This window comes from Phyllostomus discolor, chromosome 12 (genome assembly GCF_004126475.2).
Source record: "Phyllostomus discolor isolate MPI-MPIP mPhyDis1 chromosome 12, mPhyDis1.pri.v3, whole genome shotgun sequence".
Classification (NCBI taxonomy): domain Eukaryota; kingdom Metazoa; phylum Chordata; class Mammalia; order Chiroptera; family Phyllostomidae; genus Phyllostomus; species Phyllostomus discolor.
Genome location: NC_040914.2, coordinates 65,723,297 through 65,845,192, shown reverse-complemented (window position 1 = coordinate 65,845,192; position 121,896 = coordinate 65,723,297). Strand labels below are relative to the sequence as shown.

Genomic DNA, 121,896 nt, shown 5'->3' with positions numbered 1-121,896 from the left:
TCGGAAATGCCTTGAAAGGGTCATGGAGATCCCCTGGGTCCCTGAACACTTTGGTAGGTGCTGCTGTATTGTATGATACAGTAAGTCACACATTCAATGCCTTTATGGCAGACGTTAGGGGAAGAGGTAACTTCGGGTTTGTAAGAATGTTGGGTTTTAGTTTGTAAACATCCTAGGACTTGCCCGGGACATGATCCAGGGGACAGGGAGGACAACATACCCCTCACCTCGCCAAACCTTATTCTACCCAGGTTACCGAGCCCAACGGGACCTTGGACTACAACTCCCAGCAGATCTTGCTCTAGGGGGCGTGTGACCGCAGTCGCACGGAGTTTGGGTGACTTTAGCGGAGTGACGGAAGTGGGGGGGCGTGCCCGTTTGGGTAGGCACGGTGCCACAATTGGAGGAACCGGGAAGAGGGGCAGAGCCAGTATTTGGGTGAGCCAATGGTTTATAGTCAGACGGAGGTGGGGCGTGGTGTGGCAGGGTTCTCCAGAGGGCTGCTTGGGGCCCGCCGAGGCCAGGAACGTGGGTTTGGGTGGTAGGAAGGCGCAGTCGTGGGGGCCGGGCTGACCCCGGCGGGGAGATGGCAGCACGATGGAGCAGCGAGAACGTGGTGGTGGAGTTCCGAGACTCGCAGGTGAGCTGGAGACCAAACGGAGCCTTCTGGGCATGCGCCCTCCCGGATTCCCCTCCCCCATGCTGCCGGGTCTGTGTCGGGGCGGCGAGGGCGACCGCGACATCCTTGTCGGTGTTGGGGTAATGGAAAAGAGGGTGTCCCTGAGCGGTCAGACCTGAGTGTGTGAGGGGAATCTTGAGGATTGTTGGCGGTTGGTCCAGACACGCCAGACACGAGCAGGGTTTCAGGCTTACGCGCGGGGTACGGGGAGTGGGGTCTGCCGTGGGATACCGAAGCATAGGGGTGCGCTTCCCAAGGCCTGGGTGGGGAGCGAGGGAGTGTTTGCTCTTCGAGTCCGGGGCGCACTTAGTGACTTTGGTCAAGTCACAGAGCTTCTCTGAACCTCGACAATGGGACTTAACCCTGCCTCACAAAATTTCGGGGTGAAGTTGGTAGAAAACTGAATGCAAAGTGCCTGGTTCAGCAGCTAAGCTTTGAGTGGTTGCTGATACTAGAATAGTGGAAAATACCGTATAGTGAGTGACTAGAAGTGTATGCTGCAACTATTTACTGAGTTTGAATCCCGGCTTAGTCTCTAGCCTGTCATCACCCACTGCATTAGTTTTTCTCACCTGTGAGAAAGTGTGAGTCGTACCTACCTGATAGAGTTGGCGTGAGAATTTTGAGGTCATATATTCAGAATGTGTGACACAGTGACAGGCACACAGTAAGCTTCAATGAACGTTAGCACCTATTAGGGATTTTTGCCATTTTTCTATTTCCTGCGTTTCCTATGCTATACTGCCATTTATCTACATTTTCTTTTTCTAATTCATGAATCACACAAGATAAGTGGATGCTATCCCCTTTTTCAAACAGCAAAGCTGATCCTAGTTTGGCTGATCCTGTGACTTGACCAAGGCCTCCCATTGTGTGGCGGCCTGGGGATATGACCTCAGGCATCTGGCCCCAGGATTTCTGCTGCCTCATTACACTGCCATGCTTCCTACTGTATGAGCCTATCTTACAGTTGTTCCTCAATACATATTATACTCACTCACCCCTTCCCCAGCACTTATGACACTGTTTGGGTGATTTTCTTTTCTTTATTTTTTAAATTATAAGATAAAGTTTATTTAGAAAGTTACAGAGGTACTAGAAGTGAGCCAGCTGGGCTGCATAGGCCCAGGAAACCAGTTACAGAAGACAAAGAAGGGCCCTTGGAGCCTAAGAGAGGTCAAGGAAAAGGTAATATGCCTCAGGGAAGAAGAGTAGGAAGGGAAAGGCCCAGGCATGCTCCTGAGAGGAGAGCATGCTGGGTGATTCTCTTTTCGACAGATATTTCTGGAATGCCTTTTGTGTGCCAGGCTTTCTACTCACTTATTCAACAAGATTTATTGAGCTCTTTTGCAAGGCGCACGCTGTGCCTGGCACTGTGTTGATTCTCAGGTGATTTATTCTGAAGAGACGTCTGAACTACAGCAAGGTGGTGTGCTTTCTTCTTTCTAAAACCCCATCCCGTTTTTGCCGTAAAGACGGTGTGTGGTGGAGCCACTGACCAGTTTGCCCTGTGGTGCTCTCTGACATAGTTCCCATGAGAATTTGAGTAGCAGCATTCTGATTAAAGGATCCTGAAGCACTTTGCACTGTCTGCATGGTGTCTCTGGGAGGCCAGCTCTCCTAAGGGAGGTGCCAGACTCTTGGGGAAAAAGAACCACATTCCTGTTATCCTTGTTAATTGCTTTCAGTGGGGACTAAGAACAGAGTCATATCTGGTACCTCTGAGCCTGCTAATTTGGAAGCCACTAATCTGTAAAGCCTTTAATTCTCATAGAAACCCAAGCAGTCTCACCCATACTTCTTGATGGAAATGTAATTGAAGAGACCTGCAGAGAAGGTGCTGACACATATTAGGATGCTATGAAGTAGTGTCAAATAATTAAACCAAAACAGCAGTTGTCAGAGTTAAGAGGACAAAGTAAATTGGGTAATTTAACTGCCTTGTGGGAGTTTCTGTTCTTTTTGATTTTTCATTTGAAAGGGTACATCTTAGCATAAATTAGCGTGGTTTTGTGGTTGAATTTGGTGCTCATTAGGAGGGGTGGGAACCCATTTTATTAGCTGTTTCATTAGTGTAGAAACAAAAAGTTGAAACTCTTAATATTGTCTTTCTGAAAAGAAAGGCCAAACAATAAACTTTTCAAATGCCCCTCCTCTTTTAAAAGTCATTTAAGAAAATTTACACTTTTAAGTTTTTCAGTGAAAAACCCCAGCCTGAAAAGTGAAACTTTTTCTTAACAGTTTATAGAAGGATCATTCACTTTATAAGACAATGCCTTGTATTAGTGAAGAACCTATGCTTCTTGGCAACTACTCTGAAACGGTCCCTGGAATCAATGAGTGTTAACACTGTAAAACGTAAAGATAATCTCCTCAGGCAACATCATCCAGTAGAATTTTCTGTACTGATGAACATGTGGCCACTGAACACTTGAAATGGCACTAGTGCAACTAAGATATTGTATTTTAAAATAAATTTTAGCCCTGGTGGTGTGGCTCAGTAGATTGAGTGCCGGCCTGCGAACCAAACGAATGCCAGTTCGATTCCCAGTCAGGGCACATGCCTGGGTTCTGGGCCAGGTCCCCAGTAGGGAGCATGTGAGAGGCAACCACGCATTAATGTTTCCCTCCAGCTCTTTCTCCCTCCCTTCCTCTGTCTCTAACAATAAATAAATAAAATCTTAAAAAATAAATTTTAATTAATTGCAATTTAAGGAACCACTTGTGGCTATCATCTGTAGTATTTGAAAGTGTAGTAGAAATTGAGTAGTTTGAACTCTCAAAGAGTGGTAAGGTGGCAGAATGTGCAGTTAACAGGTCTCCAACTCAACAATAAGTGCAAAAATACTACAGGATATGATTATTGTGATGACAACAGGAACTTTGGATTCATAGCAGCTCTCTGCTAAATGTCTCTACTTCAGCATCTGTGAGATGGCTCAAACTCTACATATCCAAGGTAGCTGGAAGAAGAGAGGTTTCGGCCAAGATGGAGGCGTAGGTAGAAACCCTTCGCTTCCTCTCACAACAAAAAGGAGGATAACAACCAATCTAAAATCATTAAACAACCAGAAGCACCAGAAGATCAAACTGCATGGAACTCCGACAACCAAGGAATTAAAAAATCAACCAGGACAACCAGACTGGTAAGGCAGACCCCGCTGTGTAGGCTGACTCAGAAAAACTGTGGTGAGGCAGCTGAGGGGTGGGGCTAACTGCCGAGTTGGTAGAGTTGCACAGGAGGGGCTGACTTAAGGGGAAAACTGAGACTCAGAGCTGTCTGTGGGCCATGGGTGTTGCTGCAGTGGGAGATACTTCCAGTCTAACTCTAGAGTCTGTTGGAAAGTGCGCTAGAGACCAGCAGGCAAGCTGCTTTGCTCCCTCTCTGGCCCCTCCCCCACAGGCGGTGCAGCAAGGAGGTTTGCCCTACTGGGGTGAATACCTAAGGCTCCACCCCTTACAACTTATCAGGTGCACCAAGACAAAGAAATATGGCCCAAATGAAAGAACACAGCAAAACCTCAGAACTAAGTGATGAGGAGATTGCCAACCTAACTGATGGAGAATTTAGAGCCCTGGTAATCAAAATGCTAAAAGAACTGATTGAACTTGGTCGAAAAATGAAAGATACCCAAAATGAAATGAAGCAAAATGTTCAGGGAACCAGCAGTGACAAGAAGGAAACCAGGATTCAAAGCAGTGGTTTGGAACAAAAGGAAGAAATAAACATCCAACTGGATCAGAATGAAGAAACAAGAATCCAGAAAAATGAAGAGAGGCTGAGGACTCTCTGGGACAACCTGAAATGTTCCAATATCTGAATTATAGGGGTGCCAGAAGGAGAAGAGCAACAGCAAGAAACTGAAAACTTATTTGAACAAATAATGAAGGAGAACTTCCCCAATCTGACGAAGGAAATAGACTTCCAGGAAGTCCAGGAAGCCCAGAGAGTCCCAAAGAAGTTGGACATGAAGAGGAACATACCAAGGCACATCATAATTAAGTTACCCAAGATTAAAGACAAAGAGAAAATCCTAAGAGCAGAAAGAGAAAAGAAGACAGTTACCTACAAAGGAGTTCCCATAAGGCCATCAGCTAATTTCTCAAAAGAGATCTTGAAGGCAAGAAGGGGCTGGAAAGAAGTATTTGAAGTCATGAAAAGTAAGGACCTACATCCAAGATTACTCTATCCAGCAAAGCTTTCATTAAGAATGGAAGGGCAAGCCCTGGCTGGTGTAGCTCAGTGGATTGAGCACTGGTTGCGAACCAAAGTGTCGCAGGTTCGATTCCCAGTCAGGGTACATTCCTGGGTTGCAGGCCATAACCCCCAGCAACCGCACATTGATGTTTCTCTCTCTCTCTCTATCTCCCTTCCTTCCCTCTCTAAAAAAAAAAATAAATAAAATCTTAAAAAAAAAAAAGAATGGAAGGGCAGATAAAGTGCTTCCCAGATTAGGTCAAGTTAAAGGAGTTCATCATCACCAAGTACTTACTGTATGAAATGTTAAAGGGATTTACCTAAGAAAAAAGAAGATCAAAAATATGAACACTGAAATGACAAACTCATAACTATCAACAAATTAACCTAAAAGAAAAGAAAAACAATGAAAACAAAAACTAAGCAAACAGCCAGAACAGGAACAGAATCAGAAATGGACATCACACAGAGGGAGTTCATTGGGGAGAGGGAAGAGAGGAATAGGTGGGGAAAGGTGCAGAGAAGAAGAAGAAGCGTAATTAGTAGGCATAAAATAGACGGGGAAAGATAAAAAAATTGTATAGGAAACAGAGGACTTATATGTACAACCCATGGACATGAACTAAGGGGGGAATGCTGGAGGGTTGGGGAGGCAGGGTGGAGGGGGGATAAAGGGGGGAAATTGGGAAAACTGTAATAGCATAATCAATAAAAAATACTTAAAACAAACAACAAAGTAGCCGGACATACTCTGGGCCTTATTGCCCTGCACCCCAGCTTTTTGCCTCCTTCTAGTACACCCTCCACATAGCCAGAATGATTTTTTTAAAACTCCAGGTTTATTGAGGTATAATTAATGTACAATAAAATTTACCCTTTTATGAGTATAATTGGTTGAGTTTTGACAAATGTATGTAGTCCTGGAGCTACGACCACAGTTAAAATGCAGAACATTTTCATTACTCTAAAGCACTCCTGTATGCCCCTGTGCAGCCAGCCTTCTTCCCTCACTCCCGCCCTCTGGCAGGGGCTGCTGTGATTTCTGTAACACATGGAACACATCATTTCTGTAACAGCGTGTCACCTTTTGAGTCTGGCATCTTTCACTGAACCTGTGCTTTTGAGATTCATTCATGTCGTTGAACACATCTGTTAGTCCGTTCCTTTTCACTGCCCAGTAGTAGTCCAGTGTATAGATAGATCACAATTTGTGATTTCATTTACCTGTTTATGGACATTTAGGTAGTTTTCAGTACTGGGCAATTAGATTAAAGCTGTGATAAATATCAAGGTGATTTTTTTTCTGTTCTTTTGTTTGTTTTTTTCTTATTCTTATTTTTTCTTCAAGGTGATTTTTTTTAAACAAATTTCTTTGTATCTCTTCTTTGATGAAAACCCTTCAGGAGCTTCCTGTTGTACCTGGAATAGAATATGAATTCCTTAGTTTGGATTGTTTTGTGTGCTGGTCTCTGCCTCCTCAGATCACACCTTGTACCACTTTCCCCTCACCCAATATTTGTCTATTTTCATCTTTCTCCCTTACTATAGTGTAAGTTCCCTGAGGGTGGAGACTGTTTTGTTGACTACCGTAACCTTAGTGCCTAGAATAGTGCTTGGTATACAACAATGCTCAACAAATGTTTGTTGAATTAATAAATTTTTAATTTTTTAAAAAGATTTCTTTGTTCATTTTTAGACATAGAGGAAGGGAGGAAGAGAAACATCAACTGTGTGGCTATATCTCACTCGCCCCTCACTGGGGACCCTGGCCTGCAACACAGATATGTGCCCTGCCTGGGAATCCAACTGGTGACCCTCTGGTTCGCAGGCCGGCATTCAATCCACTTAACCACACCAGCCAGATGAATAAATTTAAAAAATCAGTTAAATTAAAAGCCCTGGCTGGGTAGCTCAGTTGGCCAGGTTGTCATCCCTGTACATCAAGAGTATGGGTTCAGTCCCTGATTAGGGCACATACAAGAAGTAACCAATGAATGTCTAAATAAGTGGAACAATAAATTGATGTTTCTCTCTCTCTCTTCCTCCAACCTGCTCCCTTCCCCTCTCTCTCTAAAATAAAAAAAAGCAACCAATGAATGCATAAATAAGTGGAACAACAAATTGATCTCTCTCTCTTGCCCCCCTTCCTTTCTCTCTTTAAAATTGATAAATACAAAATTTAGGGACCCCCCAGCCAAGATGGTGGCATAGGTAGACACACTGTGCTTCCTTACACAACCAAAAGAAGGACAACAAAAATTTAAAAACAAAAAACAACCAGAACTGACAGAAAATCAAACTTAAGGAAGTCCGACAACCAAGGAGTTAAAGAAGACATACTCAAGCCCTGGCTGGCATAGCTCAGTGGATTGAGCGCGGGCTGGGAACCAAAGTGTCCCAGGTTCGATTCCTAGCCAGGGTACATTCCTGGGTTGCAGGCCATAACCCCCAGCAACCGCACATTGATGTTTCTCTCTCTCTCTCTATCTCCCTCCCTTCCCTCTCTAAAAATAAATTAAAAAAAAAATCTGTGTAAAAAAAAAAAGAAGAAGACATACTCATCCAGACAGGTAGGAGGGGCAGAGATGGGCAGCTGGGCAGAGAGGACTCCTGGCAAGGCGGTGGCTGGAGGACCCAGCAAGGCGGAAGATTGTGGAGCAGGGCATGGAAGGCTGCAGCTGGCTGGCAAGGCAGCCACTGGTGGAGCGGGCTGTTCCACATTTGCACGCAGATAAACTGGGAGAAACAACTGGGGAGCGGGACGGACTGCACAACCCAGGGCCCCAGCGAGGGGAAATAAAGCCTCAAACCCCTGATTGAAAACACCTGTGGGGATTGAGGCAGCAGTGGGAGAGACTCCCAGCCTCACAGGAGAGTTCGTTGGAGAGACCCACAGGGTCCTAGAATGTACGAAAACCACCCACCTGGGAATCAGCACCAGAAGGGCCCAATTTTGCTGGTGGGAAATGGGGGAAGTGACTGAAATCTGGCAGAGAGTGGAGCAAGGGCCATTGTTTCCTCTCGGACCCCCTTCCCCTTCCCCACATATAGTATTACAACACAGCAGTGTGAGTTGCCCCGCCCTGGTGAACACCTAAGGCTCTGCCCCTCACTACAGAACAGGCGCGTCAAGACAAAAAAAAATGGCCCAAATGAAAGAACAGATCAATCAAAGCTACAGAAAAAAAAATACAACTAAGCGATGAAAAGATAGCTAACTATCAGATGCACAGTTCAAAACACTGGTAATCAAGATGCTCACGGAATTGGTTGCATTTGGTCGCAAATTAGATGGAAAAATGAAGGCTATGCTAAATGAAATAAGGGAAAATGTACAGAGAACCAACAGTGATGGGAAGGAAACCAGGACTCAAATAAACGGTGTCCCAGAAGGAAGAAAGAAACATACAACCAGAAAAGAATGAAGAAATAAGAATTAAAAAAAAAAAATAAGGAGAGGCTTAGGAACCTCCAGGACATCTTTAAACGTTCCAACATCCGAATTATAGGGGTACCAGAAGAAGAGGAAGAACAAGTGGAAAAGTTATTTGAACAAATAATAAAGGAGAACTTCCCTAATCTGGCAAAGGAAATAGACTTCCAGGAAGTCCAGGAAGCTCAGAGAGCCCCAAAGAAGTTGGACCCAAGGAGGAACACACCAAGGCACATCATAATTACATTAGCCAAGATTAAAATTAAGGAGAGAATCCTAGAAACAGCAAGAGGAAAGGAGACAGTTACTTATAAAGGAGTTCCCATCAGACTGTCAGCTGATTTCTCAAAAGAGACCTTGAAGGCAAGAAGGGGCTGGAAAGTCATGAAAGGCAGGGATCTATATCCAAGATCGCTCTATCCAGCAAAGTTTCTTTTAGAATGTAAGGGTAGATAAAGTGCTTTCCAGATTAGGTCAAGTTAAAGGAGTTCATCAACACCAAGCCCTTATTATATGAAATGTTAAATGGATTTATCTAAGAAAAAGAAGGTAAAAAATATGAACAGTAAAGTGACAGCAAACACAATTATTAACAACCACACCTAAAACAAAAACAAAAGCAAACTAAAGAAACAACTAGAACAGGAACAGAACCACAGAAATGGAGATCACATGGAGGGTTATCAACAGGGAAGTGGTGTGGGGGAGAGGGGGAAAATGTACAGAGAATAAGTAGCAAAGATGGTAGGTGGAAAATATGGGGAGAGTAAGAATAGTATGGGAAATGTAGAAGCCAAAGAACTTTTATTTATGACCCATGGACATGAATCAAACGGGGAAATATGGGTGGGAGGAGGGTGCAGGGCAGAGGGGAGTGAAGGGGAGAAAATGGGACAACTGTAATAGCATAATCAATGAGATATATTTAAAAAATTGATAAATACAAAAATTTAAAAAGTTGGCCCTGGCCCTGGCTGCTGTGGCTCAGTGGATTGAGTGTGTTCTGTGAACCAAAGGACACCAGTTTGATTCCCAGCCAGGGCATATGCCTGGGTTGTGCGGCCAGGTCTTACCAGTTAGGGGCTTGCGGAAGGCAGCCGTTCAATGTACTGTATCTCTCACAGATTGATGTTTCTCTCCCTCTCTTCTTCTCTTCTCTATAAAAATAAGTAAATAAAATCTTTAAAAAATATTTTATTTATTTTTTAGAGAGGGAAGGGAGGGAGGGAGGGAGGGAGAGAGAGAGAGAGAGAGAGAGAGAGAGAAACAGAGAGAGAAACAAACATCAATGTGCGGTTGCTGGGGGTCATGGCCTGCAACCCAGGCATGTACCCTGACTGGGAATCGAACCTGCGACACTTTGGTTTGCAGCCCGCGCTCAATCCACTGAGCTACGCCAGCCAGGCTGGTAAATAAAATCTTTTAAAAAGGATTTTTTAAGCCCTGGCTGGCGTAGCTCAGTGGATTGAGCGCGGGCTGGGAACCAAAGTGTCCCAGGTTTGATTCCCAGCCAGGGTACATGCCTGGGTTGCAGGCCATGTCCCCCAGCAACCGCACATTGATGTTTCTCTCTCTCTCTCTCTTTCTCCCTGCCTTCCCTCTCTAAAAATAAATAAATAAAATATTTAAAAAAAGATTTTTTAAAGGATCTTTTTAAAAAAGATTTTATTTATTTCTAGAGAGAGGGGAGGGGAGGAAGACAGAGAGGGAGAGAAATATCACTATGTGGTTGCCTCTCACATGTCCCCAACTGGGGACCTGACCCACAACCCAGGCATGTGCCCTGACTGGGAATGGAACCAGCAAACTTTTGGTTCAGAGCCTGGCACTCAGTCCACTAAGTCACACCAGCCAGGGCAATAAAACCTTTTTTAAAAATTTAAAAATCAATTGTATTGATTAATAAGAGTAATTAGGAAAAACTGTTTAGATTTTCATGTTTTTCAAATTAATTTTTATTTTAGAATAGTTTTAGATTTATAGAAAAATTGGGAACACAGTATAGAGAGTTTCCATACACCTGTACTCAGTTTCCTCTATTAGTAACATCTCACCCCGTGTGGTATATTTTCTGCAATTAATCAATATTGATATATCATTATTAACCAAAATCCATACTTTACTGAGTGCTTCTTAGTTCTTGCCTAGTGTCCTTTACCCTGTCTGGGGACTCCGTGTAGAACACCACACTATATTTGGTTGTCACGTTTCCTCCAACTCCGCTTGGCTGTGATAATTTTTCAGACATTCTTCGCCTTGCATGACCTTGACCATCTGCAGAATGTCCCTCAGTTGGGATTTGTCTTACGTCTTTCTCTTTTTTTTTTTTTTTAAAGATTTTATTTATTTATTTTTAGAGAGGGAAGGGAGGGGAGAGAGAGAGGGAGAGAGAGAGGGAGAGAGAGAGAGAGAGAAACATTAATGTGCGGTTGCTGGGGGTTATGGCCTGCAACCCAGGAATGTACCCTGGCTGGGAATCGAACCTGGGACACTTTGATTCCCAGCCCACGCTCAATCCACTGAGCTACGCCAGCCAGGGCTACGTCTTTCTCATAATCAGACTGGGATTATACTTTTTTTGGAGGAATACCCCAGGGTTTACAAGGTGCCATTCTCATCACATCATATCAGGGGCTGTGCTGTGAACCTGTCACACCACTGCTGATGTTGGCTTGATCACCGGCCGGGGTAGTGCTTGCCAGGTTTCCCCAATGTAAACATGCTCTTGTTGCCCTTTGTCTCTACTATGGAGTAGCCCCCACTACCTACCTCATCAGCAGTTTCACTTTATATGATTTCAGTTATCTGTGGTCAAGTGTGGTCCACAAATATTAGCTAGAAGATTCCAGACATAAACAACATATAAGTTTTACAGCTTGTGCCTTTCTGAGTAGCATGTTTAAATTTTGCACTGTCCCTCTCCATCCTTCCTGGGGCGTGAATCATTCCTTGTTCAGTATATTCAGGCTGGATATGCTACCTGCCTGTTAGTTACTTAGTAGCAATTGTTATCAGACTGTGGAGTATCACAGTGCCTGTTTTCAAGTAACCCTTAAATAGTAGCCTAATGCTAGGTCATTTACCTCATTCCATCTCCTCATGTAGGCACTGTGTCATCCCATACCATCACAAGAAGGTGAGTGTAGTACTATAAGATATTTTGTGAGAGACCACATTCATGTAACTTTGATTAGAGTATGTTGTTATAATTGTCTTTTTATTATTAGTGTTGTAATCTCTTAGTGTTCCTAACCTAGAAATTAAGTATTTTGTCATAGGTATGCATGTATAAGGAAAAGCATGGTATGTAGAGGGTTTGTACTACCCATGGTTTCAGTCATCCACTGGGGATATTGGACACGCACCCCCCATGGATAAGTGGGGGACAGCTGTACTCTTGGGCAAAAGCTCTCTATATACAGCCCATACTTAAGGAGACGGGGGTTATTCTCCCCAGTTTATTTATTTATTGAATTATTTGTTTATATCAGTATGAACTCCTAGATATTTATTTTATACTTTGCATTATAATCCCATTATTCTGTGGCCCAGATTGTTTTAGTTTTCGTCACTGGGATCTCTTTCAGGTGGTTCTGTGGCATACCCCCTTTTAAAAAAATTTTAAAATACTTCCTGACACTACAAGATGCCCAACTCTCATTATGTATGTTTCTTGCCCCGTTCCTTAAATTAGCCTTTTCTCCAAGGAGCTCTGGTTTTTTCAGTTGGAGAATTATATTAGAAACCAAGATGTGGTGCTAGATGTGCTGTTCATTGCTTTGGGGGTGTCATTGCCTCTAGGTCCCCTCAACTGACAAAATAAGAAATATACAGAGGTACACTAACCCATGTATATATATATATATATATATATATATATAAATATTTCTGTATGTAGTCATCTTTACCTGTATTTATACTTATATTTTATCTGTATATATATCTTTTATCTGCATACTTTATCTGTGTATATACCTTATTTGTATAAATGAGTTTATACTTAAAATTTTTTATTTTTAAAAAATTTTTTTTAATGAGAAGTTTTTTCTTTTTTAAAGATTTTATTTATTTATTTTTAGAGAGGGAAAGGAGGGAGGGAGGGAGGGAGAGACAGACAGACAGACAGACAGACATCAATGTGTGGTTGCTGGGTTCCCAACCCGCGCTCAATCCACTGAGCTACGCCAGCCAGGGCTAGTTTATACTTAAATTTTTAACCCTAATCCATTTTCACGTGGATCATAGTGGCCTCCACCCTTTGTTTATCATTAACTGCCCACTTGAACAGAAGTCTGGCTCCTACTGTCTTCCATCCACTTACTTACTTGTTTGTTCCGGTATATATGTATAAGGGATTTCAGAATTGCTATCTTGTGCCCTTGAAGGAAACTGGTTTACCAGCTAGAGTACTGTGCTTATATACAGTTTCTTTTCCCTAAATTTAGTCTTACCGATTCTACTAAGGTTTTCACCATTTTTAAGCAAGCTTTCTCATTTCTCCATATTGTGGTCTAGTCTTTATAAGGCATTTTTAAATATTTAAAAATGTTTTCACATAAAAATGATCTATTATGGACTAGATCAGTGATATTGTACTATGTAAAGAAAAATAATAAAATGTACTCTCCACACACCTTAAGGAATAGGCTATTTTAGTTATTTTTTAAAGCCTGAATACATTTTCTCCAAAACATGTCCCTCTTTTAATGCCCTTTAGAGGAAGTGACTCCCCTGAATTTTGGATTATTTCTTTGCTTTTTTACCACACATATGTAAATATAAATGATACTTTGTTTTATTCTGATAGTTTTGACCATTATTAAAATGGAGTCATATGGTATGCATTCTGTGACTTCCTTTTTTCCCTATGTTATTTTCGGAGCTCATCCATGGCGACTATCATGCCGTGGCTCACTAATTTGGCTTTGAAGTCCGGTTCCTTTGTATGAATGCGCCACACTCAATTCATCCCTCTGTCCATGGAACATTTGGTTGTTTCCAAATCTCTTGTTTTTTGCAGATGGTGATATGTAACCACGGTATTTACATAGGGTAGAATTGCTGGGTTGTGGGATGTGCATGTTCTTCAGCGTTTTTAGCAAATACCGAGTTGTTTTCCAAAGCGATTGAGATTTGGTACTCCCTGTAGCAGTGCTTAAAAATTTTCCTGTTGGGCCATATCCTTATCAACACTTGGGATTACCACATACTTAAATTTCTCACCCTTCCAGCAGTTCTTTATTGAGAGTCTGTTGTATAATAGATATCTGGGACGTACTGTGGACATAGCAGTGCAGTGCTCTGGATATCTGTATGCCCCCACAAATCAGAAGTTGAAACCTAAAACCCAAGGTTTTGGGTTAGGAGGTGGGGCCTGCGGGAGGGGATTAAATCATGAGGGTGGAGCACTCAGGAATGTGATCAGCGCTCTTTGCCTGGAGAAAGCTCCCTTCCCTTCCGCCCTGTGAGGTTACAGGTAGGCAGCCTAGGAAGAGAGTCCTCACCGGACACCAAATCTGCCAGCACCTTGATCTTGGACTTCCCAACCTCCACAAAAGTGAGAAATAAATTTCTGTAGTTTATAAACCACCAAGTCTATGATATCTTGTTATAGCAGCCTGAAAGGATTTCGATAAACCATGCACAAAACAGACAGAGATTTCTGTCCACATCAAGCTCTTCTCCGTACATCTGACAGATTTCCACCTATCTAGTGCATATGAAACGGTCTATCATTTTTGAGTTTAATTTGTATTTCCCTGATACTGATGAAGTATTTTTTCATGTTTAACTGGCAATTTGATTTTTCTGTGAAATTCATTTATATCTTATGCCTTTTAAAATTAAAAAAAATTTATTGACTTTTTTAGAGAGAGAGGAAGGGAGAGAGAAAGTGAAAGAGAGAGAGAGATTGAAAGATATTGAAACATCAATTTGTTGTTCTACTTATTTATGCATTCACGGGTTGCTTCTTACATGTGCCCAGACCAGGGATTGAACCTGTAGCCTTGGTGTATTGAGACAGCGCTCTCACCAACTGAGCTTCCTGGCCAGGGCTTAAATGTGACATTTGGATGAGACCTAGAAGGGGGTAGAAGTATCCACTGTTGGGAACTAACGATACCTGGAAGCTAGGACTACCATGGCCATGGGAAGAGGAAGACCCAACCACGGCTAACTACCTGCCTGTCATCTCCAGCCTGAGCCTGCCTTGCCAGCAGAACTGAATCTGTTTTCTCTCTCACAGGCAACTGCAATGTCTGTGGACTGTCTGGGGCAGTATGCAGTGCTTTCCGGGTAAGTGAGATTGCTGTTTGTCTGTCATGACTTCTGGGAACAAATAGCAAATTAAGAGGTTTCTGGGAAATTGGAAAATATTCTTATATTTAAGGGTTATGGTCATAGGGTTGAGTTCTGCTACCCTAGTGATCGCAGGGATACTTCTAGGGATTATTTGCAGTTATTTTTGTCTTTGCCCTGAGAGGCGAACAATAAAATTCCTTTGAAATTTTAGTGACTGGCAGTTTGGTCTTGAAATTGCAGTTTTCTCTTTACCACACAGACTCTGTAGAAGGATGCCGGCTGTCCAGGTTGACGGGTATTGCTAAGGTGGAAGGGATCCCAGCTCTTGTTTGGCAGAGCCATCGATCATGATCCCTTGGACGCTGGCCTCCTTGGACTTGGCTTTCTCATGAAGGAATTCGATCTCATCGTGAATAAATAGGACTACCTAATTTCTATAGTGTATTCTGGCTCAAAAAAAAATGTCAGATTCAGCCCTGGCTGGCGTAGCTCAGTGGATTGAGCTCGGGCTGCGAACCAAAGCATCACAGGTTCGATTCCCAGTCAGGGCACATGCCTGGGTTGCAGGCCACAGCCCCCAGCAACCGCACATTGATGTCTCTCTCTCTTTCTTCCTCCCTTCCCTCTCTGAAAATGAATAAATAAAATCTTTTAAAAAAGAGAAATAAACATGAATGTGAGCTCAGGAAGTCAATGTGCGAAATCAGAATTACTCACAACTGTACATTCTACAAAATCCCCCAGATCAAAAGATTACACCAAGAAGCATTTAAAAAATAAACTCAGGTTCATTTAAAAAAAAATGTCAGATTCCCTGAATTTGCTAACTACCCTAACATTGTGCCAGCGTGGGAGCATCTCATGGGCACAGTCCCCCTTCCCTTCTATAGTGCTCTAGATTCATGCCCTACCTCTCAAACGCAGCTGCATTTTCATTAATGTGGTTATGAGCCCATTGACAAATTGGTGAAGTATTTTCTGTTAACCTCATTATTTTATTTTGAAATCATGCTTTAATTTACCTTAAAAAAAGCACATAGCAAAAATTTAAATAATTCAAAAGGATATGCAATGGAAAAAAGTTTCCCTCTGACTTCCCTTCCCAGCGACAATTATCAGTACCATTTTCCTGTGTCACATTGGGTGCATAGGAAAGGAAAAATTGGTATGTCTCTTTTCTGCCCCTTCCCTACTTACTTGAGTAAATTTTTTTTTAATCCTCACCTGAGGACATTATTGATTTTAGAGAGAGGGGAAGGGAGGGAGAGAGACAGGGAGAGTGACATTGATGTGAGAGAGAAACATTGTTGGGAGAGAGAGACATCAGTTGTTTGCCTATCATACATGCCCCTGCAGGGACCAAACCCACTGCCTGAGCATGTGCTCGGACTGGGAAATGAACCTATGACCTTTTGGTTTATGGGACAACGCTCCAGCCAACTGAGCCACACTGACCAGGGCCTTCCTCACTTGAGCTATAATTTGCATACCATACAATTCACCCACTTAAAGTGTACAGTTCGATGGCATGTTATATTAATTTCCTATCCAGTTTTTAAGCTTTTTAAAAAATGGAGTTTAAAAAGTCAACTAGCATTACAAGGCTTATATTGTCAGACAGTAGAATCCAACCTCACCGTTTCACAACTCCTGATGCTGCTCACCAGTAGCAACTACTTGAGCCATTTTTAGCTGTTTCTTTTAGATTTCCTCCACTTTTGCGAGTAGTGTACATATACTGCTCTATCTTGATTTGTCTGTTGTAGACATTACAGATTGACTTATTACAACATAAGATGAAGATTTAGCACTTTTACTTTGCTCTGAGGCCCTTTTATATATACTTGCCCTTCCCCCTCTTCTAATGTAGTCATGCAGCCATTGTTGGGTTGAATTGTATTTGGGGTTCCTTTTCTAAGTTATTGTTGAGAGGTTTTATGCCATTCTCATTCTGGACTCTGTGTGTGATCTGTTTTTTGTCTTGGAGGCTTTCAAATCCTTTCTTTGTGTCTGGTATTCTTTGTCTCCAGTGGGTGTCCATTTTCACTGTGGTTACTTCTGTGTGTGGCTGTTTTTTTATTCATGTGTGGGCACTTACAGACTCCCTCTTTTCTTTACTTTATTACTTTTTTTATCTAAACAATAGAATCATAACATATGCCCTGGCTGGTGTGGCTCAATGGATTGAGCACCGGCCTGTGAACCAAAATCTGCCGATTCAATTCCCAGTCAGGGCACATGCCTGGGTTGCGGGCCAAATCCCCACTTGGGGATGTGTGAGAGGCAACTAATCAATATTTCTCATGCACATTGATGTTTCTCTCCCTCTCTTCCTTCCCTTCTCCTCTCTCTAATAAATAAATAAAACCTTTAAAAAATCATAGCATACATCATGTAGCTGTATCAGCATTTCATAAAATACTCTCAGATGCCCTGGACTACTGTCTGTCTCTCAAATGTTAGAATTCTCAGCGTTCACTAATGTGGACGTAGCATGTAGCATTCTAGCAGAGAATGGGGTTATGTAAATGGATATTATGTAAATGGATTATGCAAGTGTTCCTGTTATGGTGTGTACAGCCATATTATTTTCAACATGAGCTTGAAGTTCACCATTTCATTTTCTTTCTTTTTTTAAAAATTGATTTGAGAGAGAGACAGAGACAGACAGACAGAAACATGGATTTGTTGTTCCACTTGTTTATACATTCATTGGTTGTTTTTGTGTGTGCCCTGACTGGGGATTGAACCCGCAACCATGGTGCATCATGACGATGCTCTAACCAACTGAGCTACCCAGCCAGGGCCTCATTTTCTTGTATGGAACTTTAAATATGTGTAGGAAAGTGGATAAAGTGAAAAGCTCAAATAAGTTTACAAATGTATACACCCATGTGATCAACATTCCAATTAAGTTACAAAATAATTTTTAGCACCTTGGAATGCCTTTTCAATCTGAAAATCTGTGTATTTTATCTTATTTTTTTCTTGGTGTGGTGGTGGTGGATGGTGGTGGTGGTGGTAGTGATGATCGTGGTAGTGGGTGTGAAAATCTGTATTTTAGTTTGAATAAATTTTTCTGTATTATGTCTTCAATATTTTCCCCCCTTTATCTCCTCTTCACATGCTTTGTGGAGCTACTATTAGTTGAATATCCTGTATGGATTCTCTTTCGTCTTTCTGTTTTGCATTCTGGGAGTTTTCTTTAACTTTAACTTCCAGCCTTGCTATCAGATTTCTCCATTTTAGTTATTATTTTAATTTCCAAAAGTTCTTTTTTGGTCTTTGTTCTTTACATTGTCTTCCTTTACCTCTCTGAAAATGTTAAATCCAGGTTTTTTTCTCTTCTCTGTGCTACCCTCCTTTCCTTTTTCTTTCTTTTGATTGTGTTGATCTCTGTCTTTGAAGTTTCCTCTGGGGGCTGCTGCCCTGGGCTCTCCATTAATATTAGAGAGTGTTGGAATCTCCCTTCACGTGGGTGGTGGTGGGGTTCACTGTAGGGAGATCAGGTGGGACCCAGGCCCTTTTGTTGGAGGGTGCCCTAAACGTCATTATCTCCATGGTTTCTTTGTTATTATTGGTTTGTTTGCTCCTTCTGGGGCTGGTCATTTCCTCCTGTCACCAGTCCCTGAAGACTAAAAGTCAGGCATTGTGAGTGCTGAGCAGGGGGACGGTCCTTCACATCCTGTTCAGAGCACAGCCCCTCTCACTTACTCTCTGCTGTGCCTCTTGTCCCAGGCCTGGGCTTCTCAGGAGCAGTCTCTCTGAACACCCACCCTCCACGCAGGAGGAGGAGAGGTGCAGATGCCAGCTCTGTGGGGTGCTCTTGAACTACTCGCCTTAGTTCTTTCAGGCAGTTCTTGTTGGGTTTGGTTCTGCTGTTGGTTCTCCAGTCCCTCTCTCCTTTTCCTTTTCCAGCTCCTGAGCAGCCCTGGCAGTGTGAGCCAGTGGGTTTCTAGTGCTCTTATCTGCAGGCACTTGGGCAGCAGCTTTCTTTGCTCGAGCTCAGTCACCACCTGCCTATCGCTGTTCATTTCCTCTCTCATTTTCATTGTCTTTGTGGGTTTCTGCCTTTTATGTTCTTACTCTTATAATTTAGTGATTCTTTAGAGGGCAATGAAGATAAACAAGCATGTTCAGTCAGGCATGTTTTTCCTAATTGCCCACTTTCTTTTCTGTATTTGTTCTGCAGCCTCTGAACTCCCCTGACGACACGCACCCCTGTGTTTAGCTCCTACCCTTTTTCCACTTTTTGTTCTAAATGGCAAGACTTGAACCAGCCAGAGGTTAAAGTTCAGTGAATTTGTGTCTTACCTGTGCATTCCTTCTCCCTTAATCATCCTTTCTCAGATTTCTGCTAGAGTTTTCCATGCATTTTGGCTTTTCATTTCCTGTCTTTTCTGAGCAGTAGCTATTCATCTCTTTCTTCATTTTTGAGCTTACCTGCCGTCATTGATATCCAGGGGCAGGGAGTGCTCTTGAACAATGAATCGATAGCTGATGGCAGTTGAGATGTTAATTCATACAACAAGGATTTTTCCTTAAATTGTATTTTATTGATTATGCTATTACAGTTGTCCTGATTTTTCTCCCTTTGCCCCTCCTGCACCCAGCACCCCCTGCTCCCTCAAGCAATGCTCCCTCACCCTGTTCATATCCATGGGTCATGCATATAAGTTCTTGGGCTACTCCATTTCCTGTACTATACTTTATACCCCCGTGGCTGTTCTGTAACTACCCATTTGTACTTCTTAATCCTCTCACCTCATCATTTCCCCACAACCCCTCCCCCATCACGCTTTCTGTATCCGTGATTCTGTCTGTTCTTGTTTGTTTAGTTTGTTTTTTAGATTTAATTATTGATAGATTGACTTTTTCAGGTAGATGACTCGCAAAGGAATTTGAGATTTTCTACAGAATATTTGGTTAAGTGATAAGTGATGTGTTTAATTCAACATGCATTTGTTGAAAACAGAGCACTGTGCCTGGTGATTCTGAACATACAAAGGTATTCGAGATTTGGTCCCTGCTCCAAACAGTCAGTTGGGTCAGGACAAGAGCCTTCACATTAGCAGTTCTGCTGCAGAGATAAGTGCTACAGTCAAAGTGCAAAGCACGTGTTGGGAGTACTGGAGAAGCAGTTGCTGCCCCAGCTGGGCCATTGGGAAAGGCTGAGAGAAGGGCAGCGATGGAGCCATGGAGCCGAGTGCAGGGGGAAGCAGTGGGGTGGGGGTGGGGCAGGGGGTGGGGGGCGCAGGGCGGGTCAGACATCTGTGGATGTGGTGGGGAAGACAGCTCTAGAGGGAGACTCTCACGGGGGTGTGGCTTCTGCTTGTCCAACAGCCACCTTGAGTTACTCTTGTCACTTGCATGCCTTTCAGAGTAGACAAATGTATGTGGGGGTTTCTGAGTACTGTGTGCAAATCATAGGTAATCCTAAATGTGTTTTTCTGTCTTAATGCTAATGCTCTATTGTCATCGTGTTGATGTTGTTCTCCTAGCCGCCGGTTCCTATACATCGTTAGTCTAGATGCCCCTTTCGAAGGTCACCGGAAGATCTCTCGCCAGAGCAAGTGGGACATCGGAGCGGTGCAGTGGAACCCTCATGACAGCTTTGCGCACTACTTTGCAGCTTCGGTGAGTTTATTTAAGGAGTACAGAAAGAGGCTTTTACATGTGTGGTCTGGGGCCGAAAAGTACATGTCCTGTGTGGAGAAGAGAATGTTACCCTCATCTGTCAGGTGGGAAGAGGTGTGGCTGGTTCTCAAAGGAAGATACACAGACAAAAAAAGTATATGAAAAGGTTTTACTGGTACCGTGGGTGCCAGACCTTGTGTTTCTAGAGACCGAATCCAGATTTTGCCAGGGAAGCGGGCAGATGCCTCCATTTCTGTGTGTGATGGGAACCTGTGTTCATCAGCAGCCGTGTAACCAGCCAGTGACCCTGAAACACGTCCCCGGGGAGGACTGGTGAGCTCGTCTGTGGTTGACCCTCATTGCTCTCAGAGGGACCAGGCGATTCCATACGTCCTTCACAAAAGGAAGGGGTTCTTTCCTGATTGGGACACATTAGATTGGTTAGCCCCCTGAAATTTTATGTGGCTGTTTACATGTAAATTTTTCCAGGGAAAAGATACATACATTGTATTAGGTTTTTCCAAGGAATGCACGACTGCAAAAAGATTCTGCTATCTTCCCTCTATCAGTATTCCTTTCTCCTAGGACACTTAGGGATCTCAACCTTTGGCTCCTTTTATACCGGGCCAGAAGGGTAGTATTTAAAGGAAAGCTTCTTATTGTCTTGGGGGTGCGACCACTCACAGTGCCGTCCAGGGCTTTTCTTATCAGAAACGACAGTCTGTGAGAAGAAGCATCTGAGAAGAGAAAGGAGAGTGGCATGGTTAGCTTCAGAGGAAACCAAAAGCTGCTCTTCCCCATCATTTCCAAAAAAAAAAAGGCCTGACTACCTGACTGGAACCAGAGAGGCGTACTAGGGAGGGTGCTCGTCTACCTGTTGGCTTACCCTGGAGGCCTTTCAGCCCCCTCCCACCCTCAGTGCCTGACCATGTGGCCCAGGTTTCTCAGCCTTGGCACAATTGAACCATGACGCCAGGTCATTCTTGGTGGAAGGGGCTGTCCTGTGAACTGTTGGAGATTTAGCAGCACCCCCCTCGTTGTGACAGCCCAAAATATCTCTAGACATTGTTAAATGTCTCCCGGGAAGCCAAGTCGCCCCTGACGGAACAGCACTGGTGGAAGCTGACCCCTCCAGGTGGTTTAACTGCATCCGCTTAGGAGTGAAGAGGGATGGTGAGCAAGACAAGCCCCTCCTTTGTTCTTTAAAGGGTCATTTTAAAGGGAAAATTCAATGTCTTTTACTTCATTCACAATGTTGTACAACCACCACCTCTATGGTGCTTACAAATATCCATCACTCCATCGTCAAATCCCTCACCATTAAGCAGTCTCTCCTCATTCGTCCTCACGGCCACTGGCAACCAGCAGTCTGTGTTCTGTCTTTATGGACTTACCTGTTCTGGATATTTCATGTGAATGGAATCACGTGGTGTATGACCTTTTGTGTCTGGCTTCTCTGTCCATGTTGTATCAGCACTCCACTCTTTTATGGCTGAAGAGCAGTCCATTTTATGGGTAGATCGAATTTTGTTTATATATTCATCCACTGACAGACTTTTGGGCTGGCTTTTGTGAGTAGTCTGCTATGAACATGTGTGCCCCCATACTTTTTTTTGAGGACTTGTTTCCAGTTCTTCTTGGTGTGTGCCTAGAAGCAGAGTTGCAGGGTCATGTGGTAAGTACGTTTAATTTTTTGAGGACTCATGAAACTGGTTGTTACCGTGACTGAACTGTTTGCAGTCCCGCCAGTGGTGCGCAAGGGTCCCAGTTTCCCCACACTGTCACCAAAATTTACTATTTGCTGTTTTATTTTTTTTTTTAAATTAAATTATAGCCATCCTCATGGGTGTCAAATGGTACCTCACTGTGGTTTTGATGTGCATTTCCCTAATGCCTGAGCATCTTTTCATTCACTTGTAGGCCATTTGCATATCTTGTATTTTCTCCCCTCCTTAATATCTATTGATCACTCTGTAGCTAGCTAGCTAGCTATCTAGATATATTTTTAGAAATATCTATACTAGTCTTCTGCCCATTTTTGCATTAGGTTGTTTGTTTTTTTTGCTTTTGAGTTGTAATTGTTTTTTATATGCTTTTGGTATTAGACACTCATTAAGTATATGATTTGTAAATATTTTCTCTAGTACTGCAGGTTGTCTATTCACTTTCTTTATAATCCCCAAATATAGTTTGATATTTAATTTTAATGCAGTTCAACTTACTGCCTCATTTATATGAGATGTGGATGATGACATCCAATGTATTGTGTGGTGGGAAGGTGCAGAGTGGTTTGTTATGGTGCCTGGTTCAGAGACCGCCACTAGCAGACCCTTTGGGAATGTTATAAATGAGGGGAATTTCTTATTTTGAACTTCTGATTTTAATTATTTATTTATGGAGAGAGGGGAAGGGAGAAGAAACATCAAAGTGCCAGAGAAACATCTATGAGTTGCCTCTCACATGCTCCTAACTGGAGACCTGGCCAGTAGCCCAGGCATGTGCCCACTAGGAATCGAATCAGTGACCTTTCAGTTCTCAGGCCGGTGCCCAATCCACTGAGCTACACCAGCCAGGGCTGGAAGCTATTTTGAATCCTAATCCTTTCACAGGGTTCCTATTGATTTAGAATTGTGGTCAGGCATTTCAGGATAAAAATCTCAAAAGGTTGTACATCCATCTGACTCTGAGCAAACTTGAAAATTTACCTATCAGTGATATACCTATCACTATGGAAATTATTAAACCTACTTGTCTTTCAGTAATCTTTATTCACTATCCGTGCGTTTCATAAACTCGTGATAGTAAAGGAGTCTTTGCTGATTTTTATTTTTAAGTGAAATATAGTTTGATCAAAGCTTTTTTCCCCTTCCTTTTTCCTACTGTAGTTTTTCTTTCTTCTGGCCCATTTTCTCTATGACCTTCTGCTTAAGTCTTTATGAAATTTGATATAGGCCTATTTTAAGGAGTCTTGTATAACTTTGCTTTCTAGGGCACCCTTTTGGTTGTGTTTCTGTTTCCTTCCTTGTGCATCTGTGTTTTTAACGCGTGGTAGATCCACTTTAGGCACTTGATAATGGGAAGAGTAAGCTAAAAAAATCTGGTGTGACAGCAGCTGGAGAGAGAGGTGTGTGACGTGTGATCCTCAGAAGGCAGAGCAGGTTCCTCTCGAGGTCTGGGGACATCTCCGTTACCCGTAACTCACATGCTTAGTCCGTAGGATCTTCGCCCTGCAGGTTGGTCTCCACATGGCTTCACTCTCTTGGCCTTCGGCAGAGTGCGGGGAGAGCGTATCTTCTGACGTGCAGCCTGCTGCCTTCTTTCCCTTGTTTCTTCTCAGAGTAACCAGCGAGTCGACCTCTATAAGTGGAAAGACGGCAGCGGGGAAGTTGGCACAACCTTACAAGGCCACACGCGAGTAATCAGGTAGGCACCAGCCCTCCACAGCTCCCCGGGCCGTCTCGCTTTGCCATAGTCCTTTGGGGTGTGAAATGGAAACACCACCTCCTCCCCCAGCTTGGCTCTCCCTGTTATGTTGGCCCTGGGTGGCTCTTAGGTCATTAGCTTATATGGAGGTGATGGCTTTCACAGTGAAGAACAGCTGGCATTTAGGAACCAGCAGCCATGCAGTGTTAATCCTGATCCCAGAAAATACTTGGACAGGTACAGAGCAAGGATTAGGGCCCATTTTGCCACAGGAGGGAGATGAAATCATGCCAGCAGAACCCCTCAGGCCACAGTGGGCGGTGCCCAGGAGCAGACGTCAGGGGCCAGCCCTTTGCCCTTCCTCTGCAGCTGAGCCTCCACACAGAGCTCCTGAGTCACAGCCCGTCATCCAGCTACACGGTTGCCTTTCACGCGTGGCCCTCCAGTTGGCTCTGGAGTGTTCCTTGATCTACCTGTTCCCTGAGTCCCCGTTTCTGGGTGGGGAAAGCTTGTTCTGGAAAGTAGCAGCAGGGAGTGCAGGGTGGTAAAGGGGCCCTAAGAAGTGACGGGGAAGGGTAGACCCCCTGCCTGTGCCAACTCTCCATGGAGTGACTGCCTTTCTAGGAACGAGGGCGTGAGCAGGGGGACCAGAGCCTCCTTGCCCTCCTTGAAAGCTGTCTGGCAACATGGCAGTTTGCCACCACTGCTTTAAGAGGTATTGGGTTTACTCAGCCTACCTGTGGTTGAGTCTGATTTAGAAAGTGAAAAGTCAAAAATTTTCCTTTGTTTTGTCTGTACAATTTATGCCTACATGTGTGTTCGCATGCACGTGTGTGCATGTTTTAAGTTGAAATGCTCCATTTCTTTTTTGGGAGCACATGTAATGTAGCTGGAGATGACAAGGGGAAGGACCGGAAAGTTTCTTTCGGAGCTCAGTTGAGTCTTGTTCATTCCCGAAGAACTTTGGAGATTTCCAGTGTAAACGTGTTAAGAGACCCATTAACAGTGACTTTCTGAAGCCACACAGGGGTGTCCAACCTGCGGCCTGCGGGCCGCATGCAGCCCAAGATGGCCGTGAATGCAGCCCAACACAAAAGTCATAAATTTACTTAAAACATTATGAGGCTTTTTTTGTGATTACACATCACAGTGTATTTAATGTGTAGTCCAACACAGCTCTTCTTCCAGTGTGGCCTAGAGATGCCTACAGGTTGGACACCCCTGCCCGGAGATTAAACCTGCTAGTGCTTTGGAGCCAGACTCTAAATTTTTTTCTCTGCATTATTCTGTTCGTTTCTGTGTTCCCAGCGACTTGGACTGGGCAGTGTTTGAACCCGATCTCCTCGTTACCAGCTCTGTGGACACCTACATCTACATCTGGGATATCAAGTAAGAGCATTTAAGAGGCACAACCACATGGTTGTGGGACGGTTTGGTAGCTTTGGTTCAGAGAACAGGTGTCTCAGATGCAGACCCTGAGACGAGGACACTTCACAGAAACATCATTTAGGGGGTGAGAGAAATGCCATAGGGGTGGAGAAGAGACGGGGCAGGGAAGGCCACACACAGAGGGTGCATTGTCCGTGTGTACTGCCGTGTATACTGCTGTGAGCAGGCGAGTCTTACTGGGGACTGCTAGGTGCTCATGTAAAACTTCCTCCCCAGAGGCGTCCCACCCTGAGAGCTAACGGAGTGGGGGTGCTGTTCCCTATCAGTCATTGGTTGTCCCCAGGGGCCTTAATGCTCTGGCACTTCAGTCCTGTCATGATGGTTTGCAGAACGGACTTCGTCATGGGCTTCAGCAGCCAGGGGGACTCCTTCAGCAAAGAACGTGGGTGCTGGCATTCGGAAGTCAGGCTGCAGTTTGCTGAAGTGGCATGTGATGAGCGGGGTAGGGGGGTGGGGGTGGAGTCTTGATGGGCGCAGACACACACGTGCCACAGCAGGCAGTGCTACGAGACACATCTGCTTAGCTCTTTGTGAAGCTTCACTTTCCCATCGTCAGAGGGGCTGGGAGCCACCTGGTAGTGTTTTCTTCATGGGGTAAAGCACACCAGCCCAGGGTCCGGCACCTTGTAAATTCCTTTTTTTTTAAAATTTAAGTTTAAATTTAAAACATTTGTTATTATCTTTTTTCCATTACCATTTATTTCTCCCCATACCTACATCTACTTCCACCCCTCCTCCACAATCACCACCCTGTTGTCCACATCCATGAATTCTTTCTCTCTTTTTTTTATTTTTGCTTGATCCCTCCAACCCCCTACCCTCTGCCCAGAGCTGTCAGCCTGCTCTCTATCTATGAGTCTCTTGTAAATTCTTAATAAACGTCTATTCCCCTCTCCCTCTGTAGAACAAATTCCCTTTACCATAAAAGTTAGGGGTGACTGACTGGAGGGTATCATGGAGTCCCCCAGATGGGACACTTTTTCCCCTCACAAGGCTGCTCTGCTCCCAGATGGCAGTGGTTCTGTGGTATTTGACACTGAAAGGTGGACTGCAGGTAGAAGACAAGCCAGGTGTTGAGGTGTGACAAACCTGACAGACCAGGGAAAGTAAGGGTGTGTATAGCTGATTTCGCCTGCATTCCATGAAGATTGGTGCAGCACCAGACGGAGGAAGGGAACACAAAATCCAAGGAAATGGAAGCGAGAAGCTCTTAAAGAAACAGAACCCCCAGATTACTACCTAACCTCGAAACAATTCCTCTGTCTAACCTCGAAACAATTGTTTTCATAGTTTAAAGATTAAAAGACACTGAAGTGAGATTCCTTTTCAGGTTTTCTAAATAGTAAGTATAAGCTGCAGATTTGCCTTGTCTGGCCCTCCCAGCCCTGGGGTGCTGCCCAATTTTGTCATTTTACCATTTGTAGGGAGAGCCTCTCCAAGAGTCTTCTGTTGTATCTAGGAGTAGGGTTTAAATTTATTTATTTATTTTTAGAGAGAGGGGAAGGGAGGTAGAAAGAGAGGGAGAGAAACATTGATCAGTGGCTTCTCGTACACCCCCAGCGGGAGACCTGCCCTGCATCCCAAGCATGTGCCCTGACCGGGTATCAAACAAGCAGCTTTCAGTTTGCAGGATGACGCCCAACCCACTGAGCCACACCAGTCAGGGCCAGGAGTAGGTTTTTCTTTTTTTTAATCGTGGTTATAAAACAAAACAAAATTTACCACCTTCACCATTTTTAAGTGTATAATAAATAGTGTTAAGTATATTCATATTGTTGTGCAATAGGTTTCCAGAACTTTCTCATTGTGCAAAGCTAAAACTTTGTACTCATTAAATAGCAGCTTCCAATTTCTTAACTTCCCCAGCTCCTGGCAACCACCATTCTATGGAATCGGACAATATTTGTCCTTCTGTGACTGACATTTTTTTGACTTAGCGTAATGTCTTTAAGCTTCATCTTAAGCTTAAAGACATTACGCTTAATGTCTCTAAGCTTGCATCTACGTTGCATCAAGTGATAGGATTTCCTTGATTTTTTTTTAAGATTTTATTGATTTATTTTTAGAGAGGGAAGGGAGGGAGATAGATATAGAGAGAGAGAGAAACATCAGTGTGCGGTTGCTGGGGTTTATGGCCTGCAACCCAGGCATGTACCCTGGCTGGGAATCGAACCTGGGACACTTTGGTTCCCAGCCCGCGCTCAATCCACTGAGCTACGCCAGCCAGGGCTGATTTCCTTGATTTTTAAGGCCTAATATTATTATGTTGTGTAGTGACACGTTGTTTATCCAGTTAGCAGTCAATGGACAGTTGGGTTGCTTCTCCCTCTTGGCTATTATGAACATCAGATTAGTTTTATTATTATTTTTTAAGATTTTATTTATTTATTTTTAGAGAGAGGGCAAGGGAAGGAGAAAGAGAGAGAGAGAAACATCAATGTGTGGTGGCCTTTTGTGCTTCCCCAACTGGGAACCTGGACTACAACCCAGGCATGTGCCCTGACCGGGAATCGAACCAGCGACCCTTTGGTTCAGAGGCCCTTACTCAATCCACTGAGCCACAGCAGCCAGGACCAAAGTAGTTTTTTATTCTACCTTTGAAATGCTCTTGGGAAGGTTCTTGCAGTTATGCATCCAAGACTGTCCCCTTGTTCCATTAGGAGAAATGACGTCAGGAAGGTATTCCTTTGGCTTTTCTGCTCCTACATTGGGGTCACCCAAGCCATGCTGAATCATGTAATTCATTTTCTGTGGATACAACTGTATGATTTGAAATTCAAACTCAGCCTCGATAGAAGTGACTGACAAAGTTCATCTGCCTGGAGGGAGACAAGCTTCTTCCCTCCTTCCCTTCCGTTCTCCCTCCCTCTCTTCCTTCTTTCCCTCTATCTATGGAGGGAGACACGCTTCTTTTCTTTCTCCCTCCCTCCCTTTTCTTTCTTCCTTTCTTCCCCCTCCCTCCCCTTCCCTTTCCCTTTCCCTTTCCCTTTCCCTTTCCCTTTCCCTTTCCCTTTCCCTGTATGTATGTATTCCTCACCTGAGGACATTTTTCCATTGCTTTTAGAGAAAAAGAAAGGGAGAGAGAAAGGGAGAGAGAGAAACATTGACGTGAGAGAGAAACTTCGATTGGTTGTCTTTTTGTATGCATGTCCACCAGGGATTGAATCTGCAACCTGGGTATGTGCCCTGACCAGGAATCGAACCCACAACCTTTCAGTCTATGGGACAGTGCAGGAGAGAAGCTTCCTTTTATGCTCTTTTTAAGGCCTTCACATTCCCACTGAAATCCAAGTACCTACTGAAAGGAAAGTGCAGAGGGTGAAAAGCACCAGGTGGGTGGTGGCATGTGAATTGGGCATTTGACTTCGGACTTTTATATTTCAGAGACACAAGGAAACCTGCCATTGCACTGTCTGCTGTAGGTGAGTGTATTCTCCCCCCCAGCTTGTCTTTGTTTCTTTCCCTTCCATTCTTGCTCTCACATGGACTGCCCTACTACGCCCCACGGTTCATCAGGGCTAAGTGAAATTGTGAACCCCATATTGCAAGGGGCTTGCTTCAGGCTGCTCTGAGAAGTTAGAGTGCTGTTGATTGTGGTCAGGAACTTACTTCACAGTACAAAGACAAAACCAAATTGATTTGTTTTTAAACTCTTATATGGGAAAATTTCAAATGTATATAAAATAGAATAAAATAAAGTGCCTTGTGTTCATCATCCAGCATCAACAGTTGTCAACATACTGTCAATCTTATTTTCATTTTTATCTCCATCCCCAGTCCCACCTCTCATCCTATTCTCTTTGGGATTATTTTTGAAGCAAATCCCAGGTTATCCTATTATTTCATCAACAAATATTTTAGTATTCTTTTTGCAAGAGAGGAATCTCTTTTAAAAACTTATAACTATCTAAAATATTAATAATAGCTCTTTATTATCATCATACATTTTAAGCAGTATTCAGATTTCCCAAGTCACTCTGTTTTTTTTTTTAAACAATTATTTAGATCAGAATCCAAGTAAAGTCTGTACTTGTAAATGATTGATATATTTCCCATCTTTTTTAATCAGTAGTGTTCTTCTCCCTCTCTCCTTTTTTGGTTTGTTTTTTCTTTTTCTGCAGTTTGTTTATTGAAGAAACCAGTGGTGTTGTCTGGTGGTGTTTCCCACAATCTAGATGATGCTGATTGTGTCTCCACGGTGTCGTTTTATATGGACACACTGAGTCTTTGAAATTACTTTCTGGGCTTCCTGTTTTCGCTGCTCAGCTGGAATGGGCTGCTGTTGGGATTCTGCGCCGGGGCTGTCGCGGAGTGTTCCCACTGGGTCCCGAGAGTCGGAGCCGCGTGTAGAACTGGTGCCCCTTCCTCGGAGTGATGGAGCCCAGTCATCAGCGTCACATTGTGGCATCCTTGATAAAAACGTATATTATCTGTCTCTCAAACCCTGCTTGCTCCTTTGTACCTTCTTGTTACATTTGAATTCCCATTTGCTATTTGCTCCAAAATGATTACATGATTCTTCTCTTTTCCCCTCTACCCCCACAGCTCCTCATCTAAGGGCTAGATTATCTGTTCTGTGAGATTAGGGACCATGTCTCTCTGCTTCAGTACTATACACCAAGGTCAGCATGACCCGAGGGGATGCTCTGTAAATGTTTAAGTGGACTCAAGCCCCTGCGTCTCTATGCTAAGGGCTTAACAATTCTATAGATCTGGTGCCCCCCCACCACGCCCCACCTTAGGCACTTATGAGCTCAGACATAGAATAGTCCACAGATGGTTGCAGAAGACATCCAACTGAATAAAAATACACATGGTCTGTAAATGCTTGATTACATTCCTCTGACTTTGTAATTTCCACTTAATAATTTCTAAGTTAGATTGGTTATAGAGGAACCATAAAAACAAAAGTTGTTCTTTTTTTCAACCCACGTGTTTGAATTGTCTCCTTTTCTGTTATAGGTCCTTCTGACAAATAGAAGTGGGAGACTTCTTTCACTTTTGTACCTAAGTGAGGTTCCTCAGTGGTGGTAGAGCTGCTCTGGGAGAGAAGAGGCACCTGAGAGCCTTGTAGACCTTTGCTAGCCCCATCCAATATGCCCTGAGAGGTGCAGCGTTGGATACTGCTGCTCCCCAAATCTGTGACCCCCAACTCTCTGGGAGCTCTCTTCAGAGTGGGGAGTCAGTAAGGATAGGTCCATGAGTGCTCCCGAGTGCTGTCTGTGTGAGAACTCATAGTCTGGGACCTCTGTGTGACCCTGATGTTGCGATCCTAGTATAGCAGGGTGAATGAGGGGGCTCCAAGAATCTCTGGGCGGCTCCCTGGCCTGACAGATCCCACTGGGAGAAGTATTTTCTTGGAACTTTTTTTTTTAATCCTCACCCAAGGATATGTTTGCTGATTTGGAGAGAAAGGAAAGGAGAGTGAGAGAGATAGAGAGAGGCATTGATCAGCTTCCTCCCATACGCACCCTGATCGGGGATCAAACCTGCAACCTCGGTATGTGATCCTAACCCCTAACCTGGGATCACCTGCAGCCTTTTGGTTTATGGATGACGGTCCAACCAACTGAGCCATCTGGCCAGAGCTTTTCTTGGAACTTTTCAAGTTACTGTCACGTGGAGATGAAGCAGGTTCTTGTTACTCATTCTCTAGCTGATACTACTTTCTTACAAAAAACCAAAACAAAACACCCTGGTCTACTAAGTAATACACTCCCTTTCTTCATTATAAGGGTCTCCACCACTTATTTTTAGATGACTTATGCCCTCTGTCTCAAGGGAAAAAACACAACAAAAAGGACAAATACCTTCACCAAAACGAAGCAAAGATAAGTCTTGGGCCTTGACTCTGTTTCCTGTTAGATTCTGAGTCTTGTTTTTGTCTTTCATGCTCCCCAGACTTCTTGGATCAGGTTGCTTTGCAAAGCCCAGATCTGCTGTGGTGTCCCCAATAATAAACAATCCCCCCAAGGCAGAGCTTGTCAAAGCAGAAATATCATGTATTATCTGAGCCAGAATAACAACAGGTGGGAAGGAGGACCGTTGCTTGGTTCTGGTTTAAATTAACTTGATTGTTTTTTAAGAGTCAGCTATAGTTGCTGTTACATCCCAGTTTTCCACATTTCTCAACCTCTTCTGTCATCTTATATCGTGCCCCCTCTCTTGAGTAGTAACTCTTTGTCACTGTTGTTCTTTGTGTTTGCAGAGTGGGAAAGGCCGGTGTCCACACAGGGCCTGGGTGTTTCTTATCCCTGATTCAATGCAGGGCCAGCAGCCATGTCTGTCCACAGATGGGGAGGAGGGGAGGGGTGCATATAACTCTCTGAGGGCAGAATTGGGCAGCACTGGGGCTTATTTTCATCAGAGCTTCAGCTGTGGGCTTGTTTTTCAAGACTGTTTCTGAAAACCAACACAGAACAAAACAAAACAAAAAAAGGTAGGAGCAGGCATTGAGCTGAGCTTCCACCTATGGTTGGAAGTTCAAGTGTGGTCACTGGAGATGATAAAGGCCAGGTTGTGTGATGAGTCGAGTTACCAACCAGCCACGTTTAGCTTCTCTCTGAGAAGCTGCATTTTCTGTTCATTCCTCTTGGAGGTAACCTGTAGATTTTTTTCTCAAGGAAGTTATGTCCTCAATTAGCCGACTCTGATCCTGTTCCCAGGTATTATTTAATTCATTGATTTTGTTGGCTTTTTTTTCACTTCGTGGTAGAGTTGGTGCAGTTACAGAAACGTGAAGGGTTCTGTGCGTGTTTCAACCAGAGCTCATTATCCAGCGCGCCGGATGTGCTGCCCCTCTGGTTCCGAAGGTGTTGAGAGCAGCAGCTTCCTTCCCCTGGTTCTCTTTGCAGCCGGTGCCTCACAGGTCAAGTGGAATAAAAAAAATGCTAATTGCCTTGCCACCAGTCACGATGGGGATGTACGGATATGGGACAAGCGGGTGAGTAGTCTCTCTTTTCCCCCCAGTTGGCCTTTAATCGCTCCCAGAGGGTACGAAGGGGGTGTTGTGAGCAGCAGGACCTGTCTTGAAAGTCTAGGGTGCCCTGTGCAGCACGGCCAACTGCCGTGTTAAGATCACAGTCCCAGACGACATTTGCTTCCTGGTCCAACTGGTGTTGAAGGAAGATGGGGGAGTGAGGCGTTAGGATCAGTGGGTGAGAAAGTGAGCTTGGCCTGACTGAAGTTAGCCCCATTTGCTGCCTCCTAAGTGTGATATCAGGTGAGTCACTAAACTTCTCCAAGCCTCCATTTCCTTATTTTTAAAGGTGGTGATAGTGAGTGTATCGTTGAGGAGGGCAAGCCTGGGGGGCCTGACACTATGCTAGGATGGTCGACTGCCCCGGACTGCAAAGTGAAAACTAGTTGTTCTAGGACATATGCCACCCTGATGTCTCTGGTATAAGTCACTGAGGCACGGAGTACTCAGCTGTATAAATAAACCCTCCCTTAGAAGCCTCGCTGTCCTACCAGCCTCAAAAGAGCCTGCAGACCCCGTATTCTCCCTGCAGCAGCTCGGGTGACTGACAAGCATGAAAGAGGTGCAGGGCCCTAAATGGCCATTGTAATGGAGAGTATGTGACATCAGTGACAGTAATGATGCAGGGAAAGGGCCACCGCCGAATCTAACTGCCAGATGATTGGGTAATAGTGCGTAGAGCAGTCGGCTTCTGTGAGATCTGGGGTCTAAGTACTGCTTCCTGCTTTGTGAAACCCTAGCGCTGGAGATCCCCAACTGGAGATCCTAAGCCATCGTGAGGAGAATCCACTTTTGCGTTTTCCTGAAACGTGTTCAGGGACTGTCCCAACTCGAGTGTTGACTGGAAAGTCTCGGTTTTGTTTCTGGCTGCCCTGCTCCCTTTCCCTGCTAGCAGGGAGTAAAGTCTTCCAGTTGTAGAGCAGACGGGGAAGTGCAGCAGAGGCTGGGGGTCTGCTGCGCTGGGTGCCAGCACCTGCTGGGAATGCGGCGTGCTGGCTGAAGCCTTCACTAAGGTAGCTTTCACTAAGCCTCAGGCAGCTCTTAGTGAGAAGGTAATTTTATAATCAAAATGGCAACCTTTTTGGTTTGTAGCCGCACTCAATCCACTGAGCCACTCCAGCCAGGGCTGTAATAGCCATTCTTCTATCCTCTTTATTTCTTAATTTGGCAATTGATTTTATTCCTTTTCCTTTTAAATACTAGCATAGTATTTAAATATAGTAAATGGCTTAAATAAAACGTGTGGTCAGTTGTCGTGCATCCCTGTTTGCTGCAGACTGTGTTCAGAGTCATAGGCAGAGGAACTCTGTCAGGGCCTGTTTTTCAGAATGCTACCAGTGTTCCTTATCTTGCAGTACACACCGCCAGACTCTCCCCTCCCACTCTTCTCATTGGTCCACTGATCACCCTCAGCAAGCCTTTTATCTATTTTGTTTAAAAGGTTTTAACTTCATTTGTGGCTGTTAATACATAGGACGTCTGCTCAGACGGATTGTAAGCCTTGCTGGTTTTACTTCTCTGGCCCTTTCTGGAGTCACAGCAGCACCGGCGGCAGCAAGCCTCAGAGACTCTGCAAAGTGCAGTATCAGTGGTACTGCAGGATTTTATCCAGACTCCTGTGAGACTGACAGTACCGACGCTTACTAAGCATTTATTAGGCACAGACATTGTTTTAAGAACTTGTGTGTATTGGCTTGTTTCTCTTTATAACTAGTCTTTAAAGTAGGTACTATTTTTATCCATATTATACAGATGAGTAAACTGAGGCACAGTTGTTGCTAGGATTTAACTCAGGGAGGTTGGTTCTGGAGACTGTACTCTTTAACCTCAGAGATTAATTTTTTCCCCTCAGAGACTAATGTTAATTGTAGAAGTAGTACATGCTCTTTATAGCAAATATAAAAGAGAAAATAAAAATCATTCATAGTCCTATTACCCAGAGACAAATGGTAACATTTCTTTTTTATATTTTATTTATTTATTTTTCAAAAGAAGGGAGGGAAAGGAGGTAGAGAAGGGAGAGAAACACTGATCTGTGAGAAACAGCCATTGGTGGCCTCTCGCACGCCCCCAGCCAGGCTCTTGGCCTGCAGCCCAGGCACGTGCCCTGAACGGGAATCCGACTGGCGACCTTTCAGTTCCCAGGCCGGCACTCAGTCCACTGAGCCACACCAGCCAGGGCTAGATGCTAACATTTGATATTTTATTTTATTCTGCCTTTTTTTTCTTTTTTACCATGGTTTATCCTATCACATACATAGTTATGTATACTTTTTCATTTAATATATTACAAGATGCATTTCCTCATGCTATAATCCCTAAATATAACTGTTTTTTTTTTTCATTTTTCCAAGTATAACTTTTAATGACTACATATATTGTATTGGATAGCTGTATTATAATTGATTTAAAAATTTTCATTATTCCCCACTTACTATTTGTATTTTTTTCTGGTTTTCTGGTGTTCCATATAACACCAAGATGAGCATCTTTTGTGTCTAAAGCTTTTTGTGAGTTTGGACTATTCCCTTAAGAAAGGAAAATTTCAAGTCTCTTGATAAAAATTGTCAAATTTTATCCCCAAAAAGGTTGTGGTATTTTATATGTACACTCTCAGTGATAAATGCAGACTCACTGCATTATTATTTACAGATATCTTCTAATTTGATAAATTAAAATATCTTTTAATTTTTTTCAAGATTTTATTTATTTACTTTTAGAGAGGGGAAGGGAGGAAGAAATGGAGAGAAACATCGATGTGTGGTTGCCTCTTGTGCGCCCCTACTGGGGACCTGGCCCACAACCCAGGCACGTGCCTGACTGGGTATCGAACCGGCGACCCTTTTGTTTGCAGGCTGGCACTCAGTCCACTGAGCCATGCCAACCAGGGCTCTTTTAATGTTTTAATGCCTTTTTCTGAGGTTTCCTTTTGAGTTTGTTCATTTTATATATGCTTATTAATCGTATATTGTTTTCTTTTGAGATGGGTTTTCATTCTCTTTAAGGGGCTAGGTCTCATTAATATTGGTACTTTTAGCCATAGGATTGAGGTTGCATCTGTTTGGATGTCACAGTCCCTCTTCTTAGGTGATTGTGAGGAAGGGAAGCAAGAATTACGGACTGAGATACTGAAGGGCAAAAGCACCCATTATCTCCTGTCCTTCATTGAAGCCACGCAGGGGCTGGAACAGGAAGAAGTCAGGTTCCCAGGCCCCTATACAGAGCATGTGTGAAGGAGAGCTGGATAAGTATTGTTGTTTGTTGTAAAAAAAAAAACAAAACAGTGGCTTTTTAAAAATAGAGACAGTATCTGTAGTAGTTTTGTACTCCCACTTAGCACCCAGCAGACTGTTACATGGTAGACATTCAGTGAGTTTTTCCTAAATCGCCAACGCTCAGTGCTGATCCTTTGCAGAAACCCAGCACGGCAGTGGAATATCTAGCGGCCCACCTCTCCAAAATCCATGGCCTGGACTGGCACCCAGACAGCGAGCACATTCTTGCTACCTCCAGTCAAGACAATTCTGTCAAGGTGAGTGGTACCCCATTGGGGAAGTTGGGGAGCTGTGTTGGGGAGCTGTGTTGGGGAGACAGCACTGTCCTCTGAAGGAAAGCTACAGGATGTTAGCATTATGCGTGTGTTTCAGGGGTTTCAGGGGTTCATGTGCATCTTGGGGAGCTGAGCAAGTAAACCTGGCTAAGTAGACCAGCAGGAGTGAGGTAGTAGCATGTATCTGATAGCATATATCTGATGTGGCTCTTGGACTTTGTTCCTTTCCCGTTGCAAAAGGAAGTCAGAAACAAAAGCTTTTCAAGGAAAAGACGTTTACTGGCAAAGCAGTTGCCAGGAAGTCAGATTTCAGAAGGACTGGCTCAGCAAAAAAACAAAACAAAAACAAACAAACAAACAAATCCCCCAAACCCCACAACAAGTGTATATGTAAAGGAGAAAAGCCCACAGACTTGTTAAGGTTACCAAGTTTATGATTAGTCTCTCGGGGGTGGAAAACCAGCAGTTTTCTCCACGTGATTCTTTTATCGGCAAAATTATGACATCTTCAGACATCAGCGTTGCAGAAGTCAGGAACAGAGTTGTTTCATTAGAGTCTCTAACTTATAGGAAATGCTGGAGGTTTTATGTGTTTTGGCGACCCTATTATTTTTGGTTTATTTCAGAGTGTAGTGTTTCTCGCTGTTTGTTTTTCTTTTGACTGGGGGATGTGATGTGCCTCTTTATCCGAAAGGATGCAGCGCACAGGGTCAGCCTTGCTCCACATTCCTCCTTGTGGTCAGGTCTCTGCCCGGAAGGACAAGAGATTGGACCACAGAAATTGGCCTAGCAATTTTGTGCTTCAGCATCATTAATTTAATGCTTTGTTTTATTCAAATAGGCATATACTTTTTGGTTTGGTTAGCAAAACTAGAATCCTGTACTACGGCTTAGAAGTTAGCTTCTGTCTTGAGGTTTATAAATCTCCTAGGATTGTAATTTACATTTATGTGCCAGAAGTGGTTTTTTTGTTTGTTTGTTTTAGATTTGAATTTTTGTCCCCATACCCCTAACCTTTAAAAACTAAAGATTAATTTTGCTAATTGTCATGCCAGTCTCTGTAAATGAACACAGATGTACTTCTTTCTAACCTGAAAAGCCAACAACTGAAATGCATTCATAGTAACACTGTTGTACTTGTAGATAATTAACTAGGGGAGGTTGAACTTCTCTTTTATTTGCTAGTTTTTCACATATGGACTTGATAGTAGGAAAGCATTGTAATGGACTAATTAAAAATCTGTAGAATTCCAAGCATACCTAATTATTTCTAGTTTCCCTTCTTTTGTAAGTTGAGGGAGCAAGTTATAGTTTACCCTGTAGCCATCTGGGAAACTCAGAAGTAGTATAGAGGGAAAAGACATCTTTGAACAATTTTTTAACTTTGAACATGGGGCCTGAATTTGGCAAAAAAGAGTTGTCAGAAGAACCAGAATTACCGCATGCCACCCCTGTAAACAGTCGCACCCTCCTCCAACCCGACTTCTGCCAACCATGGTCTGTTCTCCATCTCTGTAGTTTTTGTTCTTTTGAGAATGTCATTAAAATGGAATTGTGCAGTATGTAACTTTTTGAGGTTGATTTCTTTCATTCAGCATGACATCTTTAAGATTTGTCCAAGTTGTTTTAAGAATCAATGATTCTTATACCTCTTATACTGCACTTTATTATCTGTTGACCCACTGGATGACATTTGGGCTGTTTCCAGTTTTTGGTGGTTGTAAATAGAGCTGCTGTAACCAGGCATGTATAGACTTTTTTGTGAGTAGAAATTTTCAGTTTTCTAAGACAAATGTGTAGGAGTGGGATTGCTGGGTCTTGGAGTGGGTGTGTGTTTAACTTTTAAAGAAACTACCAAACTTTTCCAGATTTAGAGGTGGGGGAAGGGAGGGAGAGAAACATCAATGTGTGAGAGAGATACATCGATCAGTTGCCTCTCGTGTGCCCCCAGCTAGGGACCTGGCCCACAACCCAGTCATGTGCCCTGACTGGGAATTGAACCAACAACCTTTTGGTCTGCAGGCCCGTGCTCAGTCCACTGAGCCACACCAGCCAGGGCATGTTTTTGAAAATAATTTTTAATAACTTGAGAGAGAGAGAGAAATTGATTTGTTCCACTTATTGATGCATTCATTGTTCATTCTTGTATGTACCCTGACTGTGGATTGTATGTGCCCAAAACCCATGGCTTTGGCACTCAGGGAAGATACTCTAATCAACTGAGCTCACCAGCCAGGGTGAAAATAATTTCTTAATACCTTAATAGTTCAGAGTTTCGGCCTTGGCCCTCCTGCCTTCGGTGCACCGCCACCTTGGGCTTTCGTGACAAGTACTCGGACTCTAAGTGTATTTGTCTCTCTGTTGAGAGCATAGGCACCTCTAAGGTAGAGTTGTATCTGGCTCACCTTTGTGCAAGTGCAACTTCAAGTTCTACAACTTTCCTGTAGGAGTGGGTGAATGAATGTGAGTGTGAGTGGTTGGTGGGCATGCAGACTGTCACATAGCCACCTTTTTCCTGTGTGACCTTGGGAAAGTTACATGGTTTAGTAGTTTAGCTTCTCCATATGCAAAAAAGATTCACAACACCCATTATAGGGTTGTTGTAATGATTTAATGGGATAACAAACTTTAAGTATTTGTCTGAAGTGCAGTAAGTAGTCAGTACAATTCCAGCTGTTGTTATTGGTTAAATTACCCCAGTCGGTATAAAAGTGATACAGGTTGAAAACATGTCACTCTCACCTTTCGGCTAGAATCTTGTTTAACAGGCAGGCTGGCAGGGATCTGCCCCAAGGGTGGTCCTCTTGAAGTCCGGAAGTTCTCCTGTAAAGTTTGTAAACTGGAAATGGAGGTTTTCTTTGTCTCTGTCACAGTAGTGTGGCTGTGGGGGCTAACTGAAGTGCACTGCGGAAATGCACCTTTAGGGCAGCGGTCCCTAACCTTTTTGGTACCAGGGACCTGTTCATTAGCTCGCTCACCTGCCACTCACCTCCTGCTGTGCGGCCGGGTTCCTAACAGGCCACAGACTGTCACCGCTCTGCTGCCAGGGGGTTGGGGCCTCTGCCTCAGAGGACAAAACACATTGAGTTCTTATTTTAATAATTGAGTTTATTTTTAAAGAGATTTTATTTATTAATTTTTAGAGGGGGAGGAAAGGAGGGAGAGAAGCATCAGTATGAGAGAGAAACATTGATCAGCTACATCTTGTATATACCCTAACTGGAAACCAAACCTGAATCCAGGCATGTGCCCTGAGTGGGAGTCAAACTGGTGACTTTTTGCTGTGTGGGATGATGCCCATCAAACTGAGTGAGCCACACCAGTCAGGGCAGTGGTTGAGCTTTTTAGTGGCATTTATTTCACAGTTATCCTGCTTTCTTTCTTCCAGTTCTGGGATTACCGCCAGCCTCGGAAATACCTCAATATTCTCCCTTGCCAGGTGCCTGTGTGGAAGGCCAGATACACTGTGAGTGTGACCCCTGTCTCATGCTGGGGGACTTCGGTCTAGGCTCAAGGGCCCAAGGGCCATTTCTTTCTTACTTTATGAGGCTGTTTTCTCTTTCTTTCTTGATTTAGGGGTGGGACAAAAGGTGGTCATGTTGGCATAAAAGGTGTTATCTAATTGCAGTTAAAAATTTGCCCTTGGAATGTTGGGTAGGAATCTGTACTAGCATTGCTCACCATAGCTAGACTGGGAAGCTAGGCAGTGTGAAGGTGGTCCCTAACGGCAGAGGAGGAGGGCCAGATGGAAGCAGAGGGCTGAGGGCTTGTGGTCAATGGATTGTGGTGGGAAGAGCTTTGGCTTTAGATTCAGAAGACCTGGGTTTGGGGCCCAGCAATGCCACTTAATTTTTTTCCCCCAGCTTTCCCGAGCTATGATTGACATGTGGCGTTGTGTAAGCTCCAAATGTACAACGTGTTGATCGGATACATGTGGCAAAACAATTACTGCCTTAGCAGTAGCTAACACCTCCATCACATCATTACTGTTCCTCATCAACTGTCAGGTATATAATACGGTGTTGTTGTGTTTAGTCACTAGACTGTATGTTAGAGCCCCCGAACTTGATCATGTAACTGGAAGTTTGTACCCTCTTGCCACCATTTCTTCTTTCTCACCCCTCAGCCCTGGCAACTGCTGTTCCACTTGCTGTTTCTTTGAGTTCAGCTTTTTAAAAAAATTTTTATTTATTGATTTTAGAAAAAGAGAGGAGGGAGGGAAAGGGAGAGAGAAACATTATCAGTTTGTTGCTCCACACATTTATGCATCACTTGGTTGATTTTTGTACGTGCCCTGGCGGGAATTGAACCTTGTGCAGCTGTGGCAGATCGGGACAGTGCTCTGAGCAACTGAGCTCTGCCCAGCCAGAGCTGAGTTCAGCTTTTTCAGATTCCACATGTAAGTGACAGCGCACAGTATTTGTCTTTCTCTGACTTATTTCACTTAGCATACTGCCCTCAAGGTTCATCTCCATTGTGGTACGTGGCAGTATTTCCTTCTTTCTCATGGCTGAACAATACTCCACACACATATATACACACATATATATACACACACACACATGCACACACCACCCCCACATTGTTATTCATTCATCCATTGATGGACACTTAAGTTGTTTCTATATCTTGGCTATTGTGAATAATGCTGCAGTGAGACATTTAATATTTGTGTGGCCTTGGGCAAACAACTTGATGTTTTCGAGCAGTGGTTTTCTCCTTTGTAAGATAGGAATAATAATTTTCACGATGCCTTCTTTTTTTAATTGTGATAAAAGCCACCATTTTAAAGTGAGTGATTCAGTGGCACTTACTTAGTACACGCACAATATGCCTTCCTTTTGAAAAAATCGTATATTATAAACCACAAAATGCTACAAATATAGGGGTGTAGTCAACCTCCAAACAATTGCTCTGTTGACAGTTTGATAGCTGCTGATCAGAGGTAATGCGTTTCCCTAGTGTCAGTTTGAAAGGGAGCCCAGGGCTGAGGAAGCTGCCTTTGCACATTAAGGAGCATGCCCCCTGGGGCCTTGCAGAGCACAGAGGACAGTTTGGGTATTAAGTAGCTTTTGCATCTGGGAACGCTTACCAGCAACAGATGTTCTTTTTTTTTGTCTTTTTTTGCTCAATCCCTTCACCCCCCTCCCAGCTCCTAACCCCTCTCCCCCCACCCCCAACAGCTGTCAGCCTGCTCTCTATCTATGGATCTGTCTCTGTTTTTCTTGTTAGTTCTTTTTTTCATTAGATTCCACATATGAGTAAAATCATATGGTGCTTGTCTTTCTATGACTGGCTTATTTCACTTAGCATAATGCTCTGGTTGTTCTTGTGAATTGAAACACTCCTCTGGATTAACATGTTTGCTTTAAAAAAATAAACAGAGAAGTCCAGGAGTGCTGCCAGGAGAGGAGGTGTTGATAAACACGCTCCTAGGTGGTGATGGTTTATTCCTTAAAGAACAGTGTCTAATTATCAATCAGGCGGGCTCCTTAGCTACCCAGCAGATTGGGTGTTGGTAAGAAAACTCGTCCGACCTCAAACTAACTGGAAGGGTTTTGTTGAATAGCTGCGGTATTGGGGGCTGTGGGGAGGTTATGCCTCAGGTGGATGGTATGCCCCTGATGCATCTCCACCAGACAGGAATATTGCTTGCTGCTCTGGGCTTTCCCCGAGGGTGTCTTGCATGCACACGCCACGAAAGCTCTCAATAATTCATAGAGGGAGCTGTGTGCTGGGATGTGAAACAGTTTGTGCAAGAGAGTCATTTGCTTATTTTAAAGATTTTTAAAGTTCCTCAAGTATTTGGCTTAGCTTAATTTTTTTTTTTTACTTGCTGTGGTCCCTCCCAGAAGCAAATAAAAAGAAAAAGTCGATGTGATGGTCAACTTAAGGTAATTGGAAAAATTTTCCCCAGTTGGACTGGGACCTTCCTTCCATCCCATTTGTTTTAGGAAGGAATTCCAACTTAGTTACTGACACAGTATTCCCTGGAATAATCACCCGCTTTTCCCTTTCTTGCTGCAGCCTTTCAGCAATGGGTTAGTGACCGTGATGGTTCCCCAGCTGCGGAGGGAGAACAGTCTTCTCTTGTGGAATGTCTTTGACTTGAACACCCCAGTCCATACGTTTGTGGGGCACGATGATGTGGTTCTGGAGTTCCAGTGGAGGAAGCAGAAGGAAGGTGAGTGCGCGCTAGGACCGCCGCCTGATGTTCTTCTGAGCCCCGTTCAACAGTGCTCCGTGAGGGGCGGCTGTGTGATCTAGTCAGGAGGGTGTTGAAACAGGTCTGGGTTATAGGAGTGAGAGAATCAGGGGTCTGCCACCTTTACTCACAGGTGAGTAATGCGGTGTGTGGGCTGTGATTCTTCTCCCGAGTTTCCTCCCCTTCTCTTAGGTACAGTGTAGTCTCTCCCCTTGTGGAACAGGTCTACATGGAATTGATAGACGTGCTGTTGGATCATTTCTAGGGCTGAACACTCTGGGGTCACTGTTCCCACTCTGTTGGCGAGGGAGACCCGAGGTCATCACTGCCCACCACATGGTACTGGTCTCATCACAGACACACCGTAGTGTTTTACCTCCCATCCCCTTGAAGATAAGTTTGGTCAAATGACGTGCTTTGAACACAAAACGTGAAACATCATGTGGTCTCTTCTGGGTTGAAGTATTAACCACCAGTGTGCAATTACATGCTGTTATTGCCTCTGCCGCGGCAGCTGGTGAAACTGCAGGTGGAAATGCTCCGGTCAGGAGTGAGGATGAGGTAGACGGTAGAGATACAGACTGAGCATGACGTCCTCACTGTAAAGCTGCTGAGATGTGGGGTTGTTTGTTACTGCAGCTTAATCAGCCGGCCCTCGTTAATGCAGGGTCAGAAGTCCCATGGGAGTTAGAAAGCCCTCAGCCTCCGTTTCTCCGCCAACTCACCTTACGGATTTAGTTGCAGCCTCTCTTTTCTTGAGATCTTCCTGCCATGCTCTCTAAATGCTTTACAGAAGAGTATTTCTTGGTCTTTCCATATCATAGAAGGAAAGCCGGGCAGTGGAGCGGTGTGACTTGTCTGGAGCCCGGGAGAGGTCTCTGGGTCAGAGACCTGGGGTGAGAGCAGCCACCTTCTGACCCTAGCTTGTTTGTGACGCTCACAAACCTCTTCCAGGATTTTTTTTAATAATAGCCAGTAAGTCATTTTTTTAAATTGTTGACACCCAGGGTTGTTTTTGAAAGGACTCTTTTGATCATCCTCTTAGTTTTTTTATCTTTATTTCCGTAATCTCTCTTGCTTCTAGAAACATGAGGCTGCTTGGTCTTTACCCATTAATTTGCATGCATGACTTTGACTTTCAACTTATCCTCGTGCATTTTGCCCTAATGAACAGATGATGTCATTGCCCCCCTGTCTGGCAGGGAGAGGTTGCACTGTAGCTTTGGATAGAAATGAAAAGTGTTTAGTAACCAATTTTCAGTTATCTATGTCTATATGCCAATGGGATGAGTTGGGGAAATTGGGACTGTCTGGCCAGTAGTGAAGTTTTGAGTACAAGTTATAGGTGTTTTGTTAAATTCCTTTTTATTATGAAATACATCATTCGTCTAGAAAATTGCATAAAACACATACAGTTAAAAAAATAATTATAATGTGAAAATCCATGTAACCACAGCCAAGGTCAAGAAGGAGAACATGTTGGAACTCCAAAAGCTTTCTGATTACAATCCCCTCTCTTTCTTCAGAAGTAAACACTATCCTAATGCTTCTTCTATAGTGATTTGTTTTTATCTTTTTACTTTTACCACCCATTTTTGCATTCCTCAAAATTGTTCAGATTTGCTTGTTTTTTTTTACCTTTTGTAGGTGTAATCATCCTTCATGTGTTCTTGTGTTTGACTTTTTATTTTTATGGCCGTATCTTCTTTGTTTTGATTGGACCACCTACAGCTTTGATTTTGGCTCTCACTGCGATGCAGGAGCGCACAGAGAGGTGGAAGAGAATCTGAACGTTGTGGCCAAGGGAAGAGGGGGCCTCGTGAGGGAGGTGGCAGCCCTTGGCTTCAGGTATTGCTGAAGGGTTAACATGCAGAGTAGGGAACAGCACTTAATTGTGCACAGAGGAAGCCACATAACCTTTAAGAGAGTTCCAGAGCCAGGTTGAGGAAAGAAGCCAGCTTGTAAGTAGCTAAACAAAGGCAGCAGGGCTGGTTTTGTGAGTGAAGGAGCCTCCAAAGGCAAGGAGTAGACTAGGTTGACTGGCGGAGGCTGTTGGCCTCTCTGTTTGAAGGCAAGGAGAAGACACCGGAAAGGGAGTGTGTGGGACAGCAAGGGTCCTTGGAAATGAGAAGGAATAGGGCCGAAGGCACAAGTAGAGGAGTTGGGTTTAGAAAGGACTTAAGTATAACTTTTCTTCAAAGTCAGGGACACGAAAAGAGGCCGGCTGGATGGGGAATCAGAAAATTGTCGCTATGAACTTGAGTCTAGATGATGGGACTCATAACAGGCAGTAGCTCAGAGTCATTTCTGTCTTGCTTGGTTTGCACAGGGACGTGGTAAAACATGGGCTGAGTGTTATCGTGACAGAGAAGGAAAGGGACTTTTGTCCCTCACTCCCCCTGTTACCTTGGGTAGACCGTGGTCTCTGTTTCCTCAGTTTCCCCATCTGTAAAATGAGGGAATTAGGGGGAGCAAAGATGGAATTGGGTGAAATTGGTTCTGAATTCTTTGCCCCCTGAAGATGCCATGAAGGAGATTCTAGATCTAGACCTGACGTGTCCTGATCCTTCATAAAGCACTCTGAGCCTTTCAGAATAACGTCCCTTTGACCGGGCCTGATATGTGAAAATATAATTTGGTCAATTCAGAACGTTAAAGATTTATTTTGTAAAGAGATGTGTGTATCTTTTTACCAAAAATTATTTTAAACAGTAAGATGTCATGATGCATTTAAAACAATTCATTTTACAAAAATTGTATTCATCCCCAGCTCCTCTGGAGCATATAAAAGAAGAACATTTGTGGAGGTGAAAGTTTAATGTGACATTAAACCCCTGCATCACTCTTCACCTGCTAATTTGCCAGTTATTATTTCACTTCATTTAGGTTTCTGCTCAGATGTGACTTCCTCAGGGAGTCCTGTCTAAAAATAGCTCCCCCATCAGTCTTATGCTGTGGTTTTTTTAATAACACTGTCACTGCCAGAAATGTTATTATATATTTATTTGCTTGTCTATTTCTACCATTGCAATGTGAGATCTATAAAGACAGAGATGATTGTATCCATGCTACAGTCCTAGTGGCTAGCACAGTGCCTGGCGTATAGATGTTCAATAAATATTTGTTGAATGGATGGATGAATGAGTGACTCTCACTCCATTGCAACCCGCAGCAAAATTGTCATTGAATCCAGAAAAATTTCCAGGATTTTTATTTGGTGATTTCTAGGGTCCAAGGACTACCAGCTGGTTACATGGTCCCGAGATCAGACCTTGAGAATGTGGCGGGTGGATTCCCAGATGCAGAGGGTATGTATTCATTGCTGTTGTGGAGGAATATAACCGAATACAGTGCAAGCTTAAAAAAAATACAAAATGTGGTATTTGTGGAAGTTAGAGGATACTGGATAGGCATTTACTACATACTTGCTGGTTGGCCCAGTGGCTTGTGGGTGCCACACTGAGGCTTTGAGGTCTTCAAACCAACTTCAGTATTCAGCACTTAAAGGCTGAAAAACCTGAATGTCTTTTCTTCTCCTGTTCTGGTATAAGACGGAGCAAACTGAGCAAATGGCCTGTGGGCTTCATTTCTTTGTCTTCTAAATGGGCTAGGAAGTTCACCCAGTGCTGAGAGCCTTCCACATCCGTCAGTGACACCTGTTCTATGAAGCCTTTTCTGATTTGTGCCCCGTCGGTGGTATCTGTTTTTTATATGAACCACATGGTCCCTAGTATGAACTGCTTTGCTCTGCCTCATCTCAGGGTTCTGTCTTCTCATCTGGTGGCTGCATTTCTGAAGGCAGGACCCGTGTGTCACTGGTATTGCCTTCCCCACAGCAGTAGCACGAAGCCATTCTTGAGCATTTTGGTCAATTAGCATCACCTTACTGCCTTTTAAATCTATTTGCTCCAAAAAGTACCATTTGCTCTAAATGCTCTGAAGGTTATGATATTTTTTGGGTTCACTGAATAACTCTATCAAGGCTTAGAATTTAAAATAATGTTTTCTGAGGCTTGCGTAAACTATGAACAGGATGAAAAATTCCAGGGTAGAATAATAGAGTCTATTCCTCTGTATATTTAGCCAGGGAGAGTTGGCAATGGATAAAACCTGTATTGATTGTATCAGGTTTTTGTCTGACTAATCTATCCTTTGTGGTTCCCATTTTTAAGTCAGAACTCTAACCACATTCGACAACCGTTTCTACCGGCCTCTCTAGACCTAGACCTTCTACCCTTTGTTGCAGCTTTGTGCGAATGACATATTAGATGGTGTTGATGAGTTCATCGAGGGCATTTCTCTTCTGCCGGAACCAGAGAAGATCCTTCACGCTCAAGACACAGATCACCAGCACAGCTCAAGCCACGGAGAGGAAGAAGGTAATTGGCTGCACTGATGTTTTAGGGGAGGTGCCCTCTATGCAGTCCAGAGCTGCGGAAGGTACCTGAGAGCTGTGCTCTGATGCAAGTATTGAAGATGCTTGCTAACGATTGAACCTCTCTCTCTTGCTAGTCTTAAGGGAAGACCCCCTGAGCAATCTGCTGGAAGAGAGGAAATCGGATCAACCAGGACTGCCTCAGACTCTGCAACAGGAGTTCTCCCTGATCAATGTGCAGATCCGGAATGTCAACGTGGAGGTACTCTGAGCTTAATGAATGGTCGTCTCTCACGCAGATGGCAGTTGTTGGGAGAAGGGACTATTTCAGCTATGGTTCTGGCTAACAAATAGCTTTGCTGCTCTAACAGAGAAGTCTCTATTTTTTATTTCCTAGATTTTCTAAAGAAACCAATGTTTTACAAATGCAGATATTTTTTTCTAACCATGTTACCTTCTCATAAGACGATCGAAGGGACTAACTGATGCGCACGTTTCTTAAAATCTTAGATGCTCCGACACCCCCTTTTACTGTCTGTGAAGATACTTAGATCCGGGAAGGCTCAGTGATCTGGCAGGTGCCTGGTGACGTTAATGGCAGGGCTGAGTTTGGAGGCCAAGCCTCCTGACTCATCAGGGCTTTTTGTGCTTTGTTGTCCAGTCTTCCCTTAAAGCCAGTTATATCTTTGATGCTTTAGATTCATAGTAAGAATCTGTAGTAAGTGACCAAACCTCTTTGTTCACTTCACACATGGAGAGGTTTACTCTTTTCCTTTTGGGTAGATATTGAAATTCTTTGCTTCCGAGAATTGTCTCTTTCTCTATAAAGGAGTTTGAAAACTTAATTAGTTTTTCTTTTGCCGAGATTCAGTTAACAGTAGGCGTGGATATTCACACTTACAAATTATCTCATTCGGCCTTTAAAACAACTCTTCGACAATGCTTTTTATCCCCACTTTACCGATGAGGAAGTGGAGACAAGGAGAAATGACTTGCCCAAGGTCAGCAGCTGTTTGGTGGAGGAGATAACGTTTGGACCCAGGTCTCCAGATTTCCCACGCACAGGGCTCTTTTCACTGTGCTCCAGGTGTCTGCTCTATGGCAGCGCAAAAAATCGAAAGAGATAAAAGATTCTTAGATTAATTGGTTATCTATATCAACTCAGTTTATACACCCTTGTCCTAGCTGAAACCAGTGCGGATACCTGGTGATATAGTCTAAGAAGGAAATCTGGATTCCTTTCCCAGGCGTGCTTTTTAAAAATTATTGTGGTATAATTCATGTACCACAATTTACCGCTTTGAAGTGTATAATTTGGTGGTTCTCAGTGCATTCACGAGGCTGTGCGGTTATCGCCACTGTCTAATCCCAGAGCATCTCCACCATCCCAGAGGACACCCTGTGTCCGTTAGCAGCTGTCCCCACTCTCCACTCTCCCCAGCCCCAGCAGCCACTAATGCGGCCATTTCTATGGATTTCCCAGGGAGTTCTTTTTAAATTGAGTCAGGTGTTTAACTTCGTCCTGCCTTATTTTCCTTTCTCAAAATAATGTTTCAGTCTATCTCACAACTTTAGGATGAAGCTTTAAGTCCGAATTCTTTGAACTTACTAATTCAATTCTGGGGGGTGGGATGGAGGTGGGAGAGGATATGGGGTGAGAAATAGAAATGGAAAAAAATATAATAAAAAAGTAAATGAATTTTTTAAAAAAGGAAAAGAAAATAAATCGGTGCTAAAATTAATGAGTTGTCCAAATCTTCCAAATTAATTTGTTTTTAGAGATTCTACCTTCATTTTGGAGATTTCAGGAACTAAGAGCCTTCAGTTAGCAAATTTAAATCCATTTGCATCTAAAGAGCCTTTCTGCCGTGTCTCCAGAGCAGTTGCGATTTGTCCGTTGCAGATGGACGCAGCGGACAGGAGCTGCACGGTGTCCGTGCACTGCGGCAACCATCGTGTCAAGGTGCTGGTGAAGTTCCCCGCGCAGTACCCGAACAATGCTGCCCCTTCCTTCCAGTTCATCCATCCCACCACCATCACGTCCACGATGAAAGCCAAGCTGCTAAAGGTGGGGATCCGCGTCCACCTGTTCGCCTTGCTGTTTGTAAGAGAGCTCTGCTCACGAGCATGAGTACCTGGGTTGAGGAGCAAAGTTGAACGAAAACACCGACAGATGAGATTTGGAAGTCCTCTGTCCTGACACACTGCAGTGTTAACACTTGCTGTTCATTTTGTGTGGAACACAGTAGAGCACTGGCTCTGGACCTTTTTGAGGTCGTGGACACTCTTTGAAAGTCTAATGAAAACTATAGACCCTTCCCAGAAACACTGCACAATGTTGCATATAATTTTGGAAATATTAGATATGAATAATACGCAGTTTTGTAATTATATACAATCTGTTCAGAGATTGCATTAAAAGTAAATATTAATCCCAGGTTAAGAGCCTTGCAATACAATTTCATTTATCTGGAAACAACAGGCAAAATGTATTCTGAAGATAAGATATTTTGTTATTATTTTTTTATCCTCACCTGAGGACATTTTCATTTGCTTTTTTAGAGAGAGACAGGGAGATAGAGAGGAAGGGAGAGAGAAAAACATCAGTGTGAGAGGACCATCGATTGGTTGCCTTCACACCAGGGATCCAGGCTGGGACTGAGGGTCACACACGCCTCCACCTGGACCAGGGATAAACCTGCAACCCAGGTGTGTGCCCCGACCAGGAATCAAACCCATAACCTCTTGGTTAATGGGACGGTGCTCCATCCACTGAGCCACACTGGCTAGGACAAGAAAAGATATTTTATAATCAGGGAAAAAAAGCATACGGTCATTTAAAAAAATCCATTCCATAAAGAGAGACAGTGCCACCCTTGAGGGACCCTGTGTGTCTGAAAGGATGGCAGTGCTGAGGGGAGAAGGCACAGCCCGGCCCCTGGTCTGTGCCCTGCAGGTTCGGAAACTGGCCTTGTCAGTTCACACAGAGCGCATCAGGCAGGGTTCCCGTGAGCAAGCCCCATGGGCTGGGGCTGACACACCCTCCTCAGTGCGGGCAGCTTCACACGCGCAATGACCACGATGTCCTGACAAAACCAAGTTTGCCTCAAAGCTGTGCACCTTTTGCCTGGTTTGTCTCATAGGCACTTTATCTTCTTGGAGTATGAGCTGTAATAAAATTTTTATTTTATTTTCAATTAAATTTTATATTTGATGCTTTTAGTTTCAGGTATTCAGCACAGTGGTTATACAATCACGCACTTTACAAAGTGTTCCCCCCTAATATTTCAAGTATCCGTCTGGCACTGTACCTAGTTATGTAGCCAAGAAATTTTTCAGATATTGTAAGGATCTCTGAAATTACTTAGGTTTTGTGGTATTTGACATTTTGTACTTGGAATTTGAATATTTCATTGTCTTATTTAGACATATAAAAAACAGATTTTTCTTTCGGTTATAAAAATTATAGGATTAGAAGTGTCTTTAAAGGTTGGATTTGGTTGGTGTGGCTCAGTTGGTTGAAGCATTGTCCCATAACCCAGAGGTCTCGGCCCAGTCAGGGCACATGCCCAGGCTGCAGGTTCAGTCCCCGGCTGGGTGTACCAGAGGCAACTGATCGATGTTTCTCTCCCTCTCTCTCTCTCTCTCCCTTCCCCTCTCTAAAATCAATAAGCATGTCCTCAGGTGAGGATAAAAATAAATAAATTTTTAAAAATGTTTAAAGGTTGAATTCAGTGCTGCCTAGTAGAAATACAATGCATGCCACATGTAATTTTAAAATTTCTAGTAGCCACACATAAAAAAAATTTTAAGTAGGAGGTTAATTTCAATTAATCTTTTTACTTAATCTAATATATCCAAAGTATTAATATATCAACATGTTATCAACATGAAAATTAACATTATTGAGGTAATTTACATTTTTTTGGTATGAATTGGTGTGAATTTCACACTTTACAGCACACCTCAGTCCCAGCAGCCACACTTCACAGGCTCGGCATGCCCGTGTTGGGCAGCAGGGGTCCAGTCTACATGCCTGTCTTCATATGTGTAGGGCACAGCATGTGCCTTAAAAGGATGGGGTTTGTATTTTTAAGCAACCAAAAAAAGGACTCGTTACAACTTTCACTAACGTGAAATCTGTTCCCCTGACGTATACAAGTATGTATCACTCAGAGCAGTTTTTAGGTCAGCCCAGAGGGAATTACTTCTACGGTACTGAGGTTTCTCACGGAGCAGGGGAGGGCAGGGGAGGAGGGAAGGAGCAGAAGTCACTACAAATAGAGTATTCATTCCATTGCTGGAAATGTGCCCTCGCAGACCCAGCGTGTGTGCCTGCCTGGGCTGAGGAAGGGGCTTCTCGAAGCAGGCTCAGAAACGAGCCTTCTCCCTGAGCCTCGGGAGAAGGCGAAAAGCAGGACATTGTGTGGGAAGCCTCAGGCACAGCCGTGTTCCAGTCTGCCTGCGTCTCCTGTGCTTCCGACCGCTTGGAAGAGTAGGAGTGAACCAGGAGGAAGTATGTTGCTATCTATTCTTGACCTTGTTTCGTGCCTTTTCCAGATCCTGAAAGACACCTCCCTGCAGAAAGTGAAACGCAACCAGAGTTGTCTGGAGCCCTGCCTGCGCCAGCTCGTCTCCTGTCTTGAGTCTTTCGTGGTGAGGTTCTTGCACCAACCTGGGCTTTGGTGTTTTGTTTTGTCTCTTCCTCCCTTAGCTCCTGGGCACTCTGGTTTGTAGTAGCGGACCTTTATTTTGTAATTCAGCTCCGAGACAGGTTGTGGTTTTTAGTCTGTTGCTTTTTAAATTTCAGAATCAAGAAGACAGTGCTTCCAGCAACCCCTTTGCACTCCCAAACTCCGTCACACCACCCTTACCCACGTTTGCCCGGGTAACCACTGCCTACGGGTCATACCAGGACGCCAATATTCCCTTTCCTAGGACTTCGGGGGCCAGGTTCTGTGGAGCAGGTTGGTCTCTTTTTGGTTCTCTGATTCTAGACTTTTTAAGAAAGATTTTATTTATTTATTTTTAGAGAGTGGGGAAGGGAGGGAGAAGGAAAGGAAGAGAAACTTCATTGTGTGAAAGATACTATTTGCCTCTTGCATGCCCTTAAGTGGGGACCTGGCCCACAACCCAGGCATGTGCCCTGACTGGGATTGAACTGTCCACCTTTTGGTTCACAGGCCAGCACTCAATCCACTGAGCCACACCAGCCAGGGCTGTGATTCTAGGTTTTGAGAGAGAACACGTTTTCATTTTTTATTTCCTAAGAACTCAAAAGACTTCTGCAGTAGCATTACGTGGTCCAACACCAGCTGGTGTCTGTGGACATATCCTGTGAATGTTCACCAGAATTACTGTCTTGATAAGTGAGGATTTGAGTCTTACTCAGAGTCCTGATTCTCAGTAGGGAACAGGTCCCCTAGCCGGGTGGTATAAAGTACTTGTGAAGACTTTTCAACCCTGTACATCCCATCTCTCCTGGATCCTGGAGATTCTGACCTTTGTCCTTGTTAAGTATGGCTGCAGTCATGAGCCTCTGTACCTCACAGAAATGTGTTCTGTCCTTAGTTATATTGCAATAGACAAAAGATTGACCAGTGCTGCCTTAGGATACCCCACGTCTAGCTCACTGACCTTCATGTGCACATGTGATGTCTTCTTTGTCAGGGTACCTGGTGTATTTCACAAGGCCTGTGACGATGCATCGAGCAGTGTCTCCGACAGAACCTACTCCAAGGTGAGTCTGGGGATACCAATGTAAGCTACATTCTTGAAGTGGGAGGACACCTGGGAATGACCACTGAGTTTGTCTTTGGACAACTTATTTTGTCTTTAGTAAATACCTATTAGGTTTATTTGGGAAAGATTAAGATTCATTAAATCGCAGCTAAGCTTTCTACTGTGAAGTTATGACCAAACCACTAGAAGGAATAGCTTGATAAAAGCTGTTGTCAAAAAAGGCAAGTTTTTTTTAGTGTGCTTTCCCCTGTTGCTAAAGTATGATTCGAGCATTAAATACAACGAGAAAAATAGTGAGCGATCGTTTGGAGCCCCCACCAGTAACATGCCACTGCTGGCGTGACTGCGGCATGTTCACATCTCTTTAACCGTGTGAGTCGTATGTGGGCAAAACTCAGGCAACAACGGAGTTTTAAGTTAAATTATGAAAGCTCTTCTTCTTTTTTTTTAAACTCATCCCAGGGAAAGCCACTGTTAGTAGATTAATGTGTGTGTTTTCTGTTTAGCCTTCATTACTTTTCTCCTTTTTTTAAGAGGCAATGTAGTGTAGCCAGTGGGAATATGGACGTTAGAGAGAGAGGGAGAGGGAAATACAGTGTGAGAGAAACATCGATTGGTTGCCTCCCGTACGCACCCTGACCGGGGACCGAACCCACAACCTAGGTATGTGCCCTGACCGGGAATGAAACACATGACCTTCTGGTGTATAGGATGATATTCCAACCAGCTGACCCGCCTGGCCAGGGCAGCTCTGTAGTTTTATGACCTGAGGACTGTGCTTGATTTTCCTCAACAATAATTGGGGATGATAGTGGCACCTACCTCCTTTACTTGGAAGATTAAATGAGTTAATTTGTGTAATACATTTAGAATGCTGTTCTAACTGCATTTTTTATTATTACTACTTTTGGAAAAAAGTTTTTATTAGTAGTTTTATTGAGATGTAATTCACAAGAGGATACAGTTGACCCATTTGAAGTGTGTAATTGAGTGATTTTTTAGTATGTTCACAGATATGTGCAGCCATCACTACAGGCAACTTCTAGAACATTTTTATTATTCCAGAAAGGAACTGAATGTCTTTTAGCTGTCACTCCTCCCCCCAAGTCCCCTATTCTTTCAGCCCTGGGCACACGCTGTTCTACTTTCGGTCTGTAAATGTGCGCATTCCAGGCATTTCATATAAATGAAATCACACAGGATGTGGTCCTTTGTGACTGGCTTCTTTCATCTGGTGTAATGTTTTAAGGATCATACATATTATAGCATGTATCAGCACTTTATTTTTTTGCCAAATATTCATTCATATATATATATATATATATATATATATATATATATATAATCACATTTTATTCATTCGTTAGTCAGTGGGCATTTGGGTTATTTCTACTTTTTGGATATTATGAATAATGCTGCTATGAACATTTGTATACAAGCGTTTGTATAGACATACATTTTCATTTTTCTTGGGCATTTCCTAGGAGTGGAATTGCTGGATCATATGGTAAAGTTTTTTTCTTTAATTAATAGACTTTATCATTTACAGTACTTTTACATTCATAATAACACTGACGGGGAAGTGTAGGAAGTTCCCATATATCCCTGTTCCCCTCACCCCCCACACACAACATCCTCCATAGTACTGGTTTTTAAAATTTAAATGTGATAAGTTATATACCATAGACTTCCAGTTCTACACTATGGTGACCGTGATAACTTCTAAATCCTCCTGCTACAAACACCTGGATGTACTGGTGTGATATTTTAGGACACTTATGAATGAATAGCTGAACTAACAAGAAAGGAGATTGAGTCAAGTGCATGAGCGCTGCTGTCCTAGGAGTTTGCCAGTCTCTGCAGTAACTCAGGCAGATGAAACCTTGGCCCTGAAAGAACTAGGAGTTAAGTGCTAGAGACCCCTTACATTACACTGGGCTCCTTATTTGAAAGATTGGACTGGAAAACAGTCACTCTCAAAGGAAAACAAAAGTATATCTATGTCTGATCTTCAGATCAGAGGGAATGTTCCTGTTAGAAGGTTTTTTATGCTAATGGTATTTTTAAAAAGATTTTATTTATTTATTTTTAGAGAGGCGAAGGGAGGGAGAAAGAGAGGGAGAGAAACATCAATGTGTGGTTGCTTCTCATGTGGCCCCCACTGGGGACCTGACCCGCAACCCAGGCATGTGCCCTGACTGGCAATTGAATTGTTGACCCTTTAGTTTGTAACCCATGCTCAATCCACTGAGCTACACCAGCCAGGGCCTAACAGTATTTTATTTAGTTATAATTTATAGCACAAAATTGTGAAGTGTATATCTTGATGACCAAGCACCCAGATCAAGACACAGAGCATTGCCCTCACCCCAAAACTTCCCCGGTCACTTTGCCTAGAGGAAACTGCTACTCTGACTTCTATCACTGTCATTTAGTTTTGCCTGTGCTTGAATTTCATCTAAATGGGCTCATGTGGCTTGTGCTATTTTAATTTTATTTTTATCGTTTATGCTGTTACAGTTCCCACTTTTTCTCCCTTTCCTCACCTCTACCCAGCCCCACGTTCTCCCCTCCCCAAGCCAGTCCCCCTGTTGTTGTTCGTGTCCACCTGTTGTTCGTAAATGTTCTTTGGTTAATCCGTCCACCATCTTTTGTTTTGTACACTCCCCCTCCACCCAGCATGTGCTATTTTATGTCTGGCTTATTTTGCTCAACTTAATGTTTGTGAAATTGATCCTTATTGTTGCATATACTCATAGGTTCATTGAATGAAAATAATACAGTTTATTTGTTCACTCACCTATTTTCTGTGAGTGAACAGAAATATAAGTCCTTTTATGGATGTGTGTATGAATGTCTGTACCTAAGGAGTCATGTCCCTGGGTCAGAGGATAGTTGTGTGTTTAATTTTATTAGAATTGCCAAAAAAAGTCTGTGCTCAGCATTTGTGCTGTACCATTTTACGTTCTACCGGCAGTGTTCTAGAGTTTCGGTGGCTCTGCAGCCTCTCCAAAACTTGGTGTTTTCACTTCTTTTACCGTCAGCGTTGTGGTGGGTGTGTAGGATTATTTCCCTGTGGCTTTAATTTGCATTGCCCCTGGTGATGACTGGTGATGTTGAGTCAGGTTCCTGTGCTGATTGAGCATCTGGGTATCTTTTGAAATGTGCCTGTTGAACTGTTTTGCCCATTTTTTAAATTGTTTCTTATTATTCATTAACTTTTTATTGTTTAAAGATTTTATTTATTTATTTTCCTGGCTGGCGTAGCTCAGTAGATTAAGTGCGGGCTGCAAACCAAAGCATTGCAGGTTCGATTCCCAGTCAGGGCACATGCCGGGGTTGCAGGCCATGGCCCCCAGCAACCACACATTGATGTTTCTCTCTCTCTGTCTTTCTTTCTCCCTCCCTTCCCTCTCTAAAAATAAATAATAAAATCTTTAAAAAAATTATTGGCTTAAAAAAAAAGATTTTATTTATTTATTTTTAGAGAGGGGGAAGGGAGGGAGAAAGAGAGAGAAAGAGGAACATCCATGTGCAAGAGAAACATCAGCCAGTTGCCTCTCACTCCCCCAACCAGGGAACTGATCTGCAACCCAGGCATGTGCCCTGACTGGGAATCAAACTGTAACCTTTTGGTTTACAAGCTGATGCTCAGTCCACTGAGCCACACTAGTCAGGGTTTATTATTTATTTATGGTAGTTTTTCATTTTGGTCAAGTCCTTTGCTAGATGTATGTATTGATTTTCTTTTAATCTGTGGCTTGTCTTTCTCCCTCAGTGATTTTTGATGAATAGCATTTTTAATTTTTATAAAGTTCAATTCATAAGTTTTTAAATTTTATGGTTAATGCTTTTGTGTTCTGTCCAAAAGAATATTTGCCTTCCTGAAGGTCATGTAACTATTCTGTGTTTCCTTTCAAAAGGTTATAGTTTTAAATTTCCTATTAATATCTATAATTAATCTCAGATTAACTTTTGTGTGTGTTATGAACTAGAAGTCAAAGTTTACTTTTTCTTCAGTAGAGGGTATATCACTGATACAGCACCATTTACAGAAAAGATTTTTCTTTTCTCATTCTGCATTGGTACATTTGTTGAAAATCAATTGATCATGTTTGTGGATTTATTTCTGGATCTTTTTTGTTTAATCAATTTGTATCTTCTGATGCCAGTACTACTCTTACTGTAGCTTTATATAGGAAGTCTTCCAATCTGTCTAAGTCCTCTAAGTTTATTATTTTTATTTAGGATTTGTGTTGGCTATTCTAGGTCCTTTACATTTCTTTCTTTTTTTTTTTTAATTTTATTTATTTATTTTTAGAGAAGGAAAGGAGGGAGATAGAGAGAGAGAAACATCAATGTGCGGTTGCTGTGGGTCATGGCCTGCAACCCCGGCATGTACCCTGACTGGGAATCGAACCTGCGACACTCCGTTACATTTCTATAAAAGACGCAATCAGCTCTTTGGTTTCTATGATAAAGTTCAAATTTTGATTGGAATTGTTTTGACTCTGTAGATCAATTTGGAGAAAATCGGTATCTTAACAATATGGAATTTTCCAGTCCACTAACATGGAGTACTTTTCTGTTGTCTTAAGTCTTCTTTAATTTCTCTCAGAAATATTTTGTATTTTAAATGCACATTTTAAAAATTAAATTTGTTTCTAGGTATTTGATGTGTTTTGATGCTTTTGCAAATTAAATTTTTAAAATGTTTATTTTCCAAATGTTTGCTTCTAATATATAGAAATATAATAGATTTTTGTAGATTGACCTTGTATCTAAATTCACATACTAGTTTTAGTAGTTTGTAGATTCCTTTGAATTTTTTATGTCTGTGTATATAATCATAGAAACATTCTCTACTTCTGCAGATAAAATGTTTTTCCATTCTGAAAGTTCTCTTTGGTTCTTTTTTGAAGTTTGCATTTTCCCCCATTTTATCCATCTTTTCTTCTTGGTTCCATCAAGCGCTAAGAACAGCACTACTTAGAAATGCGGAAGGATTGAAGCCAGTATGGATAACGTTGCATTTTCAACCACAGATCTCTCTCGGCCTTGTCTGCTTATCATACTGGCTTGATTGCACCAATGAAGATCCGCACAGAGGCCCCCGGGAACCTTCGCTTATACAGTGGGAGCCCCACTCGCAGTGAGAAAGAGCAGGTCTCCATCAGCTCCTTCTACTACAAGGAGCGGGTAAGCAGCAGAGCCACAGCCCCTGATTCTTATCCCTGCCCTGGATTCTTCTTTGTCTTCCTGCCTGCCACGCTCAGCAGCTAAGTTAGTAATCCCCTCTAGTCTTCCACTTTCATAAACAGTTTGTTAAAGAAAGACCATTGTTTGGTGCCTTTCCATTGGTTTTAACTGCTGTAAATTGTATGTGGGGTGGGGGGGGTGTTAGTTCTTGTAATCCATAGTCTTCTCTCCATTTAACTCTGTTCTTGTAATCCCCATTCATTAAGTTGATTCTCATGCTTTCATATAGAATAATTTAGCTTCAGGTCTTCCTTGGAATTCTGATCTTTGTCAACAACTTAAGGGGTATTTCTGAAGGCTTGGGATCTTGGTATATTTGGAACTTCATATTTGTGAGAAATTTTTAAGTTGATCTCTAAGAGGTTTTGTAGTTTTCCTAAGTCTACACTGAAGTACCCATTTAAATGGACCATTTCATATAAAAATCATCTGAACCTGTCCTTTTGTTCCTGGGTTCTCAGAGAACTCATCATCCCTCAAGCATATTAAGCTGCCAGAAGCCTTCAGTGACAACAGCGTAGATGCTGGCAGAGCATAGGAAGGACTCTGAGATCTTGTTCTTGTCAGATTGAGAGCTTGGCTTAAACAGGCTTTTAACTAACATGATGTTTGAGCTACTCACAAACTCATTACTTAGGGATTCTTTGTTGTTTTCCTCCACTAATTAGGAAATGATGGATTGACTTCCATGACAAATTTTTAATTGAATTCTTTTAAATAAACCAATATCTAGTAAGGGTTGGAGGTGTCTTCACTTTGTTTGCAGCATACTGTCTGATCTTCTTGGTTCACACTGGTGGTTAGGCCCCTCTGACTTTGTCGTCTGAAATGAGTGGCAGTAGCTGATGCTTAAGACAGGACCAGAGCTGGGCAAAATCTTTCAGTCAAACATGGACAATGATTTTTTTGTTGCCTTTCTGGCCAACTTTTTATAGTCCCTTCCACACATCTCAATGAATTCCACTTCTCTGGCTGTATAGACCTTCTTGGAATAAAAAAAAATTTTTTTTAATGCAAGCTAGCCAGTAACTGGTTAGATGATTTGATAAACTGGTGGGAACTAAGACAATTTTAATCAACATGCATGCTAGCCACACAGACTCATGGTTGGGTAGCTGTGGGGGTTTTCTTTAGTGTCGCAGCTGGTCGAGGAAATCTTTTAGTCAGAGAGGCAGTTCTGGATTCCCTCGAGTCATGTCACGTGCCACTCATGCTTGGGTTCAGATTGGGCACAACGCATGGACTAGCACTTGCGACTTTGTGACAGTGTGTACGGGTCATGTTCAGTCAGAGCAACTCTGGTTCCAACTTGGGACCTCTCCTGATGCAGAAGCATTTGTAATTCCTGCACCCATGGTTTCGATGGTCTGGCCTCTTTTACTACAAACAGCATAATCATAAAGAGGGACCCAGGAAGGAGTGTGGTATTTCAGTTTGGTGCGGTTCCCACTGTGCTGCTTCTCTGCAGAAAATGGGCTGTGATCATCCCCGAGGATGACATAGTGAGTGATCTTTAAGTTTTATTTCAGATAATGAGCAAGTAAAATGGGGGAGACACTTACTATAATTTTGTATGAAACCTATATGGCTATATAACATATATACAGAAAAGATCACAAATCAAAAGCATGTAATTCAGTGAATTAACAATCATACTGGCCAGGAAATAAAACATTGCAAGAACCCTAGAAGCCCTGGGGGAAGGAAGAAGGCACATTTCAATGGATGACATAATGATTTTTAGGTTAAATCAAATGAAATTGGTGATACTGACTATTCTCAGTCTTAAAGAAAAGTTTCAGTTGGTTCAACCTAATAAAACATTAAAATGAGCAATTCAGTTATTTTGTGACGAATCTGAAATAAACTCATCTCTGCCTGAAGTTGTTCGTGCCCGTCCCATTTACATGGGGGGAGGGGGGAGGGGGAGGAGTAGAGGAGCAGAATGCAGCCGGGCCGCCGCACAGAGGCCTGCTCCTCTTCCTCCTGGACAGCCGGACGGGTCTGTGCCTTCGGGAGTCTAGTCTCACGGGTCAAATGATACCACTTTCATTACTTTTGTTCTGGAACTGATTCCAGCTTACTAAAGTTCCGTTTTTATTTTCAGCCTAGATTTTTGTCCTACGTATTTCTGTTCTCTTTTAGATCTCTATCCCTGAGATCTTTGACTAACATAAAGGAAACTAATTCAGCTGCCCAGATCTCTGACTAACATAAAGGAAACTAACTCAGCTGCCTAATTCAGTGTAGCAATGACGGTGTTGTAGCCTGTGTTGGCAATCACAAAATCATGTGGAGCCAGTGGGGACTCTTGTCCCTTGCTCTTGTTTTTGTGTTTTGAACCTACCCTGCTTAGGTTGTGTTGTTATATCAAGCTAAATGTTCTCCAGGTGTAATTCCACGGCTGCTTCCAAAGTTTTTTAAAAATATGAGACACCTTTCATAGGAAGTTAGAAAACACAGAGAGATGCTAGCATTCACTTGGTAACTGGACCAGCTATTAAGAGTTCATGAAATATGGCTTACTCTAAGGGTGAATTGGAAGGCTCAGAACTTCTGAGAAACATTAGGCATTACCCTATAAACATTTGAAAAATTTTTCTTTTTAAAGTTTTTTATTGAGAGATTTGTTGTTGTATTTTAACATTTTTTAATTAAAAAATTTTAATTGTATTTTTTCCATTACTATCTGTCCCCCCACAGTCCCTTCCCCCTACACCCACCCATCTCTGCAATCACCACACTGTTCAACATTTACAAAATTTTGCAACCTCCCACATTTGCTTCAGTTTATGTGATTAAAATACCTATAATGTGAATAACTGGGAAGATCTCAAAGTTGCTAGAATAACTTCTGATTTCCATAAACAGTGCCTGTGTTCCCAGTTTCACACTGATTCTCATGCTGTTAGCAAGAGTGACCTTAAGTCCTTCGCCGTAGCTCCCTCTTCCCTGCATTTCTCTGGGGCTCTCGCTTCCCCATGGCTTCACTCTAAAAATAGTCCTGCAGTCCCAAGGTCAAGATTTCCAATTTCTCCAATGCCCTTTAGCCACACACTAAAATGATGTGGTACTGAGTGTATGGAAGAACTTCTTCCCTTTTAGGAATGAGACCCTTCTCGAGCATACCCAGTCCACTGTCACTCCACTTGCCCCGTGACCCTGATCTTCGTTAGAGAACCACCGACTTGATCACTGTACCTGTGTCAGAGCAGTGTGGGCGTCAGCCTCCTTATACCCTGAAAGTGTTTTGGGCAGAAGAACAAGGACGTTGGAGCTGGGTTCGGAGTGTGACGGGTTGGGAGGGAGGTGAGGGAACCCACCTATCGCTGTGTTACATTCAGTTTTTGTAGTCATTTCAATCCCAGTTTTGTAGTATATTATGGTGCCCTTTAATCCATCAGATGTATGGGAAGCTTTCATTTCATTCTATATTTTTCCCTTTTAATTTTCTTGGTGTTTTTCTTCCCTCCTCCTGGGTGTAACGTTTTCACGCACAGATGTCTCCTCGCTCTGCCCGGCGACGTTGGTCCATACAAGCAATTAACGACTTCCCGGTACTGTGCGCTGTGCAAATGCTCTCCTTGACTAATTCTGTCTCTGCCCAAAGGCCCAAGAATAAAATGCCACCTGCCTGGCTTTGAGGAACCTGAAATGACGAGCTGGCTGGGCTTCAGGACCAGCAACAGTAAATTTCCATTCTCAGGAGTCATGTGCCAAGGGCTGCCTCCCCAGCAGTTTCCCTGGCAGTTTCAGACAGGTGAATGCCGATACCATTAAGGATCGTGAATGGACTTCTGACAATGAAGCTCAGTACTGGGTTTCTTGGGAAGAATCCAGTTGTAAACCTTGAGCTCACCTGATTTCATTTGGAGAATTGGTATAATTTCATAGAGCTTTCAAAAGCTACCTTTGGCATTGGGGAAGCAGAGGAAGATATAAGAGGCTTCCACCATTCTGTCTGTTTTTATCATCTTGGTCTGATTCAAAGAGGGAAGTGCCCACCTGCTTCATTGGCTTGACACGGAAGCTAGTGCTTCTCCTTTGGCAACTACCCGTAACGATTTTTTTCCTTGCCATCAGTATTTTGCACTGACAATGGACAAAACTGTGTTATGGACATCCTCTCTTCCTTTTCTTTCTTTCTTATCCTGTTGGCCATCTCCCCTCTTCTGTCTTCCTCTCCCACCCCCTTCGCATGCCAGCAGTGCCACGGGGACCGCAGGCTGTACAAGGCAGCCGTGGGGCCTTAGGGTAAATTTCGTTTGGTGTAAAAAAATACTCAGGGGGACATTTACAGCCTTTTCGTATAAAAACCAGTTGAAATCAGGAGCCCTGATTAGCTAGTACCACTGCTGCCAACAACGTGCAGGTGGAGCTGCCAGTGTGGCCGCCCTTCCTCCAAACGCCTTTCCCAGCCAACGCGACTGCTGAACTTCCACGGAGTTTTCCTGCAGTCCCGCTCCTGCTGGTACTTCAACAGGAGCTCGTCTAGACTCACTGCCCACTCTGCTGATTATGCACTGTTGATGGGATTGCTGCAAAGCAGTTGGTTACTTATTCTTGGGCTGTTTTTGCATTTAACCCATTTATCGGCATCGATGTTGCCTCCGATTGTAGCAGTAACACTGGTGGTACAGTCGCAAGCTGGCTGTTGGTTGTCATTCAGTGCTATTTGCACCAATGCTTCTCTCCCTCCCCCTCCCACCTGACTCGTTTCTTCCCTGTCCTCTTTCCTGTAATTCCATGAACCCCGTCTTGGTGTGTTCAGAGGAGCATCCCCGTGCTCATTATGTGATAATTGTCTGTGTTGCTTTGTCTCTCTTTTCTCGATCCCTGCTTATAATCTGTGGGGAAGGGCATTTTTTCTCGATGGGGCATTGAGAAGACCTAAGAGAAATGCAGAGTCCTTTGCTTCCCAGAGATAACTGATTTTACTGCGCAGAAAAGTATCTGTGTTTTAGCCCGTCAGAGTGAGACTGGAGCAATGCAGTAGGGTTAGGGGGCATTTGGGTCGGAGTGCCCTCCCCTCACCTGGAAAGATCAGCCACACTCAGACTGGTGTGTCATTGTTCTCTCCCTGTCGACACCTGACAGTTACACAGACAAGAGGGACTCCTAAAATCGCACAAGGTGTTAAGGGGAAAGGACGCCTTGGGGAAGGATGGAATACGGACCCTTTTTATCACTAAAGCTCTAGAAAGACACCCTGAAAAGTTGTCCATGCTCATTAGGGAGCATCAGTGATTTGAGATTTAGCATGTCTTCATTTAGGCAGCCTTTTTTATTTGAATCCCTAAAGTAATTGGGCACTAGACAGGATTACTGAGTGAAGGGGAGATATTTCATATTTTAAAACCACCAACCAACAGACTTAAAAAGAAACTGTTTTGTGACTGCTTAAAGGTGTTTGATAAAGTACTTCTTGCTGGATTAAATGAATGACCACTGCTGTCCCATAATTGCTTTTATAGTTTGATTCTTGGTGACGGCTATAATTAGGTGAGCCTATGTTGGGGAAACTTCTCCTATTATAGGCTGGAAGGCAGCCTTTCATAAACAGGTTTCATAAAACATCACCTATGCATCAAACAGGTCAAACAGAGAAGCACCTAGAAGCCTGGTGTCTCTCAAGAAGTTGACAAGGAAGTCCCAGGAAATGCAGACTGTGCTTCCCATAATCCAATGAAGGATAATCATAGATAGTTGTCCAAGACCACTATCTTTACAGTTTCATCAAGTACTTATTAATGACTCATATTGCTTGGTTTCTACTGATCTCTGTAAACCAGGACTGCAGGTGGGGGCAGAGTCCTAACACATCTCATTGGACTCCGAGTCTTCTCTGTGAATGCACCTAATCCCAACCCATCCATAAAGGTGATTAAACAGAGTGAGGCGCAGGCTCTTGACCCTGGCCTGAAATGCAGCACCTAGGTCTGAGTGTGGTGTGCCCTGCGTGAAGCCACCTAGCTGCAGGAGCTGCAAGCCTCTGCCGATCTGCAGCACGCCGCTCTGGCGTAGCATGATAGTTACAGTGCTTGGCAGAGAGGTGACTGTAGAAGTGAGTAATTGTAGAGGATAGGCCTCATTAGAATCAGATGCTGTTCTCCTTCTATGCAGAAGTGGATCCATTTAAAAATGGACCAAGGTATTTCCATATTTACAGGTAGCTTAGTCAGGACTTAATTTTTTTCTCCTTTTAATCTAAAATCATACTCTTAAAAACAGGTTAACAAATATGGGCTTAGTAGCCTGACCGGCCTGTGTTTGAATCTCAGCTCTTATGAGTGTGGCCTTGAGTAATGGAGGCCATAGCTCTTTTGCAAGGGAGCTGTAGTGAAGGCTAATGCTCGCATAGTAAGCAGTGCGTGGCAGGAGCTAAAGTTACTGATGGCAGGCAAGCCTTTAAATTCTAAGTCAAGTGTCTGTACACTGGACTTGTGTCCAGACATCTCTCATTTCCTGCATATGGGAGCCTGTGTAGCCATTTGTAGGTAAGGCTCTGGGGAAATAGGATAATTGCTCATGATCTTCCATGTTCATTACCCACTCTGTGCAAGTATATTTGACATTCAAAAATTATCACCTTTAGAAATCACTCAAGTCTACCAGGAAAACCATTTTTAAATGAGCTAGGCTATTTGCAAATGAACCACTTTCAGCACATGGGTCTTAATATTATATTTTTATTGGGTTTGCTTAAAAAAGTCAGGGTATTGTGGTGGTTTTCACTGTGGCCTGAAAGCTATAAACCCCCTCCCTTGTGAGCCTCTGTTTATTACCCCTTTTTAGTTAAACAGGGCTAGTTTATTGCTCAATTGTTCAAGTGCTTTTCATTTTCTCTTTGTACTAAAGAACCAGAATGACTACCTGGAACAGTGTTTTAGAAGCCCAGAAGACTGTTTAGATGGATCACATGCCCTTCCTGGTCGAGTCTTTATAGTGTAGATCCCTTCTCCTCTCTTCTCCTCTCCCTTTCCTTCCTTCTCTCCCTCTCCTCTCTTTTTTCTTTCCCCCTCCCTCCCTCCCTCCCTTCCTTCCTTCCTCCAGTACCCTAAATCTCATGTGAGATGACCAGTGATATGGGACCTCTGGGTTTGTCATTTCCTGGAATTTTTAAACTCTTGGAAACCTGGATGAAAATCATAGTGAAACGAGTGTGTGTACTTATACCCTCCCTGTTCTAGTTAGCCACACTGCTGTTCCCATCTCTGCCAAATTACCCTCCCTACTAAAACCAGTCATACCGTAATACCAGTGCGCACACGACGGTGTCATCTGTGTTGGTTAACACTGCCTGGCTCCAGTCCATTCTGACAGGTTGTTTGCGCTGTAGCACACTCTCCCCTTACTTGCATCCACGTCAGGATATTTATGGCTTAAAGGATAGTGCTTTTTGTGAGTATGCACATAATTCAAGTTTAAAAAATAATCAGGGCTAGCAGAGAATTGAAGGGCTACCCCACAATAATAGATTAAGCTTCATCTTATATTGCAGAATAATGTCTTGTGTATAGATAAATAGTAAATAGTCATTGGTAACAACTGCTTCTTAAGAGCAAATGAGTTAAGGTCTAAATTGATAATGAAGCATATGTATTTACCAATTACGATAAGCAGTTCAAATATTTCAGTTAACTTCTTCACTTGCCTTCCTTGAACTAAGCCCAGGTGTCCTGGATTTGGTGGGTTCCATAACACTGGCTGACCCTGTGAGGAGTGACATGCCTCGGGCCACTTCGGGGTTAGATGGGACATCGGGGGTCAGAGACGTCTGAATATGGACCGTCTCTAATGTGTGGAAGAGTGATTATATAAAAATCACTGTGGAAGATGAATTTGTGAGTCATCTAAGTAAGCAGCAAATCTAAAACTCTGGAGGTTCATACACATTCATAAAAGTTACAGATTTTAAAACGGCACTTTTTCAGGTTACCGTGTGCACTTTCCTTTCCACTGCCCCTCGTTAACCTCGGGAGACGGGAGCAGCAGCTCCTCTGAGCCATGTGTTTTCAGTGAACGAAGAGAGAGCGACCTGAGACTAAATTCACAGCAAACGAGTGATTTGCCTAGGGTTACCTTGAACCAGCGCAGGTGGCGAAGACCTGTAACTTGGGTTTTGGACCCCAATGGCAGGCCCTTCCACTGGCTCCTTTTCATCTTGTGTGAACAAACCCGTCTCCTCCCTCAGCTGAGTCACTCTGGTGGCCCCCTTTTAATTTCTGGCAATAAAATAAAAGAGAATACCACTCCCTTGGCTGGTTGTCATTTCAAAGATACCAGATGGTGCTACTCTAATAATTTCCATTCTCTAAGATAGCTCTCATTTCCCACATATGGGCTGCTGTGTAGCCATTTGTAGGTGAGCTCTGGGGGAATACGATAATTGCTCATGGTCTTCCATGTCCATTACCCACCTCCCTCTGCTCAAGTATTTTTTGACACATAAAATAATTACTTTAGAAATAATTCAAGTCTGCTAGGAAAAACAGGATAATTCTCTTTGAGCTACTAAGTTCTTCTGTCTGCCCACCATAGATGAAAGCTTGCAGAGCCCACACTACATCTATTAAAACGTTTTTAGAAGGAAAAAAACCCTTAGATTAGTTTCAAGCAAGAACTTTGAACCTAACCTTGAAAGTTGTTCTCCCACATTTTTGTGGTCTTTACTAACTTATTTACCTGCTGTTCTTTTTCGTCTTTATTTTTACAATCCTGGCTTCAGGATGTGTGTTGTTGAGCACCCACAGAATGTACCTGGTTCTGCCGCAGGTGCTTGCTTTCCTGTTAGGCTTTGGGACCAAGAGCTCAATGCCCTCTGTTATCCTTTTGTTTCCTACAGATGCTGATTCATGTAATTGTGGGCATGATGTAATGCAAAGTCTCTGCAAATTGCCAGTGACCCAACTATGATGTGCTCTGCAGCTGTAGGTTTCCACTCAGCAAAGTCCCCATTAGTTATATCTTGTCATCTCCCCCAGAAATCGAGGAGATGGAAAAGCAAGCGTGAAGGATCAGACTCAGGCAATCGACCAATCAAGGCTGCCGGGAAAGTCATCATCCAGGATATCGCGTGCCTTCTTCCTGTTCACAAGGCATTGGGGGAACTATACATGTAAGTTCACACTTTCAGGTGTGCCATGCCTATCATTTAGTCAGGATTGTCAAAGTTTTGTTGTGTTTTGTTTAAGTATTGGAACTCTTTCTTCAAAAGTAGTTTTAGGAGAAGCCCAGTGAGTTAGCTTTCCATTGCTGCATGACAAATGACCACGGACCTAGTGGGTAAAAACAGCGAGCCTTGTCTCACAGTTTCCGTGGGTCAGGAGTTTGGGCGTGGCCTCGAGGGGTCCTTGCTCAGGTCTCCCCAGGCCGAAACCATGGAGTCGAGCAGGCAGTACGCTTATCTAATGCTCAGGGTCCTCTTCCAGCTTGTTCGGGTTGTTACAGAACTCGGTTTCTTGCAGCCATTGAACTAGGAGAATTTCATCTTCTTGGGGACCAGCAGGAGCATCACTCCACCTTCTTTCTACGGTGTCACCTGGTTAGGTCAGGCTCACTCAGGGTAATCGCCCTGTTGACAGATTTGAAGACTGATTAATTGTAACCTAGTCATGGGAGCAACATTCCATCAGTAGTCACTGGCCTTGCCCACATTTAGAGGGAGGGATTTATAAAAGGTACTGTGGCAGGGGGCAGAAATCTCGGGAACAGCCTCAGAAGTCTGCTTCCCAAGGCCCAGTCAGTAAAATGGGTAAAGCAGAGCCACTGTGGTTGAAGGGAGTTGGGAAGTGAGTGATGAGCACAAAGAGGCTGGCCTGCGGTTCCCCTTTTTCTTGAACTGGAACACATAACAAAAAGTGCCAGACTTACTGTGTAGTATACACACAGCAAACTATTCTTTGTGTTAGAAACCAAGCTACTGTATGTATGTCAGTCCATTTTTACTCAACCCTCAAGCCTGGGGAACTCCACAGAAAAGCGGGTTGGCATATTGGTTTTTGAGTCTGGCCGCCTCTCCTGGCTTCAAAGAGTGAGTGATTCCACCCTCCCCGGCTGAACCCACACACAGCATTGGCTGGTAGTTAGGCATTTTCTTCATGTTACGTATAGAGGTATCTTCAGGCCAATACAAATAAAACATTTTGAGTGACAACCAAAGAGGCAGTTTTTTATCTGTTGGTCAAAGCAGGAATAATTGATTTAGGAAGTTCGACTAGAAATAATTATTATTTTGATTTTAAAAGAAACCTTTTAATTCTTTTTAAATTTCAGATTAAATGTAAATGATATTCAAGAAACATGTCAGAAGAATGCTACTTCTGCCTTGCTTGTTGGAAGGAAGGATCTTGTCCAGGTACTGTCCGTTCCTTTTGCTGGAGGTCCGGGTTTTCCTTTTCGGCGGGTGGTTTTCACTGTATAGTTACGATTTAGGAACATTTCAGGATGTGTCTCCTGTTTTGTAGTTTCTCGCCCATTTTCTTGGCCAAACTGCAGGGTAGAGCAGCTCTCTGAGCCCCTTGGATGCTTTTCCTATCAGTGCTTAGTCCAGAGGGCCCTAAAGTATTTACTAAGTGTTTTTTATTGCATCTCTCTTCTTTTCGGTACCATGGTGGTTGTTACATACCTAAATTTGGGTGTCAGTATCTTTACCCTTTGTACTCTCACTTCTTTTTTATTTTCCTTTAAAAAATGCTTCATTTCCTAACAAGTTTACAAAAACATTCCCTTAGAATAGACATGTTCAGTTTTAAAATATGTGATCTCACAGAAATTTAAATCTTCGTTTTTGTAGGAATATATCGGTGTATTAAAGCAAACTGCTTCTACATTGTTTTTTAACAGCTTTATTGAGATATAGCCCATATACCATACAAATTCACCCATTTAAAATGCACCATCCAATGGCTTTTAGTGTATTCACAGAGTTTTGCGACCATTGCCACAAATACTTTTAGAACGTTTTCATTGCTTTAAAAAGACACCCCGCACCCCTTAGTTCTCAGTCCCTCCTTTGGGGCCCCAGCCCCAGGAGACCACTAATCCGCTCTCCGTGTCTGCTGCCCTTGAGTCTTTAGAGTGAGGGTTAGATGGAGCATGGCAACTGCTAGCTGTTTCCCCGTTCACTCAGTTTTTTCCCCTTCTAACCCTCCAGACGACTTGAGCCGAGGCCTTCCATTGATTTCTGTTTGTAAAAAATTCCCAGGGTTTCCATTTGTCTCTTAATAAGTACTGCCAAGTTTTTGCTCAAACCCTATTAGGTGAAATTTGAAGTCATGAATATGATCTATTTCTGTAAGGACCCAGCCACCCAAAGTTCTGCAGACACTAAGAAGCAAAATAAAGTCATAGGAATATTGGGGAATGTGCAACAGGATGCGTAGGTCCAGCTCAGTACCCCGGTGCTGTGATCCTGGGCAGATTATTTCAGGCTCCCGCAGCCTCTGTATACTGTTTGTGAAGTGGGAACCGCAAGAATGATGACCTCATAGGGCTGGTGAGGAGACTGGTAAATGCAGTGCTGAGGCAGACCCAACGTTCATGTTCTGAAAAACATTCTCTGAGGAAAAATTACATCCTAAAGTGCTTTGCTTTGTTGTTTAAGTTTTTATTAAATTGAATTGGAGAGTCAGGCTAGTGTGAGGTATGGTGAGAAGACCCTTCCCTTGAATTTAGACAGACCTGAGTTTAAACCCGGGCTCTGTTACTTTTTTGTTATGTGATTCCAGGCAGCCCCTCATCCTCCTCGACTCTAAAGTAAGAACAACACTTCTAAGGCCCTAATGGATGGTAACTGCCCAATACATGGTGCAGCTACGACTGCTGTTCTCACAATTATCTTCATGATTTGCGGTATGGCACTGTTTCATATGGGACAGATGTGACATTGATGCAAATGGCTGAAAAAAAATTTTACATTCTTCATCCACATGTTGGCAATGATGTGCCTACTATTTTGCAATGAGTTGTAGAAATAAGCCTAGGCGTCAGCCATCTCTACCGAAGCTCTTAGGAAGTGCGGGTTGTAAGAGAGGAAATAGCACATCTAAGTTGTCAGCCAGGGCAGTAGATACCCTGTCCTGTCCCTTTCAGCAGCCGTGCACGTGAGTCACTTATTAGAGGTGAACGTGAGCATGACCTCTGGCTTCTCATTTGCCACCAGTACTTGTGTGCTTTAACAACACTGATGCCACATAACTAATTTTTTACACACCTGATATGTTTCTCCGACTGTTTCTCAGTATTTTTATTTGCTCATTCTTTTTTCTTAGATTTTAAACTCCTTGTTTAGAGTCTGTATTTCCCTTTTCAAGTCTCTTACAGAGTCTAATGTGGTGTTTTCCAAGTAGTAGGTACACAATGATGTGTTACTACTAAGAGTTCCCGAAAGCGTATTCCATTTTTAAAGGTGTGGAGGGGCCCTGGCTGGTGCGGCTCAGTGGATTGAGTGCTGGCCTGCGAACCAAAAGGTCACTGGTTTGTTTCCCAGTCAGGGCACATGTCTGGGTTGTGGGCCAGGTCCCTGGTTGGGGGTGTGCAAGAGGCAACTGATGTTTCTCTTCTTCTCTTTCCCCCTCCCTTCACCTCTCTCCAAAAATAAATAAATAAAATAAAAAATAAAATAAAGCTGTGGAGGGGAGTGGGCTCTGTTGATGACATAATACATTTAGCGTGTGCTACATCTCAGGGTTTTTGTTTTTTTTAACAACTGATAGTCAATTTATTAAAAAGAATGATTTAGGCATCTGCAGTGGTGACTTCAGCCTCAACCCCTGGGTCAATACTGATGGAAGTAATCTGCTTAACAATCTCAGAAGGGCTGTGCAAGTCAATGAGTCGCTTGTGGATCCTCATCTGAAATCGATCCCAAGTCTTAGAACCCTCCCCACAGGGAGTTTTTCTTGTAGTGATTCTCAGTGTCTTGGTAGGCATTCGAACTGGTCCTTTCACTTTGAGATTCTTTTCCTTTGCACCTCTGATCAAACCAGCACACACCTTCTCCAAAGACTTTACGTTCCGGCTGGTTAGAGTAATTCTAATTTGGTGAATCGCCACCTCTGGTTCCACGGATGTCTTTCCGGTATCTTTCAAAGCCATGGCTGCGGCGCGGCTTCCTGACTGACTTGTTCCTCAAAGAGAGAGAACTGCAGTGAGCCAGGAGCGGGAGTGGGCTGAACAGCACCAAGGTGCAGGTGCAACTGTGACTTCCTCTACATCTCAGGTTTAATAGACACTTAAAGCACATTAGTTTCTGCTTAATGACACTAGGCCCCATGAGATTTCAGGTTTGGAGGGAGGTATTCCTTAGATTTGGTGTCAACACAAAGAAAGCCGAGTCTATTTTGTCTTGGCCTGTTTTTCTGTAGTTTCAGAGAGTATACTGAAACTTTTGTAAGGAAAGCAGCAGCTTTTCAGCATTTGCTAAAGAAGGACAGGTCTTTAATGTGACACAGAGTGCTTTTTCCTCCCTGCCATTTCACTGATGAAGCAGCAGAAAAAGTCACGGGAGTTAGTGGTTAAATAGACAACCTGTCGAAGTTGTTGCAATGTCATTTCTCTGAAGCTTGCTCAATCCGAGTTTATTTGGCCAGTGTTTCCCCAGTATTACAGGCCCCTGAGGGCCTTGTTAAAAGTGCATTCCTGATTCGGTGGGCCTGCAGTGGGCTGCACTCCTGCACTCCGGGAAGCTCCCGGTTTGCAGCTCTCAGAGCAGCAGGGGGGCGTGCATGTGGTGGGGTTCTTTCTCGCTTCCTGTTCCTGTCCTCACCAGTCTGAGTGTGGGTGTTTCTCTTTGATTTGTCCAGGTTTGGTCGCTGGCTGCAGTAGCTACAGATCTTTGCCTTGGTCCAAAGTCTGATCCAGATTTGGAGACACCGTGGGCTCGGCATCCATTCGGGCGACAGCTGCTGGAGTCACTGTAGGTTTGGAGAGCTGAAAGCGAGGAAAATGAGCGATGGGAATATTAGGTCTGTCAGCACTTACAAAGCTATTGTCTGAGAGGAAAGTACAGTGTCCTGACACATGAGAGGTGGAAGAGAGAGCTTTCCTTTTTGAGCTACAGTAATTTCTATGCCAACTAACTTTTTATAGCAGCAGGAACTGTACACTATTTGTCATCTGTAACAAGGATTTCAGACTCATGTGTCCTTGTTTATGCCTTGCCATAAGTTGTATCAGTCCGAACTCAGGAGTGTGAGCACTTGAGATGGTGCATTTCTCGGGTGCTCTAGAGTTTTGTCCCTGAGAGTACATTAGAGAATCGCATGTTGGCTTTTATGTTCTCCAAAGGCCGCAATGCTTTCACCTGTTAGACAGTGTATGAAAACATGGAATTTGTATTTGACTTATTGCACTGAAATAGGCACACTGGAAATATAATGTGCAAAAAGATTTACAGCCAGGTCAGCCACGTGAATCTCCCTAACAGCGAGGCCCAGGTCCTGACAGAGAAGCAGAAAAGCTCTGCCTTTTTCAGGGGAAGCTTTGCTTTCCTTGCTGGTCGAAGCCAGACCTGGGACATCGTGTGCTCACTCTTCAGTTTCCTCAGAGTGACTCAGGGGTGATAATGCTTGTTCTACACACTTCACGTGAGGCTCGCATAAGATAGGGGGTGTGAAATACCTTAAGAAATATTAGACAGTGCTTGATAGGAAAAGTATCAATATTATTCCATCACAAAGGCCAAGTCTTTTTGGTCCCTACCTTGCATTCTAGCGTAGTGGTCCTAAAAGGAGCAAAGGGGATGTAAGTACCTAAAAGGTGAAACTATTCCTCGTTGTTCTTATTTAATAGCTCATACTCCTCATCCATACCTCCTGAGTCTGTTGCCTGCTCACCATACCATGGCAATGCAGTGTTCTCTGAGCACCATCATGTAGCTTTAGGTTGTATGAATGGAGTGTGGAGGAGCCTCTAGGAAGCATTGTGATTCTGCCTTGGAGCTTGGGGCTTGGGAGAGAGCGTGCATGGCCTCAGTCAGATGTTAGTTCAGTCTCCTTAGTTCTGGGAGAAGCTATGTTCAAGTCTGAGTCTATGCCAGAAGCTTTCAGATTCGTTTTCTAGGTAATTTGTATGACTTTGATGTATTCTATTCCAAAGCAAATTTAGCCAAAATCAAAGTAGATCAAGCCTCTGGATCTATAGAGAGCCCTGGTACCTGAGAGGGGTTTTCGAGGATGAAGTAAGCAACTTTTCTTCTCTAGTCCTAAGGTGACAGCCTGCCATGATTGTGATAGTACCCTCCCTCCATCTCTTCTCTTGACTTGTTTTTTCTGCTCTCACCTTATTTCGCAGGTTGGCTCATTACTGCCAGCTCCGGGATGTGCAGACGCTGGCTATGCTCTGCAGCGTGTTTGAAGCCCAGTCTCGGCTTCAGGGAATACCAAACCCTTTGGGACCTTTTCCCAGTCGTTCGTCTAATCTGGTGGTGTCCCATAGTCGATACGTAAGCTTGTGGTTTTCTGGCTTGGGTCTGACTTTTCCTAACGGTAAACTTCCATGGAGAATGGTATTCTGATGCTGCTCCTGTTTGTTCCGCAGCCCAGCTTTACCTCCTCTGGTTCCTGCTCCAGCATGTCAGACCCAGGGCTCAACACTGGTGGATGGAACATAGGTTGGTATGGAACTGACTTAGCCCACGCTGGATGTTTAGTTCTTGAAAAGCTGCATGTGAATGGCTAATAATACATAATCTTTAGTTGGTGGATAGTCTCCATTTTTTTTTCTTTGTCATTTTTCTTTAAATTTAGTAGGATGGCAATACTGTAGTCAGCAAGACCTGGACTTTCATGTTTGAACAGGCCAGTTTATGGAAGGTCTTTCTGCCTGTCTGGTTGCCTTTCTGCCTTTACATCCCATGACCTTGAGACACTGACAGTGAGACTTCCCAGCCTTCACCCCAAAATCCTAGCTCTATCCTTCTTCCATCACACGTGCCTCTGCCAAGGATGTCTACCACTTCGTTTTATGTCCTCTTTCAGCATCGAGGAGTAAAGCAGAGTCTGATGCCAGCTGGCCAGAAAGATCTATTTAATGAGTGTTTGTGTTTTCTGGACTTTTAAAATTTCTTTTTAAAGATGATCTCCATTTTCCTGATTGTAAAAGTAATACATGCACAGTGAAGGAAAAAACACAGCAGAACATGTTAGAGAAGACAATGGTAATCATTTATTGCTCCACCTAGAAATAACATCTGTTAACATTCCAGAACATTTTCTTCCAGTCTTGGTGTATGTAGGGTGGAGGAGGGCCCATTCTGTATATGTGATTTCCTGTTCTGCTTTTAATTTTACCATGAGCATTTTCTCATGTCACTTAAAAAGTCATTATAAATAATGACTGCCTAATTTGCTAGTATATAACTATACCATAATTTGCTTAATCCTGAGAAAGAAGAACAAAGTTGGAGGAATCACACACACTAGCTAATGTTAAAATATCCTGTAAAGTCATAGTAATCAAAACAGCTTGGTACTGACATAAAAACAGACACATAGATTAATGGAACAGAATAGAGAGCCCAGAAATAAACTTATACCTTTACAGTCAAGTAATATTTAACAGAGGAAGTAAGCACATACAATGAGCTAAAGATAGTTTATTCAATAAATGGTGTTGGGAAAATTGGACAGATATGTGCACAAAATGAAACTATAACACCTTATATCATACAAAATAAATTTAAAATGGATCAAAGACTTAAATGTTAGACCCGGAACCATAAAAATTGTAGAAAAAAACTTAGGCAGCAAAATCTCAGACACTGCTTATAGCAATATTTTATTGGATATATTTCTCCAGGCAAGGAAAACAAAAGACAAAATAAATAAATGGGACTACATCAAACTAAAAAGTTTTTGCACAGCACAGGAAATCATCAACAAAACAAAAAGATAACCCAGGGAATGGGAGAACATATTCGCTGATATATCTGATAAGGGGTTAATACCCACAATCTATAAAGAACTTACAAAACTCAACACCAACAAAACCCCCCACCCAATTTAAAAATGAGCAAAGGACTTATCCAAAGAGGATGTACAGATGGCCAAAAGACCTATGAAAGATGCTCAATGTCACTAATCATCAGAGAAACGCACAATGAGATACCATCTCACACCTGCCAGAATGGCTATCATCAATAAATCAAGAAACAAGTGCTGACGAGGATGTGGAGAAAGGGGGACCCTTTTGCACTGTTGGTGGGAATGCAGACTGGTGCAACCACTGTGGAAAGCAGTGTGGAGATACCTCAAGAAATTTAAAATGAATCTACCTTTTGACCCAGTGATCCAGCTTCTGGGAATATATCTGAAGGAACCCAAAACACTACTTCAGAGGAGCATAAGCACCCCTATGTTCATAGCAGTGTTATTTACAATCTCCAAGATCTGAAGCAACCCAAGTGCCCATCGGTAAAGAGTGGATAAAACAGCTATGGGACATTTACACAATAGAATACTACTCGGCTGGAAAAAAAGAAAATTTTAGCCCTTGCAATAGTATAGATTGACCTCGAGAACATTATGCTCAGGGAAATAAGCCAGTCAGAGAGAGACAAATGCCATGACTTCACTCATACATAGAATCTAACAAACAAACTGAACTAACGAGGAAAGTGGGGACAAACTCATAGATGGAGAGCAGGCTCACAGCTAGTGGTCTGGGGGAAGGTGAGGGTGGAGGGATGGAGCAAAAAGGGAAAAGGCCTCACAGACATGGACGACAGTGTGATGACTGCTGGGAGCAGGGGTGGGGTTAAGGGGACTGAAAGGTAGTAGAAAACAATACAAGAAAAATTAAATTTAAAAAGTCTTTATAAACAATGACTGCCTAATATGCTACTATATCACTATCCCATAGTTTGCTTAATCATTATGTGTGTACTTAATTATCAGATTACCTTAATAATAAGTACCTAGACAAAAAGGTTACGCTAGGAAAAGGTTCTGTTTAGTTATATTTCTCAGGATCTTCAACTTAGCTTATTTTTCTCCTGGGGAATAAATTGGACACGCACTGCTTTATGAGAGTTTTTAGATATTTTCACACCACCTCTGATTTTCATTTTCCCTTCCCATTTGATTTTCTTTAGCAGGGAGAGAGATAGAACACATATCTTCACCGTGGGGAGAGTCTTCACCAGAAGAAATGCGCTTTGGGAGTCTGACCTACAGTGACCCTCGTGAGCGAGAACGGGACCAGCATGATAAAAATAAAAGGTAACCGCCTTCCCAGGTGACAGCTGCCATTTCCTAGTGCTTAGATTCTCCCAAATTGGACTCTTGCATTTAAAAAGGTATATAAAGTGCCATTTGGTATTAAGCTTTTTTAAAAAAATTATTTATTTATTTTTAGAGAGAGGGGAAAGGAGGGAGAAAGAAAGGGAGAGAAACATCAATGTGTGATTGCCTCTCGCACCACCCCTGCTGGGGTCCCGACCTGCAGCCCAGGCCTGTGCCCTGACTGGGGATCGAACCAGTGACCGTTGGTTCTCAGGCACCTGGCACTCAATCCACTGAGCCACACCAACAAGGACTAAACTTATGTTTTCTTGAAGGAACTGACAGGAAATCTTGAATTTTATCTAGGCTCCTGGACCCCGCCAATACCCAGCAATTTGATGACTTTAAGAAGTGCTATGGAGAAATCCTCTATCGCTGGGGTCTGAGGGAGAAGCGAGCCGAAGTGCTGAAGTTTGTTTCCTGTCCCCCTGACCCCCACAAAGGCATCGGTGAGCATGCAGATTTTCCTTTTCCCACCATCACCTGAAAGCTTCTGTAATTTACCTCGTCCATAAGACTTGGAGTGAAGTTTTAGTTTCTTGTTTATATGCAGAAATTTCTGAAGCATTTTGAGTTTGTTTTAAGCTTCTGAAAATCCTTACATTTCATGACAAGAGTAAATTTTAATTGTTAACAGAAGTAGTTTTCTCTACAATACTCAGATATTGATTGGAAGTCGTGATATTTATTCATTTATTCAGCTAATATCTATCAGATTCCTCTTAGGCACAGTGCTAACACATTTTTTTCTCTTCATGGGGCTCACAGACTGGTGGGGGAGAGAAATTAAATAGTTAAAACTTGTGATCAGTATTTAATAGCAAACAGAAAGGATGTGGAGGCAGGGAGAGCAGGGAGGGCAAAGTTCAGAAGCCGCGTAGAGGTGTATTGTGAAGGCCTGTCCGGATGTTGCTGAGGTCTGAAGGGTAAGGAGCTGTCTGTGCAGAGGCAGCAGGAGGGGCCTCCAGGCAGAGGGAGCAGGCCTGTGGGAGGAGTGACTTGTCATTTCGAACAAGCGAAGGATGCCTAGTGTGGCAAGAATGCAGTGATTGAGAAGAGTGGTATAACATTAAAATTAGATAATTATATTATAACTATAATCTGTATTGTATTTGTAAATAAAAAGATTAGTAGGATAATTAGGAACTTCTAAGAAATGAATTTGGATTGTATCCTAAGTCCAGTGGTAAGCTTCAAAGGGCATTAAGAAATTACTTGCTCCGGTTTCCATTTTAAGAGGATCACTTTGTTACATAAAGAAAAGATTGGAGGAGCAGAGGCAGAGGTAGGAAGACTGTTTGAAGACTGTTCGAGCTGTCAAAGAGAGACCGATGATGGCCCAGTGTAGGGGTGATACCAATGGCAGTGGGGAGCGTTGGATGGATTAAAATAGATGTTAGAGGTAGACTCAGTATGTCTTATAGACAAGTTCAGTGTGGGACTGAGGAAAAAAGACAAAGCTGAGATGACTCCTAGGTGTTCAGCTTAAGCAACTGGGTAGATGGTGGTGCCGTGTTCTAAAATAGAAAAGACTGGAAGAAAACTGAGAGCTCAGTGTGGGACAGACAGACATGATGTGTGAGATGTCACAGACTGTAGAAGTCGTGTAGGCAGTCAGATGTGAATTTGGAGTTCAAGGGAGAGATTGGGACTAGAATTAGGAATTTGGGAATCTTCAGCACATAAATAGTATTTAAGCTGTGAGAATGGGTGCATTTACCTGGGCGCTGGTGGTAGGGAGGAAGAGTATGGGAGAGCAAATAAGACAGCCACCCATCCTGGGCCTTGAGAGGAAACTGGAACATGGAACTTGAGGCTTGGAAGAAGAACCAGAAACAGGGACTTAGAAGGAGTCACTGCCCTGTCCTGTGTGGCTCGGTTGGCTAGGCATCATCCCACAAAGCAAAAGGTCACCAGTTCGATTCTCAGGGCATGTATCTGGGTTGTGAGTTCGGATCCCAGTCAGGGTGCATTCGAGAGGCAACCGATTGATGTTTCTCTCTTAGATGTTTTTCTCTCATTTTTTTCTCCCTCCTCCCCCTCTCTAAAATAAGTAAATAAAAAATCTTAAAAAAAAAAGAATGAGTCACCAATGATCAAAACTGTGGTATGAAAGAAGCTAAGAGAAGAGATGGTTTTTAAAGGGTGAGATGAAAGACTGCTAAAGAGGGTGGGCTGAACACATTGATTTCCCTCTCCTTTAAGTGTCTGTGTAGAGCTTTTCTGATAAGGCATAACCGTGCAAGGAGGTGTAATGTTGGCAATAAAACTCAGCGCCTGGGAGGTAGATACATAAGTGGTAGCTGATTTTATAGGGCCTGAGAGAGCTGAACCCCAAACTGGCAACCGGAAAAACAATAAGACACATGGCAGGACCTCCAGATGACTCAGGAATTAGGGGTACCTGTTACCTCAGGAAGTGGCACAAAGGTGAGATTGAAAACTGGAGTATTGTTTGGTAGCCTTTGCAGGGTCCCAGGTCCCTGCTACTGGTTTGCAGAGCAGGTCCCTACCCTTCCTCTACCCTGGCAGAAAACTGGAGGTTCATTCACCAGAGAAAGGAAAAGGCATTTCCGGATTGAAAGGGCCTACCCAGCACCTAGCATGATGAGCGAAGAAAGACCTAGGTTAAAGAGAAGACCCCAGAAGCTTCCAGAGACAGAATACAGGTTATGCACAAGGGACCCTTCTCAGAAGCAGTGAACTAGACACTGGAAACTAGATGACAAAGCAGTGGTACCTTCAGAATTTCCAGGAAAATGATCTCAAACCTAGGATTCTGTGCCCAAAGGACCAATTGAGTGTGAACGTGAATGCACGGCCTATTCAAAGACGGGGAATGGATCCAACCCAGGAAACCAGGGAGTCAGGGTGATGGTGAAGGGACAGCTGCGTGGGAGACCAGGAGGTAGACCAGTCCAGTGCAGAGTTTCTGGAGCGGTGTCTCCAAGACGAGAAAACTGGAAAAAACATCTAGTGTATTTCAGCATTCAGTGTCTTTATTTTATAGAAGATTCAGGTATTTAAGGGAGAGTTTAGAGATGAATTACTGATAATTCACAGCACACTAAGCAGATGAATGAAACAAGACAGTTACCAACTCCAAGAAAGATAAAATGTGCAAGACAGGGGGAGTTGTCACGGTACACGGCTTGAATAACACTCACCTAGATGAATAACGAGAAAACAGAACAGCGGTCCAATCAAGCGGTAACAGAGCTGTCTGGGGAAGATGAGGGACAGATGGTGTGTGTGTGGTTGGAGGGCCGGGGAGTGAGAGCACTTCCACCGCAGAAAGTCGGCAGATAATGCTTAAATGTGAGAACTAAGAAGTAGTTTTGTAAGCAGGTTGTCTAGAGACGGGGAGGTAAAAACAAAAGAAACAGTTAAATGGGTTGAAAACAAAAGAAACAGTTAAATGAGTTGAAAGGCTTTTCCTCGGGAGTGGTGGGGGTGGAAAGCAATGCTGGCTTTGGTAATGCGACATAGTGTATAGAGTATTTCACGACAAAGTTGTGTGTGTGTTGCTAACAGGCATAGCTATTGTTAAACCACAGTTATCAAGCCAGTCTAATGTGGGTCACAGTTTACCTTCACTAGGACTACTATAAAATTTTCTCTGAAGTGACTGTGTATTTAAAAAGTATTTGTTGGTGTTTTTATGATGGCCAGTTGTCCTGAAGCAGAGGAACTACCTGTTAAAGTAAGACAAGAGGGACAAACCGAGGGAGACCTGAAGATTTGGTAGCAGAGGGATGAAGGGGCCCCTCTTGGAAGGCTTTTGTTCTCTCAGGGAAGTGAGAGGAGGGGCCATCAGGTGCCAGAGGGGAGCATGGGTGTGAGGGAGGTGTTTTTTGGAATGTGGCCTTGGAATGTGGCCGGGGTACGAAGTGGCTGCCTAGGGAGTGGGAGAGACACAGAGTCAGACCACTGCACAGCGCTGTGAGACACACACCGTGATGGTGGGCCTTCTTTCAGGACCAGTCCAGGGCAGATGAGCAGGCAGGCGATAGGGGCCAGCCAGGCGCAGGTTTAATCAGGTGGTACTGTGGAGGCAGAGAAGGGCAAAGGCGTTGAGCGTATTTGCCAAAAAGTGATTACAAAGTAGGACCATATAATTCCGGCTACCACCTAAGGGGAAAGTGCCACCAGAAGGGGGCTGATGGGACAAAAGTGAAGGCGGTAGACTAGAGGTGAGAGGGCAGTGACCTGAGAGGTCCGGGGTGCAGAGGGTTGGAGGCATGAACTTTGAAACCTCCAGGATCATGCCAAAAATTAAGGCGGTGAGAAGATTGATAACCAAGAGAAGTTTTCAGTGTTTGGAAGTGTCATCAGTAGGTGACAGCTGAGAAAAAGAGGAAAGGCTGGTAAAGCCAAGTGGCATTAGCCTCAAGAAGAAAAGGGACAGTATGGAGGCAGTGATGGGACACAGTGCCCACCCGCCCTGCCCCCGCTTCTCCTGAGCAGAGCATAGAGAGCACAGGTGAAGGTTTGCACTGGAGGCAGGGATGGGATGGGTGGGGCTGGGATCAGCCCTCAGGGTGTCTTCCAGGAGGCTGGGGACCAGCCACAGAAGACTGGTCCTGGCACCTTCCCCAACGGTGGTGCGGGGCATGGTGGGTCCTGACCTGCTGCTTGGTTATCGGCAGGCAGGTAGGAAAGCGATAGGAAGACCAACTAGCTCTCATCTGAGTGTTACCACGTCTTTCAGCTCTTTCAACACACACTTGTTTATCACCTTCTGTGTGTCAGGCCCCTGCAGCAGTTGAGGGGGTAAGAGGAATGGGACGCTGCAGGCGCTGGGGCTTTGACCAGGATCTGTGCGAGCCAGGCACCCGCCGTGCCCGCTTTGGCACCCTGCCGCGCAGGGACAGCAGCTCCTCTTTATAGCACTTAATGAGACAGGAAAAGAAGGTGTTCTGCTCATTAAAAAGAGAACATTGAAAATCATTGGCCTAATGGGATACTGCAGACACCTAAGGTGTGTTCATCTGTCTTAGCTGACAATGCCCAGTTTGCTTTTGCAGAACTAAACTCACGTGTCTCTTGTTTTGGCCATCTCCAACCACTTCCAGAGTTCGGCGTGTACTGCAGCCACTGCCGGAGCGAGGTTCGTGGCACGCAGTGCACCATCTGCAAAGGCTTCACGTTCCAGTGCGCCATCTGCCACGTGGCAGTTCGAGGGTCATCTAATTTCTGCCTGACCTGCGGGCATGGGGGGCATACCAGCCACATGATGGAGTGGTTTCGGACACAGGAGGTGTGTCCCACTGGGTGTGGGTGTCACTGCCTGCTCGAAAGTACTTTCTGAACTTACAGAGCGTGGGAATTGCCGGAAATCCAAGAGGACCCCACAAGTGTCACGTGACAAGCTCTCGGCCAGGAGAGAGGCCACAGAACCCATTCCTAAGTAGACTGGGGTATGCTTCCCTCACCAGCTGCGTGAGCCGTGGCCCTCCCTTCAGCATGGTTGTTGGTGGCATGGATGTCGCTGTCGCTGGAGGTGGATGAGGGCAGGTGTGCAGAGCTGTGTAGCCCAAGTAGAAGTTTTCTTGAAGAAAAGCGCCTGCCTCCTGAGCCATGTTAACTTTAAAGGTGTTAGCCTTAAACCACCAACAGCATCCTTTCTGATGCCATTACGGAGACCAAGATCAGATGCGCAGGACAGTCTCCTGAACCAAAGGACAGTGGACATTAATTGAGTTGACAAGTGGGCCTGTGATATACGTTGGTACATTTCATGAACTGATGGATAGTGGTCTTTTAAAATAGAATACTTAAATTGTAAATGTGTGGTGTACTTAAGGGGTCCTAAGATGTATTTTTTGTTCGTTATTTCTCTTGCAATTGCTCTCCCTTGGCTAATAAAATTCTAGTAATTGTTTTTAAAAAAGAGGAAATGGAATAATGATTTAGTGAGTCTTTTTTTTACCCTCCTTCTACTTGAAGTTAACTCTTGGACAGGAACAAACGAGGGCTCAGATTTTCAAAAGAAATGCTGATCTACTTTTGTCACCTGGCAGAAGAGAACAGTTTGACATTTAAGGTTCTTCTCAACCCCAAGAGTCTTCTAATGATTTCTTTCAGCAGAAGGAGAACGAGGGGGCACCTTGGCGGTGCTGAGGTGACATTGTCCGCGGCCGCCGTGCAGGCTGCCGGGCTCTGGTGAGCGCCTTCACACTGCGCACGCGCAGGCTCCTGCGCAGCCTTTGCCCTGTTGATCTGCGCTCCGCCGCTCGCGACTCACACGTCCACCCGCTCCGCAGAGTCACTTCCAACACTTCGCGTTTGGTGTGTGCCTGGGAAAAGAAACCTTGATATTGCTACTGAAATTTAAGTTTGTTTCTTAGACTTTTACCATTTCAAATTGATTACCTTAAGAAATAGAGCTGCACGTGTCACTGTGTGTTGCGCATCACTGTGTTTTAAACTATGGGCCAGGACTCATCAATGGATTGTGAAATCAATTTAGTGGGCAAAAACCAGCATTGAGAAAATGAAATCAAGTAGAAGAAAAATGATCAGAATGACCGCTCACGGTTAGGGTGAGTATCGTTCAGTGTAACGTGTTCATGAGCCTATATTCGGAAACCTGCCCACGCGTAGAGTGGGTCACAGTGTCAGTTCATTTCTTACCGAGGCTCGTGGTCGAAACATTTCAAAACACTGTTTTGGATGAGGTTTATACTTTGTCCCTTGTGTTACTTGGCGCAAAACAACGTGACATAAGGAAAGCCTAGGGCCCACACAGGGAGAGCAGGGACTGGACCCCATGCTGCGCTCCGAGGTCGGATGCCAGGGTCTGTGCAGAGTGGACTGAACAAGGAGGCGCAGCAGGCATGTGGGGGCTGACAGAGGAGGCAGCTGAGGAAATGCAAGTTTGTTCTCTCGGCCTTTCACTTGGTGGTGGCGGCGCTGCTGTCACAGCGACTGCAGAGCAGATTGACCGGTTTCACTGACATGAAGGATCTGTTGTGTCCCTCTGTGAAATCACACCGTCTGCAGAGAACAGTGCTTCCCTGTGCCCCACTGTCCAACCTAATGTGGAAATATGTCCCTGTCTGTCCCCATCAAGAATTAGATGTGTTTATTGTTTTAGTTTATATGTCTATAGGAATCTTGCCTTCTAAACTGGAAAAACCTTAATAATGACTATGAAGAACTTGGAAGCTTAAAATATTATATAATGTCTTCTTTCTTAAATTTATTGGGTGCCACTGGTTAATAAGATCATATAGATTTCTAGTGTAGATTTCTATGATACTAGATCTGTATATGTGCACTGTGTGTCCACCACCTAAAGTCATACCATCTCTGTCTTTTTAAAATATATATATTCCTTTTGAATTTCTGAGTTACCAGAACATAAGTCTAATAATTTAAAAATATTCACTGTTGGAAACATGTTGGTCTGGGTGTTGGCCATGGTCGGTATTCTCTTTGTCTCAGAATAGATCATTACAAGCACCTAAGTCCTTTTTCGTTTGTTTAAAAATAATAATACAAGCTATGTTCCAAAGTACCCTTGAACTTGGCAGAGAAAACAGCTGGCAGCCTTGTTTGTGCGCCAGAAACAAGAAGTTGCTCAGGTGGCCTGCCGAAAGAAGAGGGGAAAGGTTGAGCCTTCTGAGTAATCGCCAGCTGGACTGTGTTCCCCGTGCACAGGCCCCCAAAACACACAAGTACTTAGCGTTGTCCTTGGTAATGCCATGTAGACAGAATCAAGGTTGCTTTAACTTTTTTTGGTAAATTTTCACCTGATATAAAAATACAGTCAGTCTGAGGTGCTGAGTTCACACACTGGGAGCTCATTTCCTTAGTGTTCAGTGATTCCCTGGGCAGCTGGCAGAATGTAGGGGGGAGCTGGTTCCTTTACAGGGGCTTATTGCAGCAGGACCTTGAGGGAAAGACAGCAGCCAATCATTTTGTCACAAGACTGATGCCGAAACACTGAAGGGTCCGGGAGCTCCGGGGTGGTCTCTCTGCAACGGAACAATTTCTTAGAAGATTGCTTTTACTGTCAGTGGAAAAACAGTTCAGAAAACAGGGTTATAAAGAACACCCTCTACTTTACGGCTTACCATCCCATGTCTTCCTCAGAGTTGGAGCTGGCAACAGGGTCTCACACACACTGAAAGGACAGGTCCCCGGGGAGAACACACACACACCTTAGCTTCCTCGTTCTCCTTCAAGCTCACTGTCCTCATCAGAACGAGGACCACATCCATCCTGTCGGCATTCCATAACACTGGCACATTTACTCCAATGTCTCTGACTTGGTACTTTTCCCTAAGTCTAAGAAGGTCTGATTTAATTCACCAAGTATTTACCGTGAGGTGAGCACTGGGACAGAGGCGGATGTGAAGCATGTGGTCTCCACCCTGCCCGAGTGTAGACTGCAGCAGGAATTCAAGTGCTCACATAAACGCTTACACCGCCCTGTGCTGTTGGCCTCCGTGGGGAGGAAGGAGTCACTCCACTGAGGGCGAAGATTGTACAGAGAAAGAGGCTCAGCCAAGTTTAAGGGTGAGTGTTCTTTTGGTGAGGAGGAGAGGAAAGGCAGGGACGGGAGGGGCTAAGTAAGGCGAGTGTGGACAAGCGAGCGTGTTGCTCGGAGGCACTGTACGTGGTTTCTTCCAGGTGAGGCTCGGGCTGGCGCGGGGAACCGAGGCTCTGGAGCAGGGCAGGAGTCGGTGGCCGCAGCGGGTCCTGACAGTGCACTGTGGAGTCTGAGCTCTACCTGTAAGCGAGATCTTCTCCGCCTTTCATCATCTACCAACTGCATAAGGGGTGTTCCGCACAAATACAGAGCACCGATTTTAATTTTCAAAAAGGCACTAACAGAAGTGTTTAAATCAGTCACACCAGTCATCATCAAAGAACATATCTTTGGCTTGATGATGTGTAAATAAAGGATGGGTGAGGTTCCGTGTCTGGTTTATTTTAATTTTTACCCTCTTTTCCCTGTTAGGCAGGAAAATCCCAAACGCGTTATGACAGGTCATTGAGGACGCAAACAAGTGTTTGGCGGTTATTAAACCCTAATTGGTGGTTCTGTCTAGAGTCTCTTGAGAGTCTTGATATTTTGATGTGATAAAATTCTTGATATTTTTTATTTAAACTTGGATAATAAATTATGGAGAGATTTTCCCCTAAACACTTCATTCAGCGTTTTGTCCGATGGGCAAAAGATGATCACATTTCTCAGAAGCCGAAAAAGCAATAATTGGATTCGCATTCCCCCTTTTTTCATTGCAGCATTTGGCTGTGCCTTTAAAGATGTGCGCAGTGGTAATGTCATCTGTTCCTTTCTCTAACAACCAAAGAAAATCATCAGATTTTGGGAAGACTTAAATATTCATCAACAGGTTGAACCGTTAACCTGTTGAGTTGTTGCAGTGAAATGGAAAAAGTCGGCATTCATGCTGCCTGTCACTACCAGGACTGATAAGTAGAGACAAGGATTGAATCTTTATGGGAGCTTTATTCAGATGCTGGCAATCTGAGATGTTGGGTTATATACCCTAAAAACTGTCTTAACATCTTATCCCAAGCCAGCCTTTTTTGTAAGGAGAAGAAAAGGGCAGGTGAGTGGTTTGGAATTAGGACGAAAAGGTTAAGCAAATAAAAGTTGCCGTCTGGTGATTTTCCTAGCATCCCTTCATCTGCTGACCAGCGATTCTTTAGCTGCACCCTGGTCCACAATGGCTAAGTGCCATCTTGATTGCTTGCAGGCCTCCTGGGGCACAGAGGTTGAATTGCTGGCAGGCCGCCTGCAGTCAGGGTAGGTCTGGTCATGCATTCCAGCTGCTGGAGCAAGAGCTTTCTACATGCATTAATCAGTAAGCCCATTAACTATAACTAAAACTAAAATATTTTTTATTAAAAATTTTTATTATTGTTTTTAAAGATTTTATTTATTTATTTTTTAGAGAGGGGAAGGGAGGGAGAAAGAGAGGAACCTGGCCTGCAACCCAGTCATGTGCCCTGAATGGGAATCAATCCGATTCCCATTTTGCTTTGTGAGATGACGCCCAGCCACCTGAGCCATGCAGGTCAGGGCTAAAGCTTTTTAACTCTTGAGTTTCCCCATCAGAAGGACATTTAGGTTGCTTCCAGTTTTCAGAATTGACTTTTGAAAAATCATTTTCTTAGTTTCTTTAAAAGCAAAGATTTTTACTGCCTTCAGTGAAACAATGTAAGGAAATAAATAAAATTAATGATATTCTTGTATACTTTTCTCTCATACAGATATGCAAATACTAGAAGGAATTTTTTGCACGTAGAAAAATGTGGTTTTGTGCTTTTCACTACAGTTAGCTTCTCACTTGAAAATACATTATGACATTCCTCCAGTAATGGGTGTAATGTAAAAGGACAACTTTCCATTTGATGTTTGAAATATCAAAACTGGATATGGTAGTGTGCCAGGACTTCCCTGCCCCTCTGTGCAGAGTCTAACTGCCAATCCTGGAAATAACACAAGAGACAGCCAGAGCACTCTGACCAGTGAGCTGGTTAGGGACACCAGCGCTGGAGCAATGACGGAGAGGGAAGCTGTTTTATAACCCTCCACCCAAAAGAAGAAAGTGACCTGTACCCAGCATTTCATGGCCCCCGACCTAGCAGTAGAAGGCAGCCCAGGAGGAAGGAGAGCCCCGCCAATGCCAGCTGAACTGGGCAGCCTCAGCAAGAGGGATTGGCTGACATCTAGTAGCTGGGCAGTCCCCTGTTAAGGTTCAGCAGCTGGGGAGGCACTCTGCCTTACCTCTGATGTGAGACTCTCCCCCGCTGAAAGACAGGTGGTGACCTGACACTCTCCTTGCCTTTTGGACCTGAACATCCCTTCCCCTACTGAGAAACCAGGTGGCTGGGGGCAATGGCAAAGGATCTCTCACCAGACCCAGTGCCTGGCTCAGAATGCCTCTTTGTCCCCATGTCCCGGGAGGTGCCAAGCAGCTGACCCGCAAAACTTTGTCCCCTCAGGCAGCACCAGCGGGAAACAGTGGCACCCCCAGTGGCACCAGATAAATTAACCAGACCAGAGTGACACGACAAAAGCTCTGAAAATTAAATTACCTTTGGAACCACAGCCCCCCCCAACAGTAGACCAAGCCCACTTATCAAAGGTAAGCCTAAATAGGGTGATTACCTGCTAAAATATTGAACACAAGATTTAAATAGGACCCACAGTCTCCTAACCTAATAACCAAAATGTTCAGGAAACAATTGGAAACCACATTGTACCAAGAAACAAGACAACCAGAACTTGAATGAGAAAAGACAATCAGCTGGTGCCTACACTGCGATGAGTGGGTGTTAGAATTACTTGACAAGGATTTTGAAGCAGCCGTCATAAAAAAGCTTCCACAATCTATTATAGACTCATTTGAAACAAATTTAAAAGAAAAATCTCAGCAAAGAAATAGAAGTTATAAAAATAACTGAATGAAATTATAGAACTGAAAATAACAAATTTTAAAAACTTGCCAAAGTCAAGTGCAGAGTGGAAATGAGGGAATAGAATCAACAAAATTTGGGATAGAATTTAACCAATTAGAGCAGAGAAAAAGTTGCCGGGGGTGGCGGGGGGAAGCGATCAGAGCCTTAGGGACAGTAACAAAAGATACACAACTGTATCATCAGAGCCCCAGAAGGGGACCCCAGAAGAGAGAGGGGCTGGAAATGGCATTTAAGGAAATAATGTCTAGAGACTTCCCAAATTTAGTGAAAAGCATAAACCTACCAATTCAACCAGTTGAAATTTATTCATTGTTTTAAATTTATTAATTAAGTAGGATAAATCCAGAGATATCCATGTCAAGAGACATCATAATTAACCTCTGAAAACTAAAGACAAAAAATCTTGAACATACCAACTCAAATGACAATGCATTTCTCAGCATAAACTATGGAGGCTTGAGAGAAGTAGACAACAGCACTGACCAGTGTGGCTCAGTTGGTTGGGGGTTGCTCCACAAAGTGAAAGGTCAACGGTTCAATTCCTGGTCGGGACACAGGCCTGGCTTGAGGGTTCAGTCCCTTTCTCTCTCCCTTTCACTTTGTGAAAGGGATTCTCTCCCTTTCTCCTCTCCCTTCCCCTCTCTTTAAATAAAATACATAAGAGTGGATGACAGTTTTTCAAAAGTTGGAAGAAAACTGTCAACCTAGAATTACGTATCTGTCAAAATTACCCTTCAAGGATGAAGGGAATTTTGTCACTAGCAGACTTACCCTGAAGGAATGTCTAGAGGAGGCTGGTTATTCAGACAGACATGAATGAGAAAAGAAGGGATGCTGGGGCAGCAGGAAGGATGCACAATGGAAAGAGCAGAAATATGGGTACATATAATAATAACTATGAGTTATATAAATCATATTTGATGAGAGAAACAAATTATAACACATTTGGTACTCAAAAAATGATATTTAAAAGTGGGGAAGGTAAAGGGACCTGGATGAGAGGAAGTTTTCCACACCTCACCTGAAGGGGTAACACATTTAATACCAGTAGACTAGTAAGTCATCTGTATACTGTAATACCCAGAGCCACCCCTAGGGACACTATACAGAATGATACATGCAGAAACTCAGGAAACATAAAATGGTACAGCCAGTGTAGAAAACAGGATGGATGGCATTCGTCAAAAAAATCTAAGTTAGAATTGTCATATAATTCTATATAGAGTTATCAGCAAGTCCACTTCTGGATATATACCAAACAATTGAAAGCAGAGTCCCAAAGAGATATTTTTATATCCCTGTTCACAGCACCATTATTCATAATAGCTAAAATGTGGACGCAAACCAAATGTCCATCGATGGATGAATGGATAAGTCAAATGTGGTATATTTATACAATGAAAGATTACTTCCTTAAAAAAGGAAGAGAATTGTGCAATATTCTACAACATAGACTAACGTGCAGGACATGACACTAAATAAAATGGACCAGTCATGAAAAGACAAATACTGTATGATTCCACTTATATGAGGTACTTCGTATACTCAAAACCATAGGGAGAGAGAGTGGAGTGGCTGTTGCCTGAGGCTGGGAGGAGGAGAGAGTGGAAAGGTACTATTTAATGGATTTGGTTTCAGTTTTGCAAGGTGAAGAATTACGGAGATGGATGGCGGTGATGGCTGCAAAACTATGAATGTACTTAATACCACTGAACTGCACACTTAAAAATGGTTATGATAGTAAATTTTATGTCATGTGTATTCTACCACAATAAGAAATTGGAAAGAAAAAAACTAAATAAGTCAAGATGATATTCTAAAAATCTTCAAGTAACCCACAGGAAGACAAGCGAAACAGGAAACAAACAGAAAACAAATACCCAAATGGCAGATTTGTAATAGCCCACTGGAATTGGCCCAGATGCCTGTTAATTAGTGAGTGGTTAAATAAACTGCAGCGCTAGGTGTACACATAACCACCTGGATGACTTCCGTGGGAATTATGCCGAGTGAAAAAAGTCAGTCCATAAAGGTCACATTCTGTATGATTCTCGCTATATACCACTCTTGAAATGACAAAATTGTAAAGCTGGAGAACAGTGTTCAAAGAATAAGAAAGGTGGCGAAGAGTTTGGAAACTATATAAAATGAAGAATTAGTTCTGACTGGTGTGGCTCAGTGGATTGAGGGCTGGCCTGCAAACCAAAGAGGGTTGCCAGTTCAATTCTCAGTCAGGACACATGCCTGGGTTGCTGGCCAGGTCCCCAGTAGGGGGAGTGTGAGAGGCAGCCACACATTGATGTTTCTCTCCCTCTCTTCCTCCCTTTTCCTCTCCAAAGAAATAAATAAAATTTTTAATTAAAAAAAAAAGAATTATAAAAATTGGACAGTTCTGACCTGGCAAAGAGAAGATGTAGAGAAAACATGAAACACTGACTTATAATGGCTAGTTTCTTGTTCCAATTTAAGCTTTTACTCTGATCCCCTATGGTGGCCGGAGTGATTTGCAAATACTATTGGTGGTTGGAAAGCAGTTAGAACTTTCAGGCGTAGATGATACATGTGGTTGTCTGCTATCACTTTGAAAATACACAACTGACCCTGGGAGACTGGTTATCACCTCCCAAACCAGATGCCCGGAGTCCCCAGTGCTGCCACCAGAAGAAGTGCCTGTCTGTATGTGGCGAGACCCACAGGTAAACTCAGATTGGAGAACAGAAAATAAGGAAAGAAAAGCACAGACACAGGTTTCATAAAAATACTTCTCTTATAGTAGTATAAATCTCAAACGGTCTCCAGTTACTACCTTTACTTTGCTCCATTAAGTGGAGATACAATATGAAAGTTGAGAAAACAGTTAGCAATGACATCTTTTCTCACTGCTCAGCTTTTTGCTGTCACCGTTCTGGACTGCCGTTCAAGAAAGCACTCTCGCACTCTCCGTGTTTGCAGAAGGTTGGAAGGTCTGCCGGCGTGAACTGGCCCATGCTGCTGGGCGCTCGGGTGCCTTTGTGTCCAGATGGGGAATAACTCAGGTTTCCAGGCTGGGGGCAGACCAGACACTGCTTACTTCTGTCACATCCTTAGTGTGGAGAGAATCTTTGATGGAGAGCACCCTCAAGACTGTCTGTTCCTTCTTCTTTTCCTAATGGAGATCAGGAGTGAAAGAAAGGGTGAAGAAAATCAATGCTGGTATCTCATATAGGTGGATTTTCTTTTCTATCAGCAGAATGTCCGGAAACTAATATGCTTAATGGCTTTAGAAGGCTCGAACCAGTCTGTATCCTAAAGGAATCAAACATTTTTCTTCTGTAAACATTTTGGACACATTTGATCCAGTAGAACTTAAAGATACACTCTGCCTTGTTGTTTTCCTCACAAAAGGCATTGACAGAGTTGGAAGTTCTGAACTAGAGATGGCCTAAGGAGCTCCAAGTGGAATTTTTAGAACACAGAACTTCCTCCACGTTTACATCTGTAAATAACTGAGAAGTTATTTACACTAGGTGGCAGCAGAGATCTAGATTTGGTGAATGGAATCAGTTTGAAATAAGGTTGAGGGTGAAGTTTGGTCCAGACTAGTCTATACCTGTTTCTCTAGTTGTGAAATAAAGGATCTACTTACTTGTAATTCGCCTTAGAGTCATCCATCCGGTGATTGGACAACCACATACCATCAGAAAAGCAAAGAAAGCCCTTTGAAACCTTGTGTCTCACCTTCTTAAGTATGATCATTTCTCACACATTATTGCTAAAATCTGAGCTTTTAACACTAATTTTAAATTACATTTAAAAACGAGAACCCTAGCTAAAACACGGTTATTAATAAGGATGTGGATGTGGGTGAGGTGACATCAGTCCAGGAACCTGGTCAGCAAGGTGGTGCAGAGAATTCCACCAGCATGGATTCTAGAAGCCAAAGAGAAAGGCAGAAGTGGAATGAAGGAGCAAAGAAAATAAAAATGTCAAGCTGAAGTCAGGTAGATGTCTTTTTTATGTACTTTTACTATTTCCAACATTGACCTTCACACAGGGAAACAGCCCATTTTGCAGTTGGTGAGACTGAGGCTCAGAGATTTTGTGCTCAAGGTGACAAAGAATGGCAAAGCTGGATCGCAACCGGCTTCCCTGTAGTTTGGCCTGACGTTCACTGCACGGCGCTGTTATACCAGGAGGGACGTGACAGACGGCTCACTGGAAAACCTGTGCCTTTCAGACCGGCCGATAAAACAGAGCCGAGATAGGTAATTCATGTCGCATAGTTGCATTAAATCAAGATTTTAAGAAATTCAACAAATGATGGTCATGGATTGGGACTAAAAAGATAAGGTTTGTGAAGGATGAGTTCGAAGTCTGAACTTAGGAACAACGAACTGCAGAAGTTCAGGATGAAGGAATTCACGTGAAAAAGACCTGGAAGTTTTAGCTGTGTGCTCAACATGGGCCGACAATGTGCATTTGTAGCTGAAAAGTCACTGAACTCTTAGATGTTCTCGTTTGGATGGGGAGCGGTAATAGTCGTATTTGTCACTTCATCAGCCCACATGCAGTCCGTTTCGTTCAGTTCTGGGCATTTTACAGGAAAAGGGCTCAAAGAATAAGAAAGTTGGTGAAGAGTGTGGAAACTATAAAATGAAGAAATTATTACAAAAATTGGAAAGTTTTGACCTGCCCAAGAGAAGCTTTAGAGAAGACATGAAACACTGACTTAGAATGGCCAAAAGTCAATTAGATTTGTTCTGTAGTTTCAGAAGTCAAAAGTAGGATTAATGGAAACAGATGACAAGGAAATAGATTTCAGCTCAGCATCAGCGGTAGCAGAAAAAAAATAGCTGATTGCCATGACATTAGTAATTTATGCGTCTCATTTTAGAGTATTTCTATGTAGGAAAATAACCCTGATGAGCTTCTTTGAGTGTGAAAGTTGAGCTGCCTCTGCTGTGGTCAGAGAGGAGAAAATACAAAAAGATATAAAGATATAAAAATAGCTCAATATTCCTCTCTAATAAGATGAGAGGAATGTTTATGTTCCCTGTAGAGCTATGGGGAGAAGGGAGAAAGGTGAGGAGTGCTGGGGGAGAGCAACCTGGCAGGAAATGTAGCCCCTGGTGGGACGCACCTGCGTGAGAAATTGGCTGAGGTGGGGAATGGCTGAACAATTTCTCGGGGCAGTGATCCTTTACGCTCAATTTGACATTATTTCCTATTCCGTGCTATAATTGCCCTCAGCTGCTACTAATCCTACAGTAGTAGGTCTGCCACACACAGTGACTTTGCATCCTGAGGGCTTTGGGGGAATGAAAAGAGAGGACTAAGATTCAGGGTGGTGTGAAGTGCCCAGTAAGAGAAGGCAGGCACTGAGTGAAGGCGGGCACTGAGGTGTGAGCAAACATGCCAGCCTGGACGGCCTAGATTTGTACTGGTGGAGAGAACTCCGTGAGAATGTGGGGCGGGGGCAGCCCAGAACTGCCTTCCATAGATGTTAAAGATAAAGGGGACTTCAGCAGGGTGGAGGGGTTGGGAATGTCTGGATCACACTGGAGGAGACTTAAAATGGTCCAACATTAGGTAGTGAGCTCCCCATCACTAGAAGAGTTCTCTTGGTAGCATCTGTTAAAGGTGTCGTAGAGAGAATTTTTGCATCGGTTAGGAGTTTGCACCAGATGAACTGTAGAAATCCCGATGAGTGAAACTCACTGCCTTTCCTTCCACCTGCCTCATCATGTGCTTGCATTTGAAGATCCACTTTGGGTTGGCAAGAATTCAATGTGCCTTAATACAGTAACACTTAAATAACAGATTACCTTTTGTACACCTGATTCTACTTTTCTATCCATCCATTTAACAGGGATCTGTTTCATTTTAGGCATTGTGCCTACCCTTTGTAGGAGCACATTTGTTAATTAGACATGATTCCTGCCATTTTATGAGCCTACCTTTTAGTATGCACTAAGCTTAGTATAACGAGGGCTTTCTGGGGTAGGAATTTGGAGTAGTGGGAATAGCATCTGTGAACCTGGGGACCTTTGTTCTCACCCAGCTTTTGCCATGTGACCCTAGGGAAGGCACAGTCCCTCTGCATATCTCTAGTTGCTCATCTGTAAAGTACAGGTGCACAACTCTGCTGGATGTCGCAAACTCCAAAGCCAATAAAGCTTGGACATGTATCATAAGGCCATGAAGCAAACAGATGTTATGACATCTTAAGGGGAATTCTTAAGAAAGACTTTGCATTAGGAGGAACATGGCACTGTTCTCTTATATCATGGATTGTATTCACTCCCATTTTTTTCTAGGAACACAACCTTCAAAGTCTTTTGTTCATGGCCCCACGCTAACAGAGTCACGGTGTGAGGGGTTTCAGTGGCACACAGTGGACTCCACCAAGACCGTTTTAAACAGGAAAGAACTTTATGAAAGTGAAGTAACTCAGAAACTCTGGGGAGGGGGAGTGGGCAGGAAAATCAGGCCTGAGGGCTCATGCAGCCAGGGTCAGGGTTGCCAGATAAAATACAGGATGCCCAGGCAATTTGAATTTCAGTAGTAACACACTTATTTGTTGTTCACCTGAAGTTCAGATTTAAGTGGGGATCTTGTATATGTGTTTACTAAACCCAGCAGCCCAGCCGAGGGTCATACCTAAATCACACCCGGGGGGATCCCTGCTGCTGGCACGGGCAGGTGATGCCGCTTGGCCCCCACTCTGCGCATGGCACGCCCTCCCCCCGCCCCCCGCCCCAGGTTCTCCCAGCTCTGATTCTGGGGCTCACCCTGAGTCTGTTCCTGGGTACCCAATCTCACTAGTAGCCTGGGAAGTGCAGGTCGGGACAGGACACAGCAGTGTGCGCAGTGGTGAGAGCCCGGACCCTGTGGCCCAGCCTCGTGACTGCGCCTCGGCCTGCCCGTGTCCCCTGAACTGTGGGCCTCGGTGTCCCCCTCCCGAAAATGTGAGTGACAGTACTTACCCCAATGGGCTTGTTTTGTGTTTCTTTTTTAAAAAATTATTTTTATTTGTTCAGTTACAGTTGACATTCAGTATTATTTTGCATTAGTTTAAGGCGTACGGCATAGTGGTTGGAAGGTACATGGTTTACGGAGCAATCTGCCTGGCACCGCACACAGTCATTACATCTGCTGGCTGTATTCCCTGTGCGGCACTTTACTCCCCTGAACAACGTGGTTCAGATTTCCAACATCGCTTCCAAGTTTGCTACGCTCTGGCGTAGGGTTCCTTCTGCTCCCTGAGCAGGGTCTGCTGGGGAATTAGGGGTCTCCTGCCCCTAATCACATCACCGTCAAAGGGTTTGCTTTGGAAACACTGGGGACCCAATTCATCATGTCCTATATTTTCACTTCTGTCAACACAGGGAGTTTCTAAATGTGTTTCACTCGGCCAGGTGATCGAGGTCAACAGCAACAGTAATTAGTCATAGGGACAGTGCAATATGGTAGTGGATATGGTGTGAAAACTGGGGCACTTAACCTCCAGGGTCATCCTCCCCCCCCCCGAGCCATAGCCCCAGATGTTCTACAGAATACCCGGTCAGTACTTCTCAGCCGTTCAGGTCATCAAAGGCAAGGGAAGTCTGCAAACCTGTCACAGCCAAGAGGAGCCAAAGTGACAAGTAACTGTAATGCGGCAACCTGGACGGGGTCCTGGAACAGAAGCAGCACAGTAAGGGAACAGTTAAGGAGATCTGAATAAAGTGTGGACTTTAGTTAACAGTAACGTATCAATACTTGGTTCATTAATTGTGGCCAATACAATGTAAGATGTTAATATAAAAGGAAACTGGTGTGGAGTCTATGGGAGCCATCTGTACTCTCTTTGTAATTTTTCTGTAAGTCTAAAACTCTTCTAAAGCAAACAAGTTATTTAAATGTATTTTGGTAAGGGATTTACAATTTCTCTTAGTGGCAGGAGTCAGTAACTTCCAAAGCTGTTCACAAGAGGTGAAAAATGGTTGAAGATTTACTATACTCACTTCTCCATTTAACCTGTTCTTGATACTGCCTTGTTCTCGTAAAGATACAATATGAATTGTCCTCATTATCACAATTTCAAATGACATGTGCTGACATTTCTAAATAATTGAATCAAAACTGTAATTATTCCTATGTTATCTGGCGGATAACATAAATATTATAAGCTTTCCTTGCCTTAATTCTTAGCTTGACATTTTCAGATCAAGGAGTAATCAGAAAGTGACACCAAAGCACTGCTCAGTATATAATCTTTCCAAATTAGGCTGAAAAGCCAATTAATCATCTTAGAAATAAAGATGCACTTTTGAAATAGTATCCATCCCTGTTACTCCCCTGATCTTGTTTAATTGGGTCACCGTGTTCAGAAAGGACAGGAACCAACCTTTCACTCCTGGGGTGCTGGCTAAGGGCACGTGCGCACGCGCGCTCACGTGCAGAGGAAATGCCCTTTTCCACTGGGACCGGCAAAGATGAAGAAGCTGGAAAGACACATCGCTGGTATGGACTGCTTAGACGAGAGTTTGGCGGAAGTTCTCAGGCTGTTCAGTGCCCACCCCTCTGAGTCGATTTATTCCATAGATGCACTTCCGCCAGTGCACAAAGATGTTTGTATGAGACTGTGGACTTTAATATCATTTATCATAGAAAAAAATGAAACCACCTAAGCGTTCATCACTAGGGGACCGTTAAATAACCCGTGGTGGTGCTCATGCAGTGGGAGACTGAGCCCCATTAGCAACACAGGTGCAGATTCTGTGTGCTGCCATGTACACTGAGTGATTCTGTGTGCAGATTCTGTGTGCTGCCATGTACACTAAATGAAAGAACACACTGACAGATTGTGTGCAAAGGGCGGCCCTATTTCTGTTTCTTAAGATGTATATATTTATAAATGCACCGAAAATTTCTGGAAGGATGCACTATGAATAGAAATGTTCTCTGGAGCGCAGACCTAGAGGGGTTTGGGGTGGAAAGTGGTTTTACTTTTGAATTTTTTGTAGTTTGAGTTTTTGATATGTTGCTTTGACTTTTCAATGTAAAAAATAGTTAAATATTGTAAGGTTTCCATGCCAAAAACAATTTTAAAAAAATATAAAGCAGCCCTGGCTGGCGTAGCTCAGTGGAGTGAACGCGGGCTGTGAACCAAAGCATCGCAGGTTCGATTCCCAGTCAGGGCACATGCTTGGGTTGCAGGCCACTGCCCCCAGCAACCACACATTGATGTTTCTCTCTTTCTCTCTTTCTCCCTCCCTTCCCTCTCTAAAAATAAATAAATAAAATATTTAAATAAATAAATAAATAAATAAATAAAAAAGCAAAGTTTTGCTGACTGCTCAGTGCTTGTCTGAGAAGACTTTTGTGTATGGGAGGCAGCTGAGTGCAAACCACTGTACTTCCTCGATTTTGCTTTGAACAGGGGTGCTGTGCCTGGGGAAGAATGCTTGTATGAGTTAAGAAAGCACATACCCAAAGATATGCACTGACATTTTTAGAGTTTTATTGAGCAGATTTATTACCAGGTAAATTGATGGGTGTGTTTTTACATTTCAGATGTGACTTCTTGTTGTCTGCAAGCCATCAACCTGTCATTACCTTAAGGTTCGTAGCTTAGTTAATAGGTGCTGACAATTAAATTCATATTTTACAGGTCCTGCCCTAAAGAGTTTTGTCATAGTGTGTATATTACCTAGTCCCTTGGAATAATAATGCCACCAAGAAAATTTGACTGTTCTTCCACAATCGTCTCAAAAGACAATTACAGAAAGCAAAAGAAGAGATTTTACCTCAAAGGCTGGCTGAAGAGCATTTCAAGGAATTTGAGTTTCTAGAAGTTTAGAACAATTTGGAGCAAATAACGATAATACATTAAACAAAAAGGGCATGGTAAAGAACTTATATTTATGTTAGTATATCAATTTTATAAAACAAAAAACTGTGCATATATACATTCGTAATCATGGAACAATAATAGTCCTGTTCCCAACTGCGGGACACCCGCCCCTCCTGTTCCAAGCAGCTGCGGAGGGATTTGGGCTGCTGGGCGCAGTGCGCCGCAGGGCAGAGCAGCGCGCGCGCAGCCGCGGGGAATGCGCGTGGCACCGGCTCAGAGGGCGGGGCAGGAGGCCCTGGTCACCCGTGGGAGGATGTCTGCCCTGGCCCCGTGTGGAGGATCTGAGTCTGGGGGACCCCTGGAAGCCAAGGAGTTGAACAGGTAGGTTGAGTGGGGGGCCATTACTTGCAGGAACGAAATTGGTGGTGGTTACGAAGAAAGGTGGGAGATGAATGCTGGGAAGGAGATCGCCACATCCACTGTGGGAGGCAGTCATTAAGGAGGGTTGACCTGTGAGTATTTGGGGACAGGACCCTCACCTAGATGAAGATCACCAGGAGCACATCAGGGGTGAACAGTCGGGCTCGTGGCTCCTTGCGGAGAGGGAGACTGCTCACGGGGGAACCTGGGCGTCCCAGTGAGCGGGCGCTATGAGGGCCTCGTGACAGGGTCTGCACTGGCGTCAGGTGATTTCGATGGGGGTTCACGGAACTGGAGGTTTGGCCTGGGTTGGATACTATGTTCCTGTCGGAAGCAAGGATGATTCTATGACTGGATGTATTAACAAAACTGAGTTCCAGGAAGGGGAGGCCAGAGTGGGGCCTCCGCTGTGCTGGGTGAAGAGGCAGCGCGTCCTCCTATTAGCCGGGAGAGGGGCGTGGCTGGTGTTTTGTGGCTCAGGTGCTGGTCAGCTGTTATCTGTGTTCAGACATGATTTCCAATTGGCCCTGCTGACGTTGACGTTCTGTGAAATTGTCTGTGTTCATCAGAACAGCAAGACCTGGCCGAGGGTGCCAGGCCAGCCTGTGGGCGTCAGCCCTGCTTCCCTCTGTCTCACCCACCAGCACGACACATTTTGTCGGACTGATGCCGCTTTCACAGTAATGGAGCAAGTTTTTATCTATGTAACCAAATCCTTAGCATATTGGTAGCTTTTCTTATCTTCAAAGTCTTTTTGTTTTTTGTTTTTAGCAAATGATATATAAAAAGATCACAGATCAAAATGTTATCAGTCAGTAGCTTAATAATCACTTAATATTTTTGATTGTTTTATTTTATTGATTATGCTATTACAGTTGTCCCATTTTCCCCCTTTACTCCTCTCCACCCTGCCCACCCTCTCCCACCCACATTTCCCACCTTTAGTTCATGTCCATGTGTCATAAGTTCTTCAGCTTCTACATTTCCCATACTATTCTTACCCTCCCCCTGTCTATTTTCTACCTACCATCTATGCTACTTATTCTCTGTATCTTTTCCCCTTCTCCTCCTCCCACTCCCTTATTGCTAAGGCTCCATGTGATCTCCATTTCTGTGGTTCTGTTCCTGTTCTATTTGTTTGCTTAGTTTGCTTTTGTTTTAGGTGTGATTGTTGTGGTTCAGTGGTTCAGTGTGAGCACCAGCCTGAGAATCACTTAACGTTTAATCAGGGTTATTTAACAAATGGCCACAAGAAAAAGATGCAAGACAAGCGGACAGAAGTTCACAATATGATGCTATGCATTTTCTATTGGTACATGTATATGTCTACACATAGAGGACATTCTGGAAGGACACACATTAAACCAACAACTATGCTCACTTTAGAGCAACAGGGAGACAAAACTGGCAGTGGTGATCAAAGGGAACCTCACTTAAAAAAAGCTTTCTTTTTAGTTTTAGGTTTATAGCAAAGTGAGTGGATAGTATGGAATTCCCATACACCCCTCCCCCCACACATACACAACTTCCCCATTATCAACAACCCCACCAACCAGAGCAGTACTTTTGTTGCAATCACTGAACCTACACTGACACACCGTAATCACCCAAAGACCAGAGTTTACCTTACAGCTCACCCTTGGTATACCTTCTATAGATTTGGACAAGTGAAAAGTAACATGTATCCATCATTATGGTATCACACATAAGTTACGGCACAGATGGCAAACACAAGACCCACAGGCTGAATCCGGCCCTCCACCTTATTTTATCCAGCCTGGCACCTTGTTTCTATTCGGTTAAGGAGTAGTTACATTTATACAGTCCTAAAATTATGTTTGGTTCTTTGAAGGCAACCAACCACAAGGCTGATATGGTCCCCAGTGAAAATGAGTTTGATACCCCGGAGTTATGGTGTCAGAAATGAAATATTGTGGGAGATGATTTGTAAATATTTGCCAAGTCGTCCTTTAACCCAGCATGATGATGTACCAATAGCATGCTCTTATTATTTTCAAGTTTTCTCCCTGAGTGCTAGTAGGCTTCTAGTATCAGGTGCATTTTCTAGCCATTGTGAGATTAAAGAATTTGAGGCGTCACTTTTTCTGTTTCCATAATGTCTCTTCCACTTAGCCCACCACCGCTGAGGTGGCTGTACCCATGTGCATTTCAGTTCCCTTCCTGGGAACTTCCAAGACCTTTTCTTTTGTTTTGCTCAAGTTTGGAGCTCCTAATCTGTGACCCTCAGGGTTCCAGAGGTGCGTCCGGGTAGAATAAACAGGTCTGTAAACAGATGGGGAAAATATAGTATATTTATTTTCATTAAACTATAATTTAAATTTATCATTGCTTTCCATTATTATGAGGCATGCAAATTTATAGTTCATTGAATCTTAACATTTTATTTAGATTCTACATGTAAACCTTCGTTTGTCTTAAACACCCACCTTTTAAAAACTTTTTAAAACTTTCAACTATATACAAAGATAGGATAGTATAATGACCCTCACATACTTCTCACCCAATCTCAACGGCTGTCAACTGTCGACACCTGCTAATTTCATTTTGTCTCTGTTCCTGTCGCCTTTGCCTTTCCCGTCCTGCTTTGCCAGGGCATTGTTTTGAAGCAAATCTCAGACGTCATACCATTTCATCCATAGCACTTCAGTATGTATCTTTAAATGATAAAAATTCTTTTGTGAAGCACAACCATGATACTCACTACTTTTAACAATAATTTTAAAATATTCATTTAGTGCATTCAGGCCTCCATCCACAGAATCCACCCAACTATAGGTCAAAAGTATTCAGAAAAAGTGTCGCATTGTTGCTGATGTATGTATGCTGTGTGGTTAGACACTGCATCTGCACTGAACATGTGCAGACTATCTTGTCCTCCCCCTGAACAATGCAGCATGACAACGACTTACATAGCATTTGCATTGCACTAGGTATTGTAAGTAATCTAGAGATGACTTAAGGCATGTGAGAGGATGTACATAGACTATATGCAAATACTATGTTATTTTATAAAAGGAACTTGAGCATCTGTTGATTTTGGTATCCCAGAAGCAATTCCCCACAGGTAAAGAAGACAATGGGGATCCAGAGTCCACACATCGAATTTGTCGCTCCGCCTCAAGAGTCTCTTTTAATCTGAAGGATCTATGGGTTTCCTCCTTTCATTCTTGCAATTTATCTGTCAAAAAACAAATCATTTTTTCCAATTAGCAAATAAACTATTGCTTGCAATTTATTTATTGAAGGACATTTGTCCTGTCGAGTTTTTCCATTCCAGATTTTGCTGATTGCATTCCTAGGTATTTTCTGTGAGATGCCAGTTAGGGCTAGAGTAGGGTTTCTGGGTAAAACACAGGACTCCCAGTTACATTTGAATTTCAGCTAAACAATGAGCATTTTTTTAGAGTAAGTATGCTTCATGCAGTGTTTGGTCATCTTGTATTGCTATTTACTAAATTTGGCAACTGCAGTTTAGAGACTTGATCACATTCGGCTTTGGTTTTGACAAGAGTACATTCAATATGGTGTTGTGTATTTCCATCAGGAGACACATCATATGTGGTAGTTTCCCTTATTGTCATGTGAAGAATGACCCATGGGTTCTGGTTTCGTCAGCCGGACGCATCCATTGTTACTATAACGCCTCAGCTTTCCACCTGATGGTGTTGGCAGGTGAGGCTCATTGCCCAGAATCATTACTTTGTTAGGGTGTGCAGAGTGATGCTATTCCTTTCTTTCATTCTTTCTGTATTCATTAGCCAGTATTCTTCTATCAAGAACTACTCTCCTGTACAGCTTATGGAGGAAAGTTAAGCTCGTTCCTTAAATCTGAATATTGCAAACACCTGTGAGAGATCCTTACAAATCTAACAATAAAATCTTGCTAAGGAGCTCTGGCTGGTGTGGCTCAGGGGACTGAGCACCAGCCTGCAAGCTGAAAGGTTGCCAGTTCAATTCCCAGTCAGAGCACATGCCTGGGTTGTGGGCTGGGTCCCCAGTTGGGGGTGTGTGAGAGGCAGCTGATTGATGTATCTCGCACACATTGATGTTTCTCTCCTTCTTTCTCCCTTCCTTCCCCTCTCTCTAAAAGTAAATAAATAAAATCTTTTTTAAAAATCTTTCTAGGAAAAAAAGATCTTGCTAGGGATTTAGATAACTCTTATAAGTCCAATAAATCAGAATATACATTTAGTAAGATAAAAATCTGAAAGCATTTCTGTATGTTAAAAGTCAAACATCTACATTTAGAAAATCAGATTTTTCTGCATTTAAATGTTGACTGTACACTTAATTAAACTTTTCTAAGGATTATAATTAAAATTATATGTTAAATTCTCTAGTATATCAGATTGTCTGACATGTTTCATTCAAACCACTGAAAACTAAATAAAACCTATAAAAAGAAGTACAATGATTATATACCTTTTCACATCAGGGTTGACACAGTTTATATGGAAACTTTGTTTCCTCATCATATCTGTGTTTATTATTTACAACTTTCTAGAATTGCAAACTAACTAATCCACTTTAAAAAAATCCTCACCCCAGCCCTGGCTGGAGTAGCTCAGTGGATTGAGCGTGGGCTGCGAACCAAAGTGTCACAGGTTCGATTCCCAGTCAGGGCACATGCCTGGGTTGCAGGCCATGACCCCCAGCAACCGCACATTGATGTTTCTCTCTCTCTATCTCTCTCCCTTCCCTCTCTAAAAATAAATAAATAAAATCTTAAAAAAAAAGAAAAAAGAAAATAGAGCTTCCCTAGAAGCCCTCATTAAAAAAAAATCCTCACCCAAGGATATGTTTACTGATCCTAGAGAGAGAGAGAAGGGGGTAGGGGGCAAGGAGAGAGAGAGAGAGAGAAACATCATTGCCACATGGGCTTCAACCAGGGGTTGACCCCACAACCTAGGCTTTTGCCCTCACCAGGATCCAACCCACAACTTTTTGGTGTACTGGACAGTGCTCCAACCAACTGAGCCACGCAGCCAGGGCCTCATTTATCTGTGTAAGGGGAGCTGAGTAAGCATCTTAAGCTTGTCACCACACCCAAGAGAGATTCAAGGCAAATGGCCAAGAAGGCAGCCAGAACACGAGGACTTGGGTCCACCAGACCATCAATGGACAAGCTCAGGGCTTTTCCGTGTCTGGCTCTCAACTCCACATCTTTGAACTGGGGTTCATTATAAATTTCCTGACCCAGGGCATTGCACATTTTGGTCATCTTTCAGATTTCATCCTTACCTATCTTTACTTTCTAATTTAGGGAGATGGAATTTGGTACCTCTTCTCTTACCCCCAACTTGAATTGCAGCCAGTCTTGCCTGTAAGAGTAAGAGTAAGAGTAAGAGCCTGTAAGAGTTTGTTGAACTCTGTACTCTCCTTATGTTTTGTTTCTGTGTCCACCTCATCAGCCCCCATTTCAAAGTCATTCGTTAACAAATCAAACTTAAAACTCCAAATAAAATGTGTTCCCTGGTCAAGTTTCTCACTCCTTTTTTTTTTCTATTACAGTTGGTGTTAGGTCAGAGTCACTGAAGAAACCAGACAGACACAGCGAGCCATAGAGCAGGGTTTATTAGCAGGGAATACGAGGGGAAGTAGAGCCAACCGAGGGAGGTTGGGATTTGCAGGGGAAGGTGGAGAAAGTGGAGCCAACCACAGGAGATTAAGACTCTCTTGGTTATTCTTAGGGCATGGTTTTTAAGCACAAAAATGCATGAAGGGTAACTGGTTGGGGTGTCAGTCTGATTGGCTACAGCTGGTTGCTGGGTGCCATTTCTGCTAACCACTGTTCTCAATGCATCTCGTCAGCCTTGGCTTAAAGCTGCATCCTTTTATGCCAGATAGGCCAACCCAGGCCCCAGTCTTAGCCGGGCATCTGTTTGTTTGTCCTGGGTAGGGTTGGCAGGCAGCTTCCCATGGTAGTTTCCTGCCTGGTGATTTTCCATTCCTTCTACGCCTGCCTAGGTCTGTCATTTGGCATTCATTATTATTTTATGTTAGTTTTCGGTGTACAACATAGTGGTTAGATATTTATGTAATTCACAAAGTAATCCCCCCGGTAGATAAGTCTAGTACCCACCTGGCACCACACACAGTTACTACAACACTGTGGACTGTATTCCCTGGGCTGTACTTTACATCCCCGTGACTGTTTTGTAACTGCCAATGTGTACTTCTTAATTTCTTCATCTTTTTCACCCAGCCTCAAAGTTTCCTATTCTTATTGATGTTCTTTTAGGCAAAGAAGTAGCTGCTGAGAAATTAAGCAAGTGTCTCTCATGATAAGTTCTCTGTTGAAAAGCCAGGACTGTCACTCAGGACTGCCTTTCCACCATATTGCTAAGTCCAAAGGAGGCAATCCGTGACCTGAGGCTGGTGTTTAGTACACACCTCAGTTTTCTCAGGTGGATTCCTGTCTACCTGAACTTGCTACCTTCTACCCTTCCATTTCTTCATGTCTGTAGGTGAAAGATCTACTGAAAAGAGCTCATTTACCTAAATACTGTGGTGCAACAAATTGATTGTCACACCTGCATACCTCGAACACAGAAGTATCTTTACAGCCATTGTTCGCTCAGTTGTGCAGAATGTTAACATCCTCTCATTGTTGGAATGGGCCTTGGGGCTTTTGGGTGAAGGTATTGTGTAAAGTAACCTGTATTATTTCCTTTACTATTAAGCAATACGCCTAGAGATGGGGATTACTAAAGTCTCCCAACTCAGGTAGCCCATTTCTACTGTTGATTTATCTTTGTCTTACAGAAACATTTTCAGTTTCTATTACATTTGAAATAATCAACTCTGTAAACTATTAAGTACAAAAAAATTATATACTTGCTAAATTCTATATAAACGGTAGCTTTACAAATTCTATTGCTACTTCTTTAAAAACAGAATGCAAGCTAGATTCTAAATTATGGCATTTTAGCTTGAGACATTATTATTTTCATAGGAGTGACTATAAAAAGATGACTATCACTTTTATTATGGTAGCTTCTTTTTTCCCTTTTAGACTCTGATGATCTTTCAAGACTTTGCCATTAGGAACATTGTGTGTGATCTTGGGAGTGCAGTTGGAAATATCCCAAGGCAGTAAGCCAGCCGTGCCTTGCTCAGCTCACAGAGCGGAGAGGCTGTGGCATCCGTTCAAAGCTTTTCAAGTGATATTTATGCATCTCAATCCCGGAGGGTTTTTGCAAACTCTCAGGGGTTCCCATGGCTGCTTAGCTCTGGTCAAGTTGGACAACTAATAAAATAAGCTAATAAAATCAAGGCCAGAAGTAAAATTCCACTTTCCATTTATTTGTAAAAGCACTATTGTAGGCGGCTTACAGTATAAAAATCTCTCTGGTAGGCTGAAGAGTGGTCCTGCAGAGAAGTGTGCATCCTAATTTCAGGGCCCTGTGAATGCATTGTCCTGCCTACACGGTGGTGTAGTCTGTTTGGGCTGCCATACAAAATGCCGTAGACTGGAAGGTCTCTAAACAACAGAAACTTATTTTTCACAGTTCTGGAGGATGGCAGATTCAGAGAAGTTCTTCCTGGCTCTTAGACAGCTGGCTTCTTCCTGTGTTTTCACATGGGGGAGGGAGCAAGGGAGCTCTTTTATGGGACCTCTAAATTCATGCGGGCTCCCCCCTCATCCCCTGTCACCTCCCAAAGGCCCCATTCCAAACCCCATCACATCGGGGATTAGGTTTCAACATATGAATGGCGTGGGGCACAAACATTCAGTCTATAGGACATAACAAGAGTGATTTTGCAGGTGTCATTAAGGATCTTGAGACATGGAAATCATCCTGGATTAATCAGGGTGGGCCCAATGTCTTCATGGGCATCTTTACCAGAGGGAGGCAGGAGAGTCAGAAGCAGAGGAGAGACGTGAGGACGGAGTCAGGGGTCAGCGTGATGTGCTGTGAAGATGGGGGGAGGGGCCACAAGCTAAGAAGTATGGGCAGCCTCTAGAAGCTGGAAGAGACAAGGAAACATAGTTCTGCCAAAACATTGACTTTGGCCCAAAAGGCCCATTTTGGACTTCTGACCTCCAGAAGTGTAAAATAAGAAATTTGAATAGTCTTAAGCAAACATAATAGATAGATAGATAGATAGATAGATAGATAGATAGATAGATAGATAGAAAGAATTGTTATAGGTTCTTCTCCTGGCCCAGAATATATAGACCGAGGCAGGGACAAGAGAACAAGAGTCCTGAATGCTGCAGAAGGTGAATGTCCTGTTTGACTGCAGCCTGTCCATCTTTTAGGAGGAGAAATTAATGACCAAGGACAAATAAAACAAGGAGAAACTTTCCGAAGCTGGAACTGTAGCCAGAGTCGGATCACGAGTCCTGCAGATAAGCAGTTGATACTGATGAGGCAGGTGTGACAGTTGCTGCCTTAGGAAAATGATGCCAGTGTAACTGAAGGTCTGCTTTCTTGTGGGTAGAGTAAACCTTCATTAACTCTTCCTCTCAAGCTCTTTACAAGTCTTTATAACTCTGCAGCACTTTTAAAGTTAATGCTTTAGGCCCCGGCTGGGCAGCTCTCTGCTGGTGAGAGCATTGTCCGGATTCTGGTTCGCCAAGGCTGTGAGCTCGACCCCAGGTCAGGGTGCACGCAGGGATCCACCGGTGAGTGCAGAAGTGAGTGGGACAACAGATCGGTGTCTCTCGCTCTAAAATCAATCAATAAATAAAGTTAATACTTCACATTTAAAAATGTCTATTAGAGAAACCATAAAATAAATGAAATGATGATAACTGCATGTACTTAAGGAAAAATCCTGGGTTGTTAATTCTGCACATGGAAGCAAAACACTGTTAGTGGGTGATATGGGTCAACTAGTTTCTTAGACTCTGCTAGTTTTAGCTAGAAACACTCTTCAAAAAGCGTAATTAGGAAGACTCTTTGCTTTGTTTGAAAACATTCTCTTCTTTTAAACTATACAAGTTCTAAAGATCTTATTAAAAGAGGCTTGTTTGATCATTTTTGAGTAGCGAATGAGTCTAAATGGGTACATTTATTGAGTGTTTAGTGCTGATGATTAACAACATTGTTAACATTATTAATAGTGTAATTACTATCATTAGGTAATAAACAAGGTATTATCAATAAGGTAAACATTGTTATTAGTAGGAAATCAGTCCTTAATTATGTCTCTCCTTTTCTCTGATTTATTCTAAGGGGTAAATATTTGGTTGCTTATTACTCAATGAATGACTCTACTACCAAATTTTGTAAGTGATGCTCAATCTTGTTCAATGAGAGTAAATATTAATGATGTATTTTTTAAATTTTTTAAATTGAGATATAACTGACATATAACATTGTATAGGTTTTAGGTATACAACACAATGATTGTATATATGTATACAAGGTCATTCCAGAAGGTATCTGGTCATATAATGTCAAAAAGAGACATTTATTAAAGAACATATATGAGAAACACTGTACACAGGGCAATGATACCTCAGTCCCCTTCAAAGTAGGCACCTTGCGACCTCACACAGTTCTCCAAATTGCCATCAATTGCCCTGTCATATTTTCCTGAATTTCATCAATGGTCTGGAATCTCTTCCCTTTCAAAGGTGATTTTAGTTTTGGGAAAAGTCAGAAGTCACAGGGCCCCAAATCTGGGCCACAGGGGTGCTGAGTCACCAGGGTGATTTGATGTTTTGCCAAAAAACTCTTCGTGAGACACAACGCATGAGCGGGTGCATTGTGTGATGAAGCTGCCGATCACCAGTTACCCATAGCTGCAGCCTTCTGAAACATCCCAATAGTTTCTGAGGAGGAATGTTCAAGCTTAACACAAAATTTGATGCAGATTTGTTGTGCTGCTCACTCAGTCATTTTAAATGTGACAGCCACACAGTACACATGCTCACTCAATGGCGTCTACCACCCCCACTGACTAGTACAGTGGAGTTGTCATTGTTCATGCATGTGCATTCCAGTCCACTCTCCTTGGCTGCCAGGTTACATCAGTGTTGTGCAAACCATTCTCATTATATTAACAATGGCTGGACTTTTTCCAAACAGACGCTGTATATTGTGAAATGATTAGTTCCATTAACATTCATTACCACACATAGATGTAATTTTTTCCTTGTGATGAGAACTTTTAAGATTTACTCTCCTAGCAATTTAAATATACAATGCAATATTGTTAACTACAGGGTGGAGCAGAAGTAGGCTTATACTTATTCCTATAGAAAATAATACAATAATTAATAAATGATAACACAAGAATGAACACTGTTTCACGTATTTCTAACAATAAACCCACTTTTGCCCCACCCTGTATAGTTGCCCTGCTGTACTTTACATCCCCAGGACTGACTTCTCATACAAAGTCTGTATCTTTTACCACCTTCAATGGTGTATTTTTCAAGAGTAACCTAATGAAGATAATATATAGTCTTCCCATTTTTATTATGATAGAATGTGTGAGGTTATGTGTGGTGATCGTAAGAATAAAGCAATGGAACAGGACCATCGAGGAGGAAAACTGGCTTTCAGAGAAGAGGAGACGAGAGGCCCCTGGTGGATGTGTGCTATTCCCCCACCGCAGGCTGGGCACCTCTCACCTGCCCTCCCTCCCCAGGCTTTCTCCTCCCCTCCCAGTTTGGTCTCGGTCTGTGTTGCATCTCCTCTCTCCCTGCATTGGAAGTTTCCCAGGAAAAGGCCCACTTTTATCCCCTCCATGTCCTCAGACTAGGCATAATCCCAGGTACTTAATCCCAGGTGGTAAGTACTTAAATAAACATTAGTTGAACAACAAGAACAACAAACATAGAGCAAAGTGTAAAGAATTCTCCAGAGGGGTCCTGGCTGGTGTGACTCAGTAGATGGAACATCATCTAATAACCAAAAGGTTGCAGGTTCGATTTTGGTCAGGGCACATACCTAGGTTGCAGGCTCATCCTTGGTAGGGGTGCAGACATGCGAGACCCCCACTCTGGACAGATAAGATACCCAGTCCCAGTGTGGGTCCCCAGTCTGGGTGCATACAAAAGCGGCCAGTCAATGCTTCTCTCACATTGATGTTTCTCTGTCCCTTCTTCTCTCTCTAAAAAAGCAAACGAAAATGTCCTCAGGTGAGGATAATAAAAAGGATTATCCAGAGAAAAGAAAATTAAAGTAGGAAAGCTGTTTAGAATCAGTTTTCTGCTTTTTAACATCAAACCAGGGGCTGGATATGGGAACTTTCAAGGAGTCACATTAGCAGTTATAAACCAAAATCTACAGATTCTTGCCCCTAAGCATTTCTAAGAGCCTCCGGGGCCAGGGTGGTGGTGGTGGTGGTGGAGGAATCTCATGTGTGTGTGTGTGTGTGCATGTGCACATGCACGTGCGTGTGCATGCACGCCCATGTGCTTAATCCAGTTGGTCCCCGGAAGGTATCCACTTGGTGGACTCGAGACGAGCACAGGCCTCCTCCCTTCCATTCATCAGTCCCCCAGTTCCCCGTGTTAGAGCTGTGCTTGGGAAAGCCAGTTGCTGGTCACATCCTGCTGCTGTTCCCACCAGCTCCCACCATGGTACCAGTGATGTTCTAGAACCCTAGAGAAACCAAGGCTACCTCGTGGCCTGAGGCAAAGTAGGAGTGTGTGTCTTCCTGATCTCTGACAGAGAGGGCCCGAGCTGCTAGTGCTCTGCCGCAAATAACCCTGCTTCAACCAATCAGATGAATCATTTCCTGCCCTGGGATGCAGACATGGGCCTTGGATTGGGCCAGGGGGCCATTGAGGGCAAGGTGGCTGGGAGTGCTGGGGACAACTCAGTGCTGTGGCTAAGGCTGTGTTTTCAGTTCTGCTTCCCCTTCCACCAAAGGTAGCCTCTCCCATAAGCTTCTCAGCCCTTCATGCAAACAGCTATCTGGTATTCTGGCTGCCAGCTCTTTTCTTCTCCTAAGGTTGCCAACATGTGCCTAGACATAGCTGAGTCTCAGTGGTGGACAGAATTTAGACCCAAGCTGGGACATCCCTCCTTCCCCAACTAGCATCATAAATTTGACAGTAAAGTTGGGCATACATTCGGATTGTTCTGTAGGCTGCTCTTAACTTTTAACACAGCTGCATCAGTAGGAAGGAAGACGGGGCAACTTTGTTGGTGAACTGAGGCCGTCTCCTTCCTGGGGTTCTTTTGTACTATGAGTGCCTAGTTGGTGGTATTCCATTCGAGTATGTTAGATGTTATTCCTTTTGTGGTATATGGGGTTTGTATTGTGCATTGTCTGCAAGGTCCTTGGGATGCAGGGAGTGACTTGCTCAAACAGCTCAGTAACAAAAAGCTGCTCATATTGATGAGAATTGGGGGGATGTTGTGTGGGCTCTGGAGACAGACTGGTTCAAATCTCAATGATACCACTTTCTTCTTGTATTACCTGTGACATGTCACTTAACCTTTCTGTGCCTCTTTTTCCTTATGGGGGCAATAACAGTACCTGCTTCATAAGGTGGTTGTGAAGATTAAAATGAGTTAATTAATGTCCAGAATAGGCAGACAGAGAGATAGATAGTATTGACGGATTCCAGGGGCTGGGTGCTTGGGGGAAATAAGAAGCAATTACTAATGGGTACAGGGTTTCCCTTTGCGGTGGTGCAGATGTTCTAAATCTGATTGTGGTGATAGTTGCTCAACTCTGAATATACTAAAAATCACTGACTGGTATACTTCAAAATGGATGAGTTATGTGGTATATATATATAATTATATCTTAATAAAGCAGTATAAAATGAGTCACATAAAATGCTTAGAACAGTGTGCACACAAAGTGAGAACACTATAAATGTTAGTTATTATTGTTATTATCAGTAGAATGTGTTTCCCACTGAACTTGTTGGAAGCTATTCTGCCATTGCCCAAGTCATGCACCACTGTCCCTTCTAAGGGTTCCTTCTTGGTTCTTGTATTAGGGTTCTCCAGAGATAGAGAAAAAACATATATATAATCAGACATATTCATAAGAATATAAGGAGGAAATAATCATGGCAATTGCAGTCCTCATTTCTGTACATGGTCACATGGTTGTTGCTGGTATTTATAACTACCTTCTACTGCCCATTCCGTATTCCCTTTGCCTTCAGCAGGCACCCCAGCTGGTCACAGTTCTCTCCCTGTCAGGGTGACTCAAACCCTCCTTCCTGAAGGGTCTGTGCCAGCAGTAGTCCAGCCTGGACTTGGCTGTTGTTGTGTTCCCTTGACCTTGCTCCCCGACATAGTGCTGTGTAGAGACACCCTACAGGATCTCCTGGATCGCAGACATTCTCTTCCTTACGTTCACTGTGGAATGGCTGTCCTATTTCCCCTCGGTGGTCGGGATCAAGCACCCAACATTGCAACTCCTTCTTTGCCTGTCGATTCAGAGGGATGAGGAGGCCAAAGTGGCCAGGTGGCAGGCTTAACTTCCAGGTCAAAGGAATCATTGTTGTGTCTCCTGCTGGAAGCATTTCTCCCTCTGGAACTAAGACTACCAGTCTAGCAGAGTATAAAGTTATGGGAACAGGAAACAACGACATTGCTAGTGGGTCACTGGGGGTAGTAATGAGTGCTGCCACTCCCACCCATTTCCACCCCTTGATTCCTGGACCAGCAAATCCTGGCTATTGGAGAGACAACACCATATATTAGGCACTGACTCAGAGCACACATAGCCTTCTGGAGAGCCTTGCCCCAGCCCTACAAGGTATTGCCACCTAGCTGGCACTGTAACTGAATCTTGAAAAGTCTGGCCCATCATTCTATCAAGCCAGCTGCTTGAGGACAGTGGGGAGCATGGTATGACCAGTGAATTTCATGAGCTTGGTCCCATTACTGCACTTCTTTTGCTGTGAAGTGAGTTTCTTGATCGGAAGCAATGCTGTGTGGAGTTCCATGATGGTAGAAAGACATTCTGAAAGTCCATGGATGGTAGTTTGGGCAGCAGCATCGCATGCAGGGAAGGCAAATCTGTATCCAGAGCAACCGTCTCTTGCAGTAAAGACAGAACGCTGCCCCTTCCATGATGGATGTCATCCAATGTAATCGACTGGCCACCAGATGGCTGCCTGAGCAGCCAGCCAGAGGACAGTTTCATGTCAAGGGCTCAGGGCTGGTCTCCACTGCTGGTAGATTGGGCACTCAGCGGTGGCTGTAGCCAGGTCAGCCTCATCAAAAAAAAGTTCATGTTGCTGAGCTCATGCATAACCTCCATCCCTGCCACCATGGCCACTTTCTTCCTGAGCCCACTGGGTGAGTGGGTGGGGAAAGAGGCTGACAGGAGTGGGTGGGGAAAGAGGCTGACTGGTACCCACAGAATGGGCTGTCCTGTCCATTGGACCATCACATAGTCTCTGTTCAGGTCACTCTTGGTGAGCATTCACATGAGACACAAATATCTTCATGTTTTTTCGATCATTCAGCAAGGTCCATCTACATACCTCTTTTCCCAGATTTCTTCGTTACCAATTTTCTAATCACATTCCCTCCAAGTCCCTGAGTATCTGCCCAAACCATGGCTGCAGACTATGAATTAGCATGCAGCTTCATGACGGCCACTTCTCCTTTCCAGCAAAATAAACAACCAGCTGCACTGCCTGAGGTTCTGACCACTGGAAGGATTTCCTTTCACCGTTATCCTTCAGGGATGTCCCAGGAAGGGGTGGAAGAGCTGCAGCTGTCCCCTCTCGTAGGGTGCCCACAGAACATACAGAACCATCCGTAAACAAGGCCTGAGCCTTTTCTTCCTCTGTCAGCTGATCAGAGGGAACTGCCCATGGAGTCACAGATGCGGCCTGGGAGAGAGAGGGCAGTGTAGTAGGAGTGCGGGCCTCGGGCATCCGGGCCACTTCGTCCTGCAGCTTGTGCCTTCGGGGCCTGTGCGGCCTGAGCACGTGCATACATGCCGCTTGCATCTGATGGTGAAGTGCTGCTGTGCACACCCAACCTAATGGCTTGGTGAGTCAGATAACCATTACCTGGTTTATGATGATGGGCAGCTCGGGTGTGTTCCATTAGCCAGAACTTGGTGGCTCATGGTCACGTTCAGTCTCTACTGAGGCCCAGGAGCAGGCCAAGAGCTGTTTCTACTCTAAAAGAAGAGTCGTTCTCTGTGCATGATGGCAGGGTTTTGCTCCGAAATCCTAAAGGCGTTGTGATTCCCTCTTCCTCCACCTTTTTGTTGTATTTGGAGCCTCAACAGATTGGATGGTGCCCACCCACAGTGGTGAGGGGGATCTTCTTTACTCAGTCTGCTGATTCCAACACTAATTGCTTCCAGAAACACCCTCATAGACATACCCATAAATAATGTCTTTCAAGCTATCTGGGCATTCCGTAGCCCACACAAGTTGACATATAAAATTAACCATCCCACATGGTAACCAGTAGCCGCATGTGGCTGTTTTAAATTTCAATTAATTAAAATTTAAAGTTCAGTTTCTAAATCACACTAGCCATATTTTAAGTGCTCAACAGCTAGTGGCTACCATGTTGAACAGGGCAGATACAGACCATTTCCGCCATTGCAGAAAGTTCTGGCAGACAGTGTTGCTTCGGAGGGTAAAACCAAGGTATGAAATCATTATCTGACTTTACAGAGAGCACAGGACAAGCTTGTAGAAGCATAAAGAGAAACACTCTTCTCCAAACCCCAGGATATTGCTCAGTGGCCAGATGACAGAGGGCCAGGGAAGGGGGCCATGTTTTTAGAATTTCAGCTGGCCCTTGGGACACGCAGAGCTTGGTGTGTGCTTGCAGGTCCAGTGTCTCCCCAACACCGTGGCTCTCCAAAGCTTCCTGCACAGCTTCCCGCTAGCGCGGGGGCTCCCAATTTTGTTGATAAAGTTGCTAAACCTTCTGAGAACCTGGTGCAAGAATTATGACCCGTCTCCACCCAACCCAGTTCATTTTTCTATGAGTGAAATGAAGTACTGGGGGAAAGATTGGAAAATGTGATTGTAGTTTATGGCCCTGCTTTAGGCAGAGTCACTTGTCCGCTTCCAAAAAGTTAAAATGAGTAGATTGAACCCTTAGGCCTGAGTTTTGTGTGAGTGATTAAGAACTTTTTGGCTAGTTCTGGGAGCACTCCCATGGCCCTCCCAATTATTTGAGCACTCCCAATTATTTAACAATAATTGTTGCTAAAATTTATTGGGGAGTCACTGCATATCAGGCACTATCCTAATTGCTTTGAATACTTTATTTAATAACAGCCCTCCAAAGAGATTACAGTTACTAACTTCTGTTTACCAGTGAGGAAGCAACCAGAGGTTACACCTAGCAGAGCCAAGATTTAGCTCCAGTTCATCTGAATCCAGAGCCTGGGCTCGGAACCTTGGTGCTGTACTTTTACTTGATCACGTCTCTGATATCGTGTTTATTATCCTGTGTTGGGTTTGACTTATTTCTTGTGTGTCTCCTCCAAGACTAGGAATTTCCAAAGGACAAGTTCAGGGCCTTACTTACTGAAATGTGTAGCTGTTTTTGGCTGCCAAGGCCCTTCCTGTTTTTGAGCTCTCTCCTCCCTCTGCCATTGTCTCAGTTTACCTCCCACCATGGAAGTGTAAAAGTACAAGACACACTCTTTCCCTGTCTTAAGCCACTAGGGCATGGACATAGGACCTGGCTTGGCCGATTCCTTTTCCCACCTGGGGCAGGCACAGGATATCAAGCTGGCAACACAAAGATGATGAGATGGTTAGACCCTGTCCATGGGGATGGTGCTGTCCAGCGGTGGCATGTGGCAGCAGTGCAAGCAGCATCCTGACCAAGTGGTTTCTGCTAAGAGGTGATGTTGCCTTCCAGCCCACTGGTTGTCCACAGCTGCCCTGTTTCCTGTCCATTTCCCAAGGCCAGTTCTCCTGCCTTCCATCTACTCCTCTCTTTGTGTGGAGTTGTTTCTGCTGACGGCAACCAAGAATCATGATTAACACAGTCATCCCTGGATACCTAAAAGAATGAGGCAGGGCATGAATAAATATTTGTTGAATGAGTGAATGAAATCTCCTAAGTGGTCAACGTGCCTTCAGAAGGATGGAGTAAGAGGGAGGAGCAGGATAAGAATGAATAGAGGAATCGTGGAAAGTGAGGTGGGGAGGAATACTTCCCATTTGAATTCTTCTCCTTTTAACTTTCCAAGTGTTATACTTATAATGTAGAAGCTCTGACAAGGGCAAGGCATGGGGCACGAAGAGTCATTCTTAAAAGTGCAGTTAGGAGAGAAAAATCCCTTACTTAATTAAGTCTTAGGTGCAAACCTTCAACCTTCTCTGAAGCTTCCTACGAGTTCCACTATGAGTCTCCCTAACAACTGCTTTTCAGACACAGTGACTTTGCCCCCTGCAGGTCCTGGATGACTCAGTTCACAGGGTCCTGGCAGGCACTTGCCCTGTTCCTGTTTCCTGCAACTTTGATGAAAAGCAAGAGTTAGTGTGGCTTAACCCTTGTGAGTCACACCAAGACATAAGGAAAGGATCTGGCTCAGGCAGTCACCAGGAAGTATTTTACATTGCACAAGAAGTATTTTATAAAATTAAGTCTCACTAATGAGCATGATGATACTCCAGAAGGCATCCAAGTGGACGTTTGACCTCATACCAAATACAAACGAACAAATGAGCAGTGTGAGCAAGAATGCAGGAAAATTACTGAAAATTCATATAGAGCTCTGGCTGGTGTGACTCGGTGGATTGAATGCTGGCCTGCGAACCAAAACATCGCTGGTTCGATTCCTGATCAGGGCACATGCCTGGGTTGTGGGCCAGGTCTCGAGTTGGGGGCATGCGGGAGGCAACCAATCAATGTTTCTCTCACACATCAGTGCTTCTCTCTCTCCTTCTCTTTCTCCTTCCCTCCCCCTTTCACTAAAATAAATACTTTTTAAATCTTAAAAAAAATTTGTATAGAAAAATGTTTATCTCTATGGCAACACAGCAAAACAGTTACAAAAGTTAATTGTACATTATCCTTCTGCCTAAAAGATGCTGTTCTTTCCTTGAATAATTATTTGATGGTATAACTCTAGGTGGGCTTTCTTAGTTTGGGTCTACACGCTGTTGTACTTGTACCAGTCAGGGGTCTCCAGGAGCTGGGAGGGACACTGAAGAGTGTCTGCCTCTATTTATTTTATCTATGAGAGAAAGACAGACAGACAGACAATGCACACACCCAAGACCAGAACCCACTGTGCCTCTGTCCTCTGATCAGACCCACACTGTGTGCCAGAGTTCACAAGGCTTTGCGTGGCCAGTGAGGTCCTGCCCACCTCTCCAATTTTACCTTCTTACACTGCATAATGGGAGTTCCAGAGAAAAGAGCAAAAAGAATATTTGAAGAATAATGAGTGAACATGCCCCCAATGTGATTAAAAAATTAGTCTTCCCCAAGTTTCCTGGTGCTCTCTTCCTCAGACACACCCCTATTACTGCCTTTGTTTGTGTTAAATAGACATTTTCCAGTGTGCTGTTTTAATTCCTTTGTCATTACTTGGACTGGGTTTTTGAGGTGGTGTATGTGTGTGTTTGCCCTGGGAACTGCAATTAGCATCTTACCCTAAAGAATCTACCTCTGATTAACACAACTTAATCTCAATAGTACACAGTCTTTGCTCCTAGGTAGCCTCGTCGCCTCCCCTTCGTTTGTGCTATTATTGTCATATAGAATACATCTTTATAAATTACATGCACATCAACACAGCTTTATAATCATTGCTTTATGCAGTTGTCTTTTCAATCAGAGAAGAGAAAAATTCAACCCAAAATACCTTAATGTCTTTTCTGTCTACTTACATAGCTGCCTTTACTTTCTTTATTTCTTCATCTGGATTTAAGTTGCTGTACAGCGTCTTTTCTTTGCAGCCTGAAGGACTCTGTTTGGTATGTCTTGCAGGGCAGTTTTGTTTGGAATGAATTCTCTCAGTTTTTATTTTTCTGAGGATCTATTAATCTGTCCTTCATTTTGCAGGGCAGTTTTCCAAATATAGAATTCTGAATTAACAGTTTGTTCTTTCAGCAGTCTGAATGTGTCATCCCATAGTCTTCTGGCTTCTGTGGCTTCAGATGAGATACTAGCCATTAAAGCTGCCGAGGCTTCCTTGAACATGATGTGTTGTGTCTCTCTCAATGCTTTTGAGATCCCCTGTGTCTTTTTCTTTCAAAAGTTTCATTACGATGTGTCCTGGCATGAGCCCTTTTCTGTTTATTCTACTTGGAGTTGGTTGAGCTTCTTGAATGTGCAGATTAGTTTTTTAAATCAAATTTGGGGCATTTTCAGACATTATTCTTCAAATATTCTTTTTGCTCCTTTCTTTTTTTCCTGCATATATTAGCATGCTTACTGGTGACCCAGAGGTATCTGAGGCTCTGTACATTTTTGTCCATTTTTCTTTCTCTTCCTCAGACTGGATAATCTCAGTGACCTATTTCCAGTTATGTGACTTTTTCTCCTGCCTGTTCTAATATGTTGTTGAGCCTCTCTAGTGAATTTTTCATGGCAGTTGTCATGCTTTCAAACTCTAGAATTTGTATTTGCTTCTTTTTCTTAATAAATTCTATCTTTTGTCATTTTCTATTTGGTGAGATAGCATTCTCAAACTTTTCCTTAGTTCTCTTTTTAGTTCTTTATAATGTTTTTGGTGGTGTTGTTTTTTTTTTTAGTTATTTGAAAAGAGCTGATTTTAAATCTTTGTCAGTAAGTCCCACGTCTGGGCACTGTCAGGAAGAGTTTCTGTCGATTGTTTCTTCTTGTGCATGGGCTGTACTTCCTTGTTTCTTTGTATGTCTCATAATTTTAATAGAAAACTGGACATTTAAAAAAAAGATTTTATTTATTTATTTTTAGAGAGGGAAGGGAGGGAGAAAGAGAGAGAGAAAAACATCAATGTGCAGTTGCTAGGGGCCGTGGCCTGCAACCCAGGCATGTACCCTGACTGGGAATCGAACCTGCGACACTTTGGTTTGCAGCCCGCGCTCAATCCACTGAGCTACGCCAGCCAGGTAAAACTGGATATTTTAAGAAATTTAATTCAGCAGATCTGGAAATCAGATCCCTCTTCACTCTCCCACCAGGGTTTGTTGCTGCTGTTAATGTTGGTTTTGTTGTTTAGTAACCTTTCTGAAGTATTTCTGTAAAGTCTGTATGTTTTTTTTTTGGTCATGCTTGGCCACTGAGGTCTCTGCTTGGTTTGCTTGGACAGAGATTTTCTTTAATGCCTGGAACTGATAAGTCTTTGCCAAAGGGCTGTGTGTGCCTGTAGGGGCTTGCTTTCAACACTCGGCCAGGCAGCTGATAGCTCCATCTTAGCCTTCACCTCCTGCTTGTGCAGTGTGTTAAGGTCAGTGAGTGGGGAGAATTTAGGGCTTGCTCACCTCATTCTTGAGCTTGCGCACAACCTGACACAACACACAGCTTTCTAAAGGCCCAAGGATGTACTGGAGCTCATCACAACTCTGTGAAAATCTCATAACCCAGCTTTTCCTTTTAAGTACCTTTTAAAAATAAAGCATATTGTTTGCCCCAGCCATTATTCACCACCTCAAGCAACTATGAAATTAAACAATTGTCTCTAAACTTTTTTGGACAAGTGCCCCGGGGGGAAAGGGTTTTTGTCAAGGGGTGAGCTCCGAGTCAGGTGAAATACGACCACTTTGCAAGTGGCCTTCCAGGGAACCACCATCAGGTTACTGGAGCTCCCCATTATTTCAGGCTGTTTTTTTCAGTGTTACTGTGGAAATGAAACGAGAGGGTTGGGACTAGGGCAAGTTAAAAAACGCCACAAGGCTCGCCAAGGATTTGGCCACTTTTCTTGAATGAGTGCTCCCTGGATTGCTGCAAGGTTTTGGCTAATTTATAGAACTCGGAACAATTTTGCCTGTTTTCTAATTGTGTTATGGAGGAGAGAATTTTTGGCGGTTCTGTAGATTCACAAGTCTACCCTAAAGATATTGAATTAACATCTCAGAGGGTTGGGGCAAAAGTGTGCATTTGATAAACATCTCCAAGTGATTCTTGCCAAATCCTAAAATTTGAGAAACCACTACTTCAAAATCGTGACTGGGCCACCACATTTAAAACCAGCCATGCTGAAAAGGCAAAACAGTGGAATTTACACAACACCAGAAATTTTAAGAGCTTCAGAATCTGCAACTAAGGATCATATCGCTCTTTTCTTGCTTTTTCCTCTCCTAAAGAGAAGAGAAAACCTCCCTAATCTTAGGGACCCCATGTCCAAATGGTAGAAGTTGCCACAGAGCTTAATGCCCTTGCTGGCCATCACATTGTTGTTTTTGCAATCCCCTGCATGATGCTGGAGAAGACTGAAGGTGATGTGGTTTAAGGGGTGTTCACCTTTGTGAGAACCATTTAAAACACATTGCAAAACATAGTAGAAGTAAAACAGCTCTTTCCTGTTCTGATCTCTTGCTTGAAAATTAATAACCTGCATAAATGGAAGTCATAAATCAAATTAATAGGGACGTAAATTAATGGTTTTTTACTTCTGAGTTAAAGGTGAATAGATGGATACAATTGCGCTCACACCCTATTTTTTAATAATACAGGGTCCAGCACAAATAACGCCCCCTTTTTATGTGTTGGTAATCTATACCAAATCTTTTATTACAAAATCATAAGCATATAATTAGGTAACATAACAATATCACGCTCAAGCACACCATATGACATGTTAGGTGAAAGGTTCAAGTTCCTGTCCATCTCGTGTGAGACATTCACGCACCCTACCAACCACACTTGAGCAGGTGTTACTTCTGCCAGACTATGTATATTAGTAGCCAGTGATGTTATGGTGGTGAGGATAAAGCTGGCCAAAACAAATGCATACTTATTTATTTATTTTAAAGTATTTTATTTATTTATCTTTAGAGCAAGGGGAAGGGAGGAAGAAAGAGAGGGAGAGAAACATCAATGTGTGGTTACCTCTTGTGCACCCCCTCCCGGGAACCTGGGCTGAAACCCAGGCAAGTGCCCTGACTGGGAATTGACCCTATGACCCTCTGGTTTACAGGCCGGTGCTCAATCCACTGAGCCACACTTGGCAGGGCAAAATAAATGCATGTTTAAAGTTCAGTTTTTACTAACTCAGCCTGAAGGGTACACAGGTAGACATATTTTTCAAAAAGACTCATAATCCAAACCTGCTTTGCAAGGTGGGTGTGGGGATTTTAAGTAACCGTGTGGAAGGTTTTCATGAATTCAGCTTCTGCCTGGGGCATCTTGGACTGGCTCCTTTGCTCAGTAGCTGCGCAGCTCAGGGCTAGTTTGTTAACATTTTCTAATCCTCAGTTCCCTCATGTGGAAAGTGAACACAACAATGGTTTGTAATCACAGTTCTGCTGTGAAGATTACTGCAGTAATCCACGTGAAGCTCCTAGTATAATGCCTGCCGTGGCTTAAGTATGAAGCTTGCAGTGAAGGCTGATTATAGTTGTTTTTATTGTGGTGACGTGGATATAAAGTACTCAGCGGAGTGGCTACTGTGTAGCAGATGCCCTACATCTGCACTGCACGATACAGTAGCTGCTGGCCACGTGCGGCTGCTGAGCACTGGAAACGTGGCTGGTCCAGATCAAGATGTCCTGAGAGTGTAAAACACATACTGTATTTCAGAGACTTAATGCATCAAGAAAGGAATAAGATGTCTCATTAAAGTTTGTATAGTGATAGAATATTGTCTTGATGATATTTTAGGTATATTGAGTTAAATAAAATGTATTAATTAAAATTAATTTCACCTCTTTTTATCTTCTTAAATGGGGCTTCTGGAAAATTTAAGTTTTCATAGATGGCTTGCATTAGTGGCTTCGATTTGGTTTACATTTAACCAGTTTATTGAATATCTGTTCTAAACCAGGCCATGTGGAGAGGAATATGCCAACTAGAACAGGAGTACACATGGAGGGGAGCTGTGTCCAAAGCATCAGGAGGTCTTCCTGGAGGAGGTGGCATCTGAGCTGGTGCACACTCTCTGCAGACATCGGAAGGAGACTCAAGGGTGCCCACGTGCTGTGGTGGGCTTTACTCCCTTTGTCCACATTTCAAAAGCATGGAAGACGTCATCATGCATCTCTCCCCTGTGCAAATGTGACAGCCAGGCAAGTCCTGACTTTCTTGTAAGGCACCAAATCAAGGTAAGGGACACGCTGGTGTCTGAGCTTTAATCTTAGTATTTGGCCTCACGTGCTTAGTATTTCTGTCATGTAGTGAGTAGTAGATAAACGTTGATGGAAAAGTTGTTTGCCTTTTAAGAACATCTCAATAATAATTTATAAAAATGCAGGAAAGAATACTGAGGGGTTTTTTTGGTCATTGTTGTTTATTCAGTTTGATTTGGGAATTCAGTCCTCAACTGCTACTCTGAGAATCTTGAAGTTCTAACGGACTTTGAAAAGATGGCGAACCAGCCAGTTTTCTGTCTTTCTGTCAAAACCCACTACATGAGTGACACAGTCAATAGCTGGATTTTCAAGGAGTCTTACTATGCTGGAGATTCAGGGAGAGAGGCAATGCTCTGTCTGTCTGTTGTTTTTCATCCTCCACAGCTCTGTGAAGGAACAGGTCTGTCACTCATAGGAACAGGTGACACAATAAGATGCTGTGACCCTTTTTAAAGAAATAAGGCAGAATACACATACCATACAATTCACCCATTTAAAGTACACGATTCAGTGGCTCACAGTATTACTCACCAAGGTGTACAACCATTTCCACAATCAATTTTAGAATCTCTCTATCACCCCAAAAGAAACCCTGTATCCTATAGCCATCGTTCCCTGGAGTGGGTTGGATTGAGGCCTCAAAAATATGTCCACCTGGTATTTCAAAACATGGCCTTATTTGGAGTAAGAATCTGCAGATGTCATTAAAGAACTTGAAATGAGTTCATTCTGGATTAGGGTCATTAAATCCAGTGATGAATGTTTTTATAAGAGACAGAGAAGGGGTACGTGCCGAGACCCAGGGAGAGGACAATGTGAGGTGGAGGCAGAGTCAGACTAAGCCCCAAGCCCAGGGGCACGAAAGGGTTGCCAGCAACCAGCCAGGAGAGATAGATACACTTGTCTCCCTCAGAGCTCCAGAGAGAACCGGCCCTGCCACAGCTTGATTTTTGACTTCTGACCTCCTGGGCTGGGAGAGAGTACATGTTTGTTGTTTTATGCTGCCAAGTTTGTGGTAATTTGTTATGGCTGCCCTGGGAAATAAATGTAATCTGACCTCCCGATCTTCTCCCAGCCTCTGGTAATCACCAGTCTACTTTTTGTCTGTTTTGTTGTGTGTTTTTTTGTTGTTGGTTTTTTTTAGAGAATAAAGTTTTTATTCACTCTCCAAGAAGGGAGAAGGGCATGGTGTGGAGAGATGTAACAGCCTCTACTTTCTGTCTTTATAGATTAGCCTTGTTTGGGCATTCATTATAAATGGATCATACAGCACCTGGCTGGCGTAGCTGAGTGGATTGAGCGCGGGCTGGGAACCAAAGTGTCCCAGGTTCCATTCCCAGCCAGGGTACATGCCTGGGTTGCAGGCCATAACCCCCAGCAACCGCACATTGATGTCTCTGTCTGTCTGTCTGTCTCTCTCTCTCTTCCCTCCCTAAAAATAAATAAATAAAATCTTTCAAAAAAAGCACTACATTTCTTAAAAAAATAAATGGATCATACAATA

The 121,896-nt window shown here is 43.4% G+C and overlaps 2 protein-coding genes across 6 annotated transcripts; one reads left to right on the top strand and one right to left on the bottom strand.

Moving 5' to 3' along the window:
* The first annotated feature begins 378 nt into the window (after positions 1–378).
* On the top strand, positions 379–81,409 carry WDR59 (WD repeat domain 59). Of its 5 annotated transcripts, XM_028501761.2 has the most exons (27): positions 465–640; positions 14,558–14,607; positions 20,115–20,250; positions 23,588–23,673; positions 24,982–25,062; positions 28,507–28,544; positions 31,977–32,065; positions 35,517–35,633; positions 39,040–39,117; positions 41,679–41,835; positions 45,085–45,164; positions 46,103–46,235; positions 46,369–46,493; positions 48,135–48,299; positions 50,792–50,887; positions 51,042–51,198; positions 51,902–51,971; positions 57,019–57,172; positions 60,733–60,789; positions 66,217–66,350; positions 67,508–67,589; positions 71,038–71,150; positions 72,527–72,677; positions 72,773–72,845; positions 75,327–75,453; positions 75,823–75,965; positions 80,592–81,409. In XM_028501761.2, exons 1-27 carry the CDS (start codon positions 587–589, stop codon positions 80,825–80,827), a joined length of 2,982 nt encoding a protein of 993 aa, XP_028357562.1. In that variant the 5' UTR covers positions 465–586; the 3' UTR covers positions 80,828–81,409. The 5 variants fall into 5 exon arrangements, 4 of the variants coding, with proteins under 4 accessions (XP_028357563.1, XP_035868110.1, XP_035868111.1 ...); XM_028501762.2 differs by lacking the exon at positions 60,733–60,789 and having other exon boundaries at positions 379–640; XM_036012217.1 differs by lacking the exon at positions 39,040–39,117 and having other exon boundaries at positions 464–640.
* Positions 69,931–70,407, bottom strand: LOC114488121 (40S ribosomal protein S20-like). Its single transcript, XM_036012220.1, has one exon. The coding sequence runs from the start codon at positions 70,328–70,330 to the stop codon at positions 69,971–69,973; it is 360 nt and encodes a 119-aa protein (XP_035868113.1). The 5' UTR covers positions 70,331–70,407; the 3' UTR covers positions 69,931–69,970.
* Positions 81,410–121,896: the final 40,487 nt, after the last annotated feature.

Excerpts from the sequence above, each read along its gene's own strand:
- WDR59 (XM_028501761.2), top strand. The coding sequence starts at position 587 with ATGGCAGCACGATGGAGCAGCGAGAACGTGGTGGTGGAGTTCCGAGAC. Across the intron at positions 641-14,557 it reads TGGAGTTCCGAGACTCGCAG|GCAACTGCAATGTCTGTGGA; the intron begins GTGAGCTGGAGA and ends TCTCTCTCACAG. Across the intron at positions 50,888-51,041 it reads CCTGTCTTGAGTCTTTCGTG|AATCAAGAAGACAGTGCTTC; the intron begins GTGAGGTTCTTG and ends TTTAAATTTCAG.
- LOC114488121 (XM_036012220.1), bottom strand. The coding sequence starts at position 70,330 with ATGGCTTTGAAAGATACCGGAAAGACATCCGTGGAACCAGAGGTGGCG.